Here is a 144,179-nt window from a genome sequence, read left to right as displayed (position 1 = left end):
CATTTTCATTTAACATGGTCCTAGCCATTTCTTGAATAGACCTATTCTTTCTCTCAACAACTCCATTTTGTTGTGGAGTTCTAGGTGAAGAAAATTGATGCTCAATGCCTAGATTATTGCAAAAACTCTCAAATGCATGATTTTTAAATTCTCCTCTATGATCACTCCTAATGCATACAATACCATGCCCTTTTTCATTTTGTAATTTCTTACAAAGCACTTTAAATGCATCAAGAGCATCATCCTTATTGGCTAAGAATAATACCCATGTATATCTAGAATAATCATCCACTATCACAAAAGCATAATATTTGCCATTTAGACTTGAATATCTAGATGGCCCAAAAAGATCTATGTGAAGAAGTTCAAGTGGTTTTGAAGTAGAAATATGGTTTTTATTCTTGAAAGAAGTTTTAATTTGTTTTCCAAATTGACAAGCTTCACAAATTTTATCCTTTTGAAAACCAATTTTCGGAAGACCTTTAACTAAATCATCTTTCGAAATTTTTGAAATCAAATCCATACTTGCATGTCCTAACCTTCTATGCCACAACCAACAATCATCATGCAATGCCGAAAAACATTTATCAAGATTAGATGCACATTCTATGTCAATGATATAAACATTACCACATCTATTTCCAACAAATAAGGTTTTGCCATCACATGAGTTCTCAATAACACAACTAAATTTATCAAAGATAACTTTATAGCCTTTATCACATAATTGACTGATGCTAATTAAGTTGTGTTTCAAGTTTTCAACCAAACATACATTCTCAATTAGAGTTGAAGAGACTTTACCAACATTTCCAATTCCAAGAATTTTTCCTTTTGAGTTGTCTCCAAAAGATATGTCTCCACAATTTTCAATTTTGGTGAAGCTTGAGAACCATGCATAGTTTCCGGTCATGTGCCTTGAACAACCGTTGTCCAAGTACCATTTATTTTTCTTCTTCAAGCCCTACAAGAAAAAATCTCAAGTTTTAGGTACTCAAAGTTTTTTGGGTCCTTGAGGGTTAGCAACGGTTCCTTTTGGAACCCAAATGCATTTGATACCATGATATGCATTCCTTTTCACGGGACATCTAAATTTCATGTGACCATTTTGATTACAATAATGACATACAATCTTATGATCATGTGTGGAGGTAGCTTTAACAAAATAATTCTTATAATACTTTTGCTTCAAGTTAGGCTTATATCCAAGTCCTCCTTTATCAAAAACACATTTTTGTGAGTTAAGCATATTATCCAACATCTTTTTCCCATTTGTAAATTTCAAAACAATTTCATTCAATTCATTATTCTTTTTCTTGAGCAATTCGTTCTCATTTTTCAACTCATCTATTTGTGATTTCAAATGCTCATGTAAGATGCTAGGTTTCTCATTTGATAATGCAATTTCATCATGCAATGTTTTGTTTCCTACTTCTAGGCATACAATTCTTGCATTTAGAGATTCATTTTCATTTTTAAGCTTTGCCATTTCCTTTTTAAGACATACATTCTTTTTACCAATTTTCATCAACTCATTATGCAAATCTTGAAAAGCATCATATAATTCATCATAGGTAGGATCACTTACCTCATTGAGATCATCATCCCCTCCTATTGCCATGAGTGCTAGGTTTGATACTTCTTGCGATCCTTCTTCATCATTTGATTCTTCCTCACTATCATCCCAAGTTGCAACCATTGCTTTCTTCTTAAGTTTGTTGATAAGTGGGCACTCCGATCTTATATGTCCAGGCTTCTTGCATTCATAGCAAGTGATTGCCTCCTTCTTCTCCCTATAGTTCTTGAAGTTTCTGAAATTTCTTCGCTCTCCGGTTTTCTTGAAGAATTTTCTGAACCTCCTTGCTAGCATGGCTAGCTCTTCATCATCCGGTTCACTCTCCCCATCACTCTCATATTTTGAAGCTTTGAGAGCAATGCTTTTCTTCTTCTCCTCATGTCCTTTTTCTGCAGCTAAATCCTCTTCATACGAAATAAGAGAACCAATTAAATCATCAAGAGGTAAAGTATTTAAATCTTTGGCCTCTTCAATAGCGGTTCTTTTAGGTCTCCATTCTTTTGGAAGTGACCTAATGATTTTCTTAACTTTCTCACTATTTGAGAAGGTTTTCCCTAAGGCACCTAGGGTGTTCACTATGTCCGTGAATCTAGTGTACATAGAATACACATTTTCATTTTGTTCCATTTGGAACAACTCATATTGACGAGTGTATCTACTGATTTTAGACTCTTTCACTTGATTTGTCCCTTCATAGACAACTTCAAGTTTGTTCCATATCTCTTGTGCACTTTCACAACTAGATACTCTATGGAATTCTTTCTTATCAAGGGCACAAAACAAAGCATTCATAGCCTTGGAGTTTAGAGACATCTTTCTCTTTTCTAACTCACTCCATTGACTTGATGGTTTAGGAATATCATCTCCTACTTCATCTTTGAAAGTAGGCATGAATGGACCATCACAAACAACTTCCCAAATTTCATAATCTAAGGCTTGCAAATAGATTCTCATTCTAGTTTTCCAATAAGCATAGTCATTACCATCGAAAAATGGTGGTCTAGTTGTGGATTGCCCTTCTCTAAAGGTTGAGTCATTTAGGGTTGCCATGGATCTTTTACTCTAGACGATTAAGTCTTAATAAGAGAACGAGGCTCTGATACCAATTGAAATACAAGTATGCAACCCAAGAGGGGGGGTGAATTAGGATTCTAAAAAATTATTCAATTTATTAAATAAAAACTTAATACAATTATAAATCAGATTCAAAGCAATAACAATTAAGATGATCATAATATAAAAAGATAAGGGAAGAGGGATTCAAACACCGAGATTTTTACGTGGTTCGGCCAACCTCGCCTACGTCCACGCCTCCAAGTTTTCCGGGCTTGAGGATTCCACTAAGCAAGCCTCCAAGGCTTCAAATGCTTACACTTGACTTCCAAGGTGTCAATGGACCTTTACAACAAGAGATTATCCCCAATCTCTTAACCCAAATGTATCCCAACACTTACAATCACTCAAAGTAAAAGATTACAAACTGTTTTGCCTCTCACAATATATAAGATTACACAATGATGCTTAATATGTGAGTAGATGAAGCAAGAATGTGTTCTAAGCTCTATGAAGATTGTATTCTCAAATATTAGCTCAAAATGGTCGTGTTGTGATCAATCTTCTTTGAATTTGAATGAGCTTATTTATACTTGGATTTGAAAATCTAGCCGTTACAAACTGTCGGATAGAAAACGGTTCGCCGTTAACCATTACCGGTTAACCGTTTCGATTGGTCAAAGTTACCGTTGGGCCAGATTTCAAATAAACGGTTTGCCGTTTAGGATTGCCCCTTCGCCGTTAACTTCCAGAGACTTGCAAGAAGAGCTTTTGTTATCCATTTACACTAAACGGTTAAGGACTTGCATGAAGTAACGTTTCTGGATATTATCGGTTAACCGTTTGAAATAATCGGTTAGCCGTTTGTCTCCAGTAACCTGCAAAATGAACATTAGTTAATCCGTTTTCATTTAGCGGTTAAGGGATTGCATAAAGTGGCTTCTCTGGGTATTATCAGTTGACCGTTTAAAATAAACGGTTTGCCATTTGGCTCCAGTAACCTGCACAACAATTCAGCCTTATCAGTTTTCGTTAATCAGTGCCAGAGGAGGACAACCATCAATTCTGGACGTTATCGGTTAACCGTTTAAAATAAACGGTTTACCGTTAGGTTCCAGTAGCCTTCCCATCTTGGGTGATTTCTGTTAAGCATAACCGGTTAGAGCCTAGGTAATATGTTGCTCTCTGGTGATAATCGGTTAATCGTTTAAAAAACGGTTTACTGTTAATTTCCAGTAGCCTCCCTATCTTTTGTGTTTTCCGTTTTTCATAAACGGTTAGAGGTTTAGGGAAAATGTTTGCTCTCTAGCTGTTATCGGTTAACCGTTTAAATAAACGGTGAACCGTTTATAACCAGAATTGCATTTTAAACCAGTTTTTGCAGAGAATCTTTTTTTTAATTTTAAAGTCCATCTTTTATAAAGCATGAATGGAATGATTACTAAGGCTCTCGTTTATTAAGAAATAGCTCCAATACTTTTATCAAAAATCATTTAAAATTTGTTATCATCAAAATCAATATTATTAACATATTTATGTTAACAAACCCACCATGTGTTATGATTAACATCAACCATATTAGATTCATAACAAACAAAAGAAATTGATTTACCTTTCTTTTCAAACTATTTCTGAAATTTAGGGCTATCCTTCTTCATGTGTCCTTTCTTTTTGTAGAAAAAGCAATTGTTTTTTAATTTCTTCCTAGGGAGGTATTTTACCTTTCCCTTTCTTTTTGGCTTCAAGCTTGTTCTTTCCTTGTGTTACAATATATGCACCTTCTCTAACTTCCATTATCAGCTTCCCTTCCTCTTGAACACACAGTCATTAGTTCATTATTAATTGATCATTTATCCTTATGCATGTTATAAGAAATTTTGAAGGGTCCATACTACTGTGGAAGAGTATTCAGTATGTAGTACACAAGGAAAGTTTCAGACATATCAACCTCAAGAAGTTTCAACTGAGCTGCAATGTCCCTCTTCTGCATGATGTGGTCACACACACCTCTAACACTAGCGTGCTTCATAGATGAAAACTTTATTATTAGGGTGCTTGCAAGTGCCTTATCTAAAGTTACAAAGTGCTCATCAATTTCCTTTAATAATACCCGGACATCATTATGCTAATTGATTGAGCCATGAATAGCAGCAGAGATTTTGGTCTTTATGAACATCACACTGAGGCGATTAGATCGCTCCCATTTGTCATAAAGAGCAATATCAACTTCAGTGTTGTTATCATCAATAAGTGGTTCGTCTTTCTTAATAGCATAATCAATATCCATCCATCCTAAATGAAGAAGAATTCTCTCCTAAACTTTATAATTATCACCATTTAACTCGGGAATATCACACTTGATTTCAGAAAAACTCGCAGGTTGTACAACTCCATTAAATTAAAACGCATGCTTATATTATAAATTTAGGCCAATATAGAGATATCATTTTTTACCAATGTAAATCATGTTACAAAATATGAATCAAATGACATAAAACTTGCATGTGGACTAAAGTTCTAATTCAAGTAGATTCACATATATCTTTATGATAAAACTATCAAACCATATTGCTATTCTTAATTCCTATGGGTACATTAAGAAAATAGTTTGATATTTTATCCTAATTAAACATACAAATATAATCTAAATTCATGTGGGAAAAATACACTATATTAAATATGTTTAATTACAATTAATGCCATTATATTATATGTGATCTAAAAATAGTTAATATATAATTTTGCATAATTAAGGATGTTGTGGCTACTCCTTAATTGATTAAAATCATATTAGATCACTTAACATTTTTATTTTATTTTTAAACATCATAATCATGCAAAATATTATATGCATCAGGAACTAAATCAAAATAAAACTACAAATTTTAATATGACATTACCACAGTGATATTTACATGTGGACAATATTACCAAAGTCAAATAAAACAAAAACACCATAAATTTATGTTTTGAAGACTTAAATTCACAAAGTTGAGCAGGCACAAAATGACATGTCATTTAACATTTACACACTCAGATGACAGGTTGTACAACAATAAATATCAAATGGATGACACATCATCGCATAAAACATTCGGACGACACGTAGGCTGTATATTATAAAATGAAATGATCTGACGCATTGAGATAGATAACGATACAACATGTAGTTTATATCATCTCTATTAAACAACATGTCATCTATATTCGTCTTCAACTTTCAACCGGGTCTATACCGCTTCATATTCAACCTGAATGACCCGTTTTACAGACCCGACTCTATTTATGATTTACCAACACCAAATTAAATGTTTCAAACTCCAAAACTATTTGGAATCCATTTCTTAATGATTTACAACAGTTATAACCACAATACCATGTAAAAAAATGACTTTAAGTTTATGAAAAGAAATTCAGGTATTTTTGCATATATCACAAAGAACAAAAACACATTAATACAGAGGTATAACATGACTCTGATACTAACTGTAAGCATACTTATGTATGATTTCCAAATACAAACATAAGATACCCATAAAAATTAAGAGCGGAAGTTTAGAATCGAACCTCCAGCCATTGAAATATTTTTCAGCTGATTTTAATACTTTTAAAGCCTCTATAATCAATAGTGATGGTGTAGCACAAGTATTTTTTGTTTCATTACAGACCTCAGGGACCAAAATCATTTCCACCATCGCCTTTTAACGTGTCATCTTTCCATCAAAGATGAAGTGGTGAAAAGGTTTTTTGTTTAGCCATCATTACAATTGTTAGCTCGCATTTATTTCTCCAAACGTGGCAAATTGAACTCAATAAAATGTCAGTCCACATACTGGAAACTCCTTTTAGAAGACACCTCAATAACCAGGTGTCCAACAATTACAACTTTGTTTATGCTATTATTCTAGATTTACTAAATATAAGGATTTCCAAGCTATATATATAGAATTCCCATTTATGTGTGTATTTATATGTATGTATATGTATGTATGTATATAGAATTCCCATTTTTATAGCAAATATCCAATAAGCTTTTGTGTGTGTATTTAACATTACCCTTTGGTAAGATATTCCAAACCAACCTTACCATCAACAAAAGAATTTCTAACCATGAGTCAGTTTAACAAAATTAATTTGTTGTTACTAGCATTGTAAAACACATGTTATTGTCACCAACTAATTAGAGGGTTTAAATTTCACCATTCATTGCAAATCCAGGGATGATGATTTGGGCACTCATGTGATAGCTCCACATGATAACTACAGCTGGAAATTCAGGGCTGTATGGGGGAAGAAATGAGAAGACCAATGATAGAATACCACGTGTCGATATAGAATTTTCGAAAGTCAGCAAAGGAAGTTGGCCCATGCGAGGTACCCATGAAATTAAGGTGGTATGCAGACTTCCCCATATCAAAGGCAAAACGATCAGAGAAACTACACAAAAAGGTATTGGTTCTTTAGCTGACATTGGAGAATCAATGAGGAGATATTATATTGGAAAAGCGGACAGAACAATCTGTTATGCCTTTGAAAAAAGCCAAAGCAACCCACCAAAATAGTTAGGAACATTTGACTTTACCCGCCACGTCAGACAATCTTTGTAGAGGTAAGCTAGACCACCCAACAGAGTCCAACATCTGTAAGTGTGGATAAAATTTAAAATGATGCACCAACTTGCTCTCCAAGCATGATACCAATGCTCCAATAGTCGCATAAGTTGAAGGACAAGAATATCCTTTGAGCAGACCAATAAGAATGTGACAGATCGTAAGGTGACTAGGTGCCCCAGGGCACTAAAAAAAAATGTTTATGTTTTAGTTTTCTTACTCATCACAAAATACAAATATGATAAAGTCGAGGTTTCTTAGACTTCAAGCAACCATTATAGAGAGCTTGAAAGCTCTTAACCTTGAAAATACCACCAAAACTAACTTGAGTGTCAGAATGTGGTCGCTGCCTACTGCCACTCCACATTTGAACTCTTTTCCCCATTTTGTAGGATAAACACAATCTTCAAGCCAATCTCTCTAGATATTAGCCTTTCACTAGGTTCTCTTTTCTTCTATCCTCCTTCAAACTTCACTGAAAACCATAACAAGTAACACACCTCGGCTATGCAAGGCACCATGTCAATTTAATAAAACTTTATTATACTTAGCTAGGTTTCTTGTTTGCTTTTACTTTCATTCTAAAATCTAGTCAAAACAATTGGTGCCGTTTGCATGGGGAGCGCACAAAATTCATCCATAATATACCAAGCTCATTGTTGTTGTGTCAACCCTAAAATGGCAACCAACATACCTTCTGACAACATGTTGGAAGATCCGGAGTGACTGAGCAACCACAACAGCAATGGTGTAGGTAATTTAACTAGGAAAACAGTCTGGCTTTACAAAGGCAAATCCATTAAACAATCGGCTGGTATTAGCCAAGATGACGAACCCATCTCTTATAAGAACTTTGAAGACCTAGCTCATGCAATTCTTTGTGCAATAGGTTCTTGGGTACCCGAGCCTACTGTCCCACCAACAATCCACGATATGCCACTAATGAGAGTTGAAAAACAACTTATCCATTTTTAAAGGTACTCGAAGGAAGCAAGCCAAGGAATGAGCCATTGGGAACCCAATCCAAGTTTTAACCCACGAAACCTAGGGATGAACGTTACACAGCCTCTAGTTACTCGCGAAGTAGTTAAGATACTAAGCATGCAAAACAAGCTCGCAAAGATCTCCAACACAAGTTAAATGCAAAAAGAGCTTCTTAAACGACAGTGGCATCCTTATTTGCACTTAGGGTACCCGCGAGTTTTTAGAAAAATGGAATATCTGGAAACCTAGTTGAAGCTTATTTTCGAAAAGTGAAACATCACCAATGTTCCAACACTAGTAGTGTATAACTTGCTACTCACCATGGATATGCATACAACTATTCTCTTTGAAGTATTCACCATACCTCGGGTACCCCAGTACTCAGGTACCACATAACGAGCTGAGCATACCAAGTTATAGCACGACTAGATGTTTATCAAGACTGTTGACAAGAATAGTATGGATAGGACATTTACACATACCTCACCAACCCTGCAAAATCTTAGTTCCAATCTTTGGACGCGGGCAGTATATCCTCGTGACACTAATTATCAAAAGAATTTATTCACGAGAGTTTCTATGCTTTCTCTCAAGATAGGACATCTTTTAAACTTTCTTTCATCAACCAAGGTGAGTTACAATCATTAGTTGACTATGTCCGCCCTTTTTAATCAAGAAGTTCTACAAACCAATGCATTTGGTCACTGGTATACCTTGACTCACTTTGAGAAGAATCTATGATTAAGTAAGTTGTGACATTCTTTTTAAGAGCAATTCTTACTTTCATATGGGGAAGCCCACTCTCGAGCTTTACATCATACTTAGATAGACGAGAAATCTCATTTGAAATGTCAAGAAGACAAAGTGGAGGTCATAAGAAATAGGCAGAAACCTGTTGGTTATTTTAACTCGATTGTTATTAATGTTAACGTGCAAGTGTACACAACAAGTAATAAAGTGATGAATATTCAAACTCGTCTCCATAGAGACTGTTGTTACTAGAAATGCTACAACAATCACGATAGTGCAAACTTTCTTCTATCTAAAAGGAATACAAATAAAGTTGATTGACTAATAAAATTAACAACGTAATAAAGTAACTACAATAATGAAGTAAACTAAATGGCTTGCGCAAATGGAATTCAATAAGAATAAGGTAGTTGAATGATCAAACTCTCTTCATGGGCTGACTGTTTTGTTCAACCTAACACTAGTTACTGCAACAACTCTTATAGCACTGGGCAGAATTATTTTGCTTCCTCAGTTGTCGCTTGTTGGACTTCTTCTATCCTTACGCAACCTAATAATGATCAGTTGTTATATTATATAAGATATGGCATTACGAACATATACTCTCTCTGCCCTACAAGGTGAATCCCTATATCTAGGTCATAACAAATCTTAATTGAAGTGTGGCCCTCTTGGGACTCAAGTTAAACTCAATCTAGGAAACTTAAATTAAGATAAAGTATTACTCAAATAATTTCCACTAATACAGTCCCTTTTGCGGCTCTCTCTTAACTTGAACCATTAAATGGGAGGTCAACCAAAATAATGATTGTAATACAAGCTATTAAAGCAAAATGCTATAGCAATGTTGCAGCAACTCATAAGAACAATCAAGAACCCATTTAGATCGTTTGTCACTCAACTACAATCAAATTTAGTTCATAACTTATAAAAGAAAGACAAACAGCAAAGTATCAGCCATAAAATACATCGTTTCAATCAAAGAGTAAGTAAGTGGACAAGTAAAGAATGATGAAAATTGAATCCAAATAGTTCTGCAGATTTCTTCAATGGTGCAGCCTTGTCTCTCTTGAATTCTACTCCTTTCTTATTTTCTCTTCATTTCTTCGATGTTAATTCACCGCCCTTTATTCTTATAATGTGTGATCCTTTTATAATTGAAAATTAGGGTAAACGGAAGCGTATGGTGCGCATGAGTCAGATTAGGAAACTGCAGATCACGATTCTGCAAGTATCTCGCGCGGAATTTTCTCTGTCGTTGTTCTAGGATTGCTACAACAATGGATACAACAATTGTACTGTTCCAGATTTGTTTCAAGTCTTTTGTGGCTGAGTTCTTTTCCATCTTTTTCAAGCCTATTGCATCAGCATTCCTTCCTTGAAACTTGACCTTCCGAACACTTATAATTATGCACACAATCTAGGCACGAATTATTCTAAATCAAACAAAATTTATTGTGACTAAACTAAAATGAATGTTTATGCTAAATATAACAAAAATGCAATAGAAACACAACATTTACTCTCTAAATAATATCGATTTAAGTCTAAAAGTGCCTTGATAACTCTCATTTCCTAGAGTTATCAAAACTCAAGAAATTTAAGATAATGATCTACTCTCATTTCCTAGAGTTATCAAAACCCAAGTATATACCAAAATACTCCAACACAAAGCGTAGCCTAAAATATTGTGAGTTTCATTCAGCCATAGTATCATTGAGTGCTTTAGCTTACGAGAGGAAATTAAATCTCTAAGTCTCACGGGTACCTCATTGATTTTGTTGCTGATATGAAGCAGCCTTGAAATTCTATAGAGCAAGACAAATGACAAACACATTACCGACTCTAGCCTTAAGCATAGAGCACCCCAAATATCCTAGCAAAGAGCTTATCTTCAAATGATAGCTAGCAAACCTACTTTCACTAGCGAGCTAGGAGAGCCATAAAGTTTTACGCCAGGACGTCGATGTCCATGACTATCATCAGTAACAATGTTAATTTCACTAGCCCTATCTAATTTCTGTTTACAGAAAATGATGCCGAGGGTATCTCCTAGCCTCATGAAGATGCGTTCGTTATAACATTGAAGGTTGTTACCGACAAAGTGAGAAGAATGCTGGTCGACACCAGTAACTTCGTGGATATTATCTTCAAGAGCGCTTTGGATTAGTTGTTAATTATTGTCATTCTGAAGAGCCATCATTACATTAATTGTTACAATTGGTGAGGTATCTAATCATGTTATCCATATGCTTGACTTCCTCCTCATGGATCACCCCACTGCCTGTAATATTACCATAGACATGCCATTTTTAATAAAAACTAAAGCATTAATATCCATACATTACCTCGCCATGAAAGTTCCAATCATCAAAGATGTTATCACAATCAAAGAAGACCAACGGCCAGTTTAGGGCAACTATACTAACGCCTCTAAAGAGAGCTATCAAATTACGTTTAACACATAGTCGAAGGTGTACCTCCCAAAGGATAGGTTATTGCCACGCGGGGTAGCAGTACACCTAACCAACCAAGTATCTGGTAGCCAACAGAGAGCTACCTATCGAAAGGTTTGGTAAGCATTCCAATTAGAAAAGCACATAGAGATTCACCAACAATAATAGAGACAATAAATTTTAAGGCACTATGGGTACCCAGGACACCCTTTTGAAACCCACAAGCCTTACTCGACTATCAAAACTCAAGCCATTGTCAATTTCTAGGCTGAATTCACCAATGAATCTAGGGGTCAAAGAATCCTATGATACCCAAGTGATGCAGCACCTGCGGCAGAAGAAGAACAAGTTTATGAAATTTGCATTGATGGCTTTTCCAATTCATATGGAAATGGCGTAGAAGTAATTATCATCGATCGTGGGAGAGAGTACTGCTAGTAAAAGGATAACACTTTACCTTCTATTGTTTATTTCATTTATTTTCTTTAATGCTTACATGTTTGTAATACATGGTTTGCCAAATGGGGTACCCAGGGCACCCTAAACAAGTCAATTGCACTTATTAATTCCTTAAGTCTTTAATGACAAGAGCGGGAGATCATAGGATTCTCCATTTTGCTCAAGATAGTAAAATAGTATCATGTAATGATCTATGTCTCTATTACCTATTAATAGATTTCCTCTTTAAAATGCAATGATGTGTGCTCTTTTATTCATCTTTCGATTTCATAATATGAATGATTAGTTTTAAATGCTATTAAAAAATAATATGTTTGCCATTAAACTAATTGCATGTCTGTTGTTATGGAATGTTTATTATGACACAACATAGTATCAAGAGATCGCTTTGATCCAGTATAAATTGGGGTACTTAACATATCCTAATCATGAATATCTGCTTAAGGTCAAACCTAGCATAACGAATATAAAGAAATCAGTGGTAGCTTTTGAGAACAATTATGAAAATGCACTTATTTGAACAAAGAGAGGGAAGGTAAAAAAAAAAGGACAAAATACATAGTCGTACTTTAGCATCATGAGGATTTGTTAAGGCTTGCACGTGCCCACACCTCCATTCTTTTACTTAAGCTAAAGTGAGGGACAAACAATTTACAAGTAAAGGGCACATGAGTTAAATGCCCGAAGTACTTACAAGGGCAGGCAAGCAACCGCATTTGTTACCATCTTTTTTTCATATTTGATTTAACGCAAATGGAAATTCATGTGAATTTTGTCCATCCCCCCCCCCCCACCCCAAAAAAAAGAAAGGGTAGGCTCGCATCCATCTTTGTCACTAGCTTTTTTGCTTATTTGATACAAAGCAAATCGCAGTCACGAAATTTTGTCTATTTTCCAAAAAACGTTAGGCGAGCAGCTGCCTTTGTTACTATTGATGTTGATAATTCATTCAAAGCAAATGGTGAATCATGAGGCTTTTGTCCATTTTGAAAAGAAAAAAAAAGTGACTACCCGCCTTTGTTACTATGTATCGTGCTAATTTGATTTAAAGCAAAATAGCAAATCATGAGGTTTTTGATCATTTTATGAAAAAGGGCTAAGAATGCTTTAGAAGAGTATGAAATAAATCTATTTGTCATTGTTATTATGCCAATTATGAATTTTCACGCCTAACCAAATCGTCATGACTATACTTTTATTATTGATTGTGTGTAGAGATTCGCTATAATTTCCTGAAGATAAGTAGGATACACATCTAGATAAATCGCCATATATATAATGAAACTAAACTGCTCTACCATAAAGAAAGAGATAGCTTAATGAATATCTAAGTTGGGGGTGGGCAAAACCAAAGCGAAATAGAAAAAGATCCAATTTGGTTCATTTTTTCGGTTTCGGTACGATTTTTTTAAAGTTAAAAAACTGAATATAGAAATAGCGAACCGAACCATTCGGTTCAGTTCAGTTTTCGGATCAAAAGTTAAAAAACCCAAACCAAACCAATAATATCATTTGGATCCTTGTCCTTCATAAAATTATAGTATGGCCTAGTTTTTAGGAAATGTTTAAATATAGAAATTCTGCTATATCCTAATATTTTTGTAAATTTTTCAAAAAGGTCCTTGATCGAAAGACAAGAGCACAAGATATCATTTGAATCCCTATTTTTTAGGTAAATTATATTTTGGTGCAGAAACTTATTTTATTTTATTTATGTCTTGACCCCAAAAGTTTTGATATTAAAAGCAATGATCATGATTATAAAAATTCTTCATTTTAGTCCAAAATCCTTGCAAATTTTTTTTTAATACAATCTTGTAAATTTTTTTATTTTCATTGATTATATATTGATTATTGTAGGCCTTGTGTGCAAGTTAGGTGAACCGAAAAACTAGTTTGTTAATCCGATCTGTTAAGCGAACCGTTACCGAAAAACTAAAAATGAACTTAAAACCTGAGACCAAACCGAACTAAACTATCTGTTTCGATTCGAAATTTATTTTCCTTAATAATCGAATGAATTTCTTAAATTTAAGACCCGAGCCAAACCGAAACTGAAAGTTTATCCCAAAATCGAATTGAATTGAACCGATGCCCACCCCTAATCCAAGCTAAAGGATACCTGAGGTACCCTATGCCCGAAATTAGATTTTAGAATGCATAAAAGAAACACAAAAAGATCTCAAAAAAGGTTGTCCAGCCAAGTGGTAGCATCTAAAGCTATGGAAAATAAAAATATCATTACAAACAATCACAAAATAAAAGAGTTTGTCAGTACAACATTTAAGGAATACAACATTCAAGCAATTCGGGTACCCTGATAGAAGGGGGTGTTGCAAGAAATCAATAAAATAGTTTCAAGTACAGAATTAAGGAAAAATACCAAAAAACAAGCAATAACGCCAAATAAAATCATACAGTAAGAAGCTCATCTTTTCTATTATCCCTCTGAAAAGGGGATCGATGAAAGTTGCAGAGTTATGATATTTAGTGGCAAGAACATCTAATGGGAGCTTTGGTTGTGGTAGGTTGAGTACATTATGAACTTTATGGACTATTTTTCTGCCTATTTCTCCACCATGGGTACCAACAGCCCCGACTCCATACTCCAAACTTCAGTCATTATCCAGCCCGTAACTTCGCATTATATTTGGCTACATGGACCTTCTCATTGGTCAGATCATCTAGGCACCTTTTCAAAGCTTTGATTTCTTGAGTAAGCTTCGTTTGATAGGACTTACGACTTTAGAGTTCATCTTTTAGCTTTGCTATCTTAGACTGAGTAGTGGAGGTAATATTGAGGCCTTAGAATAAGTGATTCAGATAAAATGTCGTTTGCAGATAGTTAGATATATCATAGTAAATATAGGTAAAAGATTGCTTGTAGAGCTCAGTCAAGCCTAAATATACGAATTGACAACCATTTTTAGGGTGATGCTTTTGGTGGTTATAATGAACATATCCAGCAAAGTGAAAGACTTTCTCGTTCACCACTAAGTCAAGTTTCCCTTTAACAAAATCCCTAGGCAGAGAGAAAAAGGATCCCAATCTAGATACCTGAGGAATCTCGGGAACCACCAATAGAGGAGCTATGTGACTGATAACTCTATGAAATTAGAGTTATCATGGCACTTTTAGACTTAAATCAATAGTACTTAGAGAGTAAATGATGTGTTTTCATTGCATTTTTTGTTATATTTTGCATAAACATTCATTTTAAGTTATTCTTAATAAATTTTGTTTGATTTATAGTAATTCGTGCTTAAATTGTGTGCATAATTGTAGGTTTCCGGAAGCTCAAATTTCAAGGAAGAAATGCTAATGCAATAGGCTTGCAAAAATAAGGAAAGAAAATGGCTACAAAAGAATTGAAACAAATCTGGAACAGTGCAGATGTTGTAATCATTGCTGTAGCAACCATTCTGTAGCAATCCTGGAACAACGACAGAGAAAATTCTGGGCGAGATACTTGTAGAATTGCGATCTGCAGTTTCCTAATCTGACTTATGCATGCCCTAGGCTTCCGTTTACCCTAAGTTTTAGTTATAAAAGGAGCACGCATCATATGGAAAAGGTGGTCGTGAATTAACACCGAAAAAATCAAGAGAAAAAAAAAAGGAAGAAGCAGAATTCAAGAGAGAACAAGTCTGCACCATTGAAAAAATCTACAGAATTATTTGGATTCAATTTTCATCATTCTTTACTTGTCCCCTTACTTATTCATTGATTGAAACAATGTATTTCATGGCTGATACTTTGTTTTTTGTTTTTCTTTTCCAAGTTATGAACTAAATTTGATTGTAGTTGAGTGACAAACAATCTAGATGGGTTCTTGACTGTTCTTATGAGTTGCTGTAAGATTGTTGTAGCATTTTGCTTTAATAGCTTTTATTACAATCATTATTTTGGTTGACCTCTCATTTAATGATTCAAGTTAAGAGAGAGCCACAAAAGGGTCTGTCTTAGTGGAAATTATTACAGTAATACTTGATCTTAAGTCAAGCTTCCTAGATTGAATTTAACTTGGGGAAATTTCTTTTGTTACAATGTAAATACCCTTACTCGTCAATAATAATGATAAAGCTTTGGTGGGATAAGCATATTGATGACATGGTACACCTATGCAGTCTACCAAGACTTTCACAAATATTCATTTAAAAGTTTGAAATATAGTTTAAGGGTTATTGTATGATTATTTATAAAATCAAAGGGATCTGTATAATTATTTAAGCACAATTTAGGATCTTAGCGGCTATTTTTATTGGAAATTAATTAATCATACCAGGAGATTTAATAAAAGACAAAAAAGGATGATGTCACTTCATTCTTTTTAGAGATTATTTTTGGTATTTAGGTTCCTGTTAAATTTTGAATACCTTATTTCATCTTTGGTTTAAAAAATTAGTAAGAGAAAATACATTGTTGAATGGTAAGTGTGACAGTTTTATAAATAAAATGTTTAGTACAAATTAAAAGTAATTAATTTATTTGTTGAAAGTCATATGTATCCTCTAATGGTGTATTTTTCTGTAATTGTTATAGCATCATGGATGAATTGATTATTAACAATTTATAAGAAACATAAAGAGAAAAAATAACTTTTACGAGGAACCAATAGTCCCCCAGAAACCACTTAAAAGTTTTAAGAGTTGACATGTTTGTACAAGTGTTGTGCTCTCCAAGCAACCTATAGTAGGTAACCAATAGTAAGATCACCTTGCCCTAGATTTAACTCCTAAAGCAGCCTCTAGTGAACTGTGTACTGTGTATACCATGCAATGTGTGTGGATAGCAGTTTGTCTTCAAATGCTCAGCTCTCGACACCTTCTTTATCAACAAAGCATCTATCACTTGTCTTATTAATTTCATCAATGACGATGACAACTGAGTAGCGGCGTTAGTCTTAGGGGTTGGCAGTGGGATGGGATTTGCCTGTTGGATCATAAACTTGATCCAAGATGAATAAATTCAAGCCTAGCTCATTGAAGGTTCCATGAGTAGGTATGGTTGATGAAGTTTGAATTATTTGTGTTAGGTGTGGTAGGTGAAAATGAATGGTTATTAATTTTTTGTAATTTCTTATTTGAATAGTTTAGATTTCTTCTCATGTACTATAAATACCCCTTGTGTCATTTGGTTATGCATCAAGTGAAGTAACATAATCTTTAAGGTGTAGATAGTGAAAAATAAGAATTGTAGTTAGCGAGGAGTGTTGTTGAAGAAATAAAATAATGTGTTTTTTTTAGTGTTTAATTTGTTGATTCTCCAACAAAGTGGTATCGGAGCTAGTGTTCAATGCTCTATATAGCCATATAGAATATCAAATCGAAGATCTCGACGAGAGGAACACAACACTGCAAAAACCATTCCGATCGGAGACTGAACGCTCCCGCACTCGCCGCTAGAAGTTTTTTATCCTGAAGCTGAGTCGACTCACCGAACCAAGTTGAGCCGAGCTGAACCGAATCAAGTTGAACCGAACCAACTCAAGTCGAACCAAACAGGACCGAACCAAGTCAACTAAGCCGACGTTGACCGTTTACCGGCGTTGACCATTGAACAAAAGTTGACTCAAGTCTCTCCCAAGGTTTTTCGACGTGCCGGATCCATCCGTGCATTGAGAATCTCAAAATTCTCACTCAATTTGTGAGTTATGCAAATGGTGGTATGATGTCATTTCAAGTTCCACAGTTAAAGGGAAGTTGGACAACTAGAGTATTAAAATGAAGGCTCTATTGGGTGCACATGACATATGGGATATCGTGGAGAAAGACTTTATTGTGCCAGAAAATGAAGTCACTTTAACTGCGGCGCAGAAGTAGAATTTAAAAGACTTTAAGAAAAAAAATAATAAAGCAAAGTATCTCATTTTTCAATCATTAGATGAAGATGCTTTTAAAAAGATTACTGGTACAACCTCCTTAAAAGAAGTATAGGAGAAACTAGAGACCTCTTACTAAGGAGCAGAGTAAGTTAAAAAGGTTCGTCTCCAAACATTACGGGGAGAATTTGAGTCATTACACATAAAGGCATCGGAGTCAATTTTTGACTACTTTACTCAGGTTGTGACTGTTTCCAATGAATTAAAAAGAAATGGTGAGTAATTAAAAGAGGTAAGGATCATTAAAAAGATACTCCGATCAATAGACTCGAAGTTTGACCATATTATTGTGACAATTGAGGAAACAAAAGATTTCGAGGATATGATGACTGAGCAACTTCAAGGAAAGTTGCAAGCCAATGAAGAAAAACTAAAAAAGAAGTAAGGAATCAAAGAACAACTTATCAAGATGGAAGTCAATCCAAAGAAAATAGAAGAAAGCTCCGACAACGAAAGAAGGCATTATGTTCGAGGTAGAGGTCGAGGACAAGGTAGAGGTCGTGGTCACGGATGAGGTTGGAATTTCAACAACAACAACTCCAATTATGCCAAAGGAGAAAGCTCAACCAAAAGACGACGCAGAGGCAATCCAAGATCGAGGTATGAAAAATCCCAAATACAATGCTATAATTGTCAAAAGTTTGGGCAATATGCTTCATAATGTAAAGCTCCAAGTACCAGAATTGATGAGAGAGTGAATTTTGTTGAAGAGAAAAATGGTAAAGATGGCACCCTTTTACTATCACGCAATGACACAAGTGGAGGTCAAGAAAATACATGATATCTTGACACAGGTGCTGCAATCATATGAGCGGAAACAAAAGCATGTTTATGGAACTAAATGAATATGTGAATGGCAGTGTCGCTTTTGGAGATGATTCAAAAGTACCAGTGAAGGGTAGAGGTAACAATCTTTTTCGTGTAAAAGATGGTAGCCACCAAATAATTTCGAATGTTTACTATGTGTTCAATATGAAAAGCTACATCCTTAGTTTCAGTCAACTCTTGGAAAAAGGCAATGATATTCACTTAAAAGATTGTAGTCTTTTCTTAAGAGATGACAAAATAAATATAATTACAAATGTGAAAATGTCGAAGAATAGAATGTTTCCTTTAAATATTCAAAATGATGTTGCAAAATGTCTCAAAGCCTGTTACAAAGATCCATCTTAGACTTGGCATCTTCGATATAGGCATCTCAACTTTGGAGGACTGGAGCTACTATCCAAGAAGAACATAGTGAAAGGCTTACCATACATCAATCACCCTGATCAACTTTGTGAAGGATGTTTATTTGGCAACCAGTTCAGAAAGAGTTTTCCAAAAAAGTCAAACTCAAGAGCTTAGAAGCCACTCGAGCTCATTCATATTGATGTGTGTGGTCCATTCAAGCCAAGCTCCCTTGGTAAAAGTAACTACTTCATTCTCTTTATAGATGATTTTTTAAGAAAAATTTGGGTGTATTTTTTGAAGCATAAATCAGAAGTCTTTAAAGCTTTCAAGAAGTATAAAGCTGCAATGGAAAAAGAAAGTGGATACCAGATCAAAGCCATGAGATTTTATCAAGGTGGAGAGTTCACTTCTAATAAATCCATAGAGTTTTTTGAAGCAAATGAAATTTGACGTCCTTTGACAGTTCCAAGATCCCCCCAACAAAATGGTGTTGAAGAAAGAAAGAACATAACCATCCTCAATATGGCAAGAAGCATGCTCAAGAGTAAGAGGCTACCTAAAAAATTTTGGGCTGAAGCTGTTGCATGTGCAGTCTACTTATCCAATCGATCTCAAACAATAAGTGTGTGGGGCAAGAAGCCACAAGAAGCTTAGAGTGGAAGAAAACCCGGCATCACCCATCTAAGAGTTTTCGGAAGCATTACCCTTGTACATGTACCAGACAAAAGTAGAGCCAAGTTGGATGACAAAAGTGAGAAGTTCATCTTCATCGGCTATGACAACAACTCTAAAGGATACAAGCTTTACAATCCAAACAACGGGAAGATCGTGATCAGTCGAGATGTAGTTTTTGATAAAGAAGGAAAATGAGATTTTGGCTCGAGTGTAGATGACTTCAACTTCTTTCCCATTAAAGAAGATGATCATACACAGATAAAACAAATAGAAGAACAACAAGAGCCAGCTACTCCACCTATCTCATCAGCATCAACCAGATATGGAGATTCACCACCATCTTTCTTAAATGAAAGAATTGAAGAACGTATAAGGAGTCTTCGAGATCTCTATGAGGTAACTGAGAGACATGATAATCTTATTCTCTTTTGTCTCTATGTTGATTGTAAGCCAGTCAACTTCTAAGAAGCTGCACTAGATGAGAAATGGAGAATTGTAATGGATGAAGAAATCAAAGCCATTGTGAAGAATTATATTTGGGAGCTTACTACTCTTCCCAAAGGTCACAAGACAATCAGTGTCAAATGCGTGTACAAAATGAAAAGAAATGTAAAGGGAGAAATTGAAAGGCACAAGGCGAGGCTAGTTGCATAAGACTATAGTCAAAAAGCTGGTATAGACTACGGCGAGGTATTTGCTCCTGTAGCTTGACTTGAAATTATTAGATTTATTATTTCTTTGGCTGCTTAGAACAAATTGAAGATTTTTCAAAAGGATGTGAAGCCTACTTTCTTGAATGGATTCCTTGATGAAGAAGTTTACATCGAACAACCATTAGGCTATTTGGTGAAAGGACATGAAGACAAAGTTTTGAGATTGAAGAAAGCTCTTTATGGGTTAACGCAAGCACCAACGGCATGGAATAGCAGAATTAACAAGTATTTTCAAGAGAATGGCTTCACCAAATGCCCATATGAACATGCTTTCTACGTCAAAGAAAAAGATGGAGACATTTTGATTGTGTGCTTGTATGTGGATGATCTCATCTTCACTAGAAGTGATCCAAGCTTATTTGAAGAGTTCAAGAGAGTGATGATCAAAGAGTTCGAGAAGCCTGACATCAGACTGATGGCATATTACCTCGGCATTGAAGTCAAGCAAAAGGAAGAAGGTATATTTATCTCCCAAGAAAGCTATGCAAAGGAGGTTCTCAAAAGGTTCAAGATGAATGATTGCAAGCCTATAAGCACGGCAGTGGAATGCAGAGTCAAGTTATCCAAACACGATGAAGGCGAAGATATAGATCCAACATTCATTAAAAGTTTGATCAGAAGCCTATGTTATTTGACATGCACAAGATCATATCTCATTTATGATGTTGGACTTGTAAGTCGATACATGGAGAATCCAAAGACCACTCATTTTAAAGCTGTAAAAAGAATCCTTTGCTACATCAAAGGAGCAATTAATTTCGGCTTGTTATACTTATTTTCTAATGACTACAAGCTTGTTGGATATAGCGATAGCAATTGGGGGCGGAGATGTAGATGATCGAAAGAGCACCACAGGATTTGTGTTCTTCATGGGAGATATTGCTTTCATATGGATATCAAAGAAGCAACCAATTGTCACACTATTCACCTGTGAAGCTGAGTATGTAGCTACCACATGAACTGTTTGTCATGCAATTTGGCTTAGAAATTTACTGAAGGAGTTGAGTTTGCCACAAGAAGAGCCAAGCGAGATTTGTATTGATAACAAATCAACAATTGCCCTATCTAAGAATCCAGTCTTTCATGATCAAAGCAAACGCATAGATACTCGTGATCATTTCATAAGAGAGTGTATTGCAAGAAAAGAAGTGCAAATCAAGTACGTAAAATCACAAGATCAAGCAGTTGATATCTTCACCAAGTCGCTCAAGCAAGAAGACTTCGTAAAATTCAGAAGTTTGCTTGGTATCACAGGATCAAGTTTAAGGGGGGTGTTGGATCATAAATTTGATCCAAGACGAATAAATTTAAGCCCAACTCATGGAACCTTCCATGAGTAGGTATGGTTGGTGAGGTTTGAATTATTTGTGTTAGGTGTGGTAGGTTTGGTAGGTGAAGATGAATGGTTATTAATTTTTTATAATTTCTTATTTGAATGGTTTAGATTTCTTCTCATGTACTATAAATACCCCTTGTGTCAATTGGTTCTGCATCAAGTGAAGTAACAAAATCTCTAAGGTGTAGAGAGTGAAAAATAAAAGTTGTAATTAGTGAGGAGTGTAGTTGAATAAATAAAATAATGTGTTTTTTTAGTGTTTAATTTGTTGATTCTCTAACATTGCCAATCTGAATCATGTCCCTTATATGCAACTGTGATAAAAGAATATCCAATTGCATCCTATTTTTTGGAATAAAAATTTATCATAATCTGGTCCCGTTAAATATCTTGTCTCATCTCATTATCCTGACTAGTCATGAATGTAAATAAATAAATTTTGATTTTTTTTCTTTTAAGGACCATCATAATTTAATATAGCAAAATTTTTTAATAAATACAAAGTAGAATAATCAAATAACAGTTTTATTTTGACTACATGCATGTTTGAATATAATTTTTATTTAACATTTTTTACTTGAATGTTTGCTTCTATCGCACTTGATATTAAGACTTACGCTTCAAAAGTTATAGATTTAAACATTAACCAATTTAATGGGTTTCAAGTTTGAATGTTATTAAGTTAAAATTATAAAATAACTAAAAATTTAGAATAATTTTAAAATTATATTATTAATGGGATATATAGGACGGGACGTGATTTTATAATTAGTCCTCCTTCCGTCCCACAAAAAATTACAAGACTTATTTTTTATCCTTATTCCATCAAACTTTAATTTAAGATGTAAAAATATGTTTAATCTCAAATGGAACGAGATCTCGTAGGATCCCATCACAGTAGGAAATATTACCACCCCTAGTTGGGCCCCTATTGCTCTGATTTGACTATGGGATGGAAAAGAACTTCAGTACAAAGATACCAATAATCAATTAATTAGTACAATTATTCAAGAAATAATTCAAATTTCCCTCAACATTTGTATTTCCAAATCCAAAAAATCCGTTCGTAATTTGTTTCATAAAAAGTACTCAAGCCTTTTTGTATATAAGTAGAACTATAAGAGCAAGGAATTTAAATAATTTCAACAAAATAAACCCGAAAACAAGAGTCTGATTAACAAATTTTTATTATTTTTGCATTGCGGCAGGAGCTACCTTGTGTCACTGCCAATTCTACGAGATCATTAAATCCCCTGGAGAAGACGTTGACGTTTATGTCATGCCTCAATGTCTCACTAATTTTATAGTTTACAATAATCTCGACGCAGTAGATCTTACAATTCATTGTAAATCCGGAGACGATGATTAGGGAGCTCATGTTTTACATCAAGGAGAGGGTTAATTAGAACTCAGTGCATTGTTTGGAAGGTGCAAAAATCAGGCTTGTTTGGCTACGACATGGACTACAAAAATGAACTGGTTTAAAATTGGCCATAACCATATATACCATAATCAGCCATCATCATATAGGTATTGATTTCATTTAGTAGTTAGCGTTGGAACTTGTATCTTTTGGATCTCCTAATTTCTATTGCTTTGATGCAACTATTAGGCTGAGAATGAATCATTGTATCGGAGATGTGGTATTTTAATGTTAATTGAGTTGTTAATGGACAATTTAGATTAAATATTATTAAATACGTTAAACAGAATTAAAATGTTAATTGAGCAAGACAATCAGGAGGATAATCAGGATGAGATGAGATTTTGAGTGGTCTGCGATTGGTCCTAATTTTGATCCCAAACTCACATATGACATGGAATTGAATCCATATGTATATCCTGTTTGAGTAACCCAAACGGGAGCAAGATTGTCAAATTCCTTCCTATCCGGGACAATTGTCTTCTCTAATTTCTACCAGTAAATACTCCATCCTCTTCATGAAATTTGATGGCCCAACCTATGCGTTTGAGAAATTTTCTATGAAAATCACTTAATAAAAAAATGCTTGATAAAACGCTTTCATCATTATATTTAGCTCTCTTCAAAAATGGAATTTCAATTACACATTCAAGCACTTGATAAAAATTGAAAATCACTTTAACAGTACTTATTAGAATTGACAACGAAATCGAAACTGCTTGAACAAGCGCTAAAAGAAAGTCTAAAAGGCAAAAGTACCATAATTATTATTGTATTGTGCTTATTATTAAATCATGATAAACTCTAGAACAAAAGTCGAAACTATTCTAAACATGCCATTCACTTAACTTAGACCAATTAGACTGATCATAACTCAAAAAGAATCCATCCTCTCTCAACGAAGAAAAGACTTTTGTATGATTTCGATCTCTTACAGACTCGAATGCAAGCCAAATTCCCTCTTTGTCACGCCACATTGCATGGCACACATAACGACTCGTTCTGTCATCTGTAAAATGAAACTCCTCACCTGGTGTCAGCTTGTACCACATCCCAGTGCAATTAACCCATGTTACATACAAACAAGGACTAGGGGCAGGCATATCGATGCTTACATGGACAGTCACCAAAGGTTCATTTCCTTCTACAATCATATTATTGCACATTAAGCACAATGTAAGAATAATGATAGGGCAAATTTGTCTACAAGCAACAGCCATGTTATAGCTATGAATAGAAAATGTTGTATGATTAATCTTCTGTCTCTTCAATCTGCTTTATAAGCAGGCCCACTACAAGAAAAAAGAGTCTTGGCGGCCAAAAGAATTCCCTACAAATAAACCAAATTTGGCCATAAATACCTTTTTGCGGCCAAAACTTTAGTATTTGTGGCCGAAATGTTAGCTGCAATAAGTTCCCCCGCAAAAAGTTCCTAACTTTTTGTAGCCATTTTTCACCCTGGAAAAAGAATTTGCAGGGAACTTTGTCACAATAAAATTGGCCACAACTAAACTCTCAAGATGGCAATGGGGCAGATATGAGTTGGATTTATATTACTCTACATCCAGATCCATAGTAAAAATTGAGATTCGCATATGCTCTAGATCTATCATAAACCTATGTTGTTTACTACATATCCAGAACAAAAAAAGAAATAAATATCTATATATGCTCTAAATCTGAAAAAAAAAATTTTAATATGTTCTATATCTGTCGTGAATTCTAAAACTCAACAATAAAAGAGCGATAATTTTTTAGAATGAAAATAAAAAACTAAAATGTATTGATAACAATTAAATTATATAATTTGTCTCAAAAATCTAATAAATATTGTGCCTTATGCTTTTTCACCAAAACAAGCAAATAAGAAAGATAATAAAATATCCTTCAAAAGTAATTACAGTAGTAAGATCAATCTAATATTCTATTGTCTCCATCATCTTACTATCACGGCACAACCATCATCTTTCCTACAACATTAGATAATGACATATAAGTTAAAATATATTTAGTGCTTTATTATTTTTATTATGACTATATTTAACTAAATATATGAATGACATAGTTAATTTTACCAAAATATATTTAGTGCTTTATTATTTTTATTATGACTATATTTAACTAAATATATGAATGACATAGTTAATTTTACCTCATCCATGTCCACGTCTTATGAATATGTCAATCCGGTATGTGTTGAAGAACATAAATTTGATTCTGAGCACAAAAATTAAATAAAAATTTAATTAATTAGACAAAAAATAGGGAATATAAAATAAAGAATTCAATTATAAAAATTTGTACCTGCATTTTCAGCCAATAACCAATCTTGACAAGACATTAAAGCCTCTAATGTATTTGGATAGAGTATATTGGGATGTGGTGTCATAAATCTACCACTGGTACTAAATGCAAACTCAGATGCAACTGTGGATACATGAATAGCCAAAATATCCTTAGCAAGATTGCACAAAGTAGGATATTTAGATCCATTCACCTTCCACCGCCCTAGTTTGTCAAAGGTATCAGTTCGAGGCAGAACAAATTCCTCTAAATAATAGTCTAGCTTAGACTTCACATGGTCAGTACTAGTACTTTGATTAACAAATGTCTTAAAAATAGCTCTACGTTGTTCCCTTCCTAAATGAAATGCCGCCATTAGGGATTGAGTAATTAAGGGCTCATTAGATTGATAAACATGTGCACATGATTTTGACTTTTGCTGATATTCCTTCATTAAATCGTAACAATATTTACAGACAATCCCAATTCTATGTTCACAATCAACTCTGTAAAGTATAGGAAAATAGTATTCTACTAGTTTCATCTTATACCTAGGGTAAAAAATAGTTGCCATTGCCATTAACGTATAAACCACACTCCAATATTTGTCATATTTTTCTAACATTTTCTTTGTCATTATCCTTATTTTTTCATTACTAGAACATAGCCATTTAGAAATAGATATTCTAATCTCACAAATACAATAAAAATACAAATTGTTTGTGGGGTATTTCGGGCCGGAAAACAACTTTATAACTTCATCAAAGAATTCAAGCCTACAACAAATTTCTTTTGCAAACTCCTAATCTTCTTCACTAGGCAATGATTTATATTGTAGTTCTCGTGGTTTTAAACAAGAAAATGTGTCTTTACAAACTAAAGCAGTGTCAAGCATGTAATATTTAGAGTTCCACCTCGTTTTGCAATCAACTTCATCAAAGAATTCAAACCTACAACAAATTTCTTTTGCAAACTCCTAATCTTCTTCACTAGGCAATGATTTATATTGTAGTTCTCGTGGTTTTAAACAAGAAAATGTGTCTTTACAAACTAAAGCAGTGTCAAGCATGTAATAGTTAGAGTTCCACCTCGCTTTGCAATCAAGAATCAATTGCTTGGTGCTTGAAATTTTTAATTCATGAACAACCTTCATAAATTTTTTATGCCTTTTTGGTGTCATTTTCCAATAAGAAACACTATTACAAATTCTCTCAATACTTTCACCAGTGACATATAACCCATCCTTCACTATCAAATTCAAGATTTGTGCACAATAATGCATATGAAACAACCTCCCATTTAATAATAATGAATTAGAAAGTTTGTCTAAGAGGACAACAACCATAGCATCATTAGCAGTGGTATTATCAACTGTTAAAGAGCACAATTTTCCATCAATATTCCAATCTAATAAGCATTCCATTAAATTATCGGAAAGTACCTCAACAGTGTGTGGACACATCACATGTATAAACCTAAATAAAAATGACAAATAGCATAACAAAATATTATTATATGAATTGAGTGTTTATTAATCATAATGAAAAGGAAATGACAAAGATATAAATAAATGATGCTATAAAAAATACCTTATGAGGTGACTTTTTGCAGCCTCTAAGAATTATTTACAACCCATATTTTGATTAGAAGTCCATAAATCAGTAGTAATAGAGATTTCACTTTGATTGCTCCCCAACAACTTTATTATCTTAGATTATTGCTTGAAGATATCTTTCTTCAGCGTATTTTGAGAAATGACCTTAAACATGGGTTGTAAAGAACTAACTAACTTACTGAATGCAGAATGTTCAACCATACTAAGAGGATATTCATCCTTGATAATCATATTTGCAAGCTCTCTTCTTGATGTGTCATGATCAAAAGAAAATGCCCCAACTTAGGGTTTCCCTTTATTTTGAGTAGCATTCAACATAGCATTCTTGATTGTTGGTTGCTTACGTCATGGGCATCTAAGCAAGTGCTTATGTAAATGGTTCGTTCCACCTCCTACAACTAACTTTCCATTGCATTGGTTACAAACTACTTTCAACTGTCCATTAATCTTTTGCCTTGAAAAATGATTCCACACAATAGACTTCAACTTTTTACTCACAACAACAGTTTCATCTCTAGGAATTGGTGAAGTCGAATTCAACTCTATCCCATTTGATGGTTCAATTACTTTAACAACATCATGCCCATCATCATCATTTTCTGACTGTGGTAAATTAGGACTGAAATGCATATTTCACCTAAATGAAGAAATAACCAAAAACATTAAGTGTCTATGTCACTGAAAAAAAAAATTATTATTATGCATCACTATTAGACAAGTAAATAAATAAAATTATTTTTTCAGTGAATATTTAAAATTAGGAGCATAAATTAAAAATATAATTAAAATCTTCTCATTTAATCTTCATTCACACCGATTCTTTATTAATGAAATCAACTGTTAGAATTTAGAATATATTCAAATAAAAGCTAACCTACAGGTATATAATACTGGTTAACAATCAAAATTAAGCGAGGATAATGGAAAATTAATACGTAATTTGATGATTGCCATATTCCTAATTTAGTATCATTTAATTAAACTATAGAGATAGCTACACTTATTAGTGATGACACAATATGAATAGGGACATAAACAAATAATGGTAAAAAAAAAATCAAGTCTAACAACTTACCTGGCAATTAAAGGACTGATCCAAGCATTCAAACAGAGTAAAAAAGCGAGAGTATATTGAAGAGAAAGAAAAAGGTTGATGTTGAATTGAACTAAAGAATGAATAATTAAAAGAAATTAGGGCAAATTGAAGTGCCAACTTAAAAAAATAATAAGACGTCTGTTTAATCGTTTTCATATGCCTCTTTTCAAAGACAATTTGGAAAGTTAATTTTGAGATAATATGCACGAGTGCATGGGACGAATAACTATATTCCTTAAAAAATATTTGGCCAATATAATAAAACAAGTGGACAGGTGCTATTACAGTATTACTTGACTTGCAATTTGAATATTGCATGTGCATGCTTTAAAGCTATCTAACCTTAATTATTTTTGCCCTATTATCATTTAAATATAAAAAATTAATATTTAAGTTTTACGATTTTTAAATACATGAATACAATTTTTTATCATTTATAATTACAAAATTGTTAAGAAATTTTTAAAATAAAATAAAATTAAAAGATAGGTGGATAAATTTGGATCTATATATTAAGATAGATTCAGACCTGTTCCAAATTCATCTTAAATCCGCACATCGATATCCAACTCCAATTGAAATCCATTTTAAATCGGCCCAAATTCAATCTAATTTGATTTGGATAAGATGGATCTTGAGTCAAATCCGATCCATTGTCATCCCTACTAAAATCAATTGATTTCACTTCTTTTGCACCACTTTTTATTGCCAATTTTTTTCCTGCAAACAATTTTAGATTTTTCTACTAGTATTATTGATTGCCAAATATTTTCTACAAAAACATATTAATTTCATTTTTTCATTATTATATGACTACATGATTTACATTTTCTTCTTACTTATATGCAATTGCTCGAAGTCAATTATATCTACGAAATTATATAAAATTATGAAGCCATTAAATAAATCATCTAAGTTATTAACCTGGTCATATCGTCAAAATTGTCAAATCTTAAAAAGGAAAAAGAAAAAAAAAACTTATCAATCTAACATTTTTAATTTTGAACCATTCAAAAGTAATCTTAAGAAACCAAAACATTATCAAACATTCCGAAAATATATCAAAACCCAACAACAAATTAATGAGAGAAACCATGTGAGAAGGTATTGAGAAACCATAAGTGTAAAAAAGCATAGTTGAAGACATTGTGCTTTGGTTTACAATTTTTATTGCAAAGCATCCATTGCAAGCTGAATCTAAAAGCTCGTCTAAACATACAACTACCAGGATTAAATATACAATAAATTATCAAAACAAAAACACAGGTACAAAGAAGTGAGGAAAACCATTTTGGAGGGACACATGAGATATACCTCACCATGCATTATGTGCCATCCCTACTGTAAATGTGCTAACAAAAACATTTTCATCCTCCAAAAATCATTTTGGAGAGTCAAGTTGCAAGAACATTATGATGAAACTACACTGACTCATAATACTCAGTTAGAACGTATCATACACAATCACTTGATCAAATTTTGAGTGAAAAAAGAAGTTCAGCGTATCAGACACAATCTCATCAAGTGAACCCAAATCAATTTCAAATCAATTAAGGCCACAAATCAGAACCCACAATGAAGAACCACTCAATTTCTATGGCAGCCAAACCAATTTTTAATTCCAAACAAACTATTTGCTCATGCAAATCATGTCGAAGTCGGTGGCTCAACAACCGACAACTTTGCTCACCAAAAGCAGCACATCGAATTCGGTGCCACATTATTTGATTTTGAAGCCTACAATTGTTGAATGTTTTTGGCTAAATTTTTCCTATTAAAGAAAGCGTATCTCAATTGAGAGCATTAATATTTTTTTTCCTTCTTTTTGTGAAGAGAGAACCGAGAGTTGTGAGAGAGATTTAGAGAGCTTAAAATGATAATGCTTTTGAGAGTTTAGTGCGTGAGAGTATTGTGAATATTAAGAGTTTTGGGTAGTGAGCTAAAATATTTTTAATACTTGTATACTCTACATCACAAGTAAAAAAACTATTATCCTTCTATTTTTACTCGTGAATGTAGGTTAAAATCCGAATTACGTAATTCTGGTATTCTTGTATGATCATTGTTTCTCAATTTCAATTTAGTTATGTGTCCGCTTGACCCATCAATTTTCTAACAATGGTATCAGAGCCATTGGTTGTATTTCTTGGAGTCGGGCTATTGTTCATAAATACGATATTATTCACACTATAGTACTATTCAAATACAAGGTACTATTCATGTGAAATAGTGAAAACATATACGAGAATTTTGAGGTACAAAGTAGGGAATAGTGGTGAGTGGAGCAACTGTATGGTTGTGCACATATCTAGAAAAGTTCTGTCACAAAGACAATAAGAGCCTAAGGAGCTTGGGTTTTAAGCGGGATCATTGTGACCCTCCAGTCTTTCCTGGAAACTTTCCTAGTGTTCATTTTCATGCATAGGTGTTAACATGTATATGTTCATAATATTGATTTTGATGATAACAAACTTTAAATGTTTTTGATTAAAATGTTGGAGCTATTCATTAATAAATGAAAGCCTTATAATCATTCCTATTATATTCATAAAAGTGGGATAACTGTTAAATTTGAAATTGAAAAATGATTCTCTGCAATATCTAGCTAAAACTGTGATTCTGGAAATAAACAGTGAACCGTTTTCCTTTAAACGGTTAACCGATTAAATCCAAAGAGTAACGAATTCCTTAAGCTCTAACCGGTTAAGAAAAACGGAAAACACAAAATGTTGGGAAGGCTACAGGAATTAAACCGTGAACCGTTTATTGAAACGGTTAACTGATAAAATCCAGAATGGAAGATTGTACTCATCTTGTTACTGGAAACAAACGGAAAATGTTTAACTGAAACGGATAAGGCTAATTTTGTTTTGCAGGTTACTGGAAACAAACGGCTAACTGATAAATTCCAGAAAGGTTATTTCTCGCAAATCTTTAACCATTTAATATAAACAGATAACTGAAGTTTATCTTACAGGTCTCTGGAATTTAACGGCGAAAGGGTAAGCCTAAATGGCAAACCGTTTATTTGAAATTTGGCCCAACGGTAACTTTGACTAGTCTAAACGATTAACCGATAATGGTTAACGGCGAACCGTTTTCGGGCAAACAGTCTATAACAGCTAGTTTTTCAGCTCCAACTATAAATAAGCTCATTCAAATTCAAATAAGGTTGATCACAACACGACTATAGAGCTTATATTCGAGAATACAATCTTCATAGAGCTTTAAACACATTCTTGCTTCATCTATTCACACATTGGGCATTAATTTGTAATCTTAAATATTGTGTGAGAGAAAAATAATTTGTAATATTTTATTTTGAGTGATTGTAAGTGTTGGGATACACTTAAGTTAAGAGATTGGGGATAGTCTCTTGTTGTAAAGGTTCATTGACACCTTGGAAGTCAAGTGTAAGCATTTGAAACCTTGGAGGCTTGCTTAGTGAAATCCTCAAGCTCGGAAAGCTTGGAGGCATGGACGTAGGCGAGGTTGACCAAACCACGTAAAAATCTTCGTGTTTGAATCTCTCTTCCCTTATCTTTTTATATTGTAATTGATTTAATTTTTATTGCTTTAAATTCATTTTAGATTTGCATAATAATTTTTAAAATCCTAATTCACCCCCCTCTTGGGTTGCAAACTTGTATTTCATTTGGTATCAGAGCTTGGTTCTCTTGTTATGACTTAACCGTCTAGAGTAAGAGATCCATGGCAACCCAAAATAACTTAACCTTTAGGGAAGGACAGTCCACAACTAGACCACCGTTCTTTCACAGAAATGACTACCCATATTGGAAAACTAGGATGAGAATTTATTTACAAGCACTAGATTATGTGATGGTTCATTTTTGCCCTTAACTAAAAATGAAGTCGGGGAAGATATTCCAAAACCTTCACGGGAATGGAATGAATTGGAAAAGAGAAAAGCTTCTCTAAATTACAAAGCTATGAATGCTTTATTTTGTGCACTTGATAAGAAAGAATTTCATCGAGTATCTAGTTGTGAAAGTGCCAATGAAATTTGGCACAAACTTGAAGTTGTCTATGAAGGCACAAATCAAGTGAAAGAGTCGAAAATTAGTAGGTACACTCGACAATATGAGTTGTTCCAAATGGAACAAAATGAGAGTGTGTACTCTATGTATACTAGATTTACGAACATAGTAAACACCCTAGGAGCCCTAGGAAAGACCTTCTCAAATAGCAAAAAGGTTAAGAATATCATTAGGTCACTTCCAAAGAATGGAGACCTAAAAGAACCGCTATTGAAGAGGCCAAAAATTTAAATACTTTACCTCTTGATGATTTAATTGGTTCTCTCATTTCATATGAAGAAGATTAGGCAGTAGAAAAAGGGCATAAGGAGAATAAGAAAAACATTGCTCTCAAAGCTTCAAAATATGAGAGTGATGGGGAGAGTGAACCGGATGATGAAGAGTTGGTCATGCTAGCAAGGAGGTTCAGAAAATTTTTCAAGAAAATCAGAGAGCGAAGAAAATTCAGAAACTTCAAGAACCAAAGGGAGAAAAAAGAGGTAATCATATGCTATGAATGCAAGAAGCATGGCCATATAAGATCGGAGTGCCCACTTATCAACAAACTCAAGAAGAAAGCCATGGTTGCAACTTGGGATGATAGCGAGGAAGATTCAAGTGATAAAGAAGAGTCGCAAGAAATATCAAACCTAGAGCTTATGGCAATAGGAGAGGATAATGATCTCAATGAGGTAAGTGATCCTACCTATGATGAATCGTATGATGTTTTTAAAGAATTGCATAATGAGTTGATGAAGATTGGTAAAAAGAATGTATGTCTTAAAAAGGAAATGGCAAAACTTAAAAATGAAAATGAATCTTCAAATGCTAAAATTACATGCCTAGAAGTAGAGAACAAAACATTTCATGATAGAATTGCATTATCAAAAGAGAAACCTAGCACTTCACATGAGCATTTAGAATCACACATAGATGATTTGAAAAATGAAAATGAAATGCTTAAGAAAAAGAGCAATGAGTTAAATGAAATTGTCTTGAAATTTACAAACGGGCAAAAGATGTTGGATAACATGCTAAATTCACAAAAATGTGTGTTTGACAAAGGAAGTATAGGTTATAAGCCAAACTTGAAATAAAAATATTATAAGAACTACTTTGTGAAAAGTACATCTAGTAGCAATCAAGTTGTATTTCATTTTTGTAATCAAGATGGTCATATGAAAAATAGGTGTCCAGTAAAAAGAAATGCATATTATGGTATGAATGCATTTGGGTTCCAAAAGGAACCATAACTAACTCTCAAGGACCCAAAAAGTTTTGGGTACCTAAAAATTGAGATTTTCTCTGCAGGGCTTGAAGAAGAAGAAAAACAAATGGTACTTGGACAGTGGCTGTTCAAGGCACATGACTGGAAACTATGTATGGTTCTCAAGCTTCACCAAAATTGAAAATGGTGGAGATGTATCTTTTGGAGATAAGTCAAAAGGAAAAATTCTCGGAATTGGAAATGTTGGTAAAGTTTCCTCAACTCTAATTGAGAATGTATGTTTGGTTGAGAACTTGAAACACAACTTGATTAGTATTAGTCAATTATGTAACAAAGGTTATAAAGTTGTTTTTGATAAATTTAGTTGTTTCATTGAGAATTCATGTGATGGCAAGATCTTATTCGTTGGAAATAGATGTGGTAATGTGTATATCATTGACATAGAATGTGCATCTACTCTTGATAAATGTTTTTCGGCATTACATGATGATAGTTGGTTATGGCATAAAAGACTAGGTCACGCAAGTATGGATTTGATTTTGAAAATTTTGAAAAATGATTTAGTTAAAGGTCTTCCAAAAATTGGTTTTCAAAAAGATAAGATTTGTGAAGCTTGTCAATTTGGAAAACAAATCAAAACATCTTTCAAAAATAAAAGTCATATTTCTACTTCAAAACCACTTCAACTTCTTCATATAGATTTATTTGGGCATTCTAGATAAGCTAGTTTAAATGGAAAATATTATGCATTTGTGATTGTGGATGATTATTCTAGATATACATGGGTATTATTCTTAGCTAATAAGGATTATGCTCTTGATGCCTTTAAAGTGCATTGTAAGAAAATTCAAAATGAAAAAGGGTATGGTATTGCATGCATTAGGAGTGATCATGGAGGAGAGTTTGAAAATCATGCATTTGAAACCTTTTGTAACAATTTGGGCATTGTGCATCAATTTTCATCACCTAGAACTCCACAACAAAACAGAGTTGTTAAGAGAAAGAATAGGTCAATTCAAGAAATGACTAGGACTACGTTGAATGAAAATTCATTGCCTAAGTATTTTTGGGTCGAGGCCGTCAACACTGCTTGTCATGTTTTAAATCGTGTGTTGATTAGACCTAACCTTAATAAAACTCCATATGAGCTTTGGAAAGATAGAAAATTCAATATTGGTTATTTCAAAGTTTTTGGATGCAAATGTTTTATTTTGAACACAAAAGATAATCTTGGCAAATTTGATCCAAAATCCTATGTAGGTATTTTTCTTGGATATTCAAACTCAAGCAAAGCTTATAGAGTTTATAACAAAAGAACTATAGTTGTAGAAGAATTTATGCATATTACATTTGATGAATCTAACCCCTCCTCTATGGAGAAAGTTTCTGTTGATAATGATGCAGATGAAGAATTACAAAAAGAGTCATCAAAAGATAACCAAAAAGATGCGTCTCATGGGAATCAAGATGAGCAAAATGAGTGCAGGTATGTTTCTTCTCACCCTAAGGATGTAATTTTAGAAGATCCCCCACAAGGTGTTACAACTAGATCATCACTTAGGAACACTTGTGAGCATAATGCATTCATTTCTCAAATTGAACCCAAATCCTTTTCGGATGTGGAAAATGATGAATCTTGGATTATGACAATACAAGAGGAGTTAAATCAATTTGAGAGAAACAATGTGTGGGAATTAGTTCCTAAGCCGGAACATCAATCCATCATAGGTACTAAATGGGTATTTAGATGGATGAATCCAGTGTGGTTGTAAGGAATAAAGCTAGATTAGTAGCTCAATGTTACAACCAAGAAAAAGGAATTGATTTTGATGAAACATTTGCACTTATAGCTTTACTAAAATCAATTAGAATGTTGTTGGCATTTGAATGTCATAAAGATTTCATTTTATTTCAAATGGATGTAAAAAGTGTTTTCTTAAATGAGTATATTATAGAAGAAGTGTATGTAAAACAAACCCCTGGTTTTGAAAATGAAAAGTTTCCAAATCATGTTTATAAGTTATTTAAAGCTTTGTATGGATTAAAACAAGCACCTAGAGCATGGTATGATAGGCTTAAGAATTTCTTGTTAGAAAATAATTTTTCAATGGGTAAAGCGGATACTACTCTCTTTGTCAAATATAAGAACAAAGACATACTTGTTGTTCAAATTTATGTTGATGAGATTATTTTTGGTTCTACTAATGAATTGTTGTGTAAAGAATTTTCATCTTGCATGAGCAATGAATTTGAAATGAGTATGATGGGAGAGTTGGAAGTACTTCCTTGGGCTACAAATAAAACAAAATGAGAAAGGAATTTTCATAAATCAAGCCAAGTATGTAAAAGATCTACTCAAAAGATTCGGCATTAATGACTCAAAGACTAAAAATACTCCGATGAGCACAACAACCAAGCTTGATAAAGATGAAAAAGGCAAAAAAGTGGATATCAAAATGTATCGAGGTATGATCGGATCTTTACTTTATTTAACTGCAAGTAGACTCGATATTATGTTTAATGTATGTTTGTGTGCAAGATTTCAATCATGTCCCAAGGAATCCCATTTACTTGCTGTAAAACGAATCTTCCGCTATTTAAGTGGAACTATAGATCTCGGCCTTTGGTATCCTAGGGAACTCATATAGATTTAACATGCTATTCAGATGCGGACTTTCCAGTTATAAAGTTGATATGAAAAGCACTAGTGGAACTTACTATATTCCAGGTCACTCACTTATTTCATGGTTTAGCAAGAAATAAAATTATGTTGCACTTTCAACTACCGGTGCTGAATATATAGCTGCAGGAAGTTATTGTGCACAAGCTCTTTGGATGAAACAAACACTTAGAGAGTATGGTATTAACCTTGAACAAATTCCTATTAAGTATGATAATACTAGTGCTATAAATCTTTCAAAGAATCTCATTGAACACTCTCGAACCAAGCATATAAAAATAAGACATCATTTCTTGAGAGATCATGTTCAAAAGGGAGATATCGCATTAGAGTTTATTTCTACGGAAAAATAACTTGCCGATATTTTTACAAAACCTCTTGGCGAAGAACAATTTTTAAAAATTCGGCATGAACTTGGGATGATAAAATTTTTGCATTAACATTTCTATTTATGATATAAGGTCTATCAACATTGATTGGTTAATGTTTTGATATCTATGAAATGTTTTTAAGTGATATGTTTGTGTTATCTTTTGGTTTATATATGTATATTGATTGTTTGACTCATATGCTAGTTGATAATTCATGCATTGAACTGGCCTTTACCATGTTTCAGATTAATGAGATGATCTTGGAACATATTAATTGTTGGCCAAATATTGAAAATAAATGTGTGAAATCAAAATACAATAAACAGATAACCATTTTTCAATAAACGGTGTACCGTTTAATTCCAGAAACTAGGATATGCTCTCTGGAAATTACTCTCTAACCGTTAAATGGACTAACCTTTCACCGTTTCCTATTAATTGCTCTCTGGAAGTTACTCCCTAACCGTTTAAATAAATGGTTAGCCATTTTCGTGACTATAAAACTATTCAAAGGGTTTCTTCTCCATCTTCATTTGCCCTCTTACCGTTTCAGCCATTGTTGCGCAGCCGAAGCTTTCTCTATCCTCAAACCTCTATTTTTCTTGATTTCCTTGCCAAATCACACCTATAACATCATTTCCCATCATCTTTAGATCACTTTTACCGATTCAAATCTTCAAATTGAGCCTGAAATTGAAAAATCTCAAATCAAAACCCTAAGGGCAGCCGGTTAGGTTTCGTCATTTTTTACCTAATTGGTGTCTTTTTTTCAACCACATTAAGCTTCCAAATTCCATCCTCCACTCTCTCTTGATCCCATAATTAGTTCTTTTTGGTCCAAACTCACTATTCTAAAAATCCCTCATTCTCCCTATTCTTCACTATGGCTGAGTTATCTCGGAGAACTCGAAGGAGGAAAGATACGCCTCAAAGGAATCCTATACCACCACGGGCAATCTCTGAATTCGAAAGAATTCATTTCCCCATACCCTCATTGGCCAAGCTTTTCGAGGACCGCTTCAATGGTAGAAAGGTACTGGATTCTTTTTATATTGACATAGAAGATTTTAAAACCTTAATTGTGTATGGTAGAAGTGTTAGAAATATGCTTCAACCTTGGGAATCCGCTATTGATTTTGATGACCGAGTGTATTCTAACTTAGTGTGAGTTTTCTATTCAAACATGGAAATTTTCGCAGCTCACCTAGATAGGATAGTTACTCAAGTTGGCGGTGATCATATTGAAATTTCCGCAACTCGCCATCACGCCTCCTGACCATCACACAATTCAATATATATATAATATAAAAATAAAATAAAATATTAATATTAATAAAAGAAAAAAAAAGAAGACGATTCCCTTGCCTATAAAAGGCAAGGAAGGCAAGGGGATGCAAGCCAGAAAGGGGGAGAGAGAGAGCTATTTTGAGAGCTGAAGCCGAGACTGAAGAATTTCTATCTTTCTTTCTTTTCTTTTCTTGTTTCCGTTTGTATCAATTTTCTTTGTAATATATTTCAAAAAGTTTATCAAATAAAAAGAGTGTTGTGTTTTCTTTCAATATGAGTAGCTAATTTTATTAAGCTGAAGTGAAAAGTGAAGCTCAATGTTTTAAACTATTAATTATTATTATTTTCTCAAATGAGTTTTTAACTTTATTTAATTCTTTTATAATTATTTTTATATCATGTTAATTTATAAATCTCTTTAGATTTGTATGGTATTTTGACATAATGTCGGCATATTAATATAATGTGGCACATTAGGTACTTTATTCTATATTTATCCACACACATAGAATTAAATGATATAATAATTAATTGGCAAAAGTGAGGCAAAATATAAATGAGAGGGTATTAAAATTATAGTTTGAATACAGAGAGTGGATCCTAAACCTTAGCATATTTTTAAATTGATTTCAAATAATTTTTTTCCCACAATTAATTTTCTTCGTTTTATTAGATTTAAAACTCCTTCTGGTTCGACCCCGGTCTCACCAGGTTATATTATAACTAGACACTTATACTTAAGAGTAATATACTTTTGAGTCATGTCAAGTTTTTGACGCCATTGCCGGAGAGTTTTCTAAATTTGGTATTAGTTTATCTTTACTTTATTTTTATTTTTTTAATATTTTTTTGTTTTGTCGTTACCATCTTTCCATGGTTTTATTTTATTCTCTTTTTGCAAAACTTCAGTTAGCACCCCTCTTCTTTTCAAACCTTAACATTATCCATAAAATTTGTGAGAAACTTCATCTTAGCCCAGAAACCTTTACAAATCAGTCCCCTAATCAAATTTATTTCTTTAAATTTCTGCAATTTACTTTCCACATTTATTTTAAATGGTCGGTTCTACCATTTTTCTGTCATTTAAATTTTGTTAATTTATGTATTTTTATTTATATAGTCAGTTCTACCACCTAACATTTTAATTTCAGTTTATTTATTTTTGTGCATTAATTTATTTAATATTATGTTTTATTATATGGTTGGTTTTAAAATACCGCCTAAATTGTTTCTTTTAATGGCTGGTTTCACCGCCTAATTTATTTATTTATTTTTCAGTTTGTTTATTTTTATTTTGCATTTTTGGTTATTTAATTTCCAGTTTATTTTTATTTCTGCAATTTTCATTTAGCGTTTTTTTTGCATCATTAGTTTATCACACATCATTAGCATGGCATGCGTCATTGGTCTCGTACAAATACTGGCAGATTAATTAGAAGATCACATTCACCACCTTTAGATATGGCTGACACAGGAGTTGAAAATTTTTCGGAGCACGAAAATGACCAAGCCTTGCAAAATATTCATGAATAACCTAGGACCCTTAGAGACTTCATGCATCCTACTAGAACAAGATCACCATCATGCATAGTTTTCCCTCCTGATGCATTACGTTTTAATTTCAAACCTGGTATCATTCAACTTCTTCTTACTTTTAATGGTTTTGAGTCTGAAAATCCATATTTGCATTTAAGGGAATTTGAGGAAGTCTGTAATACATGTACTGATCAAATTTGTAGCATGAATATAATCAGGCTTAAGTTTTTTCCTTTCTCACTAAAGGATAAAGCTAAAACTTGGCTACAAAATCTTAGGTCAGAATCCATCAGAACTTGGGATGAAATGCAAGCACAATTTTTGAAAAAATTATTCCTACCCCACAGAACAAATTCTTTCAAAAGATAAATCACCACTTTCACTCAAAAACCAGGAGAAACCCTCTACCAATGTTGGGATAGGTTTAAAGAATTACTTAACATTTGCCCACACCCTGGTTTTGAAACATGGAGATTAGTGTCTTATTTCTACGAGGGATTAACATCCCAAGGTAGACAAGTTGTTAAAATGATGTGCAATGGTGAGTTTAGGGATAAAAGTCCTGAAGATGCATTAGATTATCTTGACTACATAGCAGAGAATGCACAATACTAGGATACAGTTGGGTCTTATGAGTCATCAAGTAAACCCCAGCTATCTCCATCTAGTGGAGGCATGCATAACCTTAGGGAAGACTATGATTTTCAAGCCAGATTTGCATTATTAACTAGAAAAGTCGAAGCATTAGAGTTGAAAAAGAATCATCATGTAAAGTCTATTCAAAATATTTCATGTTATACTTGTGATTCTACTGACCATTCTACGCACGACTGTCCAATTTTACCAGCTCTGAGAGAAAGTTTGCATGAACAAGTAAATGTCGTTGATAATTTCAAAATGCCAAATCCAAATCCATACTCCCAAACTTACAACTCTGGTTGGAGAAACCATCCAAATTTCAGTTGGAGAAATGACAATCATGCACAACCTTCACAACCAGTTCCTCCACGTCAAAATTTCCAAAACTCCCAGAGTTACCCACCATATGTCCCACCACCAAGGAAAACTCTAGAAGACACATTGCATTCATTTATTGAAAAACAAGAGTCGATCAATAACCAAACAATGCAAACCTTAACCAATTTAATAGAAACTATCTCCAAACTTACATCTGCTCTGACCATACATGAAAAATGAAAGTTTTCTACTCAACCTGAACCAAACTCCAAGAGTCAAATGAGAAATTCAGGAAACCAAAATATGAGTCAAGTCAAATCAGTTATAACCCTTTGTGGTGGTAAAGTAGTCGAAAAACACATTGTGGACCTTCGTGAAACTACTAAAGATTCAATTTCAAAAAATAAAGAAGAGTATGTCGAACCTTTAACCCATGAAAAAATAACCAACTCTCCTCATGTACCCCTATTTCCTCAAGCACTAATCAAGCCAAAGATATCAAACCACAATCTAGAAATTTATAAAGTTTTTAAACAAGTAAAGGTCAACATTCCGCTGCTGGATGTCATTAAACAAGTACCTTCTTATGCTAAATTTTTAAAAGATTTGTGCACAGTGAAAAGGAAACATAAGGTGCAAAAGAGAGCTTTTCTAGCAGAACATGTAAGTTCTATTTTCTCAACCAATAGTGCTTTAAAATAGAAGGATCTTGGTTGTCCAACTATTTCTTGCACTATTGAGGATCATAAAATTGGACATGCTTTACTTGATCTTGGTACTAGTGTTAATTTGCTTCCTTACTCAATGTACCAACAACTCAATCTCGATGAGTTAAAACCAACTTCTACCACTCTTTTACTTGCTGATAGATCAATTAAGGTTCCAAAATGAATAATTGAAGATGTATTAGTTCAAGTCGATAAATTCATATATCCTGTGGATGGTGGGACAACTGGCTTCTTCAGTTCAGACCTTGGCAATGACCGTTGAGAAAGGTAAGTTTCCAAGTCAACCAGTGCCTAATCCTAAAGGAGTACATGAAGCAAGTACCAGTTCACCACAGCAGCATGGAGAGGTCAAAGCAGTCATGACCTTACGAAAAGGAAAAGAAGTCGACAACAAAGTGGAGATGGCGGTGACAAAAGAAAATCAAATTGTACCTGTGAATGTTGAAGACTCACCACCGGAGGAGAAAGAAGAAACCAACCCACGAGAATACGCTTCGAAAGCTCCATTTCCTCAGAGGTTAACGAAAGGAAAGAAAGGAAAATCCACAGGTGAGATTCTCGAAATCTTCAAATAGGTAAGTATTAACATCCCTTTACTTGATGCTATAAAGCAAGTTCCATCTTATGCCAAGTTTCTTAAAGACCTTTGTACTAAAAAGAGAAACATTCATGTTCAAAAGAAGGCATTTTTAATAGAAAATGTTAGTTCTATACTCCAACATAAAATTCCTCTAAAATGCAAAGATCCAGGTTTCCCCACTATCTCATGTAGCATAGGGAACCACACAATTGAGAATGTTTTATTGGATTTAGGAGCTAGTGTAAATCTGTTGCCTTACTCAGTATTTTTGAAACTTGGACTTGGAGAATTACACCCAACTCCAGTGGTGTTACAGCTTGCAGATCGGTCTATGAAAATACCTCGTGGTATTGTGGAGGACGTGCTTATCCAGGTAGACAAGTTTTATTTTCCTATTGATTTCATTGTAATTGACACTCAACCAATATAGGATTCAAGGAAGCACATCCCCATTATTCTAGGCCGACCTTTCCTAGCAACTGCGGATGCTCACATTCAATGCAGGACTGGAAATATGCATTTTTCCTTCGACAACATGACTATGGAGCTGAACATCTTCAACATTGCCAAACAACCTCACAGTGCAGATGATGGAATTGTTGATGTGGATTTAATAGAAACAATAGTTGATAATACTTTTCTTTCAAACCTTAGTGATGATCCTTTACAAACATGTTTAACTCACTTTGGTTTGGATTTTGATATTGACAGATCGGTCGATGAGGTCAACGCCCTACTTGACTTAGCACCATCCATGGACACTAATAAATAGAAGTCAAGAGTTGAACAACTAGCACCATCAGAAAAGAAACTCATCCCATCATTAGAATCACCACCGAAACTCGAGCTCAAACCATTGCTCAACACATTGGAATATGCATTTTTAGGAGAAGAAAATAATCTGCCAGGAATCATCTCATCATCCCTAAATGACGAATGTTGTGCAAATTTTAATGTACTCGCAAGCGCACGAATCTATTGTAGTATAGACTAATGGTGACGAGTGTCGATCCCACGAGGAGGTGGATTTTAATTGTGTGTAGAATTAATTTTGTAAATGGGTGATTGGATTTGTGGTGGAAATGATTTGGAATCTGCTAAAACTTAAATTAAAATGGCGAGAATAAATTGAAGCGAAATCTATTGAAATAACATACTTGGGTATCTGGATCCGTATCAACATGCATCATGGGCTAAATAATCTGTATTAATGACAATTAAATCATGAGGGGGGAATTCACACCTCATGAACCACGCTCTAATCAATATGGTGCTAAGGGCTTATCGTGCCAAATAATAATAACATTGTACTAGAGGGCCGGTGAAACCAAGGCGGTACTAGACAAGATTAGTATTATTTGTCGACGAGAAGTCAAAACATCCACAAAAACTAGAGGGGAAGAGAAAATAAATTTACCAAATAAAGCCCATGACACATGTTGAGACTTCACCTTCAACCCAAGCTTGAAAGAAAATTAGCCACTCATAATTGAAGTAGGGGCAAAATGGGAATTTATTAAAATATGAAGAAAATACAAGATGGAGAGAGAATTACAGAAAATGGAGTCCAAAAATGGATTCAGAGATATCAAATTAGGGGGGAGAGGCCCCCTTTTTATAGATACATGGAGTAAATCATGGCCATCGGATTAAAAACAGTTTGGACGCTCAGGATTGCGCCACGTCATCAGTCGACAGTCCACGGTTTGACCACACGGATGAACAGTAACACGGTTTGACCCGGATGAACAGTAACGCAGTTTTGTTGAAAATAATCCTGTGTGATGCATGCACCGTACGCGAGATATTTCGTCCACTGATATGCTGCCACGTCACCATCAACAGTACATAAGAATTTTAGTCCAACAGGATCGTGACACCTCGTCAGTCAATGCCACGTCATCATCCGTCTATGTGAACAGTGTCGTGAACAGTAACGTATACAGTACCGTACATGTGAATAGTGCCATTTTTCCTTTTATGCTCCTCCTAAGGTTTTTGACCGTCCTGAGTTCAAAAGTGATGTCCGTTTTGCCGTCTGATTTCTCCTTTATTGTGAAATGACTATAATGCCCCTAAAATACATAAAATACTTAATTAAAATAAAACACATGTAATTAAATCACAAGAAGGTTAAATACATAAAAGTAAGGGTTGTTAGTAAGACTTGAAATATAAAATGACGGTTTTCTCGTTTATAAATATGCATTTTCTAACACTCAACACACCCCCCAACCAGCTTATTGCTAGTCCCTAGCAAATAAAGCGAAAACAAAATTCAAATTCAAAATGATTTTTTTTTAGAAACACTCGTGTTTATTCAATCAGATTAATGATAGCAATCAAATAAAAGTATAAGCATTATCTCCAGTCTAAAGCAACATCACACCCACATCAACCATCCACATGAATTAGCCCAGTAGACTTTGTTATAGCTACTTTCAAGAATGACATGTCAAACCCCAAAATCTCACTGGAAGTAGTGACACTCTCACAAATAAATTAAACCCAATAAAAATAGTCACTCTAATGAATGGTAATTGAGAGAGAAAATAATAAAGAAGTGATATCACATGCTCTCACCAAGATGAAATAAATATGCCCTCAGCTTAGAAATAATACGATCTCAAGTCAAATAAAATGTTAGTCAACCCACTTTATTTATCTTTTTTTTTTAATTATGCATCACTACATCTTTTTAGCCCATATAACTAGCTTCTACTTCGGACTATAGTTCCCTAAAATCAAGAAGGACTTTTATTAGGACGTAACGTAGGCTAGGGACATGGTTAACAAAGAAAGGAAATAAGGAAAACAAAGTGTATGTTTGAGAAAAATGCAAAGAATTTTTTTTTTTTTGGAAGTTGCAAGGTGGATTTCACCTATTATTGTTATTTTTATTCTTTTGAAACAACAACTTTTGTTTTGTTTTTTTTCTCTTTTTTTTTTTGCTTTTATTTGGCACAACTTCACTGAACAAAATAATTATTTACATTTTTCTCAAACATAAATAGGTGATGGACCTTATAAGACATCGGGTAATACTCCAAATCGGAGTGGGTCAAGATGATAAGTTGACAAAGAAGAGGTTTTTTTTTTTTTAAAGGCTCAAAAGAGTTAACTATGGATATATCACAAAAGGCGTGGCTAAAAAGGCTCAAACAGGACAAAGATGGCCTTTCTATCGTCTTTTAGGGCTCTAAATAATCATCCATATCTACTAGTTAGATGGGCCTCCCAATGTAGCAACACACATTTTTTTTTAAGGGTTAACTCAAAAGAAATCTAAAGATCGTATATAAAATAATAAACTGTTAAGCTATATAAAGAATGGGCAAAAGGGTTACTCTCTAAGAAAAATGATAGGCTCAAAAACTCACTTGGTACTTATTATGATATGTTCATTCCTTCAAGCAACTCATATTTGTCTCTAACATCAACATGTAGAGTAGCAAAAATAATGTAACATCACTTAAGACCAAAGATAATACAAATACTAAAATTTAAAATTAATCATGTCATCCAATGTTAAAACAAATCACACAATTTGTTTTTTTTTAAAAAACATTCTACCCCCCAACCTATTCTAAACATGAAAGGAAAATATGCATGCAGAAATGTGAAAATGATGCAAAAAAAAAAACAAATTAGAAAAAGTACACTTAAAATGATAGAAAAAGAAAATGGTTTTTTTTTTTACTAAGAAGATGCGTTTCTAGAGGCACTACACTCCATATTCAGCCATCTTCGACTCAAAAGTTGGAAAATATATATTCATAGAGGAGAAATTAAAAAGAAGAAAAAAATAAACATCAAAACTTAATAAAGAAAAAGAAAATGTCTAATTTTTTTTTGAATTTTTTTTAAAATTTTTTTTTTGTTTTTTTTTTCAAACAATGAAGATGCGTTTCTAGAGTAACTACACTCCATATTCAGCCATCTTCAACACAAAAAGTTAGCAACAGTTAGTTTCTACAACAAAAAAATCAGTAAAAACCTAACCAAGATTCCACAATTGTCGACTATTCCCTCCCCCCAACCAGAATGAAACATTGTCCTCAATGTTTGAAAGGAAAGAAGTAGAGTTTAGAAGACATCACCTGGGTGGTGCAACACAGAAGAAAATATTTACAGGCGTAGAGTTAAATCTAATTTGTACTTCTTACTGCTGCTACTGTTACCATCATTATTTGGACGCTCCAACACAAAGGTCCAGGGGTCTGGCTCCGGTCTATAAGCTTGTAACAGATCAAGTAGCTCATTAGCAGTGTGAGCACAAATAAAGAGTTTTTTTCACATTAGCGGGAATGAAATAGTTTTTTATTGCATGGTTAAGAAATGCGATAAAGCCATCATAAAAGTTATTGACATTTAACAAACCGATGGGTTTCTGGTGGATGTGGAGATGGGCCCAAGATGCTAGTGTGATAAGTGTCTCTAGTGTTGCAAGATCTCCTGGAAGGAAAATAAAAGCATCAGCATGATTAAGCATTTCAGTTATTCTTTCTTGCATACCTGAGACGACTAACTCTTCTCCAGTTGATGAGTCAGACGAACTGCCCAACGGTTTTAGGACTCTTGGGATGATGCCTAACACTTGACTTCCTCTGACAAAAGCTGCTTCAGAGACCATTTTTGATAACACTCGGTTACCTCCTCCATACACCAAGTGTAATTTTCTCTCTACTATACTTCGACCAAGATCGATGGCTGCCTCAACGAACTCTTTATGTTTGCCATAGGTAAATCCAGAAAGCACACAAATGTTCTTGAATTGTCTATTTGGAGTAGCTGCCATTGTGATACTTCTCGAAAAACAATTTGTGAGTGCTTGACAAAAAAAATCACATTTAAGAGTCTTGGTGACAGTGGGTCACAGTTGTGTATGAGGTAACATGTCAGTGTCAAATAACGCTTAAAGCAAGTGGCTCGCGAGTAAAAAAGGAAACAGTCAAAAGGAAAAAGTAAACAGTAATAAGAAAAAAAAACAAACAATAATAAAATTATTAAGGACAATAATACACACAATAAAATAATAGTGAAATAAAATAACAGTAAAGTGAAAGGATATTTACAGGTAGTTTCGACTGTGGCTCACATCTTCCTCTGGTTTTACGTCCAGAAACGGCTTGAACGCCCTCTATGGGTCGAGGATAGGCTTCCTATCCAGTTTTCTTATAAACTGGCAAACAGGGTCGTTTATAGTCAGATTCTCGAGACTATATCGTGCATGCTCTTTCTGGAATAATGGCCATAACTGGAGAATCGCTCCTTGCACATATCCACTGGGATGCGTTTCAAGAGACAAAAGGATATCATCCAATGACTCCTTATTCAAGCCATCCCTAATGATATCATCCAATGACTCACCTGCCGATCGTACGTTAGCCTTGATTATCCAACGGATGTCAGCAGGTATGTTATTCCTCATGAGTAATCGTATGCGTTCGGACCGAGCTTTATAGATCGTAAGGAGGGCATTCTGAGGAAGTGAAGGGAATCGCTTGTGAAGCTTCACTAGAATCTCGTTTCTGTCCATACTTTCACCTCAGAATATCAGTTATTATGGGAAACTGAAGTAACCGACTTGATTGTCACGGAGTACCGTTATCCGCCACTTCACCGGGGTAACAAACTAAAGTACACAAACAGAAAAACAAATTAAAACACACAAAGAAAATTAAAATCGTCCTCTTATTGAATTTACCTCAAGCTCCAACTGGATGTCGTAAACACTTCTCTCAATGTCTCTGAGTTGGCTTTCTAAACCCTCAACATAGGCTACTAACTCTGGTGGTTGTAGAGCCCAAATGCGATGTGTTTTACAAAATTGAATCTGCCTTTTGAGATGAGTTTTGACACGTTGAAGTGGTTTAAGAATGTTTAGGAGGAACGGTCTAAGTAAGGTACTCATGATTAAAAATGATAAGAGAAAACTTAATAATTAAACAAACACACTTATGCAAAAATAACTTCAATTAGCAAAAGAATAATATAAAGAAAGAAAGAAAAAAATCAAATCACCGAAAAGAAAAAAAATCAATTCAAATTTGGTGGGTCACTCAAATTTATCTCGATGTCTTCTCCATGTGGTTGGTATTCTAAATATGGCTTTAATCTTTGACCATTAACTTTAAACGTGACACCGTTCTTTGGGTCCTTAATTTCAATTGCCCCATGTGAAAAAACAGTATGAACAATAAATGGGCCAGACCAACGAGAGCGTAACTTACCTGGGAATAGGTGCAAGCGAGAATTGAATAAAAGCACTTTCTGACCTGGAGTGAACGATTTTCTCATAATTTTCTTATCATGGAAGACTTTCATTCGTTGCTTGTAAATCTTGGCATTTTCGTATGCATCATTGCAAATTTCTTCAAGTTCTGCCAGCTGTAATCTTCTTTCTGAGCTGGCTTGCTGCATGTCAAAATTGAATTTCTTGATGGCCCAATATGCACGATGCTCGAGTTCCACAGGTAGGTGGCAAGCTTTTTCATATACTAGCCTGTAGGGTGACATCCCAATCGGGGTCTTGAAAGCCGTTCTATATACCCATAAGGCATCATCAAGTCTTAATGACCAATCTTTTCTGTCCGGCCTCACCGTCTTTTCTAATATGTGCTTTATTTCTCGATTGGAAATCTCAACTTGGCCACTGGTTTGCGGATGATACGGGGTCGCCACTTTGTGTGTGATTGAATACTTTGTCAAAAGAGCCTTGAATGCTTTGTTACAAAAATGGGCACCACCATCACTGATTATCGCTCGAGGGAATCCAAAGCGTGAAACAATGTTGCTTTTCAAAAATGCTATCACCACCTTGTGATCATTGGTCCTACATGGAATTGCTTCTACCCATTTCGATACGTAGTCAACAGCAACCAATATGTATTGATGGCCAAAAGACGGGGGAAAGGGTCCCATGAAGTTGATACCCCATACATAAAAAATCTCAACCACTAAAATTGGATTTAGTGGCATCATGTTCCTTCGTGTAATGCTCCCCATTCGTTGACACCTATCACATGAAGAACAGAAAGTGTAAGCGTCTCGAAATATAGATGGCCAATAGAAACCACATTGTAAAACTTTAGTCGCTGTTTTCTTAGCACTGAAATGGCCTCCACAAGCTTGTTCATGGCAGAATGAAAGAATATTCTGAATTTCATTTTCTGGGACACATCGTCTAACAATTTGGTCTGCACAATACTTGAACAAATAAGGGTCATCCCAAAAGAAATTCTTTATCTTTGCAAAGAATTTAGCCTTATCTTGCTTGGTCCAATGCTCTGGAAGTTTACTTGTAACAAGATAATTAACTATATCAGCATACCAAGGTAATACTTCCACACTCATTAATTGTTCATCTGGAAATGACTCATTCAATATTAATGGCTCTGTAATTGTGTCAAAATGGAGACGAGAGAGGTGGTCCGCCACAACATTTTCTGTCCCTTTCTTATCTTTGAATTCCAAGTCAAATTCTTGCAAAAGTAACACCCAACGAATTAGTCTAGCTTTTGCATCTTTCTTTATGAGAAGATATTTAAGAGCAGCATGATCTGTGAACACGATTATTTTACAACCAACGAGATAAGATCGAAATTTCTCTAATGCAAACGCTACTGCTAGCATTTCTTTTTCAGTAGTTGAATAGTTCAACTGTGCATCATTCAATGTCATACTAGCATAGTAAATAACATGGGGAATTCGATCAACTCTTTGTCCTAATACTGCTCCTACTGCATAATCAGATGCATCACACATAAGCTCAAATGGTAAGTTCTAGTTCGGGGGCTGAATGATGGGTGATGATGTCAACAAATGCTTTAATTTTTCAAACGCAAAAAGACATGAATCATCAAAGACAAAAGGTACATCCTTAGCAAGTAGATTGCATAAGGGTCTAGAAACTTTGCTAAAATCTTTAATGAAACGTCTATAAAAACCAGCATGCCCAAGGAAAGATCTTACTTCTCTGACTGTTTTGGGTGAAGGAAGATTAGAAATGAGATCCACCTTGGCTTTGTCAACCTCAATACCTTTGCTCGAAATGATGTGACCGAGAACAATACCTTGTTTTACCATAAAATGGCATTTCTCCCAATTTAAGACCAAATTCTTCTCGATACATCTCTGCAGAACTAGTGTTAGATGATGTAAACATTGATCAAATGAGTCACCAAGGACAGAAAAATGATCCATAAAGACTTCAAGGAATCGTTCAACCATATCAGAAAAAATGCTCAACATGCATCGTTGAAATGTAGCAGATGCAATACATAATCCAAATGGCATTCTCCTATATGTAAATGTGCCAAAAGGGCAAGTGAAAGTAGTTTTCTCTTGATCTTTTGGTGCTATGGGAATCTGATTGTATCCTGAGTAGCCATCTAGAAAGCAATAAAATTCATGGCCTGCTAATCTATCAAGCATTTGATCGATAAATGGTAAAGGAAAATGGTCTTTACGTGTGACAGAATTCAACTTTCTATAATCAATGCATACACGCCATCCTGTAGTTACTCTAGTGGGTATCAATTCATTATCGGCATTGGTAACTACAGTGACTCCTGACTTTTTCGGGACAACTTGCACAGGACTGACCCATGAACTATCAGAAATGGGGTAAATGATACCTGCATCTAATAGCTTAAGGACTTCTGTTCTAACAACTTCTTTCATATTAGGATTTAACCGACGTTGCATTTCCCTAGTAGATTTAGCATTTTCATCAAGGTGAATGTAATGCATGCAGTCTACTGGGTTTATACCTTTAATGTCTGCTATGGTCCATCCTAATGCTCCTTTGTGCTCTTTTAAAACATCCAACAACTTACCTTTTTGTTCGTCATTTAAGGATGATGAGATGATTACCGGTAGAGTACTTTCTTCACCCAAAACGCATATTCCAAAGTGTTGGGCAATGGTTTGAGCTCGAGTTTCGGTGGTGATTCTGATGATAGAATGAGTTGCTTCTCTGATGGTGCTAGTTGCTCAACTCTTGACTTCCATTTATTAGTGTCCATAGATGGTTCTGAGTCAAGTAGGGCGTTGACCTCATCGACCGATCTATCAATATCAAAATCCAAACCAAAGTGAGTTAAACATGTTTGTAAAGGATCATCACTAAGGTTTGAAACAAAAGTATTATCAACTAATGCTTCTATTAAATCCACATCAACAATTCCATCATCGGCATTGTGAGGTTGTTTGGCAATGTTGAAGATATTCAGCTCCATAGTCATGTTGCCGAAGGACAACTGCATATTTTCAATCCTGCATTGAATGTGAGCATCCGCAGTTGCCAAGAAAGGTCGGCCTAGAATAATGGGGATGTGCTTCCTCGAGTCCTGTATTGGTTGAGTGTCAATTACAATGAAATCAATAGGAAAATAAAACTTGTCTACCTGGATAAGCACGTCCTCCACAATACCACGAGGTATTTTCGTGGACCGATCTGCAAGTTGTAACACCACTGGAGTTGGGTGTAATTCTCCAAGTCCAAGTTTCAAAAATACAGAGTAGGGCAACAAATTTACACTAGCTCCTAAATCCAACAAAGCATTCTCAATTGTGTGGTTCCCTATACTACATGAGATAGTGGGGGAGCCTGGGTCTTTGCATTTTAAAGGAATTTTGTGTTGGAGTATAGAACTAATGTTTTCTGTTAAAAATGCCTTCTTTTGAACATGCATATTTCTCTTTTTAGTACAAAGGTCTTTAAGAAACTTGGCATAAGATGGAACTTGTTTAATAGCATCAAGTAAAGGGATATTAACACTTATCTGTTTGAAGATTTCAAGAATCTCACCTGTGGATTTTCCCTTCTTTCCTTTAGCTAACCTTTGAGGAAATGGAGCTTTGGGAACGTATTCTCGTGGGTTAGTTTCTTCTTTCTCCTCCAGTGATGAGTCATCAACATTCACAGGTACAATTTGATTTTCTTTTGTCACCGGCATCTCCACTTTGTTGTCGACTTCTTTTCCTTTTCTCAAGGTCATAACTGCTTTGACCTCTCTATGCTGTTGTGGTGAACTGGTACTTGCTTCATGTACTCCTTTAGGATTAGGCACTGGTTGACTTGGAAACTTGCCTTTCTCAACAGTCATTGCCAAGGTCTGAACTGAAGAAGCAAGTTGTCCCACCATCTTCTCGAGGCTTGAAACTGATTGAGCTTGTGAGTTGAAACCTGCTCTCAACTCATTTCGTAGTCCATCAATGGTGCGGTTCTGTTGTTCAATCGTGGAGTGAGTAACATTCTTGAAATTTTGGAATGCATCCTCCCATGGTCTGGGTTGAGAGTAGTTCTGGTTCTGATTGTATGGTCTAAATGGGGGCTGAGAGGCTTGAGGAATTTGCGGAATTGGTTGCATTGGTGGAGCTGGAGCTGCTGGTCCATTCTGTTGGAATCCTTGAGACCATGAAAAATTGGGGTGGTCTCTCCATCAAGGATTATATGTGTTGGAGTATGGGTTGTAATTCGATGTTTTTTTTATTACACCTATGGCATTGGCTTGATCTGAGTATGAGTCATGGTCATGTGATTCTGTTGATTTAGCAGTCGATAACGATGCTATTTGTCGAGCAAGACCTTCAACCATCTCCTTGACTTCTTTGATTCCCGAAGTTGACTCGCCAATTTGAACCTCATTTACTCCCTTAATTCTTCTAGTATTCCTGAGTGATCGACTCCGTTGTTGGGAATTATCCGCTTGTCGCTGGAAGAATTCCCAAATCTTTGATGCACTTTTTGACATTAGCTCTCCTCCACTTATTGCCATTAGCCATTCTTGCACATTCGGCAATAATCCCTCCAAAAAGTATTGGCATTGGTGCCATTTCTCATACCCATGATGTGGACAGTTCAAGAGTAGCCCATTGAATCGCTCCCACGTTTCGAAAAACTGCTCGTCTTCTCTCTGTGTAAACTCTGAAATTTCCCTGCGAATAGCATTGGTTTTATGCACTGGGAAATATTTATTCAAAAATTTTGTAACCATTTGTTCCCATGATGTGATGCTATTAGCAGGCAAAGTATTTAACCATGAACGAGCTCTATCCTTTAAAGAAAATGGGAATAATCTGAGTTTAACATCATCGTCTGAAAAATTTTCATATTTAAAAGTTTGACAAATTGCATGAAAATCATTCAGATGATTATATGGATCCTCATTTTCTAGGCCATAAAATGTTGGGAGACAATTTAGCACACTAGGTTTTAGTTCAAAACTCCTAGCAGCTACATTTAGGTATCTTATGCATGATATGCTCAAATTAGCTAAGGTACTAAAATAGTCCTTAAATGGCCTCTCCTGTGGTGCTTGTAAATCTATTCCAAATTTATTTTTAATGTGTTTTTGTGTGCGAAGTGTTTTTTCTAATTCAAGGTCTATAGGTTAAAGATTAGGAAATAATGACCTACGACCATGCATGCAAAACAAATAAAATAAAAATAAAGATGGGAACAAAACAAATAAAAATAAAGAAGAGGGAGAAATTACAATACTAACCTTATTGCGCTATTACAACATTTCTATAAAAATACACAAAAATAAATACGTGAAATAAATTAACTAAAAATTAAATTAATAAAATAAACAAAAAAATTACAAAGAAAAATAAATTGAAAATTAAATTACAGAATTTTAAAGAAGAGAAAAAGGAAAGAAATACTAACCTTTAAATGTAGATTCACTTTTTTTTTAATAAAAACAAAATTACAAAAAACAATTAAATGAAATTATTCACAAAAATTAATTCTATGAATTAAAATTACTTACCTCCCCGGCAACGGCGCCAAAAACTTATTGTGCAAATTTTAATGTACTCGCAAGCGCACGAATCTATTGTAGTATAGACTAATGGTGACGAGTGTCGATCCCACGAGGAGGTGGATTTTAATTGTGTGTAGAATTAATTTTGTAAATGGGTGATTGGATTTGTGGTGGAAATGATTTGGAATATCCTAAAACTTAAATTAAAATGGTGAGAATAAATTGAAGTGAAATCTATTGAAATAACATACTTGGGTATCTGGATACGTATCAAAATGCATCATGGGCTAAATAATCCGTATTAATGACAATTAAATCATGAGGGGGGAATCCACACCTCATGAACCACGCTCTAATTAATATAGTGCTAAGGGCTTATCGTGCCAAATAATAATAACCTTGTACTAGAGGGCCGGTGAAACCAAGGCGGTACTAGACAAGATTAGTATTATTTGTCGACGAGAAGTCAAAACATCCACAAAAACTAGAGGTGAAGAGAAAATAAATTTACCAAATAAAGCCCATGACACATGTTGAGACTTCACCTTCAACCCAAGCTTAAAAGAAAATTAGCCACTCATAATTGAACTAGGGGCAAAATGGGAATTTATTAAAATACGAAGAAAATACAAGATGGAGAGGGAATTACAGAAAATGGAGTCCAAAAATGGATTCAGAGATATCAAATTAGGGGGGAGAGGCCCCCTTTTTATAGATACATGGAGTAAATCATGGCCATCGGATTAAAAACAGTTTGGACGCTCATGATTGCGCCGCGTCATCAGTCAACAGTCCACGGTTTGACCACGCGGATGAACAGTAACACGGTTTGACCCGGATGAACAGTAACGCGGTTTGGTTGAAAATAATCCTGTGTGATGCATGCACCGTACGCGAGATTTTTCGTCCACTGATATGTTGCCACGTCACCATCAACAGTACATAAGAATTTTAGTCCAACAGGATCGTGACACCTCATCAGTCAATGCCACATCATCGGTCAATGCCACGTCATCATCCGTCTATATGAACAGTGTCGTGAACAGTAACGTATACAGTACCGTACACGTGAATAGTACCGTACATGTGAATAGTGCCATTTTTCCTTTTATGCTCCTCCTAAGGTTTTTTACCGTCCTGAGTTCAAAAGTGATGTCCGTTTTGCCGTCTGATTTCTCCTTTATTGTGAAATAACTATAATGCCCCTAAAATACATAAAATACTTAATTAAAATAAAACACATGTAATTAAATCACAAGAAGGTTAAATACATAAAAGTAAGGGTTGTTAGTAAGACTTGAAATGTAAAATGACGGTTTTCTCCTTTATAAATATGCATTTTCTAACACTCAACAACGAACAAAAAGGTAAGTTGTTGGATGTTTTAAAAGAGCACAAAGGAGCATTAGGATGGACCATAGCAGACATAAAAGGTATAAACCCAGTAGACTGCATGCATTACATTCACCTTGATGAAAATGCTAAATCTACTAGGGAAATGTAACGTCAGTTAAATCCTAATATGAAAGAAGTTGTTAGAACTGAAGTCCTTAAGCTATTAGACGCAGGTATCATTTACCCAATTTTTTATAGTTTATAGGTCAGTCCTGTACAAGTTGTCCCCAAAAAGCCAGGAGTCACAGTAGTTACCAATGCTGATAATGAATTGATACCAACTAGAGTAACTACAGGATGGCGTGTATGCATTGATTATAGAAAGTTAAATTCTGTCACACGTAAAGACCATTTTCCTTTACCATTTATCGATCAAATGCTTGATAGATTAGCAGGCCATGAATTTTATTGCTTTCTAGATGGCTACTCAGGATACAATCAAATTCCCATAGCACCAAAAGATCAAGAGAAAACCACTTTCACTTGCCCTTTTGGCACTTTTGCATATAGGAGAATGCCATTTGGATTATGTAATGCACCTGCTACATTTCAACGATGCATGTTGAGCATTTTTTCTGATATGGTTGAACGATTCCTTGAAGTCTTCATGGATGACTTTTCTGTCTTTGGTGACTCATTTGATCAATGTTTACATCATCTAACACTAGTTCTGCAGAGATGTATCGAGAAGAACCTCGTCTTAAATTTGGAGAAATGTCATTTTATGGTAAAACAAGGTATTGTTCTCGGTCACATCATTTCGAGCAAAGGTATTGAGGTTGACAAAGCCAAGGTGGATCTCATTTCTAATCTTCTTCCACCCAAAACAGTCAGAGAAGTAAAATCTTTCCTTGGACATGCTGGTTTCTATAGACGTTTCATTAAAGATTTTAGCAAAGTTTCTAGACCCTTATGCAATTTACTTGCTAAGGATGTATCTTTTATCTTTGATGATTCATGTCTTGTGGCATTTGAAAAACTAAAGCAGTTGTTGACATCATCACCCATCATTCAGCCCCCAAACTGGAGCTTACCATTTGAGCTCATGTGTGATGCATCTGATTATGCAGTAGGAGCAGTATTAGGACAAAGAGTTGATCGAATTCCCCACGTTATTTACTATGCTAGTATGACATTAAATGATGCACAGTTGAACTATTCAACTACTGAAAAAGAAATACTAGCAGTAGTATTTGCATTAGAGAAATTTCGATCTTATCTCATTAGTTGTAAAATAATTATATTCACAGATCATGCTGCTCTTAAATATCTTCTCACAAAGAAAGATGCAAAAGCTAGACTAATTCGTTGGGTGTTACTTTTACAGGAATTTGACTTGGAATTCAAAGATAAGAAAGGGACAGAAAATATTGTGGCGTACCACCTCTCTCGTCTCCATTTTGACACAATTACAGAGCCATTAATATTGAATGAGTCATTTCCAGATGAACAATTAATGAGTGTGGAAGTATTACCTTGGTATGCTGATATAGTTAATTATCTTGTTACAGGTAAACTTCCAGAGCATTGGACCAAGCAAGACAAGGCTAAATTCTTTGCAGAGATAAAGAATTTCTTTTGGGATGACCCGTATTTGTTCAAGTATTGTGCTGATCAAATTGTTAGACGATGTGTCCCAAAAAATGAAATTCAAAATATTCTTTCATTCTGCCATGAACAAGCTTGTGGAGGCCATTTCAGTGCCAAGAAAACAGCAAATAAAGTTTTACAATGTGGTTTTTATTGGCCAACTATATTTCGAGATGCTTACACTTTTTGTTCTTCATGTGACAGGTGTCAACGAATGGGGAGCATTACACGAAAGAACATGATGCCACTAAATCCAATTTTAGTGGTTGAGATTTTTGATGTATGGGGTATCGACTTCATGGGACCCTTTCCCCCTTCTTTTGGCCATCAATACATAGTGGTTGGTGTTGACTACGTATCAAAATAGGTAGAAGCAATTCCATGTAGAACCAATGATCACAAGGTGGTGATAGGATTTTTGAAAAGCAACATTGTTTCACGCTTTGGATTCCCTCGAGCAATAATCAGTGATGGTGGTGCCCACTTTTGTAATAAAGCATTCAAGACTCTTTTGACAAAGTATTCAATCACTCACAAAGTGGCGACCCCGTATCATCCGCAAACCAGTGGCCAAGTTGAGATCTCCAATCGAGAAATAAAGCACATATTAGAAAAGACGGTGAGGCCAGACAGAAAAGATTGGTCATTAAGACTTGATGATGCATTATGGGCATATAGAACGGCTTTCAAGACCCCGATTGGGATGTCACCCTACAGGCTAGTGTATGGAAAAGCTTGCCACCTACCTGTGGAACTCGAGCATCGTGCGTATTGGGCCATCAAGAAATTCAACTTTGACATGCAGCAAGCCAGCTCAGAAAGAAGATTACAACTGGCAGAACTTGAAGAAATTCATAATGACGCATACGAAAATGCCAAGATTTACAAGGAACGAATGAAAGTCTTCCATGATAAGCAAATTATGAGAAAATCGTTCACTCCAGGTCAGAAAGTGCTTTTATTCAATTCTCGCTTGCACCTATTCCCAGGTAAGTTACGCTCTTGATGGTCTGGTCCCTTTATTGTTCATACTGTTTTTCCACATAGGGCAATTGAAATTAAGGACCCAAAGAACGGTGTCACGTTTAAAGTTAATGGTCAAATATTAAAGCCATATCTAGAGTACCAACCACATGGAGAAGACACCGAAATAAATTTGAGTGACCCACCAGATTTGAATTGATTTTTTTTTCTTATTTTCATTGATTTGGTTTTTTTTTCTTTCTTTATATTATTCTTCTGCTAATTGAAATTAGTTTTGCATAAGTGTGTTTGTTTAACTATTACGTTTTCTTTTATCATTTTTAATCATGAGTACCTTACTAAGACCGTTCCTCCTGAACATTCTTAAACCACTTCAACGTGTCAAAACTCATCTCAAAAGGCAGATTCAATTTTGTAAAAACATCACATTTGGGCTCTACAACCACCAGAGTTAGTAGCCTATGTTGAGGGTTTAGAACGCCAACTCAGAGACATTGAGAGAAGTGTTTACGACATCCAATTGGAGCTTGAGGTAAATTCAATAAGAGGACAATTTTAATTTTCTTTGTGTGTTTTAATTTGTTTTTCTGTTTGTGTGCTTTAGTTTGTTACCCCGGTGAAGTGGCGGATAATGGTACTCCGTGACAATTCAGTCAGTGACTTCAATTTCCTATAATAACTGATATTCTGAGGCGAAGGTATGGACAGAAACGAGATTCTAGCGAAACTTCACAAGCGATTCCCTTCACTTCCTCAGAATGCCCTCCTTACGATCTATAAAGCTCGGTCCGAACGCATGCGATTACTTATGAGGAATAACATACCTGCTGACATCTGTTGGTTAATCGAGGCTAAAGTACGATCGGTTGGTGAGTTACCTCCAAAATTTATTGCATACATGCCTGGTTGTGGTAAAGGAAATTATGCAAGAAAACGACGAGCTCAAAGAATTTCTGTTGCTTGTCATAAGTGTGCCAGAATGAGTTGCAATAAAAACCCATGTTCTTTAGGAATGTTTTCTGATAACAGGGAAGATAAGATTCAATTCATTAGGGATGGCTTGAATAAGGAGTCATTGGATGATATCCTTCTGTCTCTTGAAACGCATCCCAGTGGATATGTGTAAGGAGCGATTCTCCAGTTATGGCCATTATTTCAAAAAGAGCATGCACGATATAGTCTCGAGAATCTGACTATAAACGACCTTGTTTGCCAGTTTATAAGAAAACTGGATAGGAAGCCTATCCTCGACCTATAGAGGGCGTTCAAGCCGTTTCTGGATGTAAAATCAGAGGAAGATGTGAGCCACAGTCGCAACTATGTGTAAATATCCTTTTACTTTACTGTTATTTTATTTCATTTCACTGTTGTTTTATTGTGTGCATTATTGTCTTTAATTATTTTATTACTGTTTGTTTTTTTCCTTATTACTATTTACTTTTTCCTTTTTACTGTTTCTTTTTTGGCTCGCGAGCCACGTGCTTTACGCGTTATTTGACACTGACAGGTTACCTCATACACAATTGTGACCCACTGTCACCAAGACTCTTAAATGTGATTTCTTTTTTGTCAAGCACTCACAAATTGTTTTTGAGAAGTATCACAATGGCAGCTACTCCCAATAGACAATTCAAGAACATTTGTATGCTTTCTGGATTTAACTATGGCAAACATAAAGAGTTTGTGGAGGCAACCATAGATCTTGGTCGAAGCATAGCAGCGAGAAAATTACACTTGGTGTATGAAGGAGGTAACCGAGGGTTATCAAAAATGGTCTCAGAAGCAGCTTTTATCAGAGGAAGTCAAGTGTTAGGCATCCTCCCAAGAGTCTTAAAACCATTGGGCAGTTCATCTGACTCATCAACTGGAGAAGAGTTAGTCGTCTCAGGTATGCAAGAAAGAATAACTGAAATGCTTAATCATGGTGATGCTTTTATTTTCCTTCCAGGAGATCTTGCAACACTAGAGGCACTTATCACACTAGCATCTTGGGCCCATCTGCACATCCACCAGAAACCCATCCGTTTGTTAAATGTCAATAACTTTTATGATGGCTTTATCGCATTTCTTAACCATACAATAAAAAACTACTTCATGCCTTCCGATGCGAAAAAACTCTTTATTTGTGCTCACACTGCTAATGAGCTACTTGATCCGTTACAAGCTTATAGACCGGAGCCAGACCCCTGGACCTTTGTGTTGGAGCGTCTAAATAATGATGGTAACGATAGCAGCAGTAAGAAGTACAAATTAGATTTAACTCTCCGCCTGTGAATATTTTCTTTTGTGTTGCACCACCTAGGTGATGTCTTCTAAACTCTACTTCTTTCCTTTAAAACATTGAGGACAATGTTTCGTTCTGGTTGGGGGGAGGGAATAATCGACAATTGTGGAATCTTAGTTAAGTTTTTACTGATTTTTTATTGTAGAAACTAACTGTTGCTAACTTTTTGTGTTGAAGATAGCTGAATATGGAGTGTAGTGACTCTAGAAACGCATCTTCTTCGTTTAAAAATAAATAAAAAAATAAAAAAAAATTCAGACATTTTCTTTTTCTTAATTAAGTTTTGATGTTCATTTTTCTTCTTCTTTTTAATTTCTCCTCTATAAATATACATTTCTCAACTTTTAAGTTGAAGATGGCTGAATATGGAGTGTAGTGCCTCTAGAAATACATCTTCTTAAAAAAAAATCATTTTCGTTTTTTATCATTTTAAGTGTAACTTTTCTAATTAGTTTTTATGCATCATTTTCACATTTCTGCATGCATATTTTCCTTTCATGTTTAGAATAGGTTGGGGGGTAGAATGTTGTTAAAAAAAAAATTGTGTGATTTGTTTTAACATTGGATGACATGATTAATTTCAAATTTTAGTATTTGTATTATCTTTGGTCTTAAGTGATGTTACGCTATGTTTACTACTTTACATGTTGATGTCGGAGACAAATATGAGTTGCTTGAAGGAATGAACATGTCATAAATAAGTGCCAAGTGAGTTGTTGAGCCTATCATTTTCTTGAAGAGTAACCCTTTTGCTCATTCTCTATACAGCTTAGCAGTTTATTATTTTATACACGATTTCTAGATTTCTTTTGAGTTAACCCTTAAAAAAAAAATGTGAGTTGCTACATTGGGAGGCCCGTCTAACTAGTAGATATGGATGATTATTTAGAACCCTAAAAGACGATGGAAAGGCCATCTTTGATCCGTTTGAGCCTTTCTAGCCATCCCTTTTATTAAATATCCATAGTTAACCCTTTTGAGCCTTTAAAAAAAAAAAAAACCTTTTCTTTGTCAACTTATCATCTTGACCCACTCCGATTTGGAGTATTACCTGATGTCTTATAAGTTCCATCACCTATTTATGTTTGAGAAAATATAAATAATTATGTTGTTTAGTGAAGTTATGCCAAATAAAAGCAAAAAAAAAAATGTTGTTTCAAAAGAATAAAAATAACAATAATAGGTGAAATCCACCTTGCAACTTCCAAAAAAATATATATATATTTCTCTGCATTTTTCTCAAACATACACTTTGTTTTCCTTATTTCCTTTCTTTGTTAGCCATATCCCTAGCCTACGTTACGTCCTAATAAAAGTCCTTCTTGATTTTAGGGAACTATAGTTTGAAGTAGAAGCTAGTTATATGGGCTAAAAAGATGTAGTGGTTGAAATACTAACTAGGCAACCCAAGAGGGGGGGTGAATTGGGATATTAAAAAATAAGCTAAGCAAACCACACAACAATTTAATCTAATGCCTTAATAAATTCGAAAACAATAAATTCAATAAAAGCACAATAATAAATGAGTAAGGAAAGAGAAAGCAAACTCAAGGATTTTTATGTGGTTCGGCAATCCCCGCCTACGTCCACACCTCCAAGCACACCGGGCTTGAGGATTTCATTAAGCTAGCCTCTCAAGGCTTCAAACGCTTACAATTGACTTCCAAGGTGTCAATGGACCTTTACAACAAGAGATTATCCCCAATCTCTTAACCCAAGTGTATCCCAACACTTACAATCTTTTAACTTGAATTTACAAAAAAGATTAGAAATGAATCTCTCTCACACAATGTGTTTGATCACAAGTGAAAGCTCAATGTGTGAATAAATAAGATGAATACAAAGATTTAAAGCTCAATGAAAGTTGTATTCTCAATATTTTGCTCAATGATGATCGTTGGAAAACTTCTTGTTTGAATTGGATTGAGCTTATTTATAGTTGGAGCTGAAAAACTAGCTGTTATAAATTGTCTGCACGAAAACGGTTCGCCGTTAACCATTAACGGTTAACCGTTTAGGCTGGTCAAAGTTACCGTTGGGCCAATTTTCAAATAAACGGTTAGCCGTTTAGGATTACCCTTTCGCCGTTAATTTCCAGAGACCTGCAAAACAAATTTGGTTTAACCGTTCTTACTAAATGGTTCAAGGTTAGCATACTGGAAATAATCGGTTAACCGTTTTCAGTAAACGGTTCACCGTTAGTTTTCAGAATCATCATTTTAACAATACTTTGCAGAACATGCTTTCTGGAAATTATCGGTTAGCTGTTTTTAAATAAACGGTTAGCCGTTTGCTACAGTGATTGCTACAGTAACCTGCACAGTGCATTATTTTCTGAAATTATAGTTTGACCCCAAAACTTTACAAAACTGTACTATAGCCCAAAACATTATGAAACTTTACAAATAGGTCCAATTTCAGAATTTCTAAGTAATGCTTTGTTAATCCCAAAACTTTTTGAAATTATGTTATAGCCAAAGTGCTATGACACTTTTCAAATAAGTCATTCACCAAAAATTCAAGCAATACTTGTTTATTTCAAAGTTTTCAAAATGCTTTCAATTAAACCATAAACTTTGAAAAACAACCAATTTCATAAAATAATTTTTCCGTCAAATATGAAACATTTATAATGTGAAAATAATGATTTATTATTTAAAAAGAATAAAAACAATCAATTTCATAAAATCATTTTTCCATTAAATACAAAACATTTATAATGTGAAAATAATGATTTATTTAAAAAGAATATTAAATAATTTGAGCTTAAAAGATTAATCATTCTTAATCTTATTTGTTATCATCAAAATCAATATTATGGAAACATATATGTTAACAATCTCTCCCTTTTTGATGATGACAAACATTCCATGTATTTAAAGAATGATTCCACAAATTGCTCCCAAATTGCTCACTCTAAATATAATCTTCTTTTACAATTTGCCAATTACCTAAATTAACATATTTAAATACATGGATTTTTCTCCCCCTCATCATCAAAAAGAAAAACTTAATTGGCAAAGACAAAAGTAGCAAATTTTTATAAATTTGAAAACATGTATTCTTCTCCCCTTTCATTATAAAAAAGAAAACGTAAGGGAAAAGTAGCAAATTTGTTACCCAAGTTGTTTGAGTATAAATTTTGAAAGAATCTCCCCCTAACAACAAGCATTACCTCAAATACAAGATTAGTAATATTCCTCCCAAATTATTATAGATCATGATAAAAGCCAACTCCATACACAAATCATCACATCAAAATATCATGAACCATTATTCCATTAACTACCAAATCAACAACTCATAACATGAAATTATCATATAAAACACCCATGTAATCATCATATCTCAAAATCATCAAGTCCTCACCATAATCACATATCATCAAAATCATCAAAAGAATCAAATATCAATTATCAAAACAATTACTCAAAATGCATATTATTCTCCGTCTTTTGATAACATCAAAATGATATATTATTTTGTCTCCCCCTTTGGACAACAAAAAAATTCAAAATGCATATTATCCAAAATCATATTATATGCTCCCCCTAAATATATGGCCAATTTAAAATTTTAACCGAAATGATTTTATCCAAAAACAAATCATATTTATCTCCCCTTAAAAAAGAACAAATCCTCAAATACACAACATGATTAAAAACACTTCCATATAAGCTTAAACAATAATAACAAACCAACAACTCCTTCAATTTATCAAGCAACACACATATAATCATCAATTACCAAAATCATCAAGAAATCAAATCATTCCAAGTTTATGCCGAATCTTTGAAAATTCTTCTTCGCAAAGAGGTTTTGATTTCTTTACCAAATTGGCATGCATATTATCAAATATTCAAGCTCCATAATTATCAATCACATTTTATAAATAAAGACAACTAAACTCATCAAATATCTAATGTGACGTTTCAATATAACAAAAAAAATCTCATATGCTTAAAAATCTCGAAGTATATGTATTTCTCCCTTTCTCGATATCATTTAAAACGAGTAAGACATATTCAACAATACATCGATAAAGTACAAAAAATGCATCCATTCACCAATCATAGATTGCATAAGATCAAACTTCATCAAATGCAATGTAATCATCAAAGCATATTATTTATCATCAAAACTTAAGTAAAGCATAAGTACATAATAGCAATATATAGATCATTAAAATCAACATATGCCAATATATAGATCATCAAAATCAACATAACTATTAAGAGAAGCCATAATTATGAGTTAAATAACAAGTTATCAAATCCATTATTACAAATACTTACATATATTTCTAAATGATGATCTAGTAATTACATCTTGTGATGGATCTCCTAAAATTAAGTCTTTAGGGTGAGAATAAACATACCTTCACTCTTTGGGGAGTGTTTGAGAATTACCTTCATTTTGCTTTGCATTTGTTTCTTCATGATGTTTCTCTTAATTTCCATGTGGTGCATCTTTTTGGCTATCCTTTGATAATCTTTTTGTAGCTTTTCATCTACATTATCATCAACAACAACTTTCTCCGTAGAGGAAGAATTAGACTCATCAAATATAACATGTATAAATTCTTCCACAATCAAAGATCTTTTGTTATACACTCCATAAGTTTTGCTTGTGTTTAAATAGCCAAGAAAAATACCAACATCAAATTTTGGATCAAATTTGCCAAGATTATCTTTTGCACTCAAAATAAAACATTTGCATCCAAAAACTTTGCAATAACTAATGTTGGGTTTTTTTATAATTCCAAAGCCCATAGAGAGTATTATTGAGATGATGTCTAATCAATGTGGTCCTAGCCATTTTTTGAATAGACCTATTCTTTCTCTTTACAACTCCATTTTGTTGTGGAGTCCTAAGTGATGAAAATTTATGCTCAATGGAAAATCATTACAAAAAAAAATCTCAAATGCATGATTTTCAAATTCTCCACCATGATCATTTATAAGACAAGAAATAACATATAACTCATCTATCATGCATATACATCACACAATAATGAAATATGTAAGTATTCAAAGATTGAGAATTAAAGCATATCACTTATTTGTCATGCTTAGGCATTAAATAATCAAAATAAATCCATCATGATAAGTTGACAAGCTATCATCTTATATATATACAACCATGCATCATGATAAAGCACTCAATGTTAAACACATTATCCAAATATAAAACATCCAAATATCAACCAATAATCATCATCAATCCACAATGAAAACAACAATGCATATGAAAATGTAAGTGCATAATATAATAGAAAACTATGGTAAAATCCATAAGGAGAGCTCATTATAAAAGTGGTAATTTGAAATACTCAAAATGCACAAATTCGGATTTTCAAAATAAAGAGTAAGTTTGAATCAATTAAAATAATTTTAGAAATGAAGAGAAATTTGAATGAAAATAGAGGTGAGCAGCTCACGGTTTTGGAAAGAGAAAGAACATGTGAAGACCGAATGAGGAAGAAAGATGAATAGTGCTAATAAACCTCCGAATTCGGCTTGCCGGATTTGTGATCCGGTTGGCCGGATATTGGCCCGAGAGTGAGAAGCACGAATTCGGCTTGCCGGTTTGCTTAATCGGCTGGCCGGTTTCGAGACAGATTTGTGACTCCACAAATTCGGTTTGCCAGATTTTGAAGAACCGGAAATCCGATTATGTTCCAGAGATGTCTTCACTTGAATCCGGTTATCCGAATGTTGTCCCAAGAGCAACCAAAGCTAATCTGGTTTTCCGGATTGAAAATCCAGTTATCCGGAATTTGACCCGAGAGAAATCAATAAGAAAGCGGTTTTCCGGATTAGAGAAAGTGATAAACTGGTTTAGTCATTGGAAATTTATTTGGCTCTAATTGATTTTTGGCAAGCTTTTATACTTGAACTACACACACCATTTTATTTTTGGCTTTAAAAATTGATTAATTTTTGAATCATTTTGAGATTTAAAACTTTTCAATAAGCCAATTAGTGCATGAAACATATATGCATACAAGACCAAACATATGAAATAATATCAAACAATGATGTCAATTTTATAAATGAATGATGATATAACACAATTAATGGCATATGAATTCACACATATATAAGAGATGGACAATGATGATAGACAATTAAGAAGATGAAATCATAGACTATACAATCATCAAAATCAAACAAATGCATCATGATAAATCACTCAATATTATACACAATGATAATTCCATCATGTAAACATACAAGCATACTTTCGCAATTTCATTTATCATGATTCATTCAACAAAATTAATATGGCAAGAATTGTTACCAAAACAATTAAATCATCTTGCCTTATCTTTTTCTCCTAGCTCATACTCAAGTGAATATCCTCACAAGCTTTCATCAAGGAACTTCTCCACCATTCCTTGATTGTGGTACCTACAAAACAAATTCAAGTTGTACCCTTTGGTACCCAAATATTCTTGGGTCCTTGAGTGTTAGCAATGGTTCCTTTTGGAACCCAAATACACTTGACTCCATAATATACATGTCTCTTAATTGGACATCTATTCTTCATATGACCATTTTGATTGCAATAATGACAAACAATTTTATGATCACTTGTGGAGGTAGCCTTAACAAAATAATTCTTATAATATTTTTGTTTCAAATAGGGCTTATACCCAAGTCCTCCTTTATCAAACACACATTTTTGAGTGCTTAGTAATTTTTCTAAGTTCTTTTGACCATTTGTGAATTTTAACACAATTTCATTGAGCTCATTACTCTTTTTCTTAAGCACATCATTTTCATTCATCAATTTATCAACATGTGATTTTTCATGCTCATACGAAATACTTTGTTGACATTTAAATGATGCAATCCTATCATGTAACAATTTATTATCCAACTCTAGTCCTTTAATCTTTTCATTTAATGAATCATTGCATTTATGTAAAGCATCATTTTCATTTTTCAAGTCATCTACATATGATTCTAGATGCTCATGTGAAGTGCTAAGTTTCTCATTTGATAATGCAACTCTATTATGCAAGGTTTTATTATCTAATTCTAATCCTTTAATCTTCTCATTCAATGACTCATTGCATTTTTGCATGGCATCCTTTTCATTTGTAGATTCTAGCAATTTCTTTTTAAGGCATGCATTCTTTTTACCAAATTTCATCAACTCATCATGCATTTCTTTAAAAGCATCATACAATTCATCATAGGTTGGATCACTTACCTCATCAAGTTCATCATCCGATTCATCTCCAATTGCCATAAGTGCCAAATTCGACACTTCATGAAATTCCTCCTCGTTTGTAGTCTCCTCATACACAATTTCAAGTTTTCTCCAAATTTCATAAGCATTAGAACAGTTTGAAACTCTATTAAATTCATTTTTATCTAAGGCACAAAATAAAGCATTCATAGCCTTGAAATTTAAAGACATATTTTTCTTATCCAACTCACTTAAAGCATTCTTTCTAGGAATGAATAAATCATTACAAACAACTTCCCAAATGTCATAATCTAAAGCTTGTAAATAAATTCTCATCCTAGTTTTCCAATAAGGATAATCATTTCCATCGAAAAATGGAGGTCTAGTGATAGATTGGCCTTCCATGATGGTTGAGCTAATTTGGGTTGCTATGGATCTTTAACTCTAGACGGTTAAGTCTACACAAGAGCACCTTGCTCTGATACTAAATGAAATACTGACTAGGCAACCCAAGAGGGGGGTGAATTGGGATATTAAAAAATAAGCTAAGCAAACCACACAACAATTTAATCTAATGCCTTAATAAATTCGAAAACAATAAATTCAATAAAAGCACAATAATAAATGAGTAAGGAAAGAGAAAGCAAACTCAAGGATTTTTACGTGGTTCGGCAATCCCCGCCTACGTCCACGCCTCCAAGCACACCGGGCTTGAGGATTTCACTAAGCTAGCCTCTCAAGGCTTCAAACGCTTGCAATTGACTTCCAAGGTGTCAATGGACCTTTACAACAAGAGATTATTCCCAATCTCTTAACCCAAGTGTATCCCAACACTTACAATCTTTTAACTTGAATTTACAAAAAAGATTACAAATGAATCTCTCTCACACAATGTGTTTGATCACAAGTGAAAGCTCAATGTGTGAATAAATAAGATGAATACAAAGATTTAAAGCTCAATGAAAGTTGTATTCTCAATATTTTGCTCAATGATGATCGTTGGAAAACTTCTTGTTTGAATTGGATTGAGCTTATTTATAGTTGGAGCTGAAAAACTAGCCGTTATAAATTGTCTGCACGAAAACGGTTCGCCGTTAACCATTAACGGTTAACCGTTTAGGCTGGTCAAAGTTACCATTGGGCCAATTTTCAAATAAACGGTTAGCCGTTTATGATTACCCTTTCGCCGCTAATTTCCAGAGACCTGCAACACAAATTTGGTTTAACCGTTCTTACTAAACGGTTCAAGGTTAGCAAACTGGAAATAATCGGTTAACCGTTTTTAGTAAACGGTTCACCGTTAGTTTCCAGAATCATCATTTTAACAATACTTTGCAGAACATGCTTTCTGGAAATTATCGGTTAGCCATTTTTAAATAAACGGTTAGCCGTTTGCTACAGTGATTGCTACAGTAACCTGCACAGTGCACTATTTTCTAAAATTATAGTTTGACCCCAAAACTTTACAAAACTGTACTATAGCCCAAAACATTATGAAACTTTACAAATAGGTCCAATTTCAGAATTTCTAAGTAATGCTTTGTTAATCCCAAAACTTTTTGAAATTATGTTATAGCCCAAAGTGCTATGACACTTTTCAAATAAGTCCTTCACCAAAATTTCAAGCAATACTTGTTTATTTCAAAGTTTTCAAAATGCTTTCAATTAAACCATAAACTTTGAAAAACAACCAATTTCATAAAATAATTTTTCCATTAAATATGAAACATTTATAATGTGAAAATAATGATTTATTATTTAAAAAGAATAAAAACAATCAATTTCATAAAATCATTTTTCCATTAAATACAAAACATTTATAATGTGAAAATAATGATTTATTTAAAAAGAATATTAAATAATTTGAGCTTAAAAGATTAATCATTCTTAATCTTGTTTGTTATCATCAAAATCAATATTATGGAAACATATATGTTAACAGTGGTGCATATATAAAATAAATAAATAAATTGGGTTGACTAACATTTTTATTTGACTTGAGATCGTATTATTTCTAAGCGGAGGGCACATTTATTTCATCTTGGTGAGAGCATGTGATATCACTTCTTCATTATTTTCTCTCAATTACCATTCATTGGAGTGACTATTTTTATTGGGTTTAATTTCTTTGTGAGAGTGTCACTACTTCCAGTGAGATTTTGGGGTTTAACATGTCATTCTTGAAAGTAGCTATAACAAAGTCTACTGGGCTGATTCATGTGGATGGTTGATGTGGGTGTGATGTTGCTTTAGACTGGAGATAATGCTGATACTTTTATTTGATTGCTATCATTAATCTGATTGAATAAACATGAGTGTTTCTAATAAAATAAAATAAAATTATTTTGGATTTGAATTTTGTTTTCGCTTTATTTGCTAGGAACTAGTAATAAGCTGGTTGGGGGATGTGTTGAGTGTTAGAAAATGCATATTTATAAAGGAGAAAACCGTCATTTTACATTTCAAGTCTTACTAACAACCCTTACTTTTATGTATTTAACCTTCTTATGATTTAATTACATGTGTTTTATTTTAATTAAGTATTTTATGTATTTTAGGAGCATTATAGTCATTTCACAATAAAGGAGAGATCAGACGGCAAAACGGACATCACTTTTGAACTCAGGACGGTCGAAAACCTTAGGAGGAGTATAAAAGGAAAAATGGCACTATTCACATGTACGGTACTATTCACGTGTACGGGACTGTCTACGTTACTGTTCACGACACTGTTCACATAGACGGATCGATGACGTGGCATTGACCGATGATGTGGCATTAACTGATGAGGTGTCACGATCCTGTTAGGCTAAAATTCTTATGTACTGTTGATGGTGACGTGGCAGCATATCAGTGGACGAAAAATCTCGCATACGGTACATGCATCACACAGGATTATTTTCAGCCAAACTGCGTTACTGTTCATCTGGGTCAAACCATGTTACTGTTCATCCGCGTACTGATGACGTGGCGCAATCCTGAGCGTCCAAACTGTTTTTAATCCGATGACCATGATTTACTCCATGTATCTATAAAAAGGGGGCCTCTCCCCCCTAATTTGATATCTCTGAATCCATTTTTAGACTCCATTTTCTGTAATTCTCTCTCCATCTTGTATTTTCTTCGTATTTTAATAAATTTCCATTTTGCCCCTAGTTCAATTATGAGTAGCTAATTTTCTTTCAAGCTTGGGTTGAAGGTGAAGTCTCAACATGTGTCATGAGCTTAATTTGGTAAATTTATTTTCTCTTCCCCTCTAATTTTTGTGGATGTTTTGACTTCTCGTCGACAAATAATACTAATCTTGTCTAGTACCGCCTTGGTTTCACCGGCTCTCTAGTATAAGGTTATTATTATTTGGCACGATAAGCCCTTAGCACCATATTGATTAGAGCGTGGTTCATGAGGTGTGGATTCCCCCCTCATGATTTAATTGGCATTAATACGGATTATTTAGCCCATGATGCATGTTGATACGTATCCAGATACCAAAGTACGTCATTTTAATAGATTTCGCTTCAATTTATTCTCGCCATTGCAATTCCAATTTTAGAATTTATTATCGCCATCTCAATTCCAATTTTAGGATAATTTAAGTCACCTTCACCACAAAATCCAACCACCCATTTACAAAATTAATTCTATATACAATTAAAATCAACCTCCTCGTGGGATCGACACTCGTCACCATTGATCTATACTACAATAGATTCGTGCGCTTGCGAGTACATTAAAATTTGCACAACACCTATTTCTGATAGTAAATGGGTAAGTCCAACACAAGTAGTACCAAAGAAATCTAGAATAACTGTTGTAAAAAATTATAAAGGTGAACCAATCCCAACACGAATTCCATCTAGTTGGCGCACGTGCATTGAGTACAGAAAATTAAATGATGCCACTAGAAAATATCATTTTCCCCTTCCATTTCTAGACCAAATTCTCGAAAGAGTAGCTAGACATCCCTATTACTACTTTCTTGATGGCTACTCTGGCTATTATCAAATCCTTATAGCCTTAAAAGACCAGGAAAAACCACATTCACATGCCCATTTGGAACATTTGCAATTAGGAGAATGCCCTTTAGACTTTGTAATGCTCCTGCAACATTTCAAAGATGCATGCTAAGCATTTTTAGTGACATGATTGAAAATTGTCTAGAGGTTTTTATGGATGATTTAACTGTATTTGGTAATTCTTTTGATACATGTCATGATAATCTAGAAAATATTTTGGAAAGGTGCAAAGAAAAAAGGACTAGTTTTAAATTGAGAAAAATGACATTTCATGACCACTTCTAGAATTGTCTTGGGCCATGTTGTGTCTTCAAAAGGAATCGAAGTTGATAAAGCCAAAGTTGAAGTCATTTCAAAATTACCCTCACCAAAAATAATTAGAGAAGTCATTTCAAAATTACCCTCACCAAACTCCTTATACTTTCCATAATGAAATCCAGAAAGCACACAAATGTTTTTAAGTTGACTGCTTGAAGTTGTTGCCTTTAGAACAATTCTAAAAAGAAATAATTTGTGAGTGCTTGAAAAGAAGCTCCTATTTAAGGATCTTGGTGATGGTCATAATAATATACATCTGTAAATGGGGTGGTGTGTTTGTCAAATGACGCGTGAAGCTTTTAGCTTAATAATTCAAAGGTAAATAGTGAAAAGAAAAAAAGCAAACAGTGATTAGATAAAATAAAGAAAAAAAACACATAATAATAATAATGCAAAAGATAAAAGAATAGTAAAATAAAAGGATATTTGCTGGTAGTTGTTATTGTGGCTCACATCTTCCTCTGGTTTTACGTCCAGTAACGTCTTGAATGCCCTGTATGGGTCGAGGATAGACTTCCCATCCAGTTTTCTTATAAACTGGCAAACAGGGTCTTTTAGAGTCAGACTCCCAAGACTAAACTGTGCACTTTCCTTTTGGAACAGCTTCCACAAATTTTAAATTTCACGTTGAACATATCCGCTTGGATGTGTCTCAAGAGATCGTAAGATATCATCCAATGATTCTTTACTCATGCCATCCTTAACGAATTTGATTTTATCTTTACGATTTACAGAAACCATTCCTAAAATTTTACAAAGTGACTTTTTGCAAGCAAGTCTTACACAGTGAGAACATTTAGAGCCAAGTCGCTTAGCTCTTCTTTTCTTAGCAAATGTACTTTTACCAAAACCAGGCATGTAGGAAATGAATGGATCAGAAAAATCACCTGCTAATCGGACCTTTGCTTCAATTAACCAGCAAATGTCAGCAGGAATCCCATTGATCATTAACAAACGCAGTCGTTCACAACGAGTCTTGTAAATCTTCTTAAGAGCATTTTGAGGGAGAGAAGGAAAATGTTGATGAAAATTTTATTGTATTTCTTCCATGCTTGACATTGAGGTTTCAGTTATTGTGGGAAACTGAAAATACCGACTTAAAAAGTCACGGAGTACCGTTATCCACCATTTATACGGGAGAGTGAATCAAAACAATGGGTTTATGTGAATTTCGATTTTAATGGCTTTCTCAATTGAAATTCTGTAACATATATTGTTTTGCAAAATTCTAATTGATTTGTATAATTAACTATAGTTTGATAGATACTGTGATAGCCCTTGATAGGATATTAAGAAATTGAATTTGATGTTATTAATTTGCTAATTGAAAAAATATGAAAACTTTAATCAACTCAATTTTGATTCAGTAGCTAGACTTATGTTAGGGTTATAAAGTGACATTTTTAACTTTAATTTTTTTTATATAAAGTCCCTTAGTGGTCATGGGTGTGTAGAGTTCTTGTTAGCTTATATGGTTTTTACAAGTTATTAGTTCCATTTTGGGCTTCTTAGGAAAGTTACAATAGGGCTCATACAATTCTTAGGTGATCTAGAGTATGAAAATAAAACTTGTCTCTGTTAGCCTAAAGGGCTACACATAATGTAATTTTGATGATAACAAACATGTGTCTTAAGTGATTTAATAAATAGTGTATTTCACAAGTTCACTAGTTCTTGAAGGGTAATGTTTATACAAGCGAATCAAGTGAAATCAAGTTCAAGACACTCAACGGACAACGGCGCGATCAAGAATAAAGTTTAGAACTCAACAGACTTATTATTGCGATAATTCTTGTAAAGCCGGTATGATTTAATATATAAATGGTTTAGCATTTGAGAAACTCAAGATTTTATTTAATAAATCATCATTTTTCATAAACCAAATGTTTTACAATTATAAGCCAAGTATTTTATGCAATTAAGCTGTTTTTCAAGATATGAACTAAAATGAAAAAGTTTTGCAATCTTTGATTTTAATAAGTATTGGTTTGAGTTCTGAAGTTGGACTTATTTACAAACATTTCAAACAATTTGGGCCATACTATAATTTATGAACGTTTGAGGAGTCGAATATAATTCAAACATTTGAAATCCAAAATTGCACAGAGAGTGAGCGGCTAGCCGCTTGAGGAAAATATCATATTTTCAAGTTTTGGACTAAAGTGAAAGGTTTTGAGAACTTTGAAAAATATAGGTATTATGCTAAGTTTTGAAAAGGACCTCTTTGAACAATACCATTATATTTGGAGCCATATCATAATTTCATAAAGTCTTGGGAACGACAAGCATTATTTAGAAATTCTGAAATTGGATCTGTTTGTAAAGTTTTATGACGTTGTGGGCCATATTGTAATTACAAAACATTTTGGGTAAAAATATAATTTTTTGAATAGTAATACTGTAGCAAAATTTAAATTTAACGGTAACATCACTGTTCTGGGTGGCTAACCGCTTGGTTGCGGGAATTATTCTATAACGGCTAGGTTTCGGGCTTTAACTATAAAAACTCAACTTCAACTTCATTTTAAGGACTAATACAAGCATAAACAACATCATATAACATATATTGAGCTTCCAAATCGTAAAATCATCATAGATTGAATCATTATTGTGCTATTATTTGCATATCCACTCTTAAAGATATTTTTGTTGTAATTTTCTTTTCTTATCAAATTGTGAGTGTACAAGTGTGAGAAACACTTGGGGTGAAAAGATTAGGGAGATAATCTCTTGATTGTAAAGGTTCATTGACACCTTAGAAGTCAATTGTAAGAATTTGAAGCCTTGGGAGGCTTGGATAGTGAAATCCTTGAGCTTGGTTGGCTTGGAGGCGTGGACGTAGGTAGGGATTGTCAAACCACGTAAAAATCCTTGTGTTTGTTTTCTCTTCCCTTACTCTTTTATTATTGTGCTATATTGAATTTATTGTTTTCAATTCCATTAGGGCATTAGATTGAATTGTTCCGCAAATTGTTTAGCATAAAATTTAAAATCCCAATTCACCCCCATCTTGGGTTGCGTAACTTGCATTTCAGTCTCCTTCCATATGATTTTCTCATTTTTGCTTTCAAATTGCATTTTTTACTAGTTGATTATGATTCAGATGAGATGCAATCTTCCATGTTGTCATGTCTCTGTTTGGTGAGAAACTTTAATGCATAGAAACTAGATTTTTTCTATATGTTGTAGTGATATACCCATTTCTTAAGCTTATGAGGTGTACCATTGCACAGGTTTCCTTTGTGCAAATAACTCCATACCCATATTACTTTTGTAAGGAATATGACTGCAAGGCTCTTGATTGCAGGTATGGTGTTAGTTTCAAAATAGTTAATTCTTTTCTAGATATTCTTAATGGTGTTTTGTAGACTATTTTAAGTCACAAAGATAGTTGGTAAATAAAATCTATGAATATGATTGGAATTGTAAATGGATCAATCCTGTTATGCCCCTTTTCTGCAGAGGAAAATTAGAGAGTTTGATAATAGTTTCTTTTCCATTAGAGTCCTAAATTTGTTATCAACCTTATGTCCTTATTATCCAACAAAATCTGTAATACAAATAGCTTTTTAGTTTATTTTTGTCCTTATTATGGCGTCCAAGTATGAGTTTCCTTTACTGTTGTGTATTGGCTAACAAGGAAGTAAATTACACCGAGTACAATTCTTTCTTTCACTGAAATCTTCACTTTTGTTCTTTTTTCCTTTTTTTTTTTATGCTTGCAATTCTTCTCCTTTTCTCTATTCTATTGTACATTTGATAAGTGCAGCATGTAAATTGCTTTTGGTTCTTGGATGCTTAAGGTTATATAAATATTTATGTGAGTAGTAGCCAAAGATGTTTGTGTTGATTTTTAGATTTTAAATCTATTCTGCTTGTTGTAGGTTCTTTTATCAGAAAATAGTAAAATGTTGTTTTTTTTTTCCTTAGAGAATAGTAAAATGGTTGTTAAACATTGTTTTCTACATGTTGCTATAATCCAAGGCTGCATATAAGGAATTTTTTTTATGCTTGCAATTCTTCTCCTTTTCTCTATTATATTGTACATTTGATAAGTGCAGCATGTAAATTGCTTTTGGTTCTTGGATGCTTAAGGTTATATAAATATTTATGTGAGTAGTAGCCAAAGATGTTTGTGTTGATTTTTAGATTTTAAATCTATTCTGCTTGTTGTAGGTTCTTTGATCAGAAAATAGTAAAATGTTGTTTTCTTTTTTCCCTTAGAGAATAGTAAAATGGTTGTTAAACATTGTTTTCTACATGTTGCTATAATCCAAGGCTGCATATAAGGAATTTGTAGATACTACAATTAAGGGCATGCTAAGCGAATGGTGAGGCAACAACAACAATCTAAAGTGCAGATAAAAATAGTGGTGGTGATCGAAGGAACTCGGAAGAATTGCTGGCCTCTTGCTACTTATACTGTACAAGTAATTTACCACTGGAATTTGGTGGACTTTGATTTTTTGTACAAGTATTTTGATGTTGGTGATTATTTATTTTAGGATATCTTTTGAAAATTTGGGATTGATGTAGTTTGGATGCTTCAGTGACATAGTTTGTATTTAATTGTAGTTTGAATATATATAAAATTTCATGTATTTTATTTGTTGGATTTTTAATTACTAGTATTATATTATGTATTTATTTTATATTGACCAATTTTATTTATAAAAAAATTATAGAATTTGTAAAATAATAATAAATAAATATAATATTAATTTAGTAAAAATAATAATAAAATTTACAATAATAATATTTTTAAATAATTTAATTGAAATAATACTAATTTTCCCGCCAAAAAATTCAAGAAATTCTTAAATATTTAAATAATTTTGATTTCCCACTAAAATGTAGTGTGACACATGTATGACTTTTAACAACTATCATAAACTCACGGGAAAAATTCTGACATAAATCAATAACAATGATATAGATGATAGATATTTTGTCTGTCATACACCCCTCTTTATGACGGTTATTTCACATCATCTATTGCCTTTTTTTTATAGTGAGGAAAGCCTTATATATGCTATTGCATATGACTCTTATCCTTTATTCATGATATTAATTTAAATGAGTACTTGCATTAGAGATGCCATTCCATTCTATTTCAGCTCAGATACACTATCAATGGCAACAAACATTTTGTTTTGTTCGATTTTTTCTACATTCTCTACTACTAGATTGAGCTTAGTTAATTATCTAATTGTTTTCGTTTTGTATCTAATCAAGTGTATTCATTAAATTTTGCAGCTCATTCAAGTTTGGATGACCATCTGGCATGTTGATTTGGACTGAATCAATCAAATTGTCACTTAATGGGCATTGATTGAATATTATGATGTTATGGATTGTCCCCATGAGCACTACTATTATTCGAAAATTTTGCAGATTTTATGTCAATTTTGTATAACGAATATTGAAATTTGAATATGTATTAAATTTTATGTATTTTGATATTTATTGGATTTTTCAATTATTAATATTATATTTTCTATTAATTTTAAAGTTGAAATTTAATTTCTAAAAAAACTTTTGCACAATTTAGAAATTCATAAAATTATTAATAATAAAAATAATAGTAAAATTCAAATTAGATAAAAAATAATAATAATCAAGTGAAATAATAATGATCAATATTTTTAAATAGTATTAATTAAAATAATATTAATTTTCCCGCCAAAAAATTCAAAAGAATGTAAAAGTTTCAAATAATTTTAAATTTCCCTCTAAAATGTTGTATGATAGATATATAATTGTGAAAAATCATCATAAATCATGACGGAAAATATTCTATCATAAACTAATGACAGTGATATAGATGATGGATAGATTGTCTGTTATGCCCTCCCTTTTATGACAATTATTTTCTGTCGTCTATTACCTATTTTCTTATAGTGTGACCTATTGGAGAGAATGGTTTCGTAAAAATTAGAGCTGGCACAACTGGTCACTCGGTCATGTTAGCTTTGTGTCATATCAAATTTAACTTGACCCAAACACAACACATTTAATAATCGTGTCAAAATACTGTGATCCTAATGGGACATGAAAAATAAATGGGTTATCTAATAATCCACTTAATATCTATATACTTAACAAAATTTACATCAAACATTTGCACACTATTATATAAACTTGTGTGTGTGTGCTATAAAGTATACATATCTACCAAAATATTACACATTTACATTATTAAAGTTTTAATTGTATATATGTTAATAATATTATATATTGATAATATAAAATATACATGTTTACTAATATTTTACATATTTATACTATTGAAGTTATAAATCTCTATAAAATTTTATAAATAAAATACTATGCATATGTTCATCCTTCCAAAAAAAAAATTAATTATGTCTAATATTTGAGTTTTGATGATAAGAACATACAAATTAATTTAAAATGGAAAATATAATCATGTCACTGATCAGGTGAGGGTGGGCAATGGGTGCAGCATCAAACCAAAGCCCATGAGGGCTCACGGGCCGTGCCGTGCCGTGCCCCTTTTTTTTTGTTGAGCCCAGCACAGCCCACAGCACGAGCCCACGCTTGCCGTGCCCAAAAAAGCCCATCAATTTTTTTTTTAGCCAATTGCCTAGCGTGCTTTTTCAAGCCCATCTAATAATAATAACAATAATAATAATAATTTTTATTAATTATTAAGAGAAAAATTAACATTTTATTATCAGTTTATCACAATTTCACAACTATATATTTAAATATTTAATTTCATGATTATCAATTCAATTATAACACAATAATATTATTTGAACTGCAGTGAAACAAATTACACCAAATTTCATTTGAACTATTAATATTATAATTGGACTTGAACTCCATTGAATGAAAATGCAACTTTTAATTTATCAAAAAAATAAACAAATATTTCGTTCATAATTTTATTTTTTGTGTATAAATATGAAAATTATTTTATTCACAAATCACGAATGAAACATATATCCATTAACTAAGTTACGATTTCATAAATGAAATATTAATTGTCGTAAAATTTTGATAGATTATTTATAAAATCGTGATATTTATTATTTTATTTATTAAAATTATGATATTTGTTTATTCATTTAATAAATGATTATTGGAATACAGCAAGTTCGGCAAATAGCTTTAAATCAATAGATGGAGATACTACTAACGTCAGCTAGTGGCATCTCTTTTCTCCATGAGCAACTGGTTTATCCTTTTTCCGCATGCCGTAGAAGAGGATATGTAACTGCTAGCAGATCCACAAGATTTACACATAAGGCATGGCTTGGTATTTATCCAAGGTGTACGGTAGAATTTTTATGTCGATGGCTAAAGACTCCCAAGGAAGCCAAACATGAGAGTAGGTATTTTCAGTAAGGTGATCGACATATGCCGTGTACTCTAGATAAGGTGGAGTATGATGATTCTCAGTGTAGAGAATTATGGCCATTAGATCCAGAGAAATATGGCTGCTAGATAGAGGACAAAACTTTACCTATGGTGGAGTGATTCTCATAAGTCCTACATAAGCGTGGTTTTGGTGGAATAAAAAAGGTAGAGATGACACGGTTGTGTAGATACACAGTGGATCATGATTTATCACCCAATCGAAAAAAATTCGCCAAGATGGATATTGTTAGGAAATATGTCTCCTTTTTCAATAAGGATTTCCTAAGATATTTTCCTTTTTAGTAGGATTGTGGATGTAATAAAGTCCAATGAGTAATTAGGTGTTATTGGGCTTTTGGATGTGAGAAAAAATACTAGAGTTATTATAATAATTTTTCACATAGTACGTTTTTTTTCTCGTCATCCTTAATAGGCATAATTTTTCTCCAGTATAAGAGTTTTTCACGTAAATTATTGTGTTATGTAATTGGTTTTATTCTCCATCTATTTTCTATTTATTATTTGTTTGATATTTTTATTAGCAAGATTTTGAGTGAGAATAAAATTCTCTAATATCTTCCATATGTTTTATAATTAGGAAAATAAGCAGTAAATTTCCATTTAGTCCGAAGGAATCGAGCTAGTTTTCAAAATTGTTCTTTTTTTAATTTATTAAAATGTGCCAATTGTTCTTTCTACAATTGTTGGATCTTATTTTTAAAGATTGAAAAAATTGAGTTATTATCAAGTTTTGTTTCACTATTTTTATCGTTTTTTACCATTTAACCCAATGATCTAGTTGTCCTTGCCAAGTTACTTACAGTTAAAATACAAATTCAATTTTACAGCTTCACCTTCTTATGACCATGATCATGTGTGAGGGAAAAGCCACTCAGAGTTCTAAAATTTACTTAAATAATCTGAAATATTCTCTTGAATTAAAAAATATTCCCTTTTAACTATTATACACTTTGATGATAATAACATAAAAATTGGTTTAAAATTTTATACCAAATATACATTATTTCTATTTTTTAATATTAAACTAAATTATTTTAATGTTGCAGTATACAATAATCTGGACAGATCATATCTTACAATTTATTTGCAAATCCAAAGATGAAGTTTTAGGAGCTCTTGTTTTACATCTAGTGGAGAGCTGCTTACCACATATCAAAATTCACTTATGATTATGTATTGAGTACAAATTTAAGTGATGATTAGTAGTTAATAAATAAATAAAATAAAGATATTAAATCATATTCATATAATTGCACATTATGTTTCAAAATTTAAGGATACTCAAATTAAGAAAAGACCTTAATCTGATTACTACTAACAATTTTATTTGAATTTTTGGCAAACTATTCTATACTCTCGCGGATTGAGTTGGCGAGAGAATCAGGTACTTTTGATCCCTACAAATACTCTATGTATTTAACTTAATAAACCATTTGTTCATGGATAAATCGTGGGCCAAATGCGCCTTGTGAAATTTTCCGTACACAAGGCTTAAATAAGTGATATGAAAAATGCTTGATAAAACGCTTTCTCAAAACGCTTAATTAACATATTTTGCTTTCTCCAAATTGCTTCTTTAATTCCACATTCAAACACTTGGTAAAGAAAAACTGGAAATCACTTTAAATACGGGCAGATCTATATGCTTACGTGGACTGTCACCAAAGGTTCGTATCCTTTCTGCCATAATAGTCCACATAAAGCACAATTAATGTAGAAATATCAGAAGCAAAAATTGCCTATAATCAGCAACCATCTTATAACTGTGAATAAAAAAATGTTTTAATGGTTAATCTTCTGTCTCTTCCATATGTTTCTAAATTCCTTTTTTAATCAAACATGTCAAAGGTAAATAATATTTTTTTTAAATACAATTTTAAAAAATCTAACCTACGACAAGTGAAAACAGAGAATAATTAAGTAAATTTTATTGAATATATTTCTACAATAAAAATACCTTGGAAAATTATTAAAATATACGAAAAACTATGTAATTCACTCCAACATCTTTAGTAGTAGGCCTACAGAATAGGGAGATAATTTTTTAAGTATATTAAATATAATCCCTTGATTAGATATTGAGTAACTTCATTAAGTAAATGTATTTGACAAATTTGGATCTAGTGTCGAGATAAATTGTTCACCTTTTTATAGTCTTCTATCATGCGTAGCAAATGTACGGTTAAAATTTTTAATTATTTAATATATTTCAATCCGATGATTATTAATTGCATCTCTCATAAAGGTCTAACACATAGATCAACTTTGTTTTCTAAGTTCAAAAAAAATGAAAATAAACACTCGAGGTTTTCTCACAAAAATACGGGATTTGCTCGTAATATTCTCCTAATTTACCTTGTCTATCACAAATGCGTCGCCATCCAATAAAAAAAAGGAAAAACAAATGTCATCACTTCGCCGTCTGTGGGGATCGAACCCACGACCACGTGGTTAAAAGCCACGCGCTCTACCACTGAGCTAAGACGGCTGTTATTGACGAAGCTCACACAACATTTGATATAGACGTAAAGAAATGATAATCCAGAGAATACAGAGCGATTGACTTGATTTTTATTTATTATCACTCATATAATAAAATCCAATCTACCGATGACAAAAGAACAAAAATGCCTAGAATACTTTTTAATTTCAGAAGCCTTATAATTTTTAAGTTATTCCTAAGAACTTTAAAATTTCAATGATACAACCAAAAAGTTGTTCAATACCCAAAATCTAAAATCCGGCTGCCCGTGGATCATCCCACCAATACACACACATACTCCACCAATCTTAAATTTTGTAAATAGTCAGCAACTCAATTCCCTTCTCTATATAAAATATAAATAAGAACACTGGAAATACATATTTTTTATAATTGAAAAGATTCCAGACGGTGTATTTGTACGGAGGTTTTATTTATTTATTTACCTTTTAAAAGATAGGAAATGGATAGACTTAAAATCAATGTTTTGGTGTAGGATTCCAACTCGATCAAATGGTGGACATTTAAAAATACCAGTGTTGAACTTTGAATTAATGAAAAAAGATATAATAAATTTATTAATAATAACAAGCTTGCTAGAATCGCTAGCTAGAATCAGTGTACTATCTCTTAAATAATCATATTAAAAAAAAATCGAAACCTCACTGTCCTGTTTAGTCAATGGAACCAAGTTTTCTGAGTCCAGCATTGCATCTTCTTCAGCCTTCCAACATCGTCCCTGTCGTCATATTTGGTGAAAAATCAAACCTCCAGTCTCCACAATTGCATCAAATTTGATGGTAAAATTCACGGCTCCGATTGACTCCAAATCAGCAGCGATGGCATATGCGACAGAAGAGTTAATACACCCGGAGGCAAAATCAAACATTAATCAGTGACGTGTGCTCGTGCTCACTATACTTGGGATAATAAGTAACCGTGGATGAGATATTTGTTCCTTGTACAAAACTGAAACATTAATTCACATCTATATTATTAACAAGCCTTTCATTTTTTGTGTCCACTAATTAGCATATATATCATGGAGTGTCGCTTCACAATGAGCAGACTAAAGATTCTAAAATTAGTTGATGCGAAAAATTATAAATCTATCGTTTCAGTTTTTCTGACTTATTAAATCAATACCAACTGAGGGTGGAAAACGAATAATTGAATTGTATTCGAATCGGATTGAATAGAATCAAAATTCTACTCATTTGGATTCGGTTCATTTATTAAACGAATTGAAATTTTAATATTTGGATCAGATTCATTTATTGAATGAATATTCGGTTTGATTCGTCTAATTCATTTAGTAGAATTAATAAATGAATCAAATCGGATCTGGATTCATTTATTTATTTGTTTATCCTGTAATGAATCCATAAGGAATCGAGTAAAATATGAATTCCTTTATAAAAATGTAATTAATAAACAAAAACTAAGCAAAGTAAAATATAAAAAGGACACAAATATAAAATCCAAAAAAATACAAACTTATTATCATTTATAATCACTATATTAGTCTTCAAGCTTTAAATTTTTTTCATACATATTTATGGATAAATCAGTAATTTAATTAAACGAATAATAAACGAATTTTAAATGAATGGATTATATTCGATTCGTTTATGAAACGTCTATTAAACGAATAAACGAATCAATGTCCTCAAACCTGAATTCGATTCATTTAATAAGCGAATCGAATGGAATTCACCCATTTACTAAATGAATTAATTTTTTTCAAACCCAAACCTATTTAATTCGCATCAAATCGAATCGAATAAATGAATCTTGACCTAAATTACCACCCGTAGTACCAACGGATTTTGAAAATATTGCTCAAAATCACCTAATTTTTCAAAGGGTGGTGATTATTTGCACTTTAAAAATTACTGTAGACAGTCTAATTTTTATAAAAAAAATTATTACAAAAATATTCATCATATGAATTACGAATTAAGAAAAATTTATATAAATCAATATTACATAATTACTAAACATTCGTGTAGCACTCCCATTACTTAGTGTACATAATTCTCATGCTTTAAACTTTAAAACTTTTATTTCCAACATTTTATTCAATACTTAGATCAATAATGATGAAATCAATATTTTTCTTTTTTTCTTTTCCATATGAAGGTTCTTAAAACTTTTGCTTGTCAGAATTAGAGTGTTTAAAGAAGAAACAGATAGAAAATTATACTTGTTTACCTCATGAATTCCAAAAATGATCTGCTGTCCTTGAGAATTCCACAAGTTGAATTCGAGCGTGTACTTGTAGAAGGTACTTTGATGCTTAAGTTCGTTTTTTTTTTGGTGAATTTCTATATATGGAAGTTTCTCTTGACTTTTTCTAAACTAGACATGAGATCCTTCCTTAATCATTTTGGCCTCTATTTATAGAACGTGAGATGCAGAATTGGTAAGAGATTTCATCCTCGATTTAAATCTCTACCATCACCCCCCTTTGTTTAATTTACACCATCAAATCTTGTTAGAATGTTGGATAGGTGGGTTGCCCATAATGGGCCAACCCGACCTGACCCAACAGGATAACTATTGTGTGGTTTTTGGGAGTAGATGGAAGTTGATTCAAAATCAACTTCTCTAATGTTAGTTTTAAATCACTCCCAATTAAATGCTGAGTTTCTTCTTCTTCTTCCTTAACTTCTTCTCTTATTCTAAATACAGAAAAAGAACATTGTACAACCAAATTTTGAAAAGGCATTTTGTACTATGATTAAGTGGAGGATTTCTATTTGTGATTTCTTTCTGGCCATTAATGTGATTCAATACTCGATTATTCCGCTGCTTAAAGAAAGGTAGGCTATTTAATTCCTTTTATTTTTCCATAGTTCAAATCGTGCATTTGGTTGAGTTTGTTTCATGAAAAGTTTGAATTTTATATGCTAATTGATTCTTTAAGGTATATGTGATTTGGTGGCTATTAATTTCATATTCTGGAATACTAGAATTAAAGTATAAATTCTGAATTTGATAGACATAGAAATGGTCAACAGTTTTGATTGCATAAACTTTAAGAAATCATGAAACCCAAAACTTCAATTGTTCATATCTTTTTATCTTGGCAACCTAACATTGTGTGTAATATATCATTGGAAAGATCCTTTCAAGAGCTTTCCAGTGATATGTGATTTGTTAAAAAATACTTAAAATGAGAAAATTATAGCTAAAACAAGAATCTAGTTGCTAAAATTCAAAAACTCTAATTTTTGAGAAAATGATAAATAGTGTTAGGATTGGTTTTCCAATGATTCTGCCTGATTCTAACCTCCATTTGAAAATCTAGGGGCACCATTGGATTCAGGACAAAAAATTGAGTTGAACAGTGCCAGACTCGACATCACTGGAGTTGCGCATGTCGGTACATGGGGACACACATAGCATTTAGCGTATAAGAGCTTGAGTAGGAGCTCAAAATATTTCGCTCTAGTAGGAGATCGAAAATGTTTTTTTTTATAGAAATTAGCTGAAATTACATTGTATCGCGTATTTAGTCATTTGTTGACATCACTAATATTAATTTTATGCTATTTGTCATAGATACATCCCCTAAAAAATTGTGGACTAAAGAAGACCGGTTAATGACATATAGAGCTTGGGTTTCTCCTATTGATTTACTTCATATTAATGCTAACTTATCTTATAAGGAACTTATGAAAAAAAATGGAGAATCATAAGATGGACCCTAACCGTTCTATATGTACAAATATAGAAGATATAAATGAGGTCTTTAGCTGGATAAAAAGTATGGAAAAACGGACACTAAGTAAGCAAATTTGAACTATTATCAACGAGTATTCACAAATTCCTTACCTAATGATGATAATACGCTTGTCTATAAGGCTCGCGTGTTAAAGGAGATTGAAAATCTCACAAACAATAATATTATTTGTTGAGATGTGAAATTGAGTTGATAGAGGAGCATCATCTTGCTTCAAAGATGAGGCGAACCTCAGTATTTAGCATTCACATGAGCCCTCGGAGTGGAAGACAAGTTAGTCGCCTTGGTAGAGAGCAAAAGTTATGGTATAAAAAAACCATAAACAAGATCATTAAGAATGAACAACTATTTTTATACGGAGATACACGTGAGTATAAGTTAGATGAAAGGGTCACAAGCAACAAAGAATATTCTAATAACACATAGAAGATTTCTATATATTAGTTTACTTCTGTCATTTGTTAATTTTTATTATTTTAGATGTTGCTTCCACTTTGTTGGTTAAACAATATGCTGCTATGTTTTTATTAATGAATTTCTACATTAGTTGCTGCTCAACTTAATATACTCTTTTATGGTATCTCATGAATAATTCTATTGAGTGGGAGTTCTAAAAAGATTAAATTTAATGAATTAAAAATTAGAATTGTTATTTTTGCACATTAAAATCAAATTAATGATGAATATGATAAAGGGAATTGGATGATAATTGGAAGCTTCGACGATTTTTCAATTCCATTCTCGATATTAATTTGTGATGTTTTTTGGTTTATGTTTGCAGTAAAATTAATTGTTTGCGTAGTTATTGATTATGTCTTTATTGATTGTATTTTGAATTGCCTCTGTGTTAAGAGAAAGTTGAGATGACATCTGCATCTAAGAACATTGTGGTCGAGCTGAACAAGGGTGTAAAGCTGAATGCTGAAAATTATGACATTTGGTACCGTAAGATTTAGTACATCCTTGAAGAGCGAGAGACTCTAGAAGTTCTTAACAGCACCTTAGCTGAGCCTGAGTAAGCAATACTACTCAACATAGGGGGATCTTGAGGCTTATCAGGCTTGGAAAAAAAAGAATAACAATGTGTTGAGTGTTAGAAAATGAATATTTATAAAGGAGAAAACCGTCATTTTACATTTCAAGTCTTACTAACAACCCTTACTTTTATGTATTTAACATTCTTGTGATTTAATTACGTGTGTTTTATTTTAATTAAGTAATTTATGTATTTTAGGGGCATTATAGTCATTTCACAATAAAGGAGAGATCAGACGGCAAAACGGACATCACTTTTGAACTCAGGACGGTCGAAAACCTTAGGAGGAGCATAAAAGGAAAAATGACACTATTCACATGTACGGTACTATTCACATATACGGGACTGTATACGTTACTGTTCACGGCACTGTTCACATAGACGGATCGATGACGTGGCATTGACCGATGATGTGGCATTGACTGATGAGGTGTCACGATCCTGTTGGACTAAAATTCTTATGTACTGTTGATGGTGATGTGGCAGCATATCAGTGGACGAAAAATCTCGCGTATGGTGCATGCATCACACAGGATTATTTTCAACCAAACCGCGTTACTGTTCATCCGGGTCAAACCGCGTTACTATTCAAAGTCGGGTCAAACCGTGTTACTGTTCATCCGCGTGGTCAAACCGTGGACTGTTGACTGATGACGTGGCGCAATCCTGAGCGTCTAAACTGTTTTTAATCCGATGGCCATGATTTACTTCATGTATCTATAAAAAGGGGGCCTCTCCCCCCTAATTTGATATCTCTGAATCCATTTTTGGGATCCATTTTCTGTAATTCCCTCTCCATCTTGTATTTTCTTCGTATTTTAATAAATTTCCATTTTGCCCCTAGTTCAATTATGAGTAGCTAATTTCTTTTCAAGCTTGGGTTGAAGGTGAAGTCTCAACATGTGTCATGGGGTTAATTTGGTAAATTTATTTTCTCTTCCCCTCTAGTTTTTGTGGATGTTTTGACTTCTCGTCGACAAATAATATTAATCTTGTCTAGTACCGCCTTGGTTTCACCGGCCCTCTAGTACAAGGTTATTATTATTTGGCACGATAAGCTGTTAGCACCATATTAATTAGAGCGTGGTTCATGAGGTGTGGATTCCCCCCTCATGATTTAATTGGTATTAATAAGGAATATTTAGCCCATGATGCATGTTGATACGGATCCAGATACCCAAGTACGTCATTTCAATAGAATTCTCTTCAATTTATTCTCACCATTTCAATACCAATTTTAGAATTTATTCTCTCCATTTTAATTTAAGTTTTAGCATATTCCAATCATTTCCACCACAAATCCAATCACCCATTCACAAAATTAATTCTACACAATTAAAATCCACCTCCTCGTGGGATCGACACTCGTCACCATTAATCTATACTACAACAGATTCGTGCGCTTGCGAGTACATTAAAATTTGCACAACAAGTTTTTGGCGCCGTTGCCGGGGAGGTAAGTAATTTTAATTCATAGAATTAATTTTTTTGAATAATTTCTTTTAATTGTTTTCTTGTATTTTTTTAATTAAAAAAAAGGAAAAAAAAGTGAATCTACATTTAAAGGTTAGTATTTCTTTTCTTTTTCTCTTCTTTAAAATTCTGTAATTTAATTTTCCATTTATTTTTCTTTGTAACTTTTTTTTGTTTATCTTATTAATTTAATTTTTAGTTAATTTCTTTCACGTATTTATTTTTGTGTATTTTTATAAAAAGGTTGTAATAGCGCAATAAGGTTAGTATCGTAATTTCTCACTCTTCTTTATTTTTATTTGTTTTATTCCCATCTTTATTTTTTTTTTGTTTTGTTTGCATCTTTATTTTTATTTTATTTATTTTGCATGCATGGTCGTAGGTCATTATTACCTAATCTTGAACCTATAGACCTTGAATTAGAAAAAACACTTCGCACACACAAACACGTTAAAAATAAAATGGATTTACAAGCACCACAGGAGAGGCCATTTAAGGACTATTTTAGTCCCTTAGCTAATTTGAGCACGTCATGCATAAGATACCCAAATGTAGCTGCTAGGAGTTTTGAATTAAAACCTAGTGTGTTAAATTGTCTCCCTACATTTTATGGCCTAGAAAATGAGGATCCATATAATCATTTGAATGATTTTCATGCCATTTGTCAAACATTCAAATATGAGAATTTTTCAGATGATGATGTTAAACTTAGACTATTCCCATTTTCTTTAAAGGATAGAGCTCGTTCATGGTTAAATACGTTGCCTGCTAATAGCATTTCATCATGGGAACAAATGGTAACTAAATTTTTGAACAAATATTTCCCAGTGCATAAAACCAATGCTATTCGCAGGGAAATCTCAGAGTTTACTCAGAGAGAGGACGAGCAATTTTTCGAAACATGGGAGCGATTCAATGGGCTACTCTTGAAGTGTCCACATCATGGGTACGAGAAATGGCACCAATGTCAATATTTTTTGGAGGGATTACTATCGAATGTGCAAGAATGGCTAATGGCAACAAGTGGAGGAGAGCTAATGTCAAAAAGTGCATCAGAAATTTGGGAATTCTTCCAGCGACAAGCAGATAATTCCCAACAACGGAGTCGATCACTCAGGAATACTAGAAGAATTAAAGGAGTGAATGAGGTTCAAATTGGCGAGTCAACTTCGGGAATCAAAGAAGTCAAGGAGATGGTTGAAGGTCTTGCTCGACAAATAGCATCGTTATCGACTGCTAAATCAACAGAACCACATGACCATGACTCATACTCAGATCAAGCCAATGCCATAGGTATAATGAGAAAGCCATCAAACTACAACCCATACTCCAACACATATAACCCTGGATGGAGAGACCACCCCAATTTTTCATGGTCTCAAGGATTCCAACAGAATGGACCAACAGCTCCAGCTCCACCAATGCAACCAATTCCACAAAATCCTCAAGCCTCTCAGCCACCATTCAGGCCATACAATCAGAACCATAACTACACTCAGCCCAGACCATGGGAGGATGCATTCCAGAATTTCAAGAATGTTACTCACTCCACGATTGAGCAACAGAACCGCACCATTGATGGACTACGAAATGAGTTGAGAGCAGGCTTCAATTCACAAGCCCAATCAGTTTCAAGCCTCGAGAAGATGGTGGGACAACTTGCTTCTTCAGTTCAGACCTTGGCAATGACTGTTGAGAAAGGCAAGTTTCCAAGTCAACCAGTGCCTAACCCTAAAGGAGTGCATGAAGCAAGTACCAGTTCACCACAACAACATGGAGAGGTCAAAGCAGTAATGACCTTGCGAAAAGGAAAAGAAGTCGACAACAAAGTGGAGATGCCAGTGATAAAAGAAAATCAAATTGTTCCTGTAAGTGTTGAGGACTCATCACCGGAGGAGAAAGAAGAAACCAACCCACGAGAATATGTTCCGAAAGCTCCATTTCCCTAGAGGTTAGCTAAAGGCATGAAGGGAAAATCCACAGGTGAGATTCTTGAAATCTTCAAACAGGTAAGTGTTAACATCCCTTTGCTTGATGCTATTAAACAAGTTTCATCCTATGCCAAGTTTCTTAAAGACCTTTGTACTAAAAAGAGAAATATGCATGTTCAAAAGAAGGCATTTTTAACAGAAAACGTTAGTTCTATACTCCAACATAAAATTCCTTTAAAATGCAAAGACCCAGGCTCCCCCACTATCTCATGTAGTATAGGGAACCACACAATTGAGAATGCTTTGTTGGATTTAGGAGCTAGTGTAAATCTGTTACCTTATTCAGTGTTTGTGAAACTTGGACTTGGAGAATTACACCCAACTCCAGTGGTGTTACAGCTTGCAGATCGGTCCACGAAAATACCTCGTGGTATTGTGGAGGACGTGCTTATCCAGGTAGACAAGTTTTATTTTCCTGTTGATTTCATTGTAATTGACACTCAACCAATACAGGATTCAAGGAAGCACATCCCCATTATTCTAGGCCGACCTTTCTTGGCAACTGCGGATGCTCACATTCAATGCAGGACTAGAAATATGCAATTGTCTTTCGGCAACATGACTATGGAGCTGAACATTTTCAACATTGCCAAACAACCTCACAGTGCAGATGATGGAATTGTTGATGTGGATTTAATTGAAACAATAGTTGATAACACTTTTCTTTCAAACCTTAATGATGATCCTTTACAAACATGTTTAACTCACTTTGGTTTGGATTTTGATATTGACAGATCGGTCGATGAGGTCAACGCCCTGCTTGACTCAGCACCATCTATGGATACTAATAAATGGAAGTCAAGAGTTGAACAACTAGCACCATCAGAGAAGAAACTCATCCCATCATCAGAATCACCACCGAAACTTGAGCTCAAACCATTGCCCAACACTCTAGAATATGTATTTTTGGGAGAAGAAAGTACTCTGCCGGTAATCATCTCATCATCCTTCAATGACGAACAAAAAGGTAAGTTGTTAGATGTTTTGAAAGAGCACAAAGGGGCATTAGGATGGACTATAGCAGACATAAAAGGTATAAACCCAGTAGACTGCATGCATTACATTCACCTTGATGAAAATGCTAAAACTACTAGGGAGATGCAACGTCGGTTAAATCCTAACATGAAAGAAGTTGTTAGAACAGAAGTCCTTAAGCTATTAGACGCAGGTATCATTTACCCCATTTCTGATAGTTCATGGGTCAGTCCTGTACAAGTTGTCCCCAAAAAGTCAGGAGTCACAGTAGTTACGAATGCTGATAATGAATTGATACCCACTAGAGTAACTACAGGATGGCGTGTATGCATTGATTATAGAAAGTTGAATTCTGTCACACGTAAATACCATTTTCCTTTACCATTTATTGATCAAATGCTTGATAGATTAGCAGGCCATGAATTTTATTGCTTTCTAGATGGCTACTCAGGATATAATCAGATTCCCATAGCACCAAAAGATCAAGAGAAAACTACTTTCACTTGCCCTTTTGGCACATTTGCATATAGGAGAATGCCATTTGGATTATGTAATGCACCTGCTACATTTCAACAATGCATGTTGAGCATTTTTTCTGATATGGTTGAACGATTCCTTGAAGTCTTTATGGATGACTTTTCTGTCTTTGGTGACTCGTTTGATCAATGTTTACATCATCTAACAGTAGTTCTGCAGAGATGTATCGAGAAGAACTTGGTCTTAAATTGGGAGAAATGCCATTTTATGGTAAAATAAGGTATTGTTCTCGGTCACATCATTTCGAGCAAAGGTATTGAGGTTGACAAAGCCAAGGTGGATCTCATTTCTAATCTTCCTCCACCCAAAACAGTCAGAGAAGTAAGATCTTTCCTTGGGCATGCTGGTTTCTATAGACGTTTCATTAAAGATTTTAGCAAAGTTTCTAGACCCTTATGCAATTTACTTGCTAAGGATGTACCTTTTATCTTTAATGATTCATGTCTTATGGCGTTTGAAAAATTAAAACGGTTGTTGACATCATCACCCATCATTCAGCCCCCAAACTGGAGCTTACCATTTGAGCTCATGTGTGATGCATCTGACTATGCAGTAGGAGCAGTATTAGGACAAAGAGTTGATCGAATTCCCCACGTTATTTACTATGCTAGTATGACATTAAATGATGCACAGTTGAACTATTCAACTTCTGAAAAAGAAATGCTAGCAGTAGTGTTTGCATTGGAAAAATTTCGATCTTATCTCATTGGTTGTAAAATAATTATATTCACGGATCATGCTGCTCTTAAATATCTTCTCACAAAGAAAGATGCAAAAGCCAGACTAATTCGTTGGGTGTTACTTTGCAGGAATTTGACTTGGAATTCAAAGATAAAAAAGGGACAGAAAATGTTGTGGCGGACCACCTCTCTCGTCTCCATTTTGACACAATTACAGAGCCAATTAAATGAGTCATTTCCAGATGAACAATTAATGAATGTGGAAGTATTACCTTGGTATGCTGATATAGTTAATTATCTTGTTACAGGTAAACTTCCAGAGCATTGGACCAAGCAAGATAAGGCTAAATTCTTTGCAGAGATAAAGAATTTCTTTTGGGATGACCTTTATTTGTTCAAGTATTGTGCAGACCAAATTGTTAGACGATGTGTCCCAGAAAGTGAAATTCAGAATATCCTTTCATTCTGCCATGAACAAGCTTGTGGAGGCCATTTCAGTGCTAAGAAAACCGCGACTAAAGTTTTACAATGTGCTTTTTATTGGCCAACTATATTTCGAGATGCTTACACTTTCTGTTCTTCATGTGATAGGTGTCAACGAATGGGGAGCATTACGCGAAGGAACATGATGCCACTAAATCCAATTTTAGTGGTTGAGATTTTTGACGTATGGGGTATCGACTTCATGGGACCCTTTCCCCCGTCTTTTGGCCATCAATACATATTGGTTGCTGTTGACTACGTATCGAAATGGGTAGAAGCAATTTCATGTAGGACCAATGATCACAAGGTAGTGATAGCATTTTTGAAAAGCAACATTGTTTCACGTTTTGGATTCCCTCGAGCAATAATCAGTGATGGTGGTGCCCACTTTTGTAACAAAGCATTCAAAGCTCTTTTGACAAAGTATTCAATCACACACAAAGTGGCAACTCCGTATCATCCGCAAACCAGTGGCCAAGTTGAGATCTCCAATCGAGAAATAAAGCACATATTAGAAAAAACGGTGAGGCCAGATAGGAAAGATTGGTCATTAAGACTTGATGATGCATTATGGGCATATAGAACGGCTTTCAAGACCCCGATTGGGATGTCACCCTACAGGCTAGTGTATGGAAAAGCTTGCCACCTACCTGTGGAACTCGAGCATCGTGCGTATTGGGCCATCAAGAAATTCAATTTTGACATGCAGCAAGCCAGCTCAGAAAGAAGATTACAGCTGGCAGAACTTGAAGAAATTCGCAATGATGCATACGAAAATGCCAAGATTTACAAGCAACGAATGAAAGTCTTCCATGATAAGCAAATTATGAGAAAATCGTTCACTCCAGGTCAGAAAGTGCTTTTATTCAATTCTCGCTTGCACCTATTCCCAGGTAAGTTACGCTCTCGTTGGTCTGGCCCATTTATTGTTCATACTGTTTTTCCACATGGGGCAATTGAAATTAAAGACCCAAAGAACGGTGTCACGTTTAAAGTTAATGGTCAAAGATTAAAGCCATATCTAGAGTACCAACCACATGAAGAAGACACCGAAATAAATTTGAGTGACCACCAAATTTGAATTGATTTTTTTTTTCTTTTCGTTGATTTGATTTTTCTTTCTTTCTTTTTATTATTATTCTTTTGCTAATTGAAATTGTTTTTGCATAAGTGTGTTTATTTTACCATTAAGTTTTCTCTTATCATTTTTAATCATGAGTCTCATACTTAGACTGTTCCTCCTGAACATTCTTAAACCACTTCAACGTGTCAAAACTCATCTCAAAAGGCAGATTCAATTTTGTAAAACACAACGCATTTGGGCTCTACAACCACCAGAGTTAGTAGCCTATGTTGAGGGTTTAGAACGCCAACTCAGAGACATTGAGAGAAGTGTTTACGACATCCAGTTGGAGCTTGAGGTAAATTCAATAAGAGGACGATTTTAATTTTCTTTGTGTGTTTTAATTTCTTTTTCTATTTGTGTGCTTTAGTTTGTTACCCCGGTGAAGTGGCGGATAACGGTACTCCGTGACAATCAAGTCGGTTACTTCAGTTTCCCATAATAACTGATATTCTGAGGCGAAGGTATGGACAGAAACGAGATTCTAGCGAAGCTTCACAAGCGATTCCCTTCACTTCCTCAGAATGCCCTCCTTACGATCTATAAAGCTCGGTCCGAACGCATGCGATTACTCATGAGGAATAACATACCTGCTGACATCCGTTGGTTAATCGAGGCTAAAGTACGATTGGCAGGTGAGTTACCTCCAAAATTTATTGCATTCATGCCTGGTTGTGGTAAAGGAAATTATGCAAGAAAACGACGAGCTCAAAGAATTTCTGTTGCTTGTCATAAGTGTGCCAGAATGAGTTGCAATAAAAACCCATGTTCTTTAGGAATGGTGTCTGATAACAGGGAAGATAAGATTCAATTCATTAGGGATGGCTTGAATAAGGAGTCATTGGATGATATCCTTTTGTCTCTTGAAACGCATCCCAGTGGATATGTGCAAGGAGCGATTCTCCAGTTATGGCCATTATTCCAGAAAGAGCATGCACGATATAGTCTCGAGAATTTGACTATAAACGACCCTGTTTGCCAGTTTATAAGAAAACTGGATAGGAAGCCTATCCTCGACCCATAGAGGGCGTTCAAGCCGTTTCTGGACGTAAAACCAGAGGAAGATGTGAGCCACAGTCGCAACTACCTGTAAATATCCTTTTACTTTATTGTTATTTTATTTCACTATTGTCTTATTGTTTGCATTATTGTTTTTAATAATTTTATTACTGTTTGCTTTTTCCTTTTTACTGTTTTCTTTTTGACTTGCGAGCCACGTGCTTTACGCGTTATTTGACACTGACATATTACCTCATACACAACCATGATCCACTATCACCAAGACTCTTAAATGTGATTTCTTTTTTTGTCAAGCACTCACAAATTGTTTTTGAGAAGTATCACAATGTCAGCTACTCCCAATAGACAATTCAAGAACATTTGTGTGCTTTTTGGATTTACATATGGCAAACATAAAGAGTTCGTTGAGGCAGCCATAGATCTTGGTCGAAGCATAGCAGCGAGAAAATTACACTTGGTGTATGGAGGAGGTAATCGAGGGTTATCAAAAATGGTCTCAGAAGCAGCTTTTATCAGAGGAAGTCAAGTGTTAGGCATCATCCCAGGAGTCTTAAAATCATTGGGCAGTTCGTCTGACTCATCAACTGGAGAAGAGTTAGTCGTCTCAGGTATGCAAGAAAGAATAACTGAAATGCTTAATCATGCTGATGCTTTTATTTTCCTTCCAGGAGATCTTGCAACACTAGAGGCACTTATCACACTAGCATCTTGGGCCCATCTGCACATCCACCAAAAACCCATCGGTTTGTTAAATGTCAATAACTTTTATGATGGCTTTATCGCATTTCTTAACCATGCAATAAAAAACTATTTCATTCCTTCTAATGTGAAAAAACTCTTTATTTGTGCTCACACTGCTACTGAGCTACTTGATATGTTACAAGCTTATAAACCGGAGCCAGACCCCTGGACCTTTGTGTTGGAGCGACCAAATAATGATGGTAACAGTAGCCACAGTAAGAAGTACAAATTAGATTTAACTCTCCGCCTGTAAATATTTTCTTCTGTGTTGCACCACCCAGGTGATGTCTTCTAAACTCTACTTCTTTCATTTCAAACATTGAGGACAATGTTTCGTTCTGGTTGGGGGGAGGGAATAGTCGACAATTGTGGAATTTTGGTTAAGTTTTTACTAATTTTTTGTTGTAGAAACTAACTGTTGCTAACTTTTTGTGTTGAAGATGGCTGAATATGGAGTGTAGTTACTCTAGAAACGCATCTTCATTGTTTGAAAAAAAAAATTCAAAAAAAATTCAAAAAAAAAATTTCAAAAAAAAAAATTAGACATTTTCTTTTTCTTTATTAAGTTTTGATGTTTATTTTTCTTCTTTTTAATTTCTCCTCTATGAATATACATTTTCCAACTTTTGAGTCGAAGATGGCTGAATATGGAGTGTAGTGCCACTAGAAACGCATCTTCTTAGTAAAAAAAAAAAAAAAAAAAATCATTTTTCGCTTTCTATCATTTTAAGTGTAACTTTTCTAATTAGTTTTTATGCATCATTTTCATATCTCTGCATACATATTTTCCTTTCATGTTTAGAATAGGTTGGGGGGGAGAATGTTGTTTAAAAAAAAAAATTATGTGATTTGTTTTAACATTAGATGACATGATTAATTTCAAATTTTAGTATTTGTATTATCTTTGGCCTTAAGTGATGTTACATTATGTTTGCTACTCTACATGTTGATGTCAGAGACAAATATGCGTTGCTTGAAGGAATGAACATGTCATAATAAGTACCAAGTGAGTTTTTGAGCCTATCATTTTTCTTGGAGAGTAACCCTTTTGCTCATTCTTTATACAGCTTAACAGTTTATTATTGTATACACGATCTCTAGATTTCTTTTGAGTTAACCCTTAATAAAAAAAAAAGAAAAAAAAAAGAAAAAAAAAGTGTGTTGCTACATTTGGAGGCCCATCTAACTAGTAGATATGGAAGGTTATTTAGAGCCCTAAAAGATGATGGAAATGCCATCTTTGATCCGTTTGAGCCTTTCTAGCCATCCCTTTTATTAAATATCCATAGTTAACCCTTTTGAGCCTTTAAAAAAAAAAAACATTTTCTTTGTCAACTTATTATCTTGACCCACTCCGATTTGGAGTATTATCCGATATCTTATAAGTTCCATCACCTATTTATGTTTGAGAAAATGTAAATAATTATGTTGTTCAGTGAAGTTATACAAAAAAAAAACAAAACAAAACAAAAGTTGTTGTTTCAAAAGAATAAAAATAACAATAATAGGTGAAATTCACCTTGCAACTTCCAAAAAATAAAAAAAATAAAAAAATTCTTTGCATTTTTCTCAAACATACACTTTGTTTTCCTTATTTCCTTTCTTTGTTAACCATGTCCCTAGCCTACGTTACATCCTAATAAAAGTCCTTCCTGATTTTAGGGAACTATAATCTGAAGTAGAAGCTAGTTATATGGGCTAAAAAGATGTAGTGGTGCATATAAAAAAATAAATAAATAAATTGGGTTGACTAACAGTTTTTATTTGACTTGAGATCGTATTATTTTTAAGCTGAGGGCATATTTATTTCATCTTGGTGAGAGTATGTGATATCACTTCTTCATTATTTTCTCTCAATTACCATTCATTGGAGTGACTATTTTTATTGGGTTTAATTTATTTGTAAGAGTGTCACTACTTCCAGTGAGATTTTGGGGTTTGACATGTCATTCTTGAAAGTAGCTATAACAAAGTCTACGGGGCTGATTCATGTGGATGGTTGATGTGGGTGTGATGTTGCTTTAAACTGGAGATAATGCTTATACTTTTATTTGACTGCTATCATTAATCTGATTGAATAAACACAAGTGTTTCTAAAAAAAAAAAAAAAAATTCATTTTGAATTTGAATTTCGTTTTCGCTTTATTTGCTAGGGACTAGCAATAAGCTGGTTGGGGGGTGTGTTGAGTGTTAGAAAATGCATATTTATAAAGGAGAAAACCGTCATTTTACATTTCAAGTCTTACTAACAACCCTTACTTTTATGTATTTAACATTCTTGTGATTTAATTACGTGTGTTTTATTTTAATTAAGTAATTTATGTATTTTACGGGCATTATAGTCATTTCACAATAAAGGAGAGATCAGACGGCAAAACAGACATCACTTTTGAACTCAGGACGGTCGAAAACCTTAGGAGGAGCATAAAAGGAAAAATGACACTATTCACATGTACGGTACTATTCACATATACGGGACTGTATACGTTACTGTTCACGGCACTGTTCACATAGACGGATCGATGACGTGGCATTGACCGATGATGTGGCATTGACTGATGAGGTGTCACGATCCTGTTGGACTAAAATTCTTATGTACTGTTGATGGTGATGTGGCAGCATATCAGTGGACGAAAAATCTCGCGTATGGTGCATGCATCACACAGGATTATTTTCAACCAAACCGCGTTACTGTTCATCCGGGTCAAACCGCGTTACTATTCAAAGTCGGGTCAAACCGTGTTATTGTTCATCCGCGTGGTCAAACCGTGGACTGTTGACTGATGACGTGGCGCAATCCTGAGCGTCTAAACTGTTTTTAATCCGATGGCCATGATTTACTTCATGTATCTATAAAAAGGGGGCCTCTCCCCCCTAATTTGATATCTCTGAATCCATTTTTGGGATCCATTTTCTGTAATTCCCTCTCCATCTTGTATTTTCTTCGTATTTTAATAAATTTCCATTTTGCCCCTAGTTCAATTATGAGTAGCTAATTTCTTTTCAAGCTTGGGTTGAAGGTGAAGTCTCAACATGTGTCATGGGGTTAATTTGGTAAATTTATTTTCTCTTCCCCTCTAGTTTTTGTGGATGTTTTGACTTCTCGTCGACAAATAATACTAATCTTGTTTAGTACCGCCTTGGTTTCACCGGCCCTCTAGTACAAGGTTATTATTATTTGGCACGATAAGCTGTTAGCACCATATTGATTAGAGCGTGGTTCATGAGGTGTGGATTCCCCCCTCATGATTTAATTGGTATTAATAAGGAATATTTAGCCCATGATGCATGTTGATACGGATCCAGATACCCAAGTACGTCATTTCAATAGAATTCTCTTCAATTTATTCTCACCATTTCAATACCAATTTTAGAATTTATTCTCTCCATTTTAATTTAAGTTTTAGCATATTCCAATCATTTCCACTACAAATCCAATCACCCATTCACAAAATTAATTCTACACAATTAAAATCCACCTCCTCGTGGGATCGACACTCGTCACCATTAATCTATACTACAACAGATTCGTGCGCTTGCGAGTACATTAAAATTTGCACAACACAATGCTCGCATAACGATGTTGAGTAGCATATAAGATGACCTCATATGTGAGTTTGAAAAGTATGAGCCTGCTTAAAAGACGTGACTCACTCTGAAAGACAAGTTTGGTGGCACTTCAACCACTAAGCTCCGAAGGCTTACGATCAAGATCGATTCTTATCAAAAGCACCAAAATCATACTATTAGTCAACATCTGAGGGAAATGTTGAACATGGTTTATGAACTTAAGTCTGCTGGACATATTCTGACTGATAAACAATAAGTTCAGGCAGTAATAAGATCTCTACCTGATTCCTGAGAATACATGAAGGTGAATATGACTCATAATTAGAGTATCAAAATTTTCAATGATATTAAACATCACCTAAACACAAGAGGCAGAGCGCCTTGAAGTAGACAAACCTTTTTGATCGTGTTGATATGGTTGATTCAAGCTCACGTAAGGCTTCGGGCTTCAATCGTAAAATGGATCATAAGTATAACTAGAAGGGTAAGAAATTTGATCTTAATAAAAAGAAGCTAGATGCTAAGAAGTGCCCAAGGGGTAAACATCCTGACGAGAAAAAGGACAAAACCAAGATAAAATACTACAACTGTAACAAGCTTGGTTATTTCTCTTGTGAGTAGCACTAAGCCAAAAAAAGTGAGACTCAATTTTGTTTTGTTGAATTATACTTTAACTACGGGTTGTATACTCCTAACTGATTCTCATCCTGTGTAGGTTGTAGACTTAAGAGCAATAGACCATATAACTCATTATCAAAATGCATTTGTGGCGTATCATCGAATCAATCAAATAACTAGATGGATATACATGGGCAACAACTCTAGAGTTCAAGAAAAGGAATAGGAACCTGCAAAATGACTTTGCATGGTGGACGCATTCTTTTATGACACGATGTCCTTTATGCATTAGAGATTCGATGAAACTTGGTTTCCCTGTCCTTTTTTAATTAGGATATAATATAACTTTCATGGTGTTTTTTTTAGAGATTTTCTTAAATCTAGTCCTTATTACAGCTGGGCATTTGGTCAATGGTTTTATTATATTAGATACAATACTTGATTGTTTCAAGTTATGATAATAGTTATTTTTTGTATGTTACTTCTTCGAGTAATAATGAGATAGATGCAATTATTTGGCATGCTAGATTAGGTCAGATAGGGCAAAAAAGAATGCATAGACTTGCGAGAGAGATCATATTCGGCCTACTCACTAAGGTTGAATTGCCTATATGTGAAAACTATTCCGCAAAGGAATTAGAGCGAAAAAAACCATTGCAATTAATTCACTCTAACATCTGTGGTCTAATGAATATAAGGGTTAAACATGGAGCCTCATATTTTATCACATTTATTGATGATTATTCGTGTTTCAGTTATTTCTACTTGATTTCTCATAAATCAAAAGTATTAGATTCCTTTAGATTATATATAAACATGGTAAAGAATCAACTAGACAGCAATGCTAAAGTTCTGAGGACTGATCGAGAATGTCAATACCTTTTAGAATAGTTCAAGGAGATATATAATAAGAAAGGAATATATAGACATGTGATTATTTCTAGAACTCCGCAACAAAATGGAGTAGCAAAAAGAAAGAATAGAACTTTGTTGGAAATGGTTACGTCAATGATTGCGCAATCAAATTTTCAATACCTTATTATTGAGTTGCTTTGTTAACAGCTATGTACTTAACCGATTCCTTCAAAATCAGTTAGTTCCACTTTATACGAATTATGGACGACTAGAAAACCTGACCTATCTCATCTACAGCCATAAAGGTCTATGGCTTATGTTCATAACCTCACTCGTAAGTTAGGGAAATTGAGAGTTAGGAGTAAAAGGTGTATCTTTATTAGATACTTGGAACACTCCAAAAGATAAACGTTCATCGGTGAACATGCAAGCAAAACTGTGACTAAACTAGAACTACGAGATGTTATTTTCTAAAAAATAAATTTTCTAGCATTGGAAAAGTTGATAAGGATTTTCAATTCTATGAGTTGGAAGATCCAAAGGTGGTTATCACTTCTAACGTCGGTGTTGGTGCTAGTATAGGCTCTTCAAGTTTGCCACTCTAAGTGATAGTAAAACATCAGAAACTTCAATTCGAATTAGGGAATCAACTCAGAAGAGTAGTCATAGGCCAATTCCTCATCGTCATTTTAAGATTAAGGGACAAGCATTTATGATTGTTTCACACGATGGTAAAGGGCCAAATACTTTTAACAAAGATCTGACATCGTCTGTTAGGGATTTGTGGATGAAAGCAATGGAAGCAAAGATTGAGTCTTTGTAGGTCAATGAGGTCTGAGGCCTGGTTGATCTTCCACCCAACCTTAGAGCTATTGGAAATAAATAGTTCTCCAGATAAAGTACTTACCGGATGGGACAATCAAGAGATATAAAGGTTATACTTAGTCACTAAAGGTTATACTTAGAAAAATGGTATAGACTATGAAGAGACTATGAAGAGTTATAGTCCAGACAAGTAAGATTAGTCACTAAAGGTTATACTTAAAAGAATGGTATAGACTATGAAGAGACATTTTCTCCTGTAATAAGGTTTACTTCTATATGACTGATCTTGGCTGTTATTACACAATTAGACCTTAAGTTACATCAAATGAATGTAAAAACTACATTTCTCAATAGAGAACTAGAGGAAGAAATTTATATGCAAGAACTATAGTGTTTTATTGTTAAAGGCTAATAGTGCAAGTTATGCAAGCTCAAAAGATTTATCTATGACCTTAAACAATCCTCTAGGCAATAAAACTTTAAATTTCATTAAGTTGTAGTTTCCTATGGCTTCGATATTGTTAAGGAAGACCACTGTGCGTACATTGAGAGGTTTAAAGATGGTTTTGCAATATTGTCTTTGTAGGTGGACGATATATATTGGCTGCAAACAACAAATAGTTTGTTAAAATTATTAAAGATTGACCATACTCAAATTTTAACATGAAAGACATAGGCAAAGCAATTTATATCCTAAGAGTCAAAATTTTCAAAGATTATTAAAGGAAACTTCTAGCACTGTCACAAAAGTCTTACATTAAGAAGATCCTTGAAAGATTCAATGTAGCTGATTGTAAGCCAAAGGATACCCTAATAACCAAAGGACAATCTCTTAGTCTTGATATGTGCCCTAAGATGCCTCAAAAAAAGGAAAGAATGGCTAGAGCTTTTTAAACAAACGCCATTGGAAGTCTTATGTATGCCATTATGTGTACAATGCCTTATATCAATTATACTGTAAGACTGGTGAGTAGCTACCAATCTAATCCTGGTCAAAAGTTTGGAGTGCTGTCAAGAGAATTTTAGCATATCTCAAAGGCACTACAAACTATTCTTTACGTTATCAAGGAGGTAGTCTACAACTTGTTGGATATTCAGATGCCGACTGGGGTAGCGATTTAGATGAACGCAAGTCGACTTTGGGATATGCGTTCTTGTTAAATAGAGAAGCAATTGCATGTAGTAGCAAGAAACAAACATGCACGACTTTATCAACAATGGAAGTTGAGTATTGTTGAGTGTTAGAAAATGTATGTTTATAAAGGAGAAAATCGTCGTTTTACGCTATAAGTTTTACTAACACCTTTACTTTTATGAATTTAACCTTATTTTGATTTAATTCCGTGTGTTTTATTTTAATTAAGTATTTTATGTATTTTAGGGGCATCATAGTCATTTCACAATAAACGAGAGATCAGATGGCAAAACAGACATCACTTTTGAAATCAGGACGGTTGAAAACCTTAGGAGGAGCATAAAAGGAAAAATGGCACTGTTCACATGTACGGTATTATTCACGTGTACGGTACTGTATACGTTACTGTTCATGACACTGTTCACATAGACGGACGATGATGTGGCATTGACCGATGATGTGGCATTGACTGATGAGGTGTCACGATCCTGTTGGACTAAAATTCTTATGTACTGTTGATGGTGACGTGGCAGCATATCAGTGGATTAAAAATCTCGCGTACGATACATGCATTACACGGGATTATTTTCAACCAAACCGCGTTACTGTTCAACCCGGGTCAAACCGTGTTACTGTTCATCCGCGTGGTCAAACCGCGTACTGTTGACTGATGACGTGGCGCAATCCTGAGCGTCCAAACTATTTTTAATCCGATGACCATGATTTACTCCATGTATCTATAAAAATGGGTCTCTCCCCTTTAATTTGATATCTCTGAATCCATTTTTGGGTTCTATTTTCTGTAATTCCTTCTCCATCTTGTATTTTCCACGTATTTTAATAAATTTTTATTTTGCCCTTAGTTCAATTATGAGTGGCTAATTTTCTTTCAAGCTTGGGTTGAAGGTGAAGTCTCAACATGTGTCATCGGCTTTATTTGGTAAATTTACTTTCTCTTCCCCTCTAATTTTTGTTGATGTTTTGACTTCTCGTCGACAAATAATACTAATCTTGTCTAGTACCGCCTTGGTTTCACCGGCCGCCTAGTACAAGGTTATTATTATTTGGCACGATAAGCCCTTAGCACCATATTGATTAGAGCGTGGTTCATGAGGTGTGGATTCCCCCCTCATGATTTAATTGGCATTAATAAGGATTATTTAGCCCATGATGCATGTTGAAACGAATCTAGATACCCAAGTACGTCATTTCAATAGATTGCTCTTCAATTTATTCTCGCCATTTCAATTTCAATTTTAGGATAATTTAAATCACTTCCACCACAAATCCAACCACCCATTTACAAAATTAATTCTACATATAATTAAAATCCACATCCTCATGGGATCGACACTCGACACCATTAGTCTATTCTACAATAGATTCGTGCGCTTGCGAGTACATTAAAATTTGCACAACAAGTTTTTGGCGCCGTTGCCGGGGAGATAAGTAATTTTAATTTTTGTGAATAATTTCTTTTAAATTGTTTTCTTTTATTTTTTATTAAAAAAAAAAGTGAATCCGCATTTAGAGGTTAGTATTTCTTTTCTTTTTCTCTTCTTTAAAATTCTGTAATTTAATTTTCAATTTATTTTTTCTTTGTAATTTTTGTTTATTTTATTAATTTAATTTTTAGTTAATTTATTTCACGTATTTTTTTGTGTATTTTTATAGTAAGGTTGTAATAGCGCGATAAGGTTAGTATCGTAATTTCTCCCTCATCTTTATTTTTATTTGTTTTGTTACCATGCATGGCCGTAGGTAATTATTACCTAATCTTGAACCTATAGACCTTGAACTTGAGAAAACACTTCGCACACAGAAACAAATTAAAAATAAAATGGATTTGCAACCACAGGAGAGGCCATTTAAGGATTATTTTAGTCCTTTAGCTAATTTGAGCACATCATGCATGAGATACCCAAATGTAGCTGCTAGGAGTTTTGAACTAAAACCTAGTATGCTAAATTGTCTCCCAACATTTTATGGCCTAGAAAATGAGGACCCATATAATCATTTGAATGATTTTCATGCTATTTGTCAAACATTTAAATATGAGAATTTTTCAGATGATGATGTAGAACTTAGACTTTTCCCATTTTCTTTAAAGGATAGAGCTCGTTCATGGCTTAATACATTGTCTGCTAATAGCATTGCATCATGGGAACAAATGGTAACTAAATTTTTGAATAAATATTTCCCAGTGCATAATACCAATGCTATTCGCAGGGAAATCTCAGAGTTTACCTAGAGAGAGGACGAGCAATTTTTCGAAACATGGGAGCGATTCAATGGGCTACTCTTGAAGTGTCCACATCATGGGTACAAGAAATGACACCAATGCCAATACGTTTTGGAGGGATTATTGCCGAATGTGCAAGAATGGCTGTGGCAACAAGTGGAGGAGAGCTAATGTCAAAAAGTGCATAAGAAATTTGAGAATTCTTCCAGCGACAAGCCGATAATTTCCAATAACGGAGTCGATCACTCAGGAATACTAGAAGAATTAAGGGAGTAAATGATGTTCAAATTGGCGAGTCAACTTCGGGAATCAAAGAAGTCAAGGAGATATTTGAAGGTCTTGCTCGACAAATAGCATCGTTATCGACTGCTAAATCAACAGAACCACATGACCATGACTCATACTCAGATCAAGCCAATGCCATAGGTGTAATGAGAAAGCCATCAAATTACAACCCATACTCCAACGCATATAACCCTGGATGGAGAGACCACCCCAATTTTTCATGGTCTCAAGGATTCCAATAGAATGGACCAGCAACTCCAGCTCCACCAATGCAACAAATTCCTCAAGCCTCTCAGCCACCATTTAGACCATACAATCAGAACCAGAACTACTCTCAACCCATACTATGGGAGGATTCATTCCAGAATCTCAAGAATCTTACTCACTCCACGATTGAGCAACAAAACCGCACCATTGATGGACCACGAAATGAGTTAAGAGCAGGCTTCAACTCACAAGCTCAATCAGTTTCAAGTCTCGAGAAGATGGTGGGACAACTTGCTACTTCAGTTCAGACCTTGGCAATGACTGTTGAGAAAGGCAAGTTTCCAAGTCAACCAGTGCCTACTCCTAAAGGAGTACATGAAACAAGTACCAGTTCACCATAGTAGCATGGAGAGGTCAAAGCAGTCATGACCTTGCGAAAAGGAAAATAAGTCGACAATAAAGTGGAGATGCCGGTGACAAAAGAAAATCAAATTGTGCCTGTGAATGTTGAGGACTCACCACCGGAGGAAAAAGAAGAAACTAACCCACGAGAATATGTTCCTAAAGCTCCATTTCCTCAGAGGTTAGCGAAAGGAAAGAAGAGAAAATCCACAGGTGAGATTCTCGAAATCTTCAAACAGGTAAGTGTTAACATCCCTTTGCTTGATGCTATTAAACAAGTTCCATCTTATGCCAAGTTTCTTAAAGACCTTTGTACTAAAAAGAGAAATATGCATGTTCAAAAGAAGACATTTTTAACAGAAAACGTTAGTTCTATATTCCAACATAAAATTCCTTTAAAATGCAAAGACTCAGGCTCCCCCACTATCTCATGTAGTATAGGGAACCACACAATTGAGAATGCTTTGTTAGATTTAGGAGCTAGTGTAAATTTGTTGCCTTATTCAGTATTTATGAAACTTGGACTAGGAGAATTACACCCAACTCTAGTGGTGTTACAGCTTGTAGATCGGTCCACGAAAATATCTCGTGGTATTGTGGAGGACGTGCTTATCCAGGTAGACAAGTTTTATTTTCCTGTTGATTTTATTGTAATTGACACTCAACTAATACAGGATTCAAAGAAGCACATCCCCATTATTCTAGGCCGACCTTTCTTGGCAACTGCAGATCCTCACATTCAATGCAGGACTGAAAATATGCAGTTGTCTTTCGACAACATGACTATGGAGCTGAACATCTTCAACATTGCCAAACAACCTCATAATGCAGATGATGGAATTGTTGATGTGGATTTAATTGAAGCATTAGTTGATGACACTTTTATTTCAAACCTTAGTGATGATCATTTACAAACATGTTTAACTCACTTTGGTTTGGATTTTGATATTGACAGATCAGTCGATGAGGTCAACGCCCTACTTGACTCCGCACCATCCTTGGACACTAATAAATAGAAGTCAAGAGTTGAACAACTAGCACCATCAGAGAAGAAACTCATCCCCTCATCAGAATCACCACCGAAACTTGAGCTCAAACCATTGCCCAACACATTGGAATATGCATTTTTGGGAGAAGAAAGTACTCTACCGGTAATCATCTCATCATCCCTAAATGATGAATAAAAAGGTAAGTTATTGGATGTTTTAAAAGAGCACAAATGAGCATTATGATGGACCATAGCAGACATAAAAGGTATAAACCTAGTAGACTGCATGCATTACATTCATCTTGATGAAAATGCTAAATCTACTAGGGAAATGCAACGTCGGTTAAATCCTAACATGAAAGAAGTTGTTAGAACTGAAGTCCTTAAGCTATTAGATGCAGGTATCATTTACCCAATTTCTGATAGTTCATAGGTCAGTCCTGTACAAGTTGTCCCCAAAAAGTCAGGAGTCACAGTAGTTACGAATGCTGATAATGAATTGATATCCAATAGAGTGACTACAGGATAGCGTGTATGCATTGATTATAGAAAGTTGAATTCTGTCACACGTAAAGACCATTTTCCTTTACCATTTATCGATCAAATGCTTGATAGATTAGTAGGCCATAAATTTTATTGTTTTCTAGATGGCTACTCATGATACAATCAGATCCCCATAGCACCAAAAGATCAAGATAAGACCATTTTCACTTGCCCTTTTGGCACATTTGCATATAGGAGAATGCCATTTGGATTATGTAATGCACCTGCTACATTTCAACGATGCATGTTAAGCATTTTTTCTGATATGGTTGAACAATTCCTTGAAGTCTTTATGGATGACTTTTCAGTCTTTGGTGATTCGTTTGATCAATGTTTACATCATCTAACATTAGTTCTGCAGAGATGTATCGAGAAGAACTTGGTCTTAAATTGGGAGAAATGCCATTTTATGGTAAAATAAGGTATTGTTCTCGGTCACATCATTTCGAGCAAAGGTATTGAGGTTGACAAAGCCAAGATGGATCTCATTTTTAATCTTCCTCCACCCAAAACAGTCAGAGAAGTAAGATCTTTCCTTGGGCATGCTGGTTTCTATAGACGTTTCATTAAAGATTTTAGCAAAGTTTCTAGACCCTTATGCAATCTACTTGCTAAGGATGTACCTTTTATCTTTGATGATTCATGTCTTGTGGCATTTGAAAAACTAAAGCAGTTGTTGACATCATCACCCATCATTCAGCCCCCAAACTGGAGCTTACCATTTGAGCTCATGTGTGATGCATCTGATTATGCAGTAGGAGCAGTATTAGGACAAAGAGTTGATCGAATTCCCCACGTTATTTATTATGCTAGTATGACATTGAATGATGCACAGTTGAACTATTCAACTACTGAAAAAGAAATGCTAGCAGTAGTGTTTGCATTAGAGAAATTTCGATCTTATCTCATTGGTTGTAAAATAATTATATTCACAGATCATGCTGCTCTTAAATATCTTCTCACAAAGAAAGATGCAAACGCTAGACTAATTCGTTGGGTGTTACTTTTGTAGGAATTTGACTTGGAATTCAAAGATAAGAAAGGGACAAAAATGTTGTAGCGGACCACCTCTCTCGTCTCCATTTTGACACAATTACAGAGCCATTAATATTGAATGAGTCATTTCCAGATGAACAATTAATGAGTGTGGAAGTATTACCTTGGTATGCTGATATAGTTAATTATCTTGTTATAGGTAAACTTCCACAGCATTAGACCAAGCAAGATAAAGCTAAATTCTTTGCAGAGATAAAGAATTTCTTTTGGGATGACCCTTATTTGTTCAAGTATTGTGCAGATCAAATTGTTAGACGATGTGTCCCAGAAAATGAAATTCATAATATCTTTTCATTCTGCCATGAACAAGCTTGTAGAGGCCATTTTAGTGCTAAGAAAACAGCGACTAAAGTTTTACAATGTGGTTTCTATTGGCCAACTATATTTCAAGACGCTTACACTTTCTGTTCTTCATGTGATAGGTGTCAACGAATGGGGAGTATTACGCGAAGAATGATTTTTTATGTATGCGGTATCGACTTCACCCCTTCTTTTGGCCATCAATACATATTGGTTGCTGTTGACTATGTATCGAAATGAGTAGAAGCAATTCCATGCAGAACCAATGATCACAAGGTGGTGATAGGATTTTTGAAAAGCAATATTTTCTCACGCTTTGGATTCCCTCAAGCAATAATCAATGATGGTGGTGCCCACTTTTGTAACAAAGCATTCAAAGCTCTTTTGACAAAGTATTCAATCACACACAAAGTGGCGACCCCATATCATCCGCAAACCAGTGGCCAAGTTGAGATCTCCAATCGAGAAATAAAACACATATTAGAAAAGACGGTGAGGCCGGACAAAAAAGATTGGTCATTAAGACTTGATGATGCATTATGGGCATATAGAACGGCTTTCAAGACCCCGATTGGGATGTCACCCCAGAGGTTAGTGTATGGAAAAGCTTGCCACCTACCTGTGGAACTCGAGCATCGTGCATATTGGGCCATCAAGAAATTTAACTTTGACATGCAGCAAGCCAGCCCAGAAAGAAGATTACAATTGGCAGAACTTGAAGAAATTCGTAATGACGCATACGAAAATGCCAAGATTTACAAGCAACGAATGAAAGTCTTCCATGACAAGCAAATTATGAGAAAATCGTTCACCCCAGGTCAGAAAGTGCTTTTATTCAATTATCGCTTGCACCTATTCCTATGTAAGTTACGCTCTCGTTGGTCTGGCCCATTTATTGTACATACTGTTTTTCCATATGGGGCAATTGAAATTAAGGACCCAAAGAACGGTGTCACGTTTAAAGTTAATGGTCAAAGATGAAAGCCATATCTAGAGTACCAACCACATGGAGAAAACACCGAAATTAATTTGAGTGACCCACTAGATTTGAATTGATTTTTTTTCTTTTAGTTAATTTGATTTTTCTTTCTTTCTTTTTATTATTCTTTTGCTAATTGAAATTATTTTTGCATAAGTGTGTTTATTTAACTATTAAGTTTTCTCTTATTATTTTTAATCATGAGTACCTTACTTAGACCGTTCCTCCTGAACATTCTAAAACCACTTCAACGTGTCAAAACTCATCTCAAAAGGCAGATTCAATTTTGTAAAACGCATCGCATTTGGGCTCTACAGCCACCAGAGTTAATAGCCTATGTTGAGGGTTTAGAAAACCAACTCAGAGACATTAAGAGAAGTGTTTACGACATCCAGTTGGAGCTTGAGGTAAATTCAATAAGAGGACGATTTTAATTTTCTTTATGTATTTTAATTTATTTTTCTGTTTGTGTGCTTTAGTTTGTTACCCCGGTGAAGTGGTGGATAACGGTACTCCGTGACAATCAAGTCGGTTACTTCAGTTTCCCATAATAACTGATATTCAGAGGCGAAGGTATGGACAGAAACGAGATTCTAGCAAAGGTTCACAAGCGATTCCCTTCACTTCCTCAGAATGCCCTCCTTACAATCTATAAAGCCCGGTCCGAACGCATGCGATTACTCATGAGGAATAACATACCTGCTGACATCCGTTGGTTAATCGAGGCTAAAGTACGATCGGCAGGTGAGTTACCTCCAAAATTTATTGCATACATGCCTGGTTGTGGTAAAGGAAATTATGCAAGAAAACGACGAGCTCAAAAAATTTCTGTTGCTTGTCATAAGTGTGCCAGAATGAGTTGCAATAAAAACCCATGTTCTTTAGGAATGGTGTCTGATAACAGGGAAGATAAGATTCAATTCATTAGGGATGGCTTGAATAAGGAGTCATTGGATGATATCCTTTTGTCTCTTGAAACGCATCCCAATGGATATGTGCAAGGAGCGATTCTCCAGTTATGGCCATTATTCCAGAAAGAGCATGCATGATATAGTCTCGGGAATCTGACTATAAATGACCATGTTTGCCAGTTTATAAGAAAACTGGATAGGAAGCCTATCCTCGACCCATAGAGGGCGTTCAAGTCGTTTTTAGATGTAAAACCAGAGGAATATGTGAGCCACAGTCGCAACTACCTGTAAATATCCTTTCACTTTACTGTTATTTTATTTCACTATTGTTTTATTGTGTGCATTATTGTCTTTAATAATTTTATTACTATTTACTTTTTCCTTATTACTGTTTGCTTTTTCCTTTTTACTGTTTCCTTTTTGACTCGCGAGCCATGTGCTTTACGCGTTATTTGACACTGACATACTACCTCATACACAGTTGTGACCCACTGTCACCAAGATTTTTAAATATGACTTTTTGTTAAGCACTCACAAATTGTTTTTGAGAAATATTCCAATGGCAGCTACTCCAAATAGACAATTCAAGAACATTTGTGTGCTTTCTGGATTTACTTATGGCAAACATAAAGAGTTCGTTGAGGCATCCATCGATCTTGGTCGAAGTATAGCAGAGAGAAAATTACACTTGGTGTATGGAGGAGGTAACCGAGGGTTATCAAAAATGGTCTCAGAAGCAGCTTTTATCAGAGGAAGTCAAGTGTTAGACATCATCCCAAGAGTCTTAAAACCATTGGGCAGTTCGTCTGACTCATCAACTGGAGAAGAGTTAGTCGTCTCAGGTATGCAAGAAAGAATAACTGAAATGCTTAATCATGCTGATGCTTTTATTTTCCTTCCAGGAGATCTTGCAACACTAGAGGCACTTATCACACTAGCATCTTGGGTCCATCTGCACATCCACTAGAAACCCATCGGTTTGTTAAATGTTAATAACTTTTATGATGGCTTTATCGCATTTCTTAACCATGCAATAAAAAACTATTTCATTCATTCTAATGTGAAAAAACTTTTTATTTGTGCTCACACTGCTAATGAGCTACTTGATCTGTTACAAGCTTATAAACCGGAGCCAGACCCCTGAACCTTTGTGTTGGAGCGCCCAAATAATGATGGTAACAGTAGCCACAGTAAGAAGTACAAATTAGATTTAACTCTCCGCTTGTAAATATTTTCTTCTGTGTTGCACCACCCAGGTGATGCCTTCCAAACTCTACTTTTTTCCTTTCAAACTTTGAGGACAATGTTTCGTTCTAGTTGGGGGGAGGGAATAGTCGACAATTGTGGAATTTTGGTTAAGTTTTTACTAATTTTTTGTTGTAGAAACTAATTGTTGCTAACTTTTTGTGTTGAAGATGGCTGAATATGAAGTGTAGTAACTCTAGAAACGCATCTTCATCGTTAAAAAAAATTAAAAAAACTAAAAAAAAAATTCAGACATTTTCTTTTTCTTTATTATGTTTTGATGTTCATTTTTCTTCTTCTTTTTAATTTCTCCTTATAAATATATATTTTCAAATTTTTAAGTCAAAGATGGCTGAATATGGAGTGTAGTGCCTCTAGAAACGCATCTTCTAAGTTAAAAAAAAAAACCATTTTTGTTTTTTATCATTTTAAGTGTAACTTTTCTAATTAGCTTTTGTGCATCATTTTCACATTTCTGCATGCATATTTTCCTTTCATGTTTAGAATAGGTTGGGGGGTAGAATGTTGTTTAAAAAAAAATTGAGTGATTTGTTTTAACATTGGATGACATGATTAATTTCAAATTTTAGTATTTGTATTATCTTTGGTCTTAAGTGATGTTACGTTATGTTTGCTACTTTACATGTTGATGTCGGAGACAAATATGAGTTACTTGAAGGAATGAACATGTCATAAATAAGTGCCAAGTGAGTTTTTGAGCCTATCATTTTTCTTGGAGAGTAACTTTTTTGCCCATTCTTTATACAACTTAGCAGTTTATTATTTTATATACGACCTCTAGATTTCTTTTGAGTTAACCCTTAAAAAAAATTGTAAAATACAAAAAAGAAGAAAAAGAATAAAAATGTGTGTTGCTACATTGGGAGGCCCATCTAACTAGTAGATATGAATGATTATTTAGAGCCATAAAAGACGATGGAAAGGCCATCTTTGATCCGTTTGAGCCTTTCTAGTCATCCCTTTTATTAAATATTCATAGTTACCTCTTTTGAGCCTTTAAAAAAAAAAACTTTTCTTTGTCAACTTATCATCTTGACCCCCTCCGATTTGGAGTATTACCCGATGTCTTATAAGTTCCATCACCTATTTATGTTTGAGAAAATGTAAATAATTATATTGTTCAGTGAAGTTATGCCAAATAAAAGCCAAAAAAAAAAAACAAAACAAAACAAAAGTTGTTGTTTCAAAAGAATAAAAATAACAATAATAGGTGAAATCCACCCTGCAACTTCCAAAAAAAAAAAATTCTCTGCATTTTTCTCAAACATACACTTTGTTTTCCTTATTTTCTTTCTTTGTTAGCCATATCCCTAGCCTACGTTACGTCCTAATAAAAGTCGTTCTTGATTTTAGGGAACTATAGTTTGAAGTAAAAGCTAGTTATATGGGCTAAAAAGATGTAGTGGTGCATATAAAAAATAAATAAATAAATTTGGTTGACTAACATTTTTTATTTGACTTGAGATCGTATTATTTCTAAGTTGAGGGCATATTTATTTCATCTTAGTGAGAGCATGTGATATCACTTCTTTATTATTTTCTCTCAATTACCATTAATTGGAATGACTATTTTTATTGGGTTTAATTTCTTTGTGAGAGTGTCACTACTTCCAGTGAGATTTTGGGGTTTGACATGTCATTCTTGAAAGTAGCTATAACAAAGTCTACTGTGTTGATTCATGTGGATGGTTGATGTGGGTGTGATGTTGCTTTAGACTGGAGATAATGCTTATATTTTTATTTGATTGCTATCATTAATCTGATTGAATAAACACGAGTGTTTCTAAATAATAAAAAAAACATTTTGGTTTTGAATTTTGTTTTCACTTTATTTGCTAGGGACTAGCAATAAGCTGGTTTGGGGGTGTGTTGAGTGTTAGAAAATGTATATTTATAAAAGAGAAAATCGTCATTTTACACTACAAATTTTACTAACACCTTTACTTTTATGAATTTAACCTTATTTTGATTTAATTCCGTGTGTTTTATTTTAATTAAGTATTTTATGTATTTTAGGGGCATCATAGTCATTTCACAATAAACGAGATATCAAATAGCAAATCGAACATCACTTTTGAACTCAGGACGGTCGAAAACCTTAGGAGGAGCATAAAAGGAAAAATGGCACTGTTCACATGTACGGTATTATTCACGTGTACGGTACTGTATACGTTACTGTTCATGACACTGTTCACATAGACGGACGATGATGTGGCATTGACCGATGATGTGGCATTGACTGATGAGGTGTCACGATCCTGTTGGACTAAAATTCTTATGTACTGTTGATGGTGACGTGGCAGCATATCAGTGGACCAAAAATCTCGCATACGGTACATGCATCACACAGGATTACTTTCAACCAAACCGCGTTACTGTTCAACCCGGGTCAAACCGTGTTACTGTTCATCCGCGTGGTCAAACCGCGTACTGTTGACTGATGACGTGGCGCAATCCTGAGCATCCAAACTATTTTTAATCCGATGACCATGATTTACTCCATGTATCTATAAAAAGGGGTCTCTCCCCCTTAATTTGATATCTCTGAATCCATTTTTGGGTTCCATTTTCTGTAATTCCTTCTCCATCTTGTATTTTCTACGTATTTTAATAAATTTCCATTTTGCCCTTAGTTCAATTATGAGTGGCTAATTTTCTTTCAAGCTTGGGTTGAAGGTGAAGTCTCAACATGTGTCATGGGCTTTATTTGGTAAATTTACTTTCTCTTCCCCTCTAATTTTTGTGGGTGTTTTGACTTCTCGTCGACAAATAATACTAATCTTGTCTAGTACCGCCTTGGTTTCACCGGCCCCTTAGTACAAGGTTATTATTATTTGGCACGATGAGCCCTTAGCACCATATTGATTAGAGCATGGTTCATGAGGTGTGGATTCCCCCCTCATGATTTAATTGGCATTAATAAGGATTATTTAGCCCATGATGCATGTTGATACGGATCCAGATACCCAAGTACGTCATTTCAATAGATTTCTCTTCAATTTATTCTCGCCATTTCAATTCCAATTTAAGAATAATATAAATCACTTCCACCACAAATCCAACCACCCATTTACAAAATTAATTCTACATATAATTAAAATCCACCTCCTCGTGGGATCGACACTCGACACCATTAGTCTATTCTACAATAGATTCGTGCGCTTGCGAGTACATTAAAATTTGCACAACAAGTATATTACATGTTTTGTAGCTGTGCAATAAGCTATGTGACTTAAGATATTTATAGAAGACTTAGAGATTAATATTAGTAATGCTAGTCTAGTAATTGTCTACTGTGATAGTCAAGCTGCTATCTCTTTCTCTAAGGACGTCAAATATCATAACAAGTTGAAACATACTGAGACTAAATATAATTTTATGAGAGACATTTTGGCAAAGAAAGAAGTAACATACAAATATATCTACACATAGTATGATAACTAATCCACTTAATAAAGCTGTAACGAGAGATGTATTTGCCTTCTATCCTAGATCATTAGGGCTATGTAGATTGTAATTTCACATTATTAGGATGTATTCATTTTTATGAACATCTTAGTTACATGAATTGTTTTGAAATGCAATGATGTTTTAAGTTCTCTTATTTGAATTTATTTTGTGAAATGCATAATTACACACATATGAGAGTATGTCGTCAGGTCATGATTGTCTTTCTTACACGAGTGGTTGCCTTAGTTGTTCTGGGAGCAAGCTAGACAAGACAAATAGAATAATGAAACAATGTGTTTTTTTAAGAGCAAAATAAAAAGGGGCTATTTTGAAAATTTTATTGCTTAGAATCAAGATGAGGTCAAAAACAATATTTCTCGTAGATTGACTATGATATATCCTATCATTCTAGAGACTTGATTGAATCTAGATGTGAGATCTTATTTTGGCGCTAAAAAAGAGCATTCATTTTAAGAACTCAGGTCAAACGCTGTAGGAGAGAGTTTGAACTAAGATTTGTATGGTGAATTGAATTAATGAGACATACGCCCTAAAAGGAAAGATTCACTGTAATGCGTGTATCATATCGTGCATGCTTGGTGACCAAAATGGAAAATGAGAGAATCTCTCTTCTTCCTCATGGTGTAAGTTCCATATGACTTTCTATAAGTCAACCTTAGTATCCTTACGGCCATCGACTATGTCTTTAAGATCTCATACTGGTGTCTGCTACTTTAGCATATTATATATGACCATGACATGATTCGGTCTATGAAACATAACTAGGAAAGTGATTTTTCTGGATTGATGGCCATGAGTGTGATAGGAGGATTCAATTTTATTGTTTTATGTGATTCACTGGTTGATCAATTGTATAATATATATTATATTTTACAATTATGAATACACGAAAAGATTATGCAATTTTTGGCGTACCAAAGGGATTTAGTATGCTTAAGTGTTAAAATGAATTAAATCTGGTATACGTTGAAATTCTCTTGCATATGATTGCAATTAACATATGTTTTTGACTCCCCAAATGGGTCATTGGATATGTTCATGGTCACAGGGTATATTTGTCTGTATGATTGGAGATATGTGGTTGTTCATTATTTTTTCATTCACTACTCTGTTGTTTCGACGTCGTCCCATTATGTGTGAATGGGAGATTTGGAATGTTAGACGGGTGGTAAGTAGTTACCATGTACAGTTTTTGGGAGAAGAAGGAAGTTGACTCAAAATCAAATTCCCCAACGTCAATTTTAAATAACTCCAAATCAGACAGAGAGTTTCTTCTTCTTCTTCTTCTTCTTCTTCAACTTCTTCTCTTATTCTAAATATAGAAAAAGAACATTGTACAACCCAATTTTAAAATGGAATTTCATATTATAATCAAGTGGAGGATTCCCATATGTGATTTCTTTCCGACCATTAACGTGATCTGACACTTGATTATTCCGTTGCTTAAAGAAAGGTAGGCTCTTGACTTCCTTTTATTTTCCATCAAATCTTATAATTTTTTTTCTCTATATCTAAATTACTTGCATGTGATTTTATTAGTAATCACGTGCTGCGTATCGTTAATATTTTCAGGTCTAATTATTATTAGTTATCTATAAATTTTTCGTCTAAACTCCCATATGGCAATTAATCTCCAATCCATGATCAACATAAGCCATATCCATATTGATTTCTAATCTGAAATCAATATAAGCCATATTCATATAGTTCTTTAGTCGGAGACCATTACAAGTTATATTGGTTACTTGAACTAATGATTTTTGTTGGACACATGGTGCAGTGTAAGTGGTTATATTTTTTAGTATGTAGTAGAGGTTGCTATGAGGGGATCCTTATGTTAATGAAGATTACTTCCAGTGATCCGGAAATAATAAATATAAGAACCATTGCTTTCTTTCCAATACTCTGGATAGGTGGAAGGATCTATGTTCATCCACTACTTCCTTTTAATCCACTTCGGCAAATTCAAGCTTTCTTTACTGGGCAAGCTTTTGCACCATAAATAAAAATAAAATTTGTACTCTTTTTTTTTTCAAAAATAAGGTAAACAAAAGTACTGTATAGCGTCCATTTTCCTTTTTTTTTTTAATTTTGTTTTTCCTTTTGACCTCTTCTTTTTCTTCATCTTCACTGTCTTATTCTTCTTCTCCTTTTTTTTTTAATATTTTTGGAATTTTTTTCTTTTTTTCTCATTACAAATTATTTTGGGTGCAAAATCCAGTATTGGACATAAATAAATAAAAAAAATTAATAACTATATTTTGGGTGCAAAATCCAAATTTGATTATATGATTGTAAAGATTTATTAAATCTCTTGAAATTGGATGTATTGAATAGTTTTATTAGTATTTTAAGTAAATAAAATTAATTAATTTAAAAATTTTGTATAAGAATCTTTTTGAAATTTTAAAGAGTGTACAATATTAAACTTAATTTTTTTAAATTATTATATGAGTACACAAAATAATAGAGTATTCAAAATAAGTTTTAGGGTGCAAGTAACCCCACCTTTTTTCAAAACAAATTAAAAGTTTTACAAACAACAATGCCAATGACGATTCTGATCAAGGTAAGGTGGCAACTAATTTTTTTTATTGTTTGACGGATCTTATCATTGCATAGGTCTTAAAAAAAAAACATTGATTAATTAATAGCTTTCAGTACTAAGAAGAACTAAAGCAAATATCAATTAATCAATAAATTATTTATTTGTGACAGAATTCCTTAATTCCTTATTTATGTAAAATACAGTATCTAATTTGTTTACAGCATTTAATTTGCTTTTATTACCATAGTTAAAGCATGCGATGGTTGACAAAAAAATGAAAAAGAAAATGTTTGTATGACCATTTCAAGAACCAATTAAACTATTTGATTTCATTTAAGTATTAACTTAGAACATCTCCAAAAGACTTTTCAAATAAAATTCTACTTCTTATTTGAAGAGACATATCAATATTAAACACTCCAAAAGACACGGTAATTTAGATTCTTTAAATAAAATTTGTTTCTCACTATTCAATATTGCCGAGTGAGTTTCTCCCTCTTCTATTATATTTTTTTATTATTTATTAAAAAGATAAGACTGCAATAATTATTATTTATGTTTCCTTTAAAAAACATAACAACAATTCAATTTGAAAGTGAGAAAGATTTAATTAAAATAATATTAACTTATTCTTATTTGATGAGTTTTTTGGAGGTGATTGTATTTTTCTGTACACTTATTTGCCACATCAATAAGCAAATTAAAATCTAAAGAGCCTTTTGGAGATGCTCTTAAATCCCAATACTATGTGTCACTCATTTATTGAATAGTAAATTTCAAAGTTTGTAAAATAACTTAACCACCATCTAATAAGGAAATGTCATATCAGTTAAGACTCAAATTATAACTTAGATATTGGATGCCTACTCTTAAAAGTGGGGGGCCAATATGTATTTTCCGGTTTCCCTATATTTCCTTTATATTAAATTGGTAAATTGTGATAATTTTTTCAAATAAATAAGCCCAATTATTAACGAAATAGAAAGAGTTCAGGAATTCAATGTATCGAAGTACTCATGGGATTTGATTTAGATTCCTGATTAACATAATATTTTTCTGGCATGGCCATTGGATTAATTAATGTATTTAATTATTGTAAAAGTCAATGAAGGCGTATACGGAATATTAGAAATTTCTTAAACATTCATAAAAAAGTATTTTATTATGAAAACTTACAATTATAAAGTCTATTAATTAAATAGAGGAATACTTGAGTTGCCTCAAACAATCACTAAAGAGTAGACGATGATGATGACATCAGTGCACACTTGAATTTTATCATTTACATGGTCATCAATATTAACATTACATTCAATAGGCTGGGAAACAAACTAAATGAGATTTAACAGAGATGAAGAAGAAAGAAACTGGACAAAGGGGTTATAGAGGCTTGGCTTAGAAGCCTACATCCTCTTGAGAAACAGAAGCTATAGTTTTTATTTATGCTCAACAGATTACAAGCTTGATCAGAGAGTTATCATGAACTGAATGCCCTTGCACTTAGCCTTGGAAAACCTTATATACAACTCAGGAAGATTGCAGGAAGAGTTGCTGCACGCCTGCTCAAGTTCTGGGTTTGTTGAAATCTCGTAACTGCCATAACAGCTTTCATTATGCAAAACGGCACTTGTAGCTGCCGTTTACTTTTATCATGAATAAGTAAGCGCACGTGCCAAGCACGTGCATTACTTATGCTGTTTGTGTGACAACAGATTAATGTCGTATGAGCAGCAGGAACTTTCTGTCGACTTGTCGTTTTACAGCTTCATTTTCAACCGACAAACCCATTTTCCCTACAAATATATATATAATTGAAATCCAACACACAAAGGCACAAAATTGTTGCATGAAACAAGTTATTCAAATCAAAGTAAATAAACAACTAAACAACCCCATAATGCAATTATATCAACTTTTATTCAGAATCATCCACGAAATGGTAGACAATTGGTTTGTAGTAATTAAGAGTACAAACACAACAAATTATATCACTCAGTTTCCCAAGTAGATTTTTCCACCCAGCTAGAGTTGTCATAGCCAAGAAAGAATCCATTTTCTTTTATAAGCCAAAACACTCTCTTTTGATTTGCATCCCTGGGAGGCTCAAACGCATGCCAAGAAGCAAACTTGTTGCCCCAAAAAGCTTCACAAAAATACGTAGCTGTCTCTTCTTCTACTCTCCAACTGTAATCGTATCCGGATTTGAGCTGTTTTGCATCAAGATTGGCATCCGCAGAATTGCAGCGAATCTCCAGCGGCGCTGAGTCCTTTGGCAGTGCATTCATAACGTGAACTTGTGTAACTTGATCATCATTTACTTCAATTGTGTTGCCGATTCTGAAGCAGGAAGTGATGAAAACAAACAGAAGAAAATGACATAAAGTAGTCATTTTTTGAGAATGGTGTTTATGCTTTTCCTTAATCCTCTCTATTTCATAAAGCTTGAAAAGAACACAAACAATAAAGGTTCGATTATTTGTGCCGCTTAATTTGTAGTGCTTATAAAGGGATATATATAATTATATTTGGTGTGAACTTTAATCAAAGATAAACATTCACTACCATTAATTTGGTAAAGACAAAGCGAGAATTTTATTTCTATATGCAGTTACATATTTTAGGTAAATCAACCGACATAATCTTTTAAAAAAAGGCCTTGAGGCGTGTGGTATTGACATGACGACGATCCTGATTCGAATCTTGTAAAAAATTAAGACATTAAAAAGAAAAAAAACTTCGGCACTTTTTCACTGTCTTTTTTTTTTTTAATGTTAGTGATTACCAAAAGTAAACCAGAAATGATAACAATGTAAGTATACCATGATTTAGATTTAGAAATTGTTTAATAAACGTCCGAAATTTGAAATTTTATCAATTTTAAATTTTTTGTTAGTTTTTTGTAATTATTTTTAAAAAGAAAAAGTAAGTTTTTGTGACTTTTTAATCTAAGTAGAAAAAGATTTGAATGAAAAATAAATATTTCATTTCAAAAATGTCTCTATAAAATATATTTATTTCCTAAATTATAATATCTACTCTCTTTTTGTTTTGATTTGTAAGAATATAAATATCAATAACCATATTTAAGTTTTTTTAATTTTATAAAAATAAAAAATGTCATTTATATTCAAATATTAAAAAAGGAAAAACAAACGTGTCATTTAGATATTTGCATTTAGACCCATTCACTTCAAAATAATTCAAACTTATTCAGATTTTTGATAAAAAAAGACTCCCTTAATATTGAACTTAATTTTTTTAATATAATAACTAATAATTATTGGATAAAAATACTACTTAATTAAGATTTAACCATGGCTTACGGACATAAAGTAAAACTCAACACACACACACACATAAATAGACATATATTGTTCAGTTGATCGCTTGACATTAGAACTTCATTTTGAAAAGGTCAAAGGATATTATTTAACTCGCTTTAATATTTCACCTCACATACAGCATGCAAGATTCATTTAATCTTGTCATGCGAATTCAACACCAGTGGTCACATTTCGCAAAGTATAAATTAAATTCGTCTTAGGGAGATCTAAGTACAGAAAAATTTCTTTATTAATTTTATTATTGTGAAGAGTATATAACTTATAAAGATATAGCTACAAAATTATTATTTTAATTAGTTATCCTTATTGAAAGTCATATAAAGGTTTAAAAAAATGCATTACATTAATGATTGATTAATGGAACACGTCCAATCCAATTAATAAAGGGCTAAATATAAGTTTTTTTAAAGTAATATTATTATTTTCCCACCTAAGTTTTTTTAACATATCAATTCAGTACCATAGCTTCGTGAAAACTGCATTTTACCACCAAATGTTAACATTGTTAACATTCTACCACTATTCTGTTAAAAATAAGTTATATTTAATAGAATATGAATTAAAAGTCAATTTTACCCCTAGACTATAAAAGATAATTTTTTCCTTTGAAAAGAAAGAAATTACAAAAGGGAAATTTATCATTTGTCCACCAAAATTTTTCAGACATAACAATCCGTACCAAGATTTTTTTAAACTATATTTCACCACCTAATATTTTAGTTCTTATCAATTTGCCGCCAAAACGTTAAAAATAATTAAATATTTAACTTGGAGTGTAAAAACGATTTTTTCATTTGAGAGAAGGAAATTATACTATAAAAGTAGCCATTTTATTTAGAAAACGGCTGCTTTTCAAAATATCAATTTTGAGTAATACAAGCCAAACACTTCAATTCAACAAATATCATTCAAAATCAACAAATATCATACGAGCCATTTCAAACACTACAATGGCAACCAAATGCTCTAAATTTAACACTTCGTCGTTCAACAATCGTGTTAATATTTTGGCTTTAACATGAAATTTCTTAAATGCTCTTATGATATCATCAAATTTTTTTATTGTGTTAATGTTTTATTAGTAAAGTGATAACAGCTTAAATATCATATTATAAAATGTAGTTTCAAGAAAATTGTAGTACTTAATTGATATGTTAGAAAACTATTGGTGGACAAATGATAATATTTGTTTCACAATTGAACAGTGCATTTTGGCTTTAATGTGAAATTCATTAAATACTCTTATGAAATCAGCAAATTTTTAACGACATTAATAGAATGGTGGTAAAGTATTAACAGTGTAAATATTTTGTAGTAAAATATAGTTTTCATCAAACTATGGTACTAACTTGATATATTAGAAAAACTTTTGTGGAAAAATAATAATATTCCTTTAGAAAAGGTATATGCATCTATGTAGTGTTCGGAATATTGCAAGTGTTCAAGTCTAAATAATTTTTTCATTATCTTTAATTTTTTTCTAAATGTAAATTATATAAATATAAAATCATTAGGTAAAAATTTTAAAGAATAATTCATTTTTCCATATAACTGTAAAAAATACTTTGTTACATCTTAAATCTTCAACATAATATAGCATATATTTTTATCCAACACACACACACATTCCAATTTAGGATTTTAAAGTACAGGAGAGTCTAGAAAAACCATACGGTTTTAACGCTTAATTTTATTATGCTATTAAACCCTACAATTTTAAAGCTTTCCAAGACTTTTTCATAATTTAAAATTTCAGATCAAAAAGCTAATGTGTGTGTGTGTGTATAACATTATTATTATTATTGTTGTTGTTGTTGTTGTTGTTGTTGTTATTGTTGTTGTTGTTATTATTATTATTATATGGAGCCAATTTTCTTAAAACATAATCTAAAAAAATTATAACTTATTTTCACATGAAGTTTATTCTTATTTATAATTAGTCCAAAGTGAGTTTAGGATTTTTTATTACTACATAAAAACTCATAATTTAAACCCTACAATGATACCATAAAAAATTGAATAAAAACTCATTTAATCCAAATATTTTTGAAAAGTAGTCGAAGACATCCATATTATTAATTATGTTACACTTATACCCTAATTTTTTTGCTTTTCTTTTACAATAATATCATCGCAGTAATCTTGAAGATATCAGCAAACTTTACAACAAGAAGCAACATTATCGTTATCGTGCATTGCCAAAAGAAAGGTGAGAAAGAAAAAAAAGATGTAACGGTCATAAAAGCATATCTATCATTTGTAACAATTACTAAATGAATCAATATTTAGCCTCCGCCCCTGCCTGGGTTCTACGAGTCTTTTTTCCTATCTTTTCGTTTATATTTAATTAGAAAATAGAACCGCGCTTCACGCGGCTATTGAAAAATTCTTACTTTACACTTGATGAAACTGATAAAAAAATATGAATTGATTTTTTTTTAAGATGAGGCAGCCTTATAAAAAATAAAAAAAGCTATTAGCCAGCAATACATATAAAGAAGTAATGCAAGATAAAAAATAAAATGAGAGAATATATTATAGAGTGAGTTTATTCATTCCAATTGTGTGTGTACAAAACAAAAAGATGAGCTCTCCTTTTATAGTTACATAATCACTCCATGAAATTAATGAAAAATTATGGATCATAATTCCTTGTGACATAGTGGGAGTTATAGGGAAGCTAAAGGTTGCTAATGGGAGATAGTGGGGAGACTAAGAGATATATGTTATGAACATCTACATTTACTTTAATAAATTCATAACACTCCCCTTGGATGTTAATTACAAAGAATATACCTCATTAAAATTAAAATTTTTATATAATTGTTATTATGTAATAACAATCAAATTAATTATGAGAAGATGAAAAGCCAAATCTAAAAAAAAATTCTCTATTTATTAGATAATAGAGAATATACAAAGATGAAAAATGGTGATGCCATATCACCTCCTCAAGTCTCAACTTTATATATATATATATATATATATATATATATATATATATATATATTGGTAGTTCAAGTATTCCTGCAATTGATACAAATAAATAATGCGCAATTATTAGAAAAGAAATCACAATAATTGAGGAATTACATTGTATTGGAGCGAAAAGTCTTGGGTACTCTGTGCTAAATGGAAAAGAAATCACACAACTGAGGAATTAAATTGTATTGAAGGGAAAAGTTTTGGGTTCTCATAGAGCATATTCCTTTTTGTTAAAAAAACAAAATTGCGTGTCATGTATGTGCTTCAATCAATTATGACAATTATATCCTCTTGTGGCACTAACTAGAAAAGAAACAATTCTCTAGGAACACTAAACACTTTCTCGTAATAAAGAACTCATGGGATTTGGTTTCCTAATTAACATAGTTTATACACACACTCATATGCACATACATACATATACATACATACATACATACATACATACATATATATATACACTTTTCTATATTCAATACTTGCATCAAACAATCATTAAATATTAGATGATGATAATAATACTATACACCTGAATTTTATCATTTACATATCCATTAATTAATATTATTATTGCAGCACGCTAGGATTTCCAGAAAAGACGTAATAAATCAAAATTATGATTCTCTCTCTCTCTATATGTATCCTCAGGTCTATCTTAAATCCAAAATGAAGGCTCAAATTTATTTTGTAAACTAGGAAATAGAACCGCACTTCATACGGCTTTAAAAAAAGAATTTAGTATTATTTTTTTTATTACTTTACACTTGATAAAACTGATAAAAAATATGAATTGATTTTTTTTTAAGATGACGCAGCCTTATAAAACTAATGTTATTTATGAAAGTTAATTACTTTTTTGTTAACTTTAAAAATATATATTAATGTGTATAGTTAAGTGTACACATCATTTTCATCAATAAAAATTATGTTCACACTAATCAACTCTCCATTCTTCTTGGTATTAACAGACTCCCACATTTTACAAAGCCTAACTCTTATCATCCAACTATCTTTATCATTATTTAACTCATGAAGAAAAGAATACTCCATGAAGCACACAATACAAAAAATTTAAATAAGTCAAAAAATAAAAATACAAGAACATTTCTAAAGAGGATGTTGGTTAAATAATAAAAAAAAATCCAAACATAACAAATCTTAAATACTTAATATTTATATAGTTTGAAGAAGCGAAAAGACACTAAATAAAAGGTTGCATAATTAAATATGAAATTATGACATTAAAATTAGTTCCTAGAGGTATTGGTGAGGGAAGATGAAAGAACCTTCCTTCCTATATTAATTAGTTGATGTATTTTAAACCACTAAAGTTTAATTGTTAGCTTAATAAAATAAATGAATGTTTCAAAACTATAATTAATTTATTATTAATGGTTACGTATTGTTGAATTTAAATAGAAAGAAGAAGAGACATGTAATCTTTTATAATCTACTAATTATTTTCTATTTTTAATATTTTGTAATGTAATTATTTTTTAATCTCAACCAATATATTAGATTATAGAGAATATAAAAAGATGAGAAATAATAATGCCACAAATGTTAACTACTTAATATTTATAGAGTTTGAAGAAGCCAAAAGACACTAAACAAAAGGTTGCATAATTAAATATGAGATTTTAGCATTAAAACCCTAATGGCATTATTGAGGGAAGATGAAGGAACATTCCTTCCTATATTAATTAATTGATATATTTAAGCCACTAAAGTTTAATTGTTGGCATAATAAAATAAATTAATGTTTGAAAACTTATAATTAATTATTATTAATGGTTACATATTATTGAATTTAAATAGAAAGAGGAAGAGACATATAATCTTTTATAATTTAATAATTATTTTTTATTTTTAATATTTTGTAATGTAATTATTTTTTTAATATCAACCAATCTCTATATATATATATAAAGCTGGGACTTGAGGAGATGATGTGACATCACCATTTCTCATTTTTATATATTCTCTATTATCTAATAAATAGAGAAATTTTCTTTTAGATTTGGCTTTTCATCTTCTCATAATTAATTTGATTGTTATTACACAATAAAAATTATGTAAAGATTTTAATAAGGCATATTCTTTGTAATGAACATCCAAGGGGGAGTGTTATGAATTTATTAAAATAAATGTAGATGTTCATAACATATATCTCTTAGTCTCCCCACTATCTCCCATTAGCAACCTTTAACTTCCCAATAACTCCCATTATCTCACAAGGAATTATGATCAATAATTTTTCATTAATTTCATGGAGTGATTATGTAACTATAAAAGAAGAGCTCATCTTTTTATTTTGTACATATACAATTGGAATGAATAAAATCACTCTAAAATATATTCTCTCATTTTATTCTTTATCTTGCGTTGCTTCTTTATTTGTATTGCTGGCTAATAGCTTTTTTGTTTTTTATAAGGCTATCTCATCTTTAAAAAAAAATCAATTCATATTTTTTATCAGTTTCATCAAGTGTAAAGTAAGAAAAAATGATAATAATAAATTCTTTTTTCAAAGCCGCGTGAAACGCGGTTCTATTTTCTAGTTTATTAGATAATAGAGAATACAAGAAGATGAGAAATAGTGATGCCACATCACTTCCTCTAGTCCCAACTTTATATATAGATAGATAGATAGATATAGATTTTTAATATTTTGTAATGTAATTATTTTTTAATCTCAACCAATAGATTAGATAATAGAGAATATACAAATATGAGAAATAATGATGCCACAAATCTTAAATATTTAATGTTTATGGAGTTTGAAGAAGCCAAAATGCACTAAACAAAAGATTGAATAATTAAATATGACATTATGACATTAAAATTAGGTTCTAATGGCATTGTTGAGGGAAGATAAAAGAACCTTCCTTCATATATTAATATTAATTAATTAATATATTTTAAGCCACCAAAATTTAATTGTTGGCATAATAAAATAAATGAATGTTTCAAGACTTATAATTAATTATTATTAATGGTTACATATTGTTGAATTTAAATAGAAAGAGCAAAAGAGATGTAATCATTTATAATCTAATAATTATTTTCTATTTTAATATTTTATAATATAATTATTTTTTAATTTCAACCAATTTATTAGATAATAGAAAATATGAGATGATGAAAAATGGTGATGTCACATCACCTCCTCAAATCCCAACTTTATATATATATATATATAGATAGATAAAGAAAGGAGATTTTGTAATTGGCCGAATTACAATAATATTTTTGTTTCAAATCAAAGTAAATAAACAACCCCATACCAAATTATCAACTTTCATTCGTAATTATTATATTCGAAATAGTACACTAATTGTTTCCCGTAATTAAGAGTACAAATGGAGCGAATTTTATCACTCACTTTCCCACGTAGATTTTTTCACCCAGCTAGAGTTATCAAAGCCAAGAAAGAATCCGTTTTCTTTCACAAGCCAAAACACACTCTTTTGATTTGCATCCCTACGAGGCTGAAACCCATGCCAAGAAGCAATCTTGTTGACCCAAAGAGCTGCACATAAATATGTAGCTCTTTCTTTCTGTACAATCCACCTGTAATCGTCTCCAGATTTGAGCTGTTTTGCATCAAGGTTGGTGGACCTAGAATTGCAACGAATCTCCATCGGTGCTGAGCCCCTCGGTAGTGCATTTATAACGTGAACTTCAATTGAGCTACCGATTTTGAAGGATGAAGCAATGAAAACAAACAGAAGGAAACGGCTCAAAGTAGGCATTTTTTTGAGAAAGGTGTTTATGGTTTTTCTTTATCTTCTCTTTTTCATAAAACTTGAGAAGAAGCATACAAAATAAAATGCTCTCAATTATTGTACTGCTTTTGTATTGCTTTGAAGGGACACTTATAATTATTTAGGGTGGGAACCTTATTCAAAGATAAGCATGCACTACCTAAAAAATTAATAAAGATAAGCATGCGCTACCATTATGGACAAAGATATGATTACATGTCTACATTCAATTAAATAAAAGGTAAATTTCACATTATCTTTTTATAAATTAATTATCTTTAAATCACTCTTTTTATTTTTTTATTTTAAAGTTATCTTAAATTTTGTAAAATGATAAAGGATTGAAGGTGGGTTGCCTTTTTTTTTTTTTTTGGTTTTCTTAACAAAATTATGAATAAATTGACATTTTTAGAAATAAAATACTGATTTAAAATAGCTAATTTATAAGGAGATAATTTTAAATTAATCCAATAAATTTTTAAATAAATCAACCAACATAATGATCTAGAAAACTAGCCCATTATTTTTAAAATGTTAATAATTTTCACAGAATTTCTGGAAAAATGGTAAATAGAAGATATTCAGATGAAGATGCTTTGGATCTCGCATTGAAAATCCTCCTTCCAATTGATCACTTGCGAGATTTAATTAAGCTTGTCATGTTCTTAGGGAGATTTGTGCACAAAAACTTTAGGACAAACCTGTTATATACGTTAATATGAAAATTTTATAGAATAAAATCTTCCCATAATTCAAAAAAAACTTTTTTTATATAAAGGGGTAAATATACGTTTAAATCCTGGAATTTGAGACAATTTTTCAATTAATTAGTTCCTATTTTTTTATAAACTACGCAAAACTAAAAGGTTCCGATTTCTCATTAAAAATTTATCTCATTATTCACTTTTTTCAATTGTTTGGAAATCTGATTTCTTAGAATTTAAAGCGTTATCAATGAAAAAAAATATTATTTTCTTTTACAATTAAATCTAACAATTATAGAAATAATAGGAGAAAATTGTTAGGTAATTGTTAAAAATACAAGGACTTCAGAGTAATTGTCTCAAACTATAGAAATATAAAAGAGCATTTACGTATGCCAAGCAATAAATCATTTTTATTCCTTATTTAAGGAAAGTTATTAAGAGGATTAGGAGAAAATTTGGTTCATCTAACTTGCTTTCTTCAAGCCACGGCTTTCCATTCTATTAAGATTTTTGCCAACTCATGTGATTGATATATGCAATGATTCTCTTGATTTTAGGATTATTGTTCATCAGTTCTTCCAGCTTTTAGCGTATCCCACCAAAAAAGATAAGAACAAAATTTTGCATTAATAAAATTGAGTATAAAAAAATAACAAATATCAATGGAGCCTAATTCTCACAACCTGACACCTTAATTTTGAAGCTCGAATTCTGCTTCTAGAGATCAACAAAAGTTACTCTACATATATAAAAATATTAGAATGGTCGACGAAGGATCAGCTATTCGGTCAAAACTCTCGTGACGTATTCAAGCAACATTTTTTATTTTGAGTATACTATTCAAGGGTCCAGCTACTTGCAACAGTTGCAAGATGCCATTCATTTTTGTCTTTTGTGATGTCAATTTACATTAACCCCTTACATTTCTTTTTATTTATAGTTCATTTATAATATTATGTGTTTTGGGAAATGAATTTTTAAAATGTAATTTTATTTAATTTAATATTATTTATTTTTTATTTATAATTTATTTATAAATTTATGTGCTTTGGCTAGTGATCTGCTAAAATGAAATTTTAGTTCATTTAATATTATTTAACTTTTTAAAAGAATAAATATAACAATAAACCTATGACTAGATAATATTAAATAATATTTTTAATAAAATCAAAATATTAAAAATTTATTCTTTTAAATAAAATAAATAACATTAAAAAATAATATTTATTTTTTAGGACTCACAATTGCTTATTCTATTTTATTTAATATTATTTAATTTTGAAAAATAAATATAATAATAAGCTATGACTAAATAATATTAAATAAAATAAAATAAATATTATTAAAAATAATATTAATTTTTTGAGACTCATTACTGGTTATTTCATTTTATTTAAAATTATTTAGTTTCATGAAAGCATAAATATAATAATAAGTCTATGACTATATAACGTTAAATAAAATCAAATAAATAATATTAAAAATTTATCCTTTTAAATAAAATAAATAATATTAATTAAAGATTATATTTTTTTAAGACTCACAACTAATTATTTATTTTATTTAACATTATTTAGTTTTTTAAAGAATAAATATAATAATAAGTCTATAACTAAATAACATTAAATAAAACAAAAACAAATACTATAAATAATATTAAATAAAATAAAAATAATTAATATTAAAAATTATATATTTTTTTAATGCTCGCTACTGATTATTTTATTTTATTTAAAAATTTTTAGTTTTTTGAAAGATTAAATACAAGAATAAGCCTATAAATAAATAATATTAAATGAAATGAGAATAAATTATATTAGTTGATATTTTTTAATAAATAAATGATATTAGTTGATATTTTTTAATAAATAAATGATATTAAAATTTAATTTTTAAATAAAATATATAATATTAAAATAAAATTTATTTTTTAAGACTCGCTACTAATTAAACAACATAAAAGTTTAAACAATTTGGACATATGTGCTAAATATTTTAATTCTTCAGCTCTTTTGCGTTTTTTATAAAATAACAGAGAGCATAATGTTAATATTAAAATAAATGAATCTCCACCCTTAAATATACCTTTTCATTGAATCTAATGACCAATAATTGAAAGCACAAAAAAAAAAAAAAAATCAAATGGTTCCTTACAACTGTTGCAAGGTAGTTGAGCCTACTATTCAAGCCACACTTATTCAATAATCACAATAAAATTACATCAAGTGATTGAGTAACAAATGGATAACTAATGAAAGAGGCAATATAGCATTTTCTTTATGATCAGCGAATGAATGCCAAAAAAAAAAAAAAAGGAGCATTATTTATTTAATTGTTTTTTCTATCTCTGGCTAAACATTATACGAGTTAAACATATATAAAAATAAGTTCATGCTTAAGAAAGATGTAAAACTGAAAAAAAAATTCCTACTGCATGACTCGTAATTAATTAAAGTACCTCGTCATACATGTGAGTGACATTCAAATTTCAAACTTTTGTATTAATTAAAAAAAATTAGCTGAGCTAACTAACACCTAAATATAAAATTAAAATCAATCAATGATTTTTCTGGCTCATTAACCATTTGTTCGGACCGGTTAGCCATGTTTACAAAAGAGTAGAGCAAACTCCGCTGGAAGGTTGCAAATTCTGTCTGAAACCAACCAACCATAGTGATAATTTATATAAAATAAGAAAGCACATTCACATGGTCGTTGCAGAATTTCAGGAAGATCGAGTTAATTTATTAAATCTCTTAGTATTCGATAAGCAGAAAATCTTGCATTCGAAGCGAGCAGTATTTTCTTTTCAAGATGTTAATTTATTCTTAAAATTGGAGAAAGTTCTTGCTAATCGTTTAACGTCTGTATTTAAAAAACTCAATTTGGCCAAATTAAATTATATTCGCCGACAGAATGATCTACAATTTAAAATTCTTAATTATATCCAGTGCCAGATTTGTTGATATTTGATTCCTCGATTAATTTGTCCTCACCTCCTTGCTTACTTTCCAATCATGGGATTCAGAAGGCTCCAACAGTGTAAGTTTGAAGACACAATACAATTGCAAATCCCTTATTATAAGGCTCAGAAATGGATACAGATCCTAACATTAATAGTAAATATATTTGGTTGTTACAATATTATCAGCAATTAGTACGAAGGACATTAAACTAATATTAATGAATTAAATGATATTATTTATCAAATGCATGGTACATACTAATTGGTGTCGCATCATTGGGAAAACAATTTTTTTTTCCACTTTATAAATCAGTATTACTCTGGTTGTAAATGGGTTTAGAGATAAACGAACCAAACTTGAAGAAATTAAATTTGCATTGTCTATTTTTCTTTTTTGTACTTTGATTTAATATTTTCACTTTAAAAAAAGAAGAGAATTAAAACAGAATATGAGTTTTGTCCCCATTTATCTTACTTTTGTTCAAATATCGTTTCGGGTCCAGCTACAATACAATTATGGTTTCATACACCATTTTTTTGTCTTTTTGTGATCCAACCATTGGATTCAACCCAAGAGTTGCAAAAGTTTTTCCAACGGCATGGATGCACTTACTTGGTTATTGACGATGCAGTTCCTTCTGTTTACTAAAAAAATAAGGAAAGATTAAATTTCAAAAATTTGACACATTAGTCCATTAAAATATTTTATTATATGAGTCAAAAGTAATTTAGTAAATGAACATATTTATATATTAAAAATATGGATGGATTATTTTAATTTACTAAAATACTCTCCACTTCCATTTACTTAAAATACCAATTGGATTATAAAAATATTATCTTGTTTTTAGTGTAATACAATATTGGATAAGGTTTTATAAAAATTTTGACAATATCTAAATGAAAAATAAATAAATATAAAATTAATGCTTGGATAGTCATTTAAATTTCATTATGGAGTTTATAAATAATATTTTCAAAATAATAAATTTCTATATGTAAATTTGAAATTATGTAAAATTATTTATACCTTATTACACGTATGAAGTTGATTAATTATTTATTTAATGTGAAAACAAATACATTGTATAATATTTATTCTATTACTTAAATTTAAAATTATAAAGAAACTTAAATTTAAAATTGTAAAGAATGAATAATAACTTAAATTAATAGATTATGGGAGGATACATTTAAAAAAAAATTAAAATTAACTAACTTTTTAGGCTTCTAACGTAACATTTTTATTTTTTGTTGTTAACATAAGACAAAAATTTAGTCTAAAAAACTCATTCTAGGGTCTCCTTAGGGTAAAAAAAAAATCATTATCACATGATAATTTGGTAGCCTAAGTTGTATTATTTTTATTTTACTTATTCATGCCAAACACCTTATTGAGATTAAATTTTAGTAAAGTAAACCCATCCCACCATCTTTAATCGCATTCAGTGGGCCCTAATTGATTAGATCTTGTTATAGAAAGTAACATATAACTCTTTCTTTATTACAATGGTAAAGAAAAAAACATAAACACAATATATATCTTTTGAGAAAATGCAAGTATTATGTTTTTTAGGTTTGTGTTTAAGAAATTAATCTAATTTATGTAGTTAGAAGACTCTTATTTTTTTATGTTTTAGAAGAATTATATGTTTGATAATGAATAAATTAAGATTTAAAGTATGGCAAATTAATTTGAGAAGGAGATAGAGAGAATAAATTTTTTAGAATTTGAAAACTATTATATTTTAATTGGGACTTATTACATAAAATTATTAAAACATATGGTTTTTATTATTTATAGAAAACAATAGGGATTGCTAAAGAAAACACTAAATAATTTTTTTTAATTTGAAATTATTATATTTTAATTGGGGCTTATTGCATAAAATTTTTAAAAATTATAGTTTTTACTATTTGCATAAAACAATAGAGACTGTTAAAGAAAATATTAAATTTGGGGGTTTGGTACAACGGTTGCAAAGTAGTTTTGTCCTATCGTTTCTCATTTGAATGGGTGCATGATCCGATGGATGCGGACAGGCGTGGACCCGACGAAGGTAAAAATTGTTTATGTTTGGCCCTTTAAACTCCTTGATTTTTAGTTCAGCAATAATAAACTAGAGTGGAGCTTTTAAACCCCTAAAAAATTCTTATCAATAACCTGTTTGAATTCTATTCCCTAAAATACCCTCAATCTAATTTGTAAAATATTAACTGATAAATTAAAAGCAATCATTTTGTCATTAAATTTCACTCTAAAAAAATATTTCTTTTAAATTTTTATTTATAAAACTCATATAAATCCAAAAATCTTAAGTTATTTTCTTCTTATTACATAATTTCCATCTCTATAATTTTAAATTCTTAAAAGTCTCTCAAAAAAATATTTTCAATTAAAATTCAAGATATAAATATAAACTATGAAATGGGTTGGGTTTAAAAAAATTGTTCAAAGAATAATTTATTTAAATGCTTAATTGAATAATCAAAATATGTAAGATTGATCATTTACACCCCTTTTGTTTATCTTGGTGAAAGTTCTGCACTAATTGTATCAGAGCCTGTTTTTCAAATTTTGAAATAACAAATGGTATATCGGCGAGAAATCAATGGCAAATATTTTGATAGTTAACCTGAATGGGAACTCTATCAATTTGTACTATCAATATAACAAGCCACATAGTAGATTATTTCAAAATAAGAAATAAAGATGGATAGAATGAGACATATATTAGTACACAATGCAAGATATGGTCTAATGTTAGATTACAATGCTATAATGAATAATCTAACTATACTTTTATAGCATTATTCAATATAAAGATCTGATTTGGATATTAAACAATTAGTACAACTATATCTATCACAGGTAGAGATGGCCAATAGGCCAGGTAGGTAGAAGGTCTATGCGTGCTTGTGCTAGTATTGTTCCATGCCCATTATACGCTTCGTGTCATGTCGGGTTGTGCCTAATATTTTTCTTAAGTCCGACCTAGCACACATACCATGCCCACACGTGCCGTGCTATGGGCCATGCTGTACCGTGCCTAAGAAAAATTGCACAATAAACTTTTTTCCTTTTTTTTTAAGAAGGCATGCCAAGTTGTTGGCATACTTTTCTCAAGCGTATGTACTTTTGTGGGTTTATGTGTCTTTAGTGAAATTCAATAGAACCAAAAATTTAAACTCAAGTCCATATTCAATAATAATAAACTAACAATAGGAAGAGAATGTAATACTAATTACTAAGTTAGACCTACGGTATTAAAATTTCTTTTTAATACTTAACAACAATAACAACATCAGCAATAATAATAAATTTTTCTTAAGGGTTAACTTAATTATTAACTTCAACTTACATAGAGTTATAAATTATAGTCCATTATAACATTAATACATACTTATAAAATCATGATATTTATAATTTTATCTATTAAAATGATGATATCAATTATTAATTTAATAAATTATAAACATAAATCAAGTAGAGTACTTTTTTAAAACTAAGAATTAAATGAATTAAAAAAAAACTTGCGCTAATAAAATATACTAAAAAGATTCAATTTCAAGTTATTTGTAAAATTATAAAAATTTAAGTTTACTTTCATTAAAAAAATGAAATATACTTATTGTGAGCCTTTTCTCGTATCGTGCTTTTAAGGCCCGCATGCGTAAAATTATAAGCCCAACCCAGCTTGCGTGCATGCCCTATCGTGCTGCGTGCCCCACTGAAACGTGCTCATGCCCTGCTGTTTTGTATGGACATGTGCTGTGCTCGTGCCGTGTCACGTGCTGCTCGGCTTGCTGGCCATGTCTAATCACACACTTCTATGATTTTAAATTTCTGTTTTTTTTATTATGAGTTATGCAACTTTAAATTAATGAGCCTTGATTAGAAATTTAAACATAGATCTTATAAATTTCCAAAAATATTTTTTTTGTGGAAGCAATGGAATATTAATTATGTTGATCGATATATCAATGAACTTATCATAGGTTACAATAGATTTTTATCTATGAAGCCAAAGGAAGAATATAATTGAGATAACAAAAGAATTAGAAGTAAATATTTTCCTTCTAGTAATACGCTAATAGGATAAAAATGATTAATCTTCCATAAAATTCGCCTTATACATAAAGGTTTAGAGAAGAATAATATTCCCAAGAATACAAGAAATATTATATGTCATAAATATTTAGTAGAATGTAATGAAATACTATGCAAATGGCATATATAATGAATAAATTACCTCAGCCTTTAGTAACTTTACAAAACATAGAAACCAATAGGTTACCACCTTCTACCTACAGGCAGAGATTTCAATCTTTTGATCTGATCAATTATTAAATATGTGGGGAAATATTCAATTAAATTGGATTTCACTGCATTTATTGAATAAATTAGGAAACAATAATTTATCTATAATGGATATAAAAAGTGTAAATGAAATATTAGAAATTAAAATTTTGAACAACGAAAACATAAAACAAATTGAAAGGCTAGGAGACCAATTAAGTAAAGAGTTTATTAAGTTAAACAATTGATACAAGACTTCATGACTGAAGATCAAGATATATTAAAACAAGAAATCATAAATACAATGAATAGAAATTCAATAGATATAAGATTAAATAAAATTGAGCAACTTGGCAACAAATTTGCCATAAATATACATGGAAAACCATAAATATACATGGAAAACTTCAAGAAAATTTAAGTACAAAAGATAAATAATAACATGGAAGAATTATTTATAGTAATTGAAGAACAAAATAAGATCTTACAATATATAATAATTCATTCTACTAAAAAGAAAAATAATGAAATTCAATTGACATTGAGACCAATGACATGACTCAAAAATGTATTACTCCCAAGTATAAGAGTTCTAGTTATAATATAATCCTGTGAGTCCGGGATCGAATCACGGGGAATTTAAAATCTAGTTGTCAATTTGTTAAATAAAGAAAATTAATTACGAGAAAATGAATCACTAGAAATCAATTTAAAAATATTCTAAGGTTACGGAATCCACTCTCAGTTATTCAAACTATAATTTTAATACTCTCTCATTTTTATATTTTGCCTCACTTTTACTAGTTAATTATTATATCATTTAATTCTTAACTAATTATGTGTGTGGATAAATATAGAATCAAGTACCTAATGTGCCACAACAACATTAATATGTTGACATTATGTCAAAATACCACACAAATCTAAGGAAATCCATAAATTAACATGACAAAATAACTAGAAAAGAATAAATTAAACTTAAAACTCACTTGAAAAAGTAATTAATTTTATGATTTGAAATCTTGAGCTTCATCCTTAATCTCAGCTTAGTAAAATTAGTCACTCATATTGAAATAAAACAAAACACTCATTTTATTTGACAAACTTTTGAAATATATTGCAAGGAAGTTGATTACACAACAAAAGAAGAAAAAGAAGAAAAAGACATAATTCCTCATATTCACTCTCTCATCTCACGTCTTGCCTCAGCATTTCTCTCCCTGCATCTCCTAGGCAAGGAATGCATCCTTCTTTCTTTATTTTATTTTATTTTTATAATATAAATGTATGTTGAGATGTGTGATGGCCAATGGTCAGGTGGCCAAGATGGCCACTTGACCATCACCATCATTGTTGCTCTCTTGTTCTTTATTTATTTTTTAATTTTTTTTAATTTTTAATTTTTTAATATTTATTTATTATATCTCCTTAATGAACATTGCAAGGTGATTAATTTAAGATCTGGAATGATATTCATATTCTATTAGGTGTACCAAAAAGAAGAGTTGAACCCATTTTAACCCAAGAAGAAACTCAAGTTAAAGAGGAACAACAACACCCCACTTTTCACCACATTGGTGAGGACAACCAAGTTACAGCATCTGCAAAAACTAATGATCCAACATTTGTGGAAGAAGATGTTGCAGTACCAACCATATCAATTCGAAACATGGCAAAGGAGAAGCAGCCTGCTGCAGCACAACAATTTAAACACCCACCACCCTTTTCACAAAGATTCCAGAAGCAAAAGTAAGACAAGTAATCAACAAGTTCTTGGAAGTGTTGAAGCAGCTACATATCAACATTCCTTTAGTGGAAGCTCTTGAACAAATACCAAATTGTGTGAAGTTCTTGAAAGATATTTTGGCAAGGAAAATGAGGCTTGGAGAGTTTGAAATAATTGCTCTGACATAAGAATGCAGTCATATGCTTCATAACAAAATCCCTCAGAAGTTGAAAGATTCAGTAAGCTTCACAATCCCATGCTCCATAGGAATTAAATACAGTGGTAAGACACTTTGTGATCTAGAGGCTAGCAACAATATCATGCCTTTATTAATGTTCAAGCAATTAGGAGTTGGAGAAGTTAGGCCAATAACAGTGACTTTACAACTTGTTGACAGATCTCACGCCTATTCAAAAGTGAAGATTGAATATGTATTGATGAAAGTGGATAAATTTCCTTTTCTAGTGGATTTCATAGTCTTGTACTTCGAGCGAGATAAGGAAGTACCCATCATTTTAGGAAGACTTTTTTTAGCCACTAGAAAGACTTTAATTAATGTGCAAAAAGGAAAATTGACTATGCGGGTTAATAATCAACAGTTACATACAATGTATTAGATGCCATGAAGAATCCAGATGATGTTAAAGATTGCAATTTTATCAATGTTGTGGATTTTGATGTTACAGAGAGACTAAACAATTGCTGCAGCAATGAAGAAGTCAAAGCTGTAACATTCAAAGAAATTAAAAAGGAAGAACTCGAAGCAACAGACATAGCATGGCTAAGAGAGAAGTAACTCATGAGAACTGACAGACGCTTTGAATCTTTAGACCTCTCAAACAGGGAAGTAAAATCTTATGTTCATTCCATTGAGTCCCCTCCAATCTTAGAATTAAAGATTTATCTTTACATTTGAAGTATGTTTATCTTGATGACAATAACACATTTCCTAGAATCATTTCATCTTCATTGAATGCAAATCAAAAGAAGAGCTTGGTAGATGTGTTGGGGAGATACAAGGAGCCTATTGGATGGACCATGGCAGATATCAATGGAGTCAACCCATCTATATGCATGCATAAGATTTTGCTAGAGGATTGCTATAGCAATTTTATGGAGCAACAGATAAGACTGATAAAATATTAACTAGGCAACCTAAGAGGGGGGTGAATTGGGTTTCTAAAATTTAACCTAATCAAACCACACAGTAATTTTTATCTAATGCCTTAATGAACATAAAAATAATAAATTTAACAATATTCAAAGATAAAAGAGTAAAGGAAGAGAGATCAAACACTCAATTTTTACGTGGTTCGGCTAACTGTGCCTACTTCCACGCCTCCAAGCTCACTGGGCTTGAAGATTCCACTAAGTAAGCCTCCAAGGTTTTAATCACTCTTACAATTGACTTCTAATCAATTGAAAACATGTTTGTTATCAGCAAAATCATTATTATAAAAATAAAAGAGTTAACAATCTCTCCATTTTTTTATGATGACAAACATTTTAAGATTAGGCAAGATTATTATCCTTAATGTGTACTCCCCCTTAGTAAGTGGCCAAAACATTTCAAAAATAGTTTTGTACTAAATTTGTTTAGTGGCCAAAACATTTCAAAAATAGTTAAACAATTTTTGCATTGTTTTATCACAACAAAGATGTATAGTATGTATTTAAAAACAATAAATTTAACAATACTCAAAGATAAAAGTGTAAGGAAAGAGAGATCAAACACTTGATTTTTACGTGGTTCGGCTAATCGTGCCTATATCCACGCTTCCAAGCTCACCGGGCTTGAGAATTCCACTAAGAAAGCCTCTAAGGCTTCAATCACTCTTACAATTGACTTCCAAGATGTTAATAAACCTTTACAAAAAGAGATTACCCCCAATCTTTTAACTCAAGTATATACCAACACTTACAACCTCTCAATTTGATTTTTCAAAAAGGATTACAAAATAAATATCTCTCACACAATATATTGGTTACAAATGAAGTTCTAAGGTGTGAGTAAATGTAATGATACCATGCAATTGGTTTACCGTTTTCTTTAAATGGTTTGCCATTTTCTAGAAATTCACTCTCTGGGATGTAATTGGTTTGCCGTTTTCTGTAAACGGTTTGTCGTTTATTTCCAAAAGGTTTTGCTTTGCTTTGAATAATATACGGCTTAAAAAATTGATCCAATTAACAATAGATTTTAAAACTTATCAATTGAAAACATGTTTGTTATCATCAAAATCATTATTATAAAAACAAAAGAGTTAACAACAGAATCCCGTCATGAAGGAAGTTGTGAAGAATGAGATTATCAAGTGGCTTGATGCTGGAATTATTTACCTAATATTAGGTAGCTCATAGGTAAGTCGAGTACAATGTGTTCCAAAGAAAGGTAGAGTAACAGTTGTAGCAAATGAAAAGAACGAACTTATTCCCACAAGAACAGTGATTAGATAAAGAGTTTGCATAGATTATAGGAAGCTAAACAAAGCAATAAGGAACGATCAATTTTCATTGCCTTTCATAGATTAGATGCTGGATAGACTTGATGGAAAAGAATACTACTATTTTCTGGATGGATATTCAGGCTACAACTAGATTGTTATAGCACCAGAAGATCAAGAGAAGACAACATTCACTTGTCCTTATGGAACCTTTGCTTTCAGAACGATATCATTCGATCTGTGCAATGCTCCAATAACTTTCTAGAGATGTATGATGTCTATTTTTTTAGATATGGTTGAGCAAACACTTGAGGTATTTATGGATGATTTTTTAGTTTTTGGGAAATCATATGATGACTATTTCCATAATCTAAAAAATGTGATAGAGGAGACCAACTTAGTGTTGAATTGGGAAAAATGTCAGTTTATAGTACAAGAAGGGATAGCCTTAGACCATAGAGTTTCTAGAAAGGGAATAGAGGTGGATAGGGAAAAAATAGAAGTGATTGATAAGCTTCCACCACCTAGTGCAGTAAAGGCATTACGAGTTTCTTAGGACATGCTGGGTTTCTATAGAAGGTTCATTAAGGAATTTTCCAAAATAGCCAAACCTTTATGCATGTTGCTAAAACATGATAGATCCTTCAATTTTGATGAGAATTATTTAAAGACCTTTGTTGAGTTGAAGAAAACTCTTGTTACAGCACCCATTATTATAACACTTTATTAGAATATGCCTTTCGAATTGATGTGTGATGTTAGACCATTTTGTTGAAGCAGTGTTAGGGTAAAGGAAAGGCAAGATTTTTCACTTTATTTATTATGCCAGCAAGACTTTAACTGATGCACAACAAAATTATACGACCATTGAAAAAGAGCTATTGGTTGTTGTCTTTACATTTGATAAATTCAGAGCCTATTTGGTTGGCACCAAAGTGACTGTTTATACATATCACTCGGTTATAAAGTATTTGATTTCAAATAAGGATGCCAAAACAAGATTGATTAGGTAGATTCTGTTGCTACAAGAGTTTGATTTGGAGATAAAGGACGGAAAAGGCACTGAGAATCAAGTAGCAGATCATCTTTTAAAGCTGGTAGTAAATTAAAGCACTCTGACCAAGCAGGATATCACAAACATTCCCTGATAAGTAATTATTAATGTTACAATACGCTCAGAGGCTGCAACAATCAGGATTTCCATGGTATGCAGATTTTGCTAATTATTTGGTGAGTGGATTATTACCACTCGTTTGAGCTACTTGCAGAAAAATAGATTTCTTCGTAATGAAAAAAGTTATTGGTGGGATGAGCCCTACTTGTACAAGATGTGTTCAGATCAAGGGATCAGAAGATGTGTGCTAAATGAAGAAATTTTAGACATCCTACAGTTCTATCATGTTGTAGTATACGGAGGACACTTTGAAGGGCACAAGACAGCAGCAAAAGTCCTTCAATCAAGTTTGGCCCTCTATTTTTAAGGATGTTTAAGAGCTTGTTAAATATTGTGACGGGTGTCAAAGAGCAGGGAACATCTCTTAAAAACATGAGATGCTACTCATTAACATTTTGGAAGTGAAACTCTTTGATGTATAAGGGATAAATTTTATGAGACAGTTCCCACCCTTTTTCAACAATTTTGCGTTCTAGTGGTTGTGGACTATGTCTCTAAATGGGTGGAAACTATAGTATGACCAACAATTGATGCCAAGGCAGTAGTGAATTTCCTTAAACAAAAATATCTTCTCAAGATTTGGTACTCCAAGAGCTATTATTAGTGATAAAGGAACACATTTTTGCAACTAAACATTTGCTGCAACATTGGGTAAATATAGAATGAAGTAAAAGGTTGCTACAGCATATCATCCACAAACAAGTGGACAAGCAAAGGTATCCAATAAAAAGATAAAGAAGATTTTGGAGAAAGTTATAAGTCCCAACAGAAAGGGTTGGTCATTTAGATCAAATTACTCCTTATGGGCTTATCGAACAGTCTACAAAACTCCACTTGGCATGTCCCCATACATAATTGTTTGTGGAAAAGTCTGTCATTTGTATTGCAGTTGAATAGCAGTCAAGCAGCTAGCTATGGGTATGATTGCTGCAGCAGAGGAAAGAAAATTACAACTTTGCGAGTTAGAGGAGTTACTATTATTTTCCTATGAAATTGCAAGAATTTATAAGGAGAAGACCAAGCAATGGCATGACAAAGAATCCAGCAAAGCAAATTCATTCCACGCAGTCAAGTCTTGCTCTATAACTTGTAATTAAATCTCTTCGCTGGAAAAATGAAATCTCGATAATCAGGACCTTTAAACTTATCAAAGTCTATCCTTATGGGACTGTTGAACTTCAAGATGAAAGAACAGATCAAGAATTCAAGGTGAATGGGCATAGGGTGAAACATTACCTGAGAGTTGTTGTAAATCACCCAAGGGAGGACCTTTTCCTAAGGGATCCAACATGGGCAATCAAGGACGGTCAAGCTGAAAGACCTAAAATCAAACGCTAATTGGGAGGCAACCCAATGAGGGAAATTATTTTATTTTTTCTTTAAAAGTTAAGTCAAGATTTGAAGACTTTTAATTTACTTCTATTTTATTCTAATTCGAGCATTGGATTTCTTTTCTGTTTTGTTTATTTCATTACAGTGAGTTGCACTATAGTCAACATGGCAGTTGGAGGATGGTTCTCAACCAACAGGGAAATTTTTCACTGTTGCTATAGTAGGGATTTTTACCGTTGCACTGACAGTCCTTGGATTTTTACTGTTAGAAGACTGACAGGCTAGCGTCAGCAAATCAGAATTAAAGATAAGGGGAGATTATGCAATCCTTAAATTATTGTGATATATATCTTTTCCTTTTTTATTTAAATTTGTTTTTAAATTTCAAAAAATCCTTTCCAAGTTATCCTCTTAATTACTTTCCTTATTCTACTTTCCTAATTGCTATAAATTAGGGATTCACTTAAAACTTTTTCAATTCCACCACGACTCTTTCTATCCCCATCAATAATTCTCAATAATATGTATAATTCTTTTTACATTCACTTTTCTTTTCAACACAATACAATTTTGTTCAAACTGCTATAGCAATGCCAAAATTTAAGACACGAGCTGCTAGATTGAAAGACGCTTCACACTTCCATAGGTATAGAGCAAAAGACAAATTTGCGGAATTTATAGAGCCATAAAAACTTTTAGAGGAAAAGGACTTTATATTCCCAAAGCAACCAATGGGAATAATGAACAACATCTATAACGTTGTAGTAAGAAAAGGATGGGTAAAATTTCGCTCTCACCCCTAAGATCTAATCATCTCGGTTGTAAAAGAAATTCTACTCCAACTTGCTACAGCAGGATCAACGCAATATCTTTTTAAGGCAAGTACAAGTCCCTTTAGACTCTAGAGTTTTTAATGCATTCTATGATTTACCTACTATTGTAAAATGTAAATATACACAATTTGCTGAGAACATGACGGTGAAAAAAGGGGGAAGTTTTCAAAACCTTAACTGTCCCGAGTAGTGAGTGGATGAGTAAAGAAGAGCGAGTGGTTAGTAGGATAATTTGAAACCTATTGCCAAGGTTTGGCTAAAGTTTTTGAAATCTCGATTAATGTCAACTACCCACACTACCACAGTTTCTCAAGACATACTCATCCTCCTCTATACTATAGTCAAGGGCTTAGTTGTAGATGTAGGCAAGATCATTGAGAGGGAAATTAGAGACTGTGCAATAAAGAAGCAAAAATCTTCTACATTACTATTCCCTTCTCTCATCATGGGAATATGTGAAGTCTCGGGAGTGCAATTTGATGACAGTGATGAGAGAACAAATAATGAAAATGCCACTACCATGAGGAAAGTTGAGAGAATTGTTGGAGAACCTACAACTGCAACGACCCCAAAACGTCATACTACAGCAAGGGCAGAAAATGCTTCAAGAACTTAGTGAAGCAGTGAAAACATGTGTCCAAGCACAAATGGAAGAAAATAAGAGATTTTGGACCTATTTATAGCATCTTGAAGAACAAAAGCACCCATTTGCCCTATACATAAAGAATAAAAATGCAGAATTTCCAAAATCGTTGTTGCAGTAGTTTAATTTTGGAGAAGCTGAGGAAACTACTTCAGCTGAAGGAAGTGAAGATGTTGAAGTAGTAGAGGAGGTTGAACGAGAGTCCAAGGAAGAATAGCAGCAAGAGTAAAAGGAAGTAGATGATGTTGAAACAGCAGAGGAGTCTGAAAATAGAGAGCAAGAAGAAGAGAAAGTAGAGGAAGAAAAAGAGGAAGAGCAAGCATAAAAGGAGGAAAGGGAGGCAAAACCTCTAAAAGTGACTCCTACGTGCAAAGGAAAAAAGAAATTTTTGGTTAAGGAGGAGCCAGAATCAGAATGGGAAGAGGATGTGGATGCAGCTATAGAGAAAGCTATTAGCAGAGTTGCTAGAACAAAAGAAGGAAGAAGCAGCCTAAGAGACCTCATCGCCAGTATCACTGTTGAAGAACCAGCTGCAGTAACACCTGCTCAAGCTGCTATACAACAAACCCCAATAAAATCTCCCGTCACAGCTCCTAGGGTCTCCAGCAAATGCAAAGAGGCACAACCTTTGGAAAGTGCTACAATAGCAGAAGAGCCAGAACACAAGAGAACAAAGCAAATTCAACCCAAAGCTACTGAACCTCCTGGAACCCCACCAATCAATCCAACTCAGAGTTAGAAAAATAAACAACTAGTTGCTACATCACTAGGTTCACCTAAAGAATGATTGAGAAGTGCAGCTAAGAAGAACTGAACCTTTTTTGCACAAGCTATAGTAGAATATTCAACAAGAGGGGAGTATCCCCTACCAACCCAAATTAATTTTCAAATTTCTGAAAATTTTCTTTTCTTTTATTTATTTATTTCAGATTGTTCATTTTTCATTTCTTTATTGTTAGTGTATGCATGTTTGTCTTTGCTTTATTTTATGCACTTGTGAGGACACAACAC

General features: G+C 33.0%; 1 protein-coding gene, 3 non-coding genes and 1 pseudogene across 4 annotated transcripts; 3 read left to right on the top strand and 2 right to left on the bottom strand.

Annotated features, from left to right (window-relative positions):
- Positions 1-32,701: 32,701 nt before the first annotated feature.
- Positions 32,702-92,335, top strand: LOC127899930 (uncharacterized; annotated as a pseudogene).
- LOC127900128 (small nucleolar RNA R71) lies at positions 52,336-52,439 on the top strand. Its single transcript, XR_008052150.1, has one exon. It is a non-coding gene; the product is annotated as a small nucleolar RNA R71 (small nucleolar RNA).
- On the bottom strand, positions 80,875-80,946 carry TRNAK-UUU (transfer RNA lysine (anticodon UUU)). Its single transcript has one exon. It is a non-coding gene; the product is annotated as a tRNA-Lys (tRNA).
- Positions 88,043-88,146, bottom strand: LOC127900138 (small nucleolar RNA R71). The gene has a single exon (XR_008052159.1). It is a non-coding gene; the product is annotated as a small nucleolar RNA R71 (small nucleolar RNA).
- A 2,118-nt stretch (positions 92,336-94,453) lies between the features above and the next one.
- Positions 94,454-100,613, top strand: LOC127899929 (probable cytokinin riboside 5'-monophosphate phosphoribohydrolase LOGL10). Its single transcript, XM_052434076.1, has 2 exons — positions 94,454-94,981; positions 100,373-100,613. Exons 1-2 carry the CDS (start codon positions 94,497-94,499, stop codon positions 100,611-100,613), a joined length of 726 nt encoding a protein of 241 aa, XP_052290036.1. The 5' UTR covers positions 94,454-94,496.
- The last annotated feature ends 43,566 nt before the right edge of the window (positions 100,614-144,179 follow it).

Source organism: Citrus sinensis, chromosome 9 (assembly GCF_022201045.2).
Source record: "Citrus sinensis cultivar Valencia sweet orange chromosome 9, DVS_A1.0, whole genome shotgun sequence".
NCBI classification, from domain to species: domain Eukaryota; kingdom Viridiplantae; phylum Streptophyta; class Magnoliopsida; order Sapindales; family Rutaceae; genus Citrus; species Citrus sinensis.
The sequence above is the reverse complement of the archived record's forward strand: the minus strand, read 5'-3'. Positions and strand labels throughout refer to the sequence as shown.

Bases quoted from the DNA above. Each gene is read 5' to 3' on its own strand.
- LOC127899929 (XM_052434076.1), top strand. From the start codon at position 94,497: ATGGTCTCAGAAGCAGCTTTTATCAGAGGAAGTCAAGTGTTAGGCATC. The intron at 94,982-100,372 runs TTTAACTCTCCG...GTGCTAGTATAG, and splicing joins AGTAAGAAGTACAAATTAGA to GCTCTTCAAGTTTGCCACTC.